The sequence below is a fragment of the Mobula hypostoma genome, chromosome 25 (genome assembly GCF_963921235.1).
Source record: "Mobula hypostoma chromosome 25, sMobHyp1.1, whole genome shotgun sequence".
NCBI lineage: Eukaryota > Metazoa > Chordata > Chondrichthyes > Myliobatiformes > Myliobatidae > Mobula > Mobula hypostoma.
In genome coordinates, this window is record NC_086121.1 from 12,573,098 (window position 1) to 12,712,986 (window position 139,889).

The 139,889-nt window shown below is 40.4% G+C and overlaps 1 protein-coding gene and 1 long non-coding RNA gene across 5 annotated transcripts; one reads left to right on the plus strand and one right to left on the minus strand.

The window, feature by feature from the left end:
- Positions 1–1,428: 1,428 nt before the first annotated feature.
- On the minus strand, positions 1,429–55,981 carry LOC134337869 (uncharacterized). 2 transcript variants are annotated; one of them, XR_010016099.1, is made up of 3 exons: positions 55,816–55,981; positions 6,978–7,379; positions 1,429–1,547 (listed from the first exon to the last, which is right to left on the minus strand). It is a non-coding gene; the product is annotated as an uncharacterized LOC134337869 (long non-coding RNA). The 2 variants fall into 2 exon arrangements; XR_010016100.1 differs by lacking the exon at positions 55,816–55,981 and adding an exon at positions 11,631–11,719.
- Positions 55,982–100,918: 44,937 nt separating this feature from the next.
- Positions 100,919–107,186, plus strand: LOC134337849 (actin-like). 3 transcript variants are annotated; one of them, XM_063033155.1, is made up of 2 exons: positions 100,919–100,928; positions 106,081–107,186. In XM_063033155.1, exon 2 carries the CDS (start codon positions 106,194–106,196, stop codon positions 107,184–107,186), a length of 993 nt encoding a protein of 330 aa, XP_062889225.1. In that variant the 5' UTR covers positions 100,919–100,928; positions 106,081–106,193. The 3 variants fall into 3 exon arrangements, with proteins under 3 accessions (XP_062889225.1, XP_062889224.1, XP_062889223.1); XM_063033153.1 differs by lacking the exon at positions 100,919–100,928 and having other exon boundaries at positions 106,071–106,672; positions 106,859–107,186; XM_063033154.1 differs by lacking the exon at positions 100,919–100,928 and having other exon boundaries at positions 106,062–107,186.
- The last annotated feature ends 32,703 nt before the right edge of the window (positions 107,187–139,889 follow it).

The window sequence follows — 139,889 nt, forward strand, 5'->3', positions numbered from 1 at the left end:
GAATTCATTTTAACCTCACATCTGCAGTCTAGGTAATCTTTCTCACACCTGTTGCTTAAAAATCTATCCATGCTGCATTAGCCATATCCTAGGATTTGACACTTTAATGACAAGGGTTCCAACATCACATGACCATATAAGAGAAAATAAACCTCACTTCATCTCTGTTTTATGGGGTGACATCTTATTTGTTGAACAGTGACCCCAAGTTCTAGATTCTCACATCAATGAAAGCGTAACCTGAACAAGAGGTTAATTCCCAATTCCATTTGCAGCCACAAAGCTTTTCCAAGCAACCAAGAATCAAATTATTTGTTCTAGTTAGTCATATCCATTCCAAACAATGATTTCTCCAATTTTGTTGGAACTTTCCAACTCACCTTCAATTTATCTTACTCATATAATGTTTGATAAAACAACTATTTATAAAATGTCTTTACTTTCCACAGACTCAGGTTTCTGTTATGGTTACTATTCCTTTATTGTCCATGTGTGTGGCTGCCTGTACACCACAATTCCTTCTAAACAGAATAAAAAGACAATACTACAGACTTCTGAGCATCATGGAGCCATTCCCCACGCGACTATGCTCGTCATCACGAGATGAAGGTGACTCGTCCCTTTAAGACGCTAGCAGTGCCAATGCTTTGTTCAGAACCTTCTCAAGGTGTGGAACAACATCAGGACCAGGTATAAACAAGCAAGAAAATCACCATTTTATGAAGACACGCAGATGCCCAATTCATTGCTGACATCTTGTCAGCCCCACAGATTCTTATGGAGTAGAGGTAAGGCGTAAAGACTTAAGTAATCCAAAAAGCTAAATAGAATGAAGTCATCTAGGTTAGAGAATCTCATTCCTCTTCAATCCATTGTCTGTTTTGGATCTGCTTCAAAAGTTATGCTGCATAAATGGTAACTAGAAAATAATTTAAAATATCTATTACATGTTTACTCGTAACTGGAAAATCCTAACTCCAGACACCGAGACTATATGCTAACTGGGAACATTAACCAAGTGATGGAAGTCATATGGTCATTTAACATCCACCGGGTCTCCTCCCCTCCCCACCTCAAAACAAATCATGATTTCTGAGATAATTCCAGTATTCTTGCTTGCCTAATCTTTATTCTTATTAGTTGCTTTTTTGTGAAGATAATTCCTCTCCTTTTGTATTGTGGAACTAAAACAAACATTGATTTTGTACTTCATAGTTTTACTTATTCTTAATTTTCCATGCTTCTCAGTAGGAGTAATCCATTTATCCTGACATGTGACATCCTGAGCAGATGATGAAGGCTTCTCCACCTCATGAACTAACTTCAATCAAAAAATAACACAGCTTATTGTAGCTGAGTGCTGAAATGGCTTCTTCCACAGACTTGGTGATGTAATTCATGTTCTTACTTGGATTGGAGTGAGGGAGCATGCTCTCTTGGAGGTCCCATCCTTCATGGTTAAATCAAGGTTCCACCTCCCTTCTGCAAGGAAGCAGGCATCTGGGGATCTGATGGAAATTTCTGCCTCTTTAGCAGCCATAGTTGAGCTACCAGAAAAAAGGATAGTCGGTATAAGCTGTGGGCAACATAAGGAGTGTTTTATGTTGTGCTTTGAACAGCACTGCAGCATTCTGGGAAGCTTCACTAACTATTCTGTTCAGTACCCGTTCAAATGTTAGTGCACTAGTGGTGGATAAACACATTTACTCAAGAAACTGTCCATCTGCTGCCTTTATTGCTTATTATTATAGCCAAAAGGTGGCCAAGTTGTTAAGGTGTCGGTCTAGTGATCTGAAGGTCACTACTTCAAGCCTCGGCTGAGGCAATGTGTTGGGTCCTTGAGCGAGGCACTTAACCACACATTGCCAATCTGTATGGGTCCTAGTGCTCTTCCCTTGAACAACATTGGTAGCCTGGAGAGGGGAGATTTACAGAATGGGCAACTGCTGGTCTTCCATACAACCTTGCCCAGGCCTGTGCCCTGGAAATCTTCCAAGACGCAAATCCCTGGTCTCACGAGACTAACGGATGCCTATGAATATAGCCAGAAGGTGGTGAATCTATTGCCACAGGCAGCAGTGGAGGTCAGAGGTTGTATTTAAGACGGAGGTTGATAGATTCTTGATTAGTCGGGGCATGAAGGGATATGGGCAGAAGGCAGGAGATTGGTGCTGAGAGGGAAATGGATCAGCCATGATGAAACGGCAGAGCAGACTTGTTGGGCCAAATGGCCTACTTCTGCTCCTATATGTCTTATTACGCGGAACAGTAGCTGAGCGGTTAGTGCAATCTCTTCACAGCGTCAGCAATCAGCCAGCAGGGTTCTATTCCCACCGCAGTCCTTAAGGAGCTTATCTTTTCTCCCTGTGAAGGTGTGGGTTTCCTCTGAATGCTCCGGCTTCCTTCCACATTCCAAAGATGCATGTTTAGGGCTAGTAAGTGTGGGCATGCTGTGTTGTACCGTAAGCATGGTGACACTGGCGGGCTTCCCCCAGTACACCATAGCCGATTTAATTTGGCACCGTGACACATTTCACTGTATGTTTTGATGTACATGTGAAAAATAAAACTAAACTTTATCTTAATTGTATAAACTATTGTTAACATCAGCTTCTAATGAATGAAAACTTATTCTCTCTCGCAATTTTGAATTGTTACTTAAATTGGGCTTCGGGGCCTTGGATTTGTTGGATGCTGAAATGTGACTTTTTATTTAGCAACTGAAATACTTGGTTGTCTTAAACTGATGTGCCTGTGAAAACTGATGGCCACCACAATGACTGAATGGAGCTAATGGGGTTACTGTAAACGCCGTCCTGTGGCTTTAGACTGTGAAGCAGCAGTATTTACTGTGCAATAACATTGCCACTCCTATACACTATCAGGCTTACCCTAGAAGGTTTCAGGGAGTTCGGAAAATTTAAGTACTATCACTCAAATTCAAAACTGCATTAAAGTTGCTATTAATGAAAAAAAGCCACATTTAAATTAACGAACCAAGGGTCTGCTTATTGATGTAAAATTAACTTCTGTTGCAGCAAGAGGTTTGTGGTCTTCATTAAGTCAACTTAACTTCCACATCCACTGCAACATCGTTCACTAATCCATTATTACAATGCAGAAAGCATAAGATCATCTGAGCACAGCAGGTAGTTCTTTGGGATTAACTTTCTATAAATATCCAAGGAGACGAGAGTTACAGAGGCATACAGTATGGAAACATCCTCTGTGGTCCAACCGGTTCATGCCAACCAAAATGCCCTTCTAAGTCAGTCCCATTTGCCTGCATTTGGTTTGCACAGTTTGTTGTCTTTTGCACTCTGATTGAACCCTCTAGCTGGGCAGTCTTTCGTTGATTTTTCTATAGTTAATAGGCTATAGATTTGTTGAGTATGCCCACAAGAAGATGAATCTCAGGGTTGTATGGGGTGACAGGTACGTACTTTGATAATAAAATTTACTTAACCTTTCCTACTCATGAACATATCCAACAGTCTTTTAAATCTTTTTAATGTACCTGTCTCAACTCCTTCCTCTGGCAGCCCATTCCATATGTGCAACATCCTCTGGCTGAAAAAGTTTCCCCTCAAGTTCCTATTAAAGTTTATCCCCTCTCACCTTAAAACTATGTTACCCAGTTCTTTATTCCCTAAGCCTGGGAAAATGACAGTGTGCATTCTACAAATGTATTTAATATATAAAGATATAGCGTGGTCTTATACATATCAAGATCATATTTAATTTATTGATTTTTTTTAACTTTATTTAGAGATAAGCATGGTAACAGACCATTCTAGCTCAATGAGCATGCATTGTCCAGTTATGCCAGGTTTGATACACTGATGCCTGGCTCTTACATTTAACATAACAGGCAGTTAATTTGGATACAGACATAAAGAAACTAGGCAAAAATAAGAGGGTCAGATACCCATCTGTGGATGGAGAGCAGTGAACACAAGGACTGTTGGCCTCCCTATGAATGAGAGTTGCCAAGTCGAGAGTGTGAGGTCCTGTCATCAGCGAGTCCTGGGGACAATACCAAAGATCGAAGCCCGAAGATTAATTGGAAGTCTAGAGGTCAAGGCCTGATAGCCGATGCCCTGGGTCCGTGAGTCGGTAAGTACACTGGGGAACCCAGCAACCCAGTGCCTGCAAGTCCACGAGTTCACTGGAGGCTGGACGCTCAGCGGTGGACGGGAGGGAGGAAAGGGGCTTGTTTGGCTGCTGTTGTTTCATTGTAGTATTCTGTTGCTGTTGCTTGTGTTGTTATGCTGAACATTGTGGGTACGTTGGCACCGGAGTGTGACACTTGCAGTCTGCCCCCAGCACATCCTTAGATCGTGTTGCTTGTTAATGCAACAATCCAAACAATGCATTTTGCTGTGTGTTTGGATGTACTGTATGTGAGATAAATAAATGAATCTAAATCTGAAACTTGGAATTTACAAGCACATACTGACCTCTAATTGATTTTAGTACAATCACAAGCTAATTCCACACTTTGCATTCCCATCAAGTACTAGAGTATTGGTTTTAAAGAGACACAACAGTTGCACATTTGGAAGCCACAACCAAATTTTCTCTGAGCAATGCTATTGGAAATTTTCTACTGCATTTAAAAACAACAAATTAAATCTAGTAACTAAATAGTTAATGACTTTGAAATTATAACAGTCCAAACTTCTAGTCCAGAACTTTTTTTGTATACTTCAAACATCAGACCTGTTCCTGCCTTGGAAACTAAACATAAATCTATTCAGAGTCAGAATCACGTCTAATATCACTGGCATATGTTGTGAAATTTATTGTCTTTGCAGTAGCAGTACGATGCAGTACGTAATAATAGAAAAAAAACATTAATTACAGTAAGTTAATGCGGTATGTATATTAAAGAGTTGAATTAAATAAGTAATGCAAAAATAGAAATAAAAAAGTAATGAAGTAGAGTTCATAGGGTTTGATGTCCATTTAGAAATCAGATAGAAGAGGGGAAGAAGCTGTTCCCCTTGAGTGTGTGCTTCAGACTTCTGTACCTCCTTCCTGATGGTAGCAATGAGAACAAGGCATGACCTGGGTGATGGGGATCCTTAACGACGGATGCTACCTTTTTGAGGCATCACTCCTTGAAGATATACTGGATACTATGGAGGCCAGTGCCCATGATAGAGCTAAGTTTACAACTCTCTGCAACTTTGTTCGATCCTGAGCAGTAACCCCCCACACCCCCCCCATACCAGGCAGTGATACAGTCAGTTAGAATGCTCTCCATGGTACAACTGTAGAAATTTAAGAGTGTTTTAGGTGACATACCAAATTTCCTTAGACTCCTACTGAAATACAGCAGCTGTCGTGTCTTCTATGTAGCTGCATCAATATGTTGGGCCCAGGTTAGATCCTTAGAGATATTGACACCCAGGAATTTGAAGTTGCTTTCTCTTTCCATTTGTGATCCTTCATCTTATCCTTTCTGAAGTACATTCTAGAAATGTATTTAATATACCAAGATATAGCATGGTCTTATACACATCATGATCATACTTAATTTGATTTAATTCATTGATTTTTAATTTTATTTAGCAATACAGCATGGTAACAGACCCTCTGGCCCAATGAGCCAATTACCCTGGATATGTGCCAAACTGAGATGTGTAAGGCTCCTCCCCCTCCCGCTAAAGGAGTACCATCGAGAACATCCTGCCCGGCTGTGTTATTGTATGCTACAGACAATGGCAAAGCCTCGGATTGCAAGACTTTACAGAGAATCGTCGGGGTCTCCCTTCCCCCAGTTGTGACATTTTATTTATTTATTGAGTTTCCACATGGAATAGGCCCTTCCAGCCCCTTGAGCCACACCACCCAGCAAATACCATTTTTTAACCTTAGCCTAATCACGGGATAATTTACAATGACGAATTAACCTAACAACCGGTATGTCTTTGGACTCTGAGAGGAAACCAGAGCACCCAGAGGAAACCTACACGGTCAGGGGGAGGACGTACAAACTCCTTACAGGCAGTGGTGGGAATTGAACCCAGGTCGCCTTACTGTAATGCAGTGTGCTAACCGTGCTGCCCCAAGCTGGGAATGTTGCAGACGAAGGACCCACAGCGCTACTGAGGATCCCTACAAACCATCCCACCATCTCCTTGACCCACTACCATTAGGACGGAGGGACAGGAGCACCAGAACTAGGGCTGCCAGACTGAGTAACAGTTTCTTCGCTCTGGTTGTGAGACTAATAAATAACCTGCCATCCAAGGTCTTGTCACTAGGACACCAAGCTGTTTGCTATACTGTTTATTGTTTACCTGTGCTGCACACTACATACATTTTGAATTGTATTGATTAACTTACTTTTGATTTACATGCTCTGTGTGTGATAAATGCTTTGTGGGTGCACCATGGTCCGGAGGAACATTGTTTGTTTCCACATATGTACAGTCAGGTGACAATAAACTTAAACTTGAACCTACACACATATGATCAATTAACCTCCTCACCCATACGTCTTTGGAATGTGGGAGAAAATCAGAGCACCCAGGGAACATGGAGAGAACATACAACCTCCTTACAGACAGTGGCAGGAACTGAACCGGGGTTGATGGTGCTGTAATAGTGTTTTGCTGACAGCTGCATGACCTTGCCAACTACGCGCCCCTCCACCCCCATCACATGATCTTGTTTTTATTATCTACCTTCCAACCCAAAAAAATTCTGGAATTCCATCCCAAAATGTCTCCGGATTTCCTTCTATAAAGCTTTTCCATTAATCCACATCACGGATGAAGATTTTACTCACCTGCTGTTAGCTAATTCCTTCACTAATTTAGTTTGATAACATTCTTGCAAGCTGCCGTTGTACACTTTGCTGTGGGACTGCATGTTGTTGTTCTTCGGAATGATTAATTCCAATTCTGAATGAAGCATGCTTCAGGCTAGTTTAGTATGCCAGAGTAATTAATAACGTGTTTGTTTACCTTAATCACAGTATGTGGGGCATCTGCTCTGTTCCCTCAGTTGTCCAGTGTAGATAATCACAGTTTGTAGAGTATCCAGTCTGTTCTGTAAATTGCCAGGTAGAGAATGGAGAAGGGACACAAGTACCATCTCACTTGTGACACATTGTCATCAGCGTTAAAAGTCATTGACAGTGAGTCTAATTTGACACCAATACTTTTATTACCTCATTTGCTGAAACATTCTTCACAGCTGTTTCACACTTGCTTAAGCATGTGTAAATGGTTAATTAGCTCACAGAAAGGCATGTTGCTGAGAAGCAATTGATGCCTAATGTTTGCAAGTTTTCTTGTGGTTCTATCAATTTTCTTCTCATTATATTATCCCACTGTACAGGTTTTTTTGTGACTTGCTGCTGTTGCCTGCCGAAACAATTGGAGAAGGGGTTAATTACCAGTCATCATTTAACATCAACACTTGGCATCCAGAATTGTCACTGTGATGACAATGCAATTTCAAAGTTCAAAGAAAATTTTATAATCAGAATACATATATGTCACCACATACAGCCCTGAGATTCTTTTCTCCTGCGGACAAAAGCCCAAAACGTCGATAGATGCCACCTGGCCTGCTGAATTCCTCCAATATTTTGTGTGTGTTGCAATCTATAGAATAGTATCTATAACAAGATTCAGTGAAAGATCAAGTAGAGTACAGAAGACAATACACTGTGCAAATACAAATACAAGTAAATAACAATAAACAATGAGAACATGAAATGGCAAGATAAAGAGTCCATAAAGTGAGATCATTGGTGTTGGGAACATCTCAATAGATGAGCAGGTGAGTGCAGTTGTCCCCTTTTGTTCAAGAGCCGGATGGTTGAGGAGTGGTTACTGTACTTGAACCTGGTGGAAAGAGAGTCCTTAGGTACCTGTACCCTCTACCTGATGGCAGCAGTGAGAAAAGAGCAGGGCATGGGTGGTGAAGATCTGGAATCTAGGTCTGGAATCTCATATAGATCCTTAAACTTGGAATGATTTGGACTCTTCAGCATTAACTGTGAGGCTAGATGAGGAGATCCGTCTCACTTTAAGTGGTACTGACATGAATCCTCTCAAAGTAAATTATACTTAAGTAAAAACTCTCATGTCATGTCACTCTGATATGAATAGCATCACTTTAGGTAAATCCAGGTTCATTTTTCTTACTTGCAAATGAGATTTAACCTAGAAAAATAAATCACAGGTTAACACAGCTGTGAATTTAATGACAAGATTCAAAATCTGACCAAAATTCTTTCTAGAATGCAAGATTTCAGAGCTCCAAATATCTTTGCTCTTCTATAAGGAGTTTACAGGAAACCAGTATTTCCTGAGTGAGACTTTGAGATATCCATTTGGCAGTGATGATATTGTTGCTCTGAGAATGAACATTGGGCTAACTACGCTAGGACCATGAACTATTTTCCCCAGAGATTCACTTGGAAGAAATCCAAGTAAGAGGAACCTTAGTGGATTAGTGAACGTAGTGGATTAGCTGTTTCTTGTGCCCCAATCAGGAATAGAAAAATCTCTGGGGAGAGCACATGTTTTAATTTATCTCATCCAAAATCAGACAAGAGTCAGAAAGCTATGGTGAAAATCCAGTTGAAAACCTTAATAATTCTGCATTTGATAAAGTTTCAAAAGGAAGTCCTATAGTTCAAAGCTCCAGAGATAAACTATTATCAATGGACAATAGACAATAGGTGCAGGAGTAGGCCATTCGGCCCTTCGAGCCAGCACCAACGTTCACTGTGATCATGGCTAATCATCCACAACCAGTACCCTTTTCCTGCCCTCTCCCCATATCCCTTCACTCCACTATCTTTAAGAGCTCTATCTAACTCTTTTTTGAAAGAAACCAGAGAATTGGCCTCCACTGCCTTCTGAGGCAGAGCATTCCACAGAACCACAACCCTCTGTGTGAAAAAGTTTTTCATCAACTCCATTCTAAATTGTCTACCCTTTATTCTTGTAGCAAAGAAATCAGTTGTAGCCTGTCTGAATGATTACCGTCCCATTGCCCTGACCCCCAGAGTGATGAAATGTTTTGAATGGCTTGTCAAGCCTCATATCACAGCCAGCCTCCCCTCATCACTGGATCCTCTGCAGTTTGCTTATCGTCCAATTCGCTCTATGGAGGACGCAATATCCACCACATTGCACACAGTTCTCTCTCACTTGGACAACAAAGACACTTATGTCAGAATCCTGTACATTGATTTCAGTTCAGCGTTCAATACCATCATCCTGCAGAGACTAGTGGAGAAACTGTCGCTGCTTGGCCTTAATACTGCCTTGTGTGGCTGGATTCTGGATTTCTTGACAGAGAGACCACAGTCAGTCCGTGTTGGCAGGAACATCTCTGACTCCATCACAAATTTGCTGATGATACCACAGTGGTGGGGCTCATCAGCAAAAATGATGAAACAATGTACAGGGAGGAGGTCAAATACCTAGAGAGCTGGTGCAGTGATAAACAATTTGATGCTTAATGTCACCAAAACCAAGGAGATGATCATCGATTTCAGACGGTCTCAGCCTGAGCACACACCCTCAGCATCAGTGGCTCCACAGTGGAGAGAGTGGAAAACATCAAGTTCCTTGGGGTGCAGATCTTGGACAATCTCACCTGGTCCAGGAACACCACTGGGATTGTGAAACGGGCCTGGCAGAGATTGCACTTTCTGAGGAAGCTTAAACAAGCATCACTCCCCACTAACACCTTAACTACATTCTACAGAGGCGTGGTTGAGAGTGTGCTGACCTTTTGCATCACAACCTGGTACTCCAGCTGCAGTGCTGTCGACAAAAAAGCCTTGCAGAGGGTGGTTAGGGGAGCAGAGAAGGTTATTGGGGTCTCCCTACCTTCTGTCCAAGACCTCTTTCAGAGTCGATGCCTCCAGAAGACACGGTACATCATTAAAGACCCCTCACACCCTCTCCATGAACTGTTTGTTCTTCTGCCATCAGGCAAACGTTACAGGAGCATCAAAACTAAAACCACAAGGCTACTAAACAGCTTCCTCCCACAGGCAGTCAGACTGCTAAATAGCTGCTCTACCTGACTCTGCTTTGGACACTTTTAACTTGCACTGGACACTTATAACTGATTTTAACTAACATGTGGCTGTTGTGTTTTACTATTTATTATTATGTTTATTATTTAGTGTTGCGTTTGTTATGTTATGATTGCACTGCTCCTGAGAAATGCTGTCTCATTCTGCCCTGCAGAGCTGATGTACGGTTAGAATGACAATAAAGTTGTTTGAATCTTGAATCTTGAATCTTAAACTGTGGCCCCTGGTTCTGGACTCCCCCAACATCGGGAACATGTTTCCTGCCTCTAGCGTGTCTAATCCCTTAATAATCTTGTATGTTTCAATCAGATCCCCTCTCATCCTTCTAAATTCCAGTGTATACAACCCCAGTTGCTCCAATCTTTCAACATATGACAGTCTCGCCATCCCGGGAACTAACCTCGTGAACCTGCACTGCACTCACTCAATAACTAGAATGTCCTTCCTCAAATTTGGAGAACAAAACTGTGCACAATACTCCAGGTGTGGTCTCACCAGGGCCCTGTACAACTGCAGAAGGACCTCTTTGCTCCTATACTCAACTCCCCTTGTTATGAAGGCCCACATGCCATTAGTTTTCTTCACTGCCTGCTGTACCTGGATGCTTACTTTCAGCGACTGATGCACAAGGACACCTGGATCTTGTTGTATTTCACCTTTTCCTAACTTGACACCATTCAGATAGTAATCTGCCTTCCTGTTCTTGTCACCAAAGTGGATAACCTCACATTTATCCACATTAAACTGCATCTGCCATGCCTCTGCCCACTCACCCAGCCTGTTCAAGTCACTCTGCATTCTCATAACATCCTCTTCAAATTTCACACTGCCACCCAGCTTTGGGTCATCTGCAAATTTGCTAATGTTACTTTTAATCCCTTCATCTAAATCATTAATTTATATTGTAAATAGCTGCGGTCCCAGCACTGAGCCTTGAGGTACCCCGTTAATCACTGCCTGCCATTCTGAAAAGGGCCCATTAATCCCTACTCTTTGTTTTCTGTCTGCCAACCAATTTTCTATCCATGTCAGTACCCTTCCCCCAATACTGTTTGCTCTAATTTTGCACACTAACCTCCTATGTGGGACCTTATCAAAGGCTTTCTGAAAGTCCAGGTACACTACATCCACTGGCTTTCCCATATCCATTTTCATAGTTACATTCTCAAAAAATTCCAGAAGATTAGTCAAGCATGATTTCCCCTTCGTAAATCCATGCTGACTTGGACCTATCCTGCCACTGCTATCCAAATATGCCACTATTTCATCTTTTATAATTGATTCCAGCATCTTCCGCACCACTGATGTCAGGCTAACTGGTCCATAATTGCCTGCTTTCTCTCTCTCTCCTTTCTTAAAAAGTGGGATAACATTAGCTACCCTCCAATCCACAGGAACTGATCCTGTATCTATAGAACATTGGAAAATGATTACCAATGCGTCCACGATTTCTAGAGCCATCTCCTTAAGTACCCTGGGGTGCAGACCATCAGGCCCTGGGGATTTATCAACCTGCAGTCCCATCAGTTTACCCAACACCATTTTGTACCTGATGCGAATTTCCTTCAGTTCCTCTGTTACCCTAGGTCCTCTGGCCACCAATACATCTGGGAGATTGTTTGTGTCTTCCCTAGGGAAGACAGATCCAAAGTACCTGTTCAGCTCGTCTGCCATTTCCTTGTTCCATTATCCTTGGCAACAGGTAAAATACTAGTTTAAAAAATAGAAATAAAATATTTATTTTTAGATTATGAGAACACTCAGTCCTCTTTCATTGTCATTTAGAAATGCATACATGCTTTAAGAAATGATACAATGTTTCTCCGGAGTGATATCACAGAAAACAAGACAGACCAAAGACTAACACTAACAAAACCACATAATTATAACATATTGTTACAGCAGTGCAAAGCAATACCAGAATTTGATAAAGAACAGACCATGGGCACACTAAAAAAAAGTTCTCAAAGTCCCGAGTCGATCGACTCCCGAGTCCCCGATAGCAGGCGGCAAAGGGAGAAACTCCCTGCCATAAACCTCCAGGCACCGTCAACTTGCCGATACCTTGGAAGCAGCCGACCCCAGCCAACCCTGAGTCCATCCGTCCGAAAATTCCGAGCTTTCAACCAGCCTCTCCGATACAGCCTCCCAAGCGCCATCCTCTGCCGAGCGCCTTCAACCTCTCCCCGGCCGCTGAAACACGCAAAGCCGAGGATTTCGAGGCCTTCAGCTCCAGAGATTCCGGTTACCACACAGTAGCAGCGGTAGCAAAGCAGGCATTTCAGAAGTTTTCCAGATGTTTATTTAGAGATACAGCATTGCAGCGAATTCATCTGGTCAAATGAGCTTCACACCACCCAATTACGTCCATATGAGCTTCACACCACCCAATTACGTCAAATAAATATGACTATTTATTTATGTATTGAGATACAGCATTGGACAGGCCCTTCCAGCCCTTCGAGCCACAGCGCCCAGCAATTTCCCGATTTAACCCTAGCCTAATCACGGGACAATTTACATTGACCAATTAACCTACTTACCAGTACGTCTTTGGACTGTGGGAGGAAACCGGAGCACCCGGAGGAAACCCTCATGGTCACGGTGAGAACGCACAAACTCCTTACAGGCTAGCAACCCATTGAACCCGGGTTGCTAGCACTGTGATAGTGTTACAGAAACCGCTACGCTATCTGTGCCAATGGAGTAAATTTCCAAAGGTGGGGGTTTTCAATGATCTGCTTACTTGATTGAATAACTGCAAGTGTATCTAAGATGTACCATACATTAGAGAATATGTATGAATGTTCACAATTCCATTCTAGGTAAATGGGATAATCTTATACGTCCACAAAATTGACCAAATCCACAAAATCATTAAACTTTTTCTGACATTATGAACAAGTCCTTAGGTTATCAGTAAGGCTCTAGCTCCAGTTGAGAAGTTACATCGGTAAAAAGATCAGAATTCAAAAAAAAACTGTAAATGCTAGAAATATAAAAACTGGAAGCACTGGGCACATTCAACAGATCAGCTAGCATCTGTAGAAATGGAGAATGAGTTATGTTTCAGATCAAAGAATCTGTCAGAGCTGACAAAGGAAAACAAGGCAAGTTAGGTGCTTAAATCTCCAAGAGGACCACAATCTCATCATTGGGTTTGCTGCACTTTATTTTATTCTGCAACCTTATATTTTTTTATCTTGTCTAGCTCAATGTACTCTGTAATCAATTGATCTGTATGAACAATATGCATTGTACCGTGATACATGTGATAATAATAAACCAATTGCAATTCCAAATTGTTAAAATGAAATCCTTGTGCAATTACTCTTTTGAATGTGTTTTTTCTCCACTGACCACTGTTGATGTGTTGGGTTGAGTTGTAATTCTGCTGAAACGCTTCAGAAATTATTCAGACTAATGGCAGTCTGTCAACTGCATTAGCCTGGCATTAGTGTGTTTATTATAGCAATGCTCAGAGTTAGGTCTTTACCATTAAATTGTTCTCCAATAAAATGTGCTTTATTGATTCTTCTCAAACATTTGAATACAAACCACTTGAAACAATAGGTATTATTAAGATATTATGTGCCTACTTTAAATGAGATTTTTTTCTACTTGATAGCATGACTTGTGATTGGCATTAAGCTCCCACTAAAGGAGTTATACTTTGCAAGGTTTCTAGCCAAGTTAAAGTGTTACAATCATACATGGTTTGAATCTCTATGACTGTGTTAAGGTGACAATTTTTTTTATCCTGAAAGATAGGTATTGTATGCCATAAAGCTTTTGTCTGGTTTTAGGCCATTGTCTAGCACAGCACAGGAGCAGGCTCTTGCACCCCACTAGAACTCCTGACCCTCCAGGAATAGTCAATGAAGAGAAAAGGTAAGGAGTCTTACTTGACCAGGCGTTCCTTGTGGTTCTGATCTCCACCTATCCGTGGGGTCCACCTGATCTGCTATGGTTGGTCTCTGGTTGCTGGAGAGTTATCACCCCTACATATTTGGAGCACCTGACCCTTCTCAGGTTCCTCATCCCATTGGCTCAAGGTCACCTGACCTACCTAGGTCACCTTCTTACTGGTTCTACAATCAGTGTTGTTTCATAGTTCTGTCCACCCCAGCCTTGTGTGTTTGTGTCTTTCAAGTCTGACTGGTCCAAGCCTGTTAAATGAGGCGACCCAGACAGAGTCTAACGAGATTACTGAGTGCTTCTTCGTTAGATCTGGCATTCTACATAATATGTAAGCTCACTCATCTGAGAATGGTCTCGGGTTTAACAGGCCATTACCTGAAGCTCCTTGTGTCCACACTCAATTGCTCTGATTAGATTATCCCAGAACAAAAATCAGTTCTGCGTTCACAAAATGGGGGTGGAGGGGAGCAAAGACAATTGGTTTTTCCGCTTCCCCTGTCCTTGATTCATCAAGTCCACTAATTTGTAGACTGTAGTTTCTTCTGGCCAACATCTCCCTCTTCTTGATCCAAAGATATTTATCTTAGGATCATTATCCTCCTCTCATTCAGCTGACTGCCCATAGGACTGCCATGGAACCCCAGTAGGTACCCCAGCGACCTGCTCCCACTAATTCTAATAATTCTCTTTTCCTTCTATTTTTGACTGGCTTAAACTCACTCCTGCTTAGTTGTCGCTCGATAAGGTGAGTAAATAATTGCTTCACTGTAGGTGAGCACTATTCAGGCACTGTTATTTCAGTTAGATTAAGGATTTCCTGTGCATGCTGGTACCCTGGTACCAAAGTGACAAATTCCCCTGTATCTCCTAACACTAATTCTACCTGGGTAGAATTACGCTGGGTCTCACTACATTTAGGCTGTGGTGTAGTTTCTGTCACTTGTGGATGTAGAGTAGTGATTTTTCTAAAGGTTTTGAAAACCTGGAGAGGTTCTGGACCCTGACAAAAACTCTTCTCCGTGTCCTTTAGAGTTTCACCATTTTACTCTCCCCGTGTACTACATTCTCCCAGGGTGAGCCACAAACGCCTGTGCGAATAACTGTATCACCTAAGCTAAGACATAACAGTAAATAAACTTGAACATCCCACAGTTATCCGATGAAAGCATTTTAACACAAGAACTACAAATAGTTCTGGTCATTAAGAATGCTGGGGTGGCCTGTCAACCATGTCCCTCCCATAACACCACCCTGCCCCCACCTGAGGGGTCAGCCATCCCCAACAACCCCCAGAGTCTACAACAATGCCCAACTGTGGTGGGTCGATGCTGCCGCCTGGGCAGTTGGGGTGGGGGGAGGTTCTGGAGCCCCCCCAGGGGATGCACTGTTTGGTGAAGCAAGAGGCAGGGCAGCTGGTGTGTCACTTTCTTGCTTCAGCCTCGCGGGGTCAGTGGTGGCCAGGACCAATATGGTGCCAGACGGTCCTGGTGCAGCACGATTGCCTTCTGCCGCTCAGGCAACCACCACCATATACCACATTGGAGATGTGGTTGAACACCGCACCTTCTTCCAGGAGGGACAGTAGACCCATATCGGGGCCCCCCTCCATGTACTGCTGTATTGACACCCCAGACTGGCGGCCCTGCCCCTTCAGGGATGTGCAAGCATCCCAGCAGTACACGAACATCTCCACGTTCTGCCTGTACCCAGGCCAATAGAAACACTCGCGCAACTTACCCAGTGTCTTGGTGACCCCGAAACGGCCAATCCCCACCAGCCTGTGCACCGACTGCAGCATTGTGGCGCAGAACCCCCGGGGAACCACCAGCTGCAAGAGATGTCTGTCGCTGTCGGAACAGCAGCCCTTCGTGCACCTCCAGCGATCCCCACTGAGAGTGTGGGGTTCTGGTCTCTGGAACCAGGGTGGAGAGCCCTGCCTACTCCAGCCGCCATCCCATGCTCAGCCAGCCCCTCATCCGGGACAGCACTGGATCGCTCACCTGCTCGCTGGGCAGCTGCTGGTCAATGGTGGTGGGGGTTCTAACTCGCCACCACCTGCCACTTGAAGTGCCACACCATTGCTTGCCCCCACTTCCTCTGTGCTGCGTTGCGCACTGCGGGATGTGCTGCCCTGCAACTGGTCACGGTGAGACTGATGGTGGTTGCTGCTTCTCCTGTCTGGTCCTCTTCCTGGAGCGGCCCTGCCGGAGAGCCACGGCTTCAGCGTCTAGGTAGCGTGCTGCTCCCGCCACAGCCACACGGGTCCCCCAGCAGTTCAGCAAATCCCTGATGTCGGCTTCCCATACCTTGTGCTCCACTCTGTTTTCTCCCCACTGCGATGCTCGGCCACCTCTTCCCTCTCAACGCCCAGCTAGACCGCCATTGTTGTCACCCAGGCGGGAATGGGTGACCCATGTTGGAGAGGACTTGCAGACGGTGATGGTTGACCCCCATGTCCGCCAACGCACGGCACTTGATGCCCCTCACCACGCAGTCTTGCTCTTCACCCAAGTGACCCACCCAGAGAGGCGACAGTGGAGAGATTCTGCTGGAGGTCTCGGGCAGCGCCGCCCAGCGGGCATTTCCCGATGGCTGCGCCAGGATGTGACATGGCGCTGGGGCAGGGCAGTCTCTGGCCAAATGGCGTGCCTTGACACAGCGGTAGCAGAGATCGTTCCAAGGCATGCGGCAGGGCAGCGCTGGTTGGACCTGTCTCCTGGGCTCCTCCTCGTCAGTTCCCTCCTCCGTCTTGGTGAAACGAGCCCGGGCTTGCAGTGTGCGGGAACACCTTGGAGCTAAAATTACTTCTGCCCTCTCCGCTTCTGCCAGCGATGATGGCGATGTCAGATGAATGTGCTGCCGAAGGTGGTCCGGCGTTAATGCCTTTACAAAGACGTGGAGGGCAAGCTCTTTCTGGGCACCAGGGTAGCCATGCCGAGCACAGTGGCAGAGATCTGCTGCAGACGCTACCAGGCTCATTGTTTCCTCCAACGGCCTCCAGTACCATGACAAGGGCCCCGTAGTCACGCCGCCCAGCCAGCACTAAGTCGAGGAGGGCCTGCAGGGCATCTCCCTCCATGCTAAGGCAAGATGCACCGCCGTCTAGGTGGAGCTCCACCTGTTGTGCCACACAGCAAGTTTGACTTGCGCCGCGTAAGGCTCCAGGCCATTGGTACCCTTGTTTCTGGGCAGCTTAAGGGTGGACCTCGTAGAATGAATTACTGGGGCCCGTTGGTCTTTCTCTTGCTCTGGCGGCGTCGGTGGTGCCTGCCACCTTGCCCGTCCTCCCGTGGCTGTGGTCTCTTGTGTTCCCCGCTGCGGGTCGCGAGGGAGTCAGGAGATGCGCTCTGCCATGTTCCCTGGGTTGGGGAGCCTGGTTATGCTCACTCCATCGGGGTTCCCTGAGAAGGCACGATGCTCGGTTCCCAGGTCCTCCCTCCAGGTTCCGCCTTCATGAGCCCGGTCCGGGGATGTAGGGGAGGGATGCTGCTCAGTCCCTTGAACTTATTCCCTGGATCTTAAGGTGCTCTGTCCGACATCATAGCTCTTCAATCTCACCATCAATTTCTAATCCCTCTCCTGACACCAATGTGGTGAGATTTTGGTCCGTGATGACAGACGAGGAAGCTCATTCAACTCAACAACTGTTTTTATTGTGATAAACACAAAAACAGACCAGGTGCTATGACCTGGGAAAGGAACCCACTCAGACACATACAGGTGGGGGGAGGTAATTACTATACACCCTGGTTACAGTCAGTGTGACCCACAAACCCAGCCTATAATGTAATAATAAATTAACTTGAACATCCCACCATAATCCACAAATGCATTTTAACACAGGAACAACAGAATAGTGTTGCTCATTAGGAATATTAGGAATGCTGGAGGGCTGTTGACAACACCCCCCTCCCAGTATATTAATATATTAATTCTGATTTTTGCAAATAGTATAAATCACATGATTTAGATTGTTCTTTCGTTTTGCAGTTTTCAAGTTTTCCTGTCTATTATCCCCGGTTTACTATAGGGTTCCATTCCTCAGAAACGTCTAAACAGTGATTTCTTTGTAGATGTCCATTTTCTACAGCAACCCATATTGTATTGCTCGACAGCCACTTGTTATAATTTGTTCATTTTATTGAATAATGGCCCTAATACTGACTATAATTAAGCTAATGGAATATATACTATACTCATCAAAAATACTCTGAACCATTCTATTATTCTCATTATAATTACTAGCTTGAAAAATGCTTTAAAGCTTAAAAATGTGTAAAGTTGATTTCCAAAAGGCAGATCATTCATAACCCAAGGACCCCCTGTATAGCGAAGCCAAGATTAACATTATCCTTAAAGTTAATAATATGGTTCTGAATTCCAAGCAGGAGATTTGTATGACTGGTATTCGCTAACCCCATGAGATTTTAAAGAAGAGCATGGGATACTTCCAGAATTGTGCCAATGTTTAATGCTGAGTGTCATTCTCCAAATTGAAATTTGATGGTTAGCTATTTCTGGGAATTTGCTAGGTGATGTGTAAATAGAGACTTCATAGAATTATGGATATTGTGTGTTATTCATTCTTGGCCATGGCAGGGAGAGTTTTTTTCCCTTCTCCCGTCTGCGTGAGGTGTGGGACATTCGAGAGACTTTGAACCTTTTTACTGTGCCATGGCCTGTTCTTCATCAAGTTATGGTATCGTTGCACTGTTGTAACTATATGTTATAATTATGTGGTTTTTGTTAGCTTTTCAGTCTTGGTGTGTCCTGTGTTCTTGTGATATTACACCGGAGGAATATTGTATCATTTCTTAATGCATGCATTACTAAATGACAATAAAAGAGGACTGCGTGTCCTCATAATCTGATATATACTTTGTATTATATGTACATCGATAATAACATTTACTTTGAACTTGGTATTTCAAGATATTGTCACCTCCATCTGTGTAACGTCCTCACATAGAGTTCCTGTGAGTTGCAAACTGCAGTGTCCTTCTGAAGATATGGAATGGCTCGTGCTACAGAATATTGACTTGCTCCTTGAAATTAATTGGAATTTCTACAGGAACTGGGCTAGTAACTGCAGTTGAATGTGCACAAATGGGAGTCCTCAAGATGGCACTGTATAGACAAATATATCTTCAGTTATCAGCATAAGATATCCATGAAAGCACACGTGCATCTTGCATGCACTTGGAGAAACATAGCAACTTGTTTTGTAAGCCCAGAAATGACTGTCAGCAATAGTGACATTTTTTTGCTGGAGAATTAGAGCTAATTTTAAGGATATTGATGGAAACATAATTTTTCCTTCAATACCTTCACCAATAATTATTTAAGGCAGTTTTGCTATAATATTCATGCACTGACGAATAATAAAACATAACTTAAGTAAAGTTTATGATAGAGTAGATGCAAAAATCTATTCACCACCAAAAAAGTCAGTAACATGAAGGGAAAGATTTAAGATAACTAAAAAAAAACTGGATTCCAACTTGCAAATACCTAATCAATATCTAATCGATATTAACTTTGCTGTTCTAGGCAGCTAGGATAATGTTAGCAACACACACAAAATGCTGGTGGAACGCTACAGGCCAGGCAGCATCTATAGGAAGAAGTACAGTCGACGTTTCGGGCCGAGACCCTTTGTCGGGACTAACTGAAAGAAGAGATAGTAAGAGATTTGAAAGTGGGAGGGGGAGGGGGAGATCCAAAATGATAGAAGAAGACAGGAGGGGGAGGGAAGAAGCTAAGAGCTGGAAAGTTGATTGGCAAAAGGGATACAGAATTGGAGAAGGGGGAGGATCATGGGACAGGAGGCCTAGGGAGAAAAAAATGGGGAGGGGAGCCCAGAGGAAGATGGAGAGCAGGCAAGGAGTGATTGTGAAAGGGCCAGAGAGAGAAGAAGTAAAAGGTGGTGGGGGTGGGGGGGGGAAATAAAAATAAATACGGGATGGGGTAAGAAGCGGAGGAGGGGCATTAACGGAAATTAGAGAAACCAATGTTCATGCCATCAGGTTGGAGGCTACCCAGACGGAATATAAGGTGTTGTTCCTCCAACCTGAGTGTGGCTTCATCTTGACAGTAGAGGAGGCTGTGGGTAGACATATCAGAATGGGAATGGGACATGGAATTAAAATGTGTGGCCACTGGGAGATCCTGCTTTCTCTGGCGGACGGAGCGTAGGTATTCAGTGAAATGGTCTCCCAGTCTGCGTCGGGTCTCACCAGTATATAGAAGGCCCTTTCTATATATTGAGGAATTTCTTCTTCGTCCAGGATGAAGGAGATGTCTTTCTTTTTCAAAGAAAGGGGCTTCCCTTCCTCCTCCATCAATTCTGCTCTCAAACGCATCTCTCCCATTTCACGCACATCTGCTCTCACTCCATCCTCCCGCCACCCCACTAGGGATAGTGTTCTCCTGGTCCTCACCTATCACCCTACCAACCTCCGGGTCCAACATATAATTTTCCGTAACTTCTGCCACCTCCAACAGGATACCACCATCAAGCACATCTTGCCCTCCCCCCCCCTTCCACTTTCCACAGGGATCGCTCCCTACGCGAATTCCTTGTCCATTCGTCCCCTCCATCCCTTCCCACCAATCTCCCTCCTGGCACTTACCCTGTAAGCGGAACGGGTACTACACCTGCCCTTACACTTCCTCCCTCATCACTATTCAGGGCCCCAGACAGTGCCTCACCCGACACTTCACCTGTGAGTCGGCTGGGGTGATATACTGTGTCCGGTGCTCTCGGTGTAGCCTTCTATATATTGGTGAGACCTGACGCAGACTGGGAGACTGTTTCGCTGAACATCTACGCTCTGTCCACCAGAGAAAGCAGGATATCCCAGTGGCCACACATTTTAATTCCACGTCCCATTCCCATTCTGATATGTCTATCCACGGCCTCCTCTACTGTCAAGATGAAGCCACACTCAGGTTGGAGGAACACCACCTTGTATTCCATCTCGGTAGCCTCCAACCTGATGACATGAACATTGACTTCTCTAACTTCCATTAATGCCCCTCCTTACCCCATCACTTATTTATTTTTATTCCCCCCCTTTCTTTTTCTTCTCTCTCTGTCCCTCTCACAATCACTCCTTGCCTGCTCTCCGTCTTCCTCCGGACTGCCCCCCTTTCTTTCTCCCTAGGCCTCCTGTCCCATGATCCTCCCCCTTCTCCAAATCTGTATCCCTTTTGCCAATCAACCTTCCAGCTCTTGGCTCCATCCCTCCCCCTCCTGTCTTCTCCTATCATTTTGGATCTCCCCCACCCCCTCCCACTTTCAAATCTCTTACTATCTCTTCTTTCAGTTAGTCCTGACAAAGGGTCTCAGCCCGAAACATCGACTATACCTCTTCCTATAGATGCTGCCTGGCCTGCTGCGTTCACCAGCATTTTGTGTGTGTTGCCTGAATTTCCAGCATCTGCAGATTTTCTCGTGTTTAGGATAATGTTACTTTGATTCAGTCAATGAAAAATGAGGCAGCAGACTCTTACCTAGGTATACAAACATACTTAGATGCCAAATGAAGGCAGAACGATCTCGGCCTGAAACATCGCTTCTTTATTCTTTTCCATAAATGCTGGCTGACCTGCTGAGTTCCTCCAGCATCTTATGTGCAGCCACCGTTCTGATTTCAACTTGTGCAACTTGGGCGGGAGGAGAAGATGGCGGCGCAACACAGCGCGCGCGGCCTCTCCCGTGAAATTATATCATATTTGTGAAATAGGGGGCCGTGCACAATCCTGATTTGATGGAGACAGCCGTGAGAAGCACGGAGGAACATCTGGAGAAACTTCTGAAATGCCCAGTTCGCTGCCGCTGCTACTGTGCAATCAAGAATCTCCAGAGGGAAGGCCCAAAATCCTCGGCTTTTCCTGTTGCTGGTGGCTGGAGCTGGGTTTGAAGCGCTTGGCAGAGATGGTGCTTGGTGCTCGGTGTCAGAGGGCTGGTCGGAGGCTCGAAGTTTTCGGACGGACTCAGAGTTGGACTGTGGTCGGGTGCTTCCAGGATGCTGCATCTGCAAGTTTGCGGCGCTGGAAGCTCATGGCAGGGAGAGTTTTCTTCCTTCTACCGTCTGTGTGAGATGATAGGACTTTTAGGAGACTTTGAACTTTTTTACCGTGCCCATGGCCTTCATCAAGTTACGGTATTGCTTGCACTGTTTGTGATAAACCATATATATATATATATATATATATATATATATATATATATATATGTTGTAACTGGGTTACCCGTCTGGAAACGCCCCTCTGCTGACTGCCCCTGTGGCTCCTCCCACAGACCCCTGAATAAAGGCGATTGTGCCACTGCTCCTCCTCTCAGTCCAGGGCAGATACTCAGCATGGTCGAGGTCACATTTTACTGCTAATAAACGCCTTTCAGTATTTACTCTACTTCCAGTCTTTTGAAGTAATTGATAGTGCATCACTGTTGTAACTATATGTTAAAATTATGTGGTTTTTGTCAGTTTTTCAGTGTTGGTCTGTCTTGTGTTTCTGTGATATCGCACCGGAGGAACATTGTATCATTTCTTAATGCATGCATTACTAAATGACAATAAAAGAGGACTGCGTGTCCTCATAATCTAATCTAAAAAAAATTAATATCATCATCATCATTACGTGCCGTGTCGTATGCCAAGGGTGATCATGGTGTCATGACCCTGACTGTTTTTGGACTGTTCTACAGAAGAGGTTTGCCATTGCCTCCTTCTGGGTGGCGTCTTTACAAGACGGGTGAGCCCAGCCTTTATCAATACTCTTCAGAGATTGTCTGCCTAGTGTCAGTGGTCTCAAAACTAGAACTTGTGATATCCACCAGCTGCTCCATGGCTTCACAATGGCACTATATATGGTGGAGAGAGGCAGAGCTAAGCGGATGCCACACCTTGTCCAAGGGTGACCTGCAGGCTAGTGGAGGGAAGGAGAGCCTTACACCTCCTTTGGAAGAGACGCATCTCCACCCTCCCACTCAAAATTAGCATCAGCAGTCTTGTTTCTCAGGTGCAAAAAGTCACTTGGTAAGGTAACAGATACCAGAGGCATTATATTCAGTAAGAATCCAGGAAAGGACATGGGTAGCTCAAAGAAACATGTTAACATGACCCTTTTTTCTAAAAAAAAACATCTTCTTGATTCATGCCATGTGTCACACAATTTAGACTTGTTACTGAGTATTACAAGTTTCATTAAGGAACGACAAAATGCACATCTGAAAACATCAGCACCTATTCCAGCTCAGTAAAATGGAGAAAATGGGTGTAAAAGTATGAGGCTGTGACAGCAGGTGACATGATGGCTTATCATAGCTCTCGTTCCCAGAGTCCAATAAAGTAGCTGAGCCCATTTGGTATTTGCAGCAGGGATAGGACAATAGGACAAGTCGTTTTTCAACTTTGGCCTGGACAACAGGAACATAGTCAGCAAAGACAACAGTCATTCATGATAACCAGACAGAGATCAATGAAGGCTGAAGTTCATTTCTACGATTTGCCTCCTGATTGTTAAGATGTACTTTGCCAACATTATGATACCAAATACAAAATCATTCAATATTTTAATTTTCATACTGTCCTGTCCATTGACACTGCCTCAGGCCGTACTTATTTTATGCTGATTCTTTGAATCTATCTCCCAGAGTTGCAGTGGCTACCCTCGAAAATGATTATGATGATGTCTTTTAATCTTTTAAGGATGCTGACCTTTGTCATTTTTTATTATTTAAATATGAACAGCACTTTGTCATTATCTGTGTAATAGGTGAATCATCAGTTAAGGAGCTCATAACATGTGATAAATGGTCCTATTTATCCTAGAATTAAGTTTAGCTCCACTTTCAACTCAGTGGATGATATACTGTTTGATGTTATAAAGGGACATAAAAATGGGAAGGACTCAGGTTTGAATTGGTTCTGTCCTGAGGCTAAAGTCAATAAAAAAAAGTTCCCTGTTCTTGCTTATTATCCAGTGAACACTGAAGGGAAATGAATGCATGGGACTTTCAAGGGAGTGGTAAGTGCCAATGGATGAGAAGGTTGGAGCTGCCCTAATTTTCCTACTGCTTCTGCTGAAGCAAGTCAAGGAAGCTTAAACTAGTATTTCTACAAAGCAACACACAAAATGTTGGAGGCACTCAACAAATCTGTGGAAAAGAACAAACAGTTGACGTTTCAAGCTAAGAACCTTCTTATCTGTTTATTCTTTTCCATACATTCTGCCTGACCTGCTGAGTTCCTCCAGCGTTTTGTGTGTGTTGCTTTAGATTTCCAGTATCTACAGACTCTCCTCATGTTCAAAATTTCTCCCTATTTGTCTGAAATGGCTGACACTGAAAATTCAGGTGAGCTTGGAGCAACACAGAACAGTTTAGCGCCAGGGAAAATAAATTTGGGAAATCACATAAAAATCTTCATGACCCTTGACTGCGTGATCAAACTGAAAACTGCAGAGCCTCGTGGAAATGTGCCCAATTAATCAGCCCAGTTTTGCATCCTATCGATGTCCCGCTGTAACCTCTGACATCCCTCCACACTATCCACAACACCCCCAACCTTTCTGTCAGCAGCAAATTTACAAACCTATCCCTCCACTTCCTCATACAGGTCATTTATAAAAATCACAAAGAGAAGGGGTGCCAAAACAGATCCCCGAGACACACCACCAGTCATAATTTTGTATACCTCTATCAAATCTCCTCTCAGTCACCTACGCTCTTATTAAATGGTGGAGGAGAACAATGCTGCCATAAAGCTTCTTTCTGCTCCTATTTCTTAAGAACAAAAAATTGGGATTTCTCCTTGTTATTTGGCCAATAGTTATCACCCAGCTGCCCTAAAGTAGTTGATCTCTTGGAGTTTGTGGACATCAGAATGGTTAAAAGCAATATACACAAAGTGTAATAATGACAACCATCAACAAAAGGGATGAATAGTATAAATCCATTTACAATGGGGACAATATTTGCCAATACTTACCTTATACCTTGATTCAGATGCAATCATATCAAAAAGAACGTTGAAGTGTACCATTCCTAGTCACCAAAAATATACAGTGCTACCACTTGCAGATAAGAACATAATCCTTCTCCAGCTTCTTTCATAAGTGTTTATCATTAGCTTTCGAATAATCTTTGGCAGTAAAGAAAAAGAATCATTTGCTTTGTTATTAATTTCAATTATCTAGTCAGAATGTCCAATTGAGGAAATAATTAACTTTTATGAGACTATAAAACCCAAGAATGCACTAGGCAGTTTGTCTCTCTTGCACTATTAACTGCCAATATGCTGATTCTGCAGAGGGGACTTTAACCCATGCCAAGAGAGCTATTAAAAAATCTGATTACTTTTCTTTGTTTTAGTAACCAAACATAATCAATTTCTAAATTTTGATAAAGCAGAGTAAATCCCACACCTCCACTCAGCTCTCTAGTCCAAATTTCCAGTCTAATTCATAGCAGTTATTTTCTTCTCTAGGTATTGTGACATTGGTTTTTAAAAGATTTAATAATTGATTCAGTCTTATTGACAGAAGGAGAAGTTTATCTGTTAGATCAACCCATGGAGCCTTAGTTTCCTGAGGAGATGGAGTTGTATGCTTAAGATATGAGATTATGGGATCAGGTGGGAAGGGGGTCACTATAATCATATTGAATTGTGGGGCAAGCTCCAAAAGCCTGCTTCTGTTCATATGTCATAGGTAGTGTGAAATATTTGCTCCTTTTTTATTGTGGAACACAATTTCAGGACTGCAACAAGAATCGGATAATCACTAAGTGACAATAAGCATAGACACAGAAGTGAAACAAAGGCTCAAGCAAACATCTCACTTCTAATAAAATGATAGGGATATTTTATTTAGGTATTCTACTTATGAAATAGCTTTTTATGAATTAAGAAAGAATGCTGAAAAAGTTTGAAGTCAAACTGCACAGAGTTAAGATCTCACTGAGTTGAACAGGACAATCTGGACACCTACTTGGGGCATTTTTATTTTCTTTTGATTATTTGTGTCGCTCTTTTCCAAAGGGAGATAGAAGCAAGATTTCTGCATATTTTGAAGACAAAAGTAGACTGATTCTTGATAGGTAAGGCAGCAAAATTGAAAGATAAGAAACCAGAGCCGTGGGTATGAACCATACAGTTGTGATTTTATTAAATGGTAATAAGAAATTGATTGAGCCCTCTCCTACCCTTAGGATGTGAAAATTATAGAAGTACCGTGCGAACTGATTTTCGCTTAATGGAAAAATAACATGAGGCTTGAGAAGCTGAGTGGCTCTCTCTCCCAGTTTGTGGAAGAACCACATTAAACAGTTGTCACTGAATGGAAAAAAGCAAGTCATCCAATTTTGTTTATATATACACAGTGCCTATAAAAAGTATTCACCTCCCTTGGAAGTTTTCATGTTTTATTGTATCACAACATTGAAGCACAGTGGGTTTAATTTGGCATTTTTGACACTGATCAACAGAAAAGACTCTTTCGTGTTAAAGTGAAAACAAATTTCTACAAATTGGACTAAATTTATTACAATTATTAAAGAAAGTAATTGCACAATTACTCACCCCTTCAAGTCAGTTTTTAGTAGATGCACCTTTGGCAGCAATTACAGCCTTGAGTCTCTGTGCATAGGTCTCTATCAGCTTTGCACATCTGGACACTGCAATTTTTCTCCATTCTTCTTTATAAAACTGCTCACGCTCTGTCAGATTGCTTGGGGATTGTGAGTGAACAGCAATTTTCAAATTCAGCCACAAATTCTCAACTAGATTGAGGTCTGGACTCTGACTTGGCCACTCCAGGACATTAACTTTGTTGTTTATAAGCCAGTCCTGTGTAGCTTTGGCGTTGTCCTTCTATCTTCACAAGCCTTCCAGGGCTTTCTGCAGCGAAGCATTCCCACAGCAAGACGCAGCCACTTCCATGCTTCATGGTTGGGATGGTGTCTTTTTGATGATGTGCAGTGTTTGGCTTAAGTCAAACATAGCATTTAGTCTGATAGACAAAAAGCTCAATTTTGGTTTCATCAGACCATAGAACCTTCTTCCAGCTGACTTCAGAGTTTCCCACATGCCTTCTGGCAAACTTCAGCTGAGATTTCATTTGAGTTTTTTTTTTCAACAGTGGCTTTCTCTTTGCCACTCTCCCATAAAGCTGATGCTGGTGAAGCAGCCAGGCAACAGCTGTTGTATACGCAGTCTCTCCCATCTCAGTCACTGAAGCTTGTAACTCCTCTAGAGTTGTCACAAGTCTCTTGATGGCAGGTGGTAGGTGAAACTGGAAGAGGGGCAGGAGATGAAGTAAAGAGCTGGGAAGTTGATTGGTGAAAGAGGTCCAGTTTCACCTATTGCTTGCAACCGTACTTCTTCCTCCCTTCCCTTTACCTACTTATTCTGACTCCTTCCCTTCTTTCCAGTCCTGTTGAAGGACCTTGACCCAAAATGTTGACTCTTTACTCTTTCCTATAGATGCTCCCTGATCTGCTGAGTTCCTCCAACATTTTGTGTGCTTTGCTTTGGATTTTCAGCATCTGCAGGTTTTCTTGTATTTTAGAAGATTAGCACCTCTTATTCCGCCTGGGTAGTCAAAAACTAATGAAATAAATACAGATGTTTTTCAATTTCAGGTAAACTGCACCCCTCTGTTCCTTTCTGTTACCTTGAGATCTAAACCGCCCTCACTCCCTAACAATTAAGCTCCACATTATATCATTTCCTTCCCCTTCCCCTGGCTCTATCTGCCTGTTATCCACACTCTCAACCCACTCAGTCCCTATCCCCTCTCTCTACTGTTTCCATCTGCCCACCATACCCCTATAAGTCTAGGGGCTGTACAAGATTGATTGGGAAGGTCTGCCCTTCTCGTGATTATTGGCAAAGCCAGTAAGAGATCCATTTGGTACCATTACCAATTTTGAAAGAGACACCAGTTAACATTCAGCTTTATTTTCTTTCATCTTGAATTGCAGAACTGTTTGGTTTGCAATGTGCAAAAGGTTCATATATCAGATGGATGTTTCCAATTCATATTACCAATGGGAGCATTTTATTATATTTATTTAATTGAGTGTAAATTCCTCAGACACCATTGTTGGGAATTGAATGATCTCTGGATCATTAGTCCAAGTTCCTCTGCAAGGGTTCCACTGATATATCTACTTTGTTACAGCACCATAATTTAGAGGGAATCATTTGCCACCATCTGCAGATATGAATGCAGATACTGGCACATGGGCCTTGTGTACCTTCCATTACCAGCCTTTCATCCAAGAGTTTCAGTTTCAGGAAGATTCCCGCTGAGAAATTTCCCATTTGGAAAGAGTTTTCCTGGTGGTGGGATGGTCTAATTCTGCTCCTATGTGTTATGCTCTATGTTTTATACCAGGAGCTACAGCAGATCACCTAAAATTAATTTCCCGTGAAACTAAAACAAAGAAACATATTCGTACCTGACAACGCACACAAAATGCTCTAGAAGCTCAGCAGGTCAGGCGGCATCTATGGAAATGAATAAACAGTCAACATTTCAGGCCAACACCCTTCTTCAGGACTGGAAAGGAAGGTGGAAGGCATCAGACTATAAAGGTGGGAGGAGGAGAAGGAGGATAACTAGAAGATGATAGGGGGAAGCCTATCCTAGGCTGGGAAAGGTGAAGAGCTGGAGAAGAGGGAATCTGATAGGGGAGAAGATTGGACCATAGGATAAAGGGAAGGAGGAGGGGACCCGGGGGAGGTGTTGGAATATGAGAAGAGGAAAGAGGCCAGAGTGGGCAATGGAACAAGAGGGGGAAGGGATTTTATTTTGACAATGGGAATGGGAATTGGAATTAAAAAGTTTGGCCGCTGGGAAGTTCTGCTTCTGGCAGATGGAGCAGAGGTGCTCGCCAAAGCGGTCCCCCAATTTCTGACAGGTCTCACCAATTTAGAGGAAGCTACTTGGGGAGCACTGGACACAATAGACAATACACCAAATAGTTGTAGCAACAAGTTAGGAACAGATTGAAATGCTCCCATAACCCAATGGATCAGATTAAAGCTCTGTACGCCTGCCAAATCCATGAATAGGGTAATAGAGTGATACAGCATGGAACCAGGCTCTGCAGCCCAATTTATCCATGCTGACTAATTGACATAATTCAGTTTAGTTCCACTTACCTGTATTTGTCCCATATCCCACTAAACCTTTTCTATCTACCGTACTGTGAAATGGTCTTAGGTATAATTATATAGCTAGAGTGCCTAAGACTCTTACACAATACTGTAGTATTTTTATGTGTTACTCTGTACTAAAAAACAAATTTCATGACCTATGTGGGTGATGATAAACCTGATTCTGATATTGGTTTCATTCTAATATTGTGGTCTGCGTGTGGGAAGAGGGCACGGAGAAGGAAATCACAGTTGGGAAGAGGGGAATGGAGAGGGGTGGGATCATCTATAATGATCTGAAATGATTGGTAAACCAATTGTTTGGAATCAAAAGACCTTGTCTGGCGTCTTGGGACTGGGTGTGTCTGCACCCGTGCCATCTCCTGCCTCTGGCACTCCTTCTCTGCCACCTGTGCCATACCCCGTCCACGGTGCTCCACCCTCAACATTCCCAAGACCCTTTGCTCCCACTAGGTTTACAAACTTGTCCTCTGCTCCACATTGACAAATACAGTACCGTGCAAAAGTCCTTCGGTACTCTAGATATATATACAGTTGAAGTCAGAAGTTTACGTACACCTCAGCCAAATACATTTAAACTCAGTTTTTCACAATCCCTGACATTTAATCCTAGAAAACATTCCCTGTCTTAAGTCAGTTAGGATCACTACTTTATTTTAAGAATGTGAAATGTCAGAATAATAGTAGAGAGTATGATTTATTTCAGCTTTTATTTCTTTCATCACTTTCCTGGTGGGTCAGAGATTTACATATACTTTGTTAGTATTTGGTAGCATTGCCTTTAAATTGTTTAACTTGGGTCAAACGTTTTGGGTAGCCTTCCACAAACTTCTCGCAGTAAGTTGCTGCAATTTTGTTCCATTCCTCCAGACAGAACTGGTGTAACTGAGTCAGGTTTGTAGGCCTCCTTGCTCGCACACACTTTTTCGGTTCTGCCCACAAATTTTCTATCGGATTGAGGTCAGGGCTTTGTGATGGCCAATCCAATACCTTGACTTTGTCGTCCTTAAGCAATTTTGCCACAACTTTGGAGGTATGCTTTGGGTCATTGTCCATTTGGAAGATCCATTTGCAACCGAGCTTTAACTTCCTGGCTGATGTCTTGAGATGTTGCTTCAATATATCCACATAATTTTCTTTCCTCATGATGCCATCTATATTGTGAAGTGCACCAGTCCCTCCTGCAGCAAAGCACCTCCACAACATGATACTGCCACTCTCCAGCTTCATGGTTGGGATGGTGTTCTTCGGCTTGCAAGCCTCACCCTTTTTCCTCCAAACATAACGACAGTCATTATGGCCAAACAGTTAAATTTTTGTTTCATCAGACCAGAGGGCGTTTCTCCAGAAAGTAAGATCTTTGTCCCCATGTGCACTTGCAAACTGTAGTCTGGCTTTTTTACGGCGGTTTTGGAACAGTAGCTTCTTCCTTGCTGAGCAGCCTTTCAGGTTATGTCAACTTAGGACTTGTTTTACTGTGGATATAGATACTTGTCTACCTGTTTCCTCCAGCATCTTCACAAGGTTCTGGGATTGATTTGCACTTTTCGCGCCAAAGTACATTCATCTCTAGGAGACAGAATGCATATCCTTCTTGAGCGGTATGACGGCTGCGTGGTCCCATGGTGTTTATACTTGCGTACTATTGTTTGTACAGATGAACGTGGTACCTTAAGGTGTTTGGAAATTGCTCCCAAGGATAAACCAGACTTGACATCATTTTCTGACCTCAATCCGATAGAAAATTTGAGGGCAGAACTGAAAAAGAGTGTTAATAAATTTACTTTGCACTTTCTGTCTGGTGGGAGTAGGAAGAATATTGGGGTGGGTGGGGTACTTGATTTGCTGTCTGCTTTACTGAGGCAGTAAGAAGTATAGACAGAGTCCAGGGTGGGGATAATTTTATGATGTTCATATTTGTATACATCTCTATAAGATCCTCTTTCAGCCTCTTGTGCTCCAACAAAAAGAGCCCAGCCTCTACAATCTCTCCTCATTAGTCAAGCCCCACAGCTCCAGTAGTCACCCTGTTAATCTTTTAACACAGTCCAACGAGGTGTTGTGGCAGCCCGCAAGTCTTCTGGCGCCAACATAGCATGCCCACGACTTACTGACACATACGTCATTGGAATGTGGGAGGAAATCCAAGCGGTCACGGGGAGAGTGTCCAAACTCCTTGCAGACAGCAATGGGAGTTAAATCTTAATCGTTAGTGCTGTAAAGCATTATGCTAACCACTGCACAACGATGCCATAACTTTTGCCATCTGTCAGAGCTACATTGAATGAAAGTGTAAGGGCGCTTAATGAACTGTGTAGTCTGAATTCGATACATTTTTTTTCTCCTAAACATCGGTGTTCAGTTTTCAGACTGGCTACCCTCAACAAAGAATACTATTTACAGCCCAACCCTCCAAAACACTAAAGAAACGTCTAATAATTACATTTGCTACAGAGGGTGGGATGTTTCTCCTCTTGTGGGTAGTAGGAGAGATCCAACATGGTAAGACTAGAGAAGTGAGTTCACTGACTCGGAGCAGAGATGATGAGATAGCAGGTTATGGACATGTGAGCCTGGAGCCTGGGGAGTCAAAATGAACTCAGCCAATTGACCTGCATATGGAATTTGTGAAATTATTCCTCGGGTAAATAGCACTGTGAACATCCTGAGCAGGACAGGGAGTAGGCAGTTGAAATGGTTTGGCACGGACTAGATGGGCCAAGGGGCCTGTTTCTGTGCTGTACTTTTGACAGACAAATGGAGCCTGACAATATGTGAGGAGAGAAAGCCGATTCTGTTGTTAGTGGCAGAGTTAGAGATGAAATGTTTCGGCTAAGATGAAATCCCAATGACTGAGAGAGAGACAGTGATGGAGAAGAAACAAGAATTTGGCTGCCTGACTTGCAGAGTTCATTTGGCATTTTTGTGTAGGTTGCCCAAGATTTCCAGCATCTACAGTATCTCTTGTGTTTAAGAGTTTTCAAGCTGCTTTACTAATGAAGAGAGAAACTGATGAGTGCAAGGAAGCAAAAAAATAACCCAGGAAGTGTTAGAGGAACAATGACAGTTTAGATTATTCCACACGAGATGATACTGGTTCATCTCAAGAAAAATTTCGAGGATGGCACCAATATTCCTGGCTCTTAACATTTGCTGAGCATTTCATAATTTGATAATAAAATGGCAGCTGCATTGGAACACAACCAGGTACAGAAGTGGACAACAGGTCCATGGTTCACCATATCCATACCTATATAGTAAATTCTGAGACAATGGAGGTTATATGTAAACACACACTGTACTGTGTGGGAAGAGAAGCAGATGTAGCCACAAGTTATGGGTGAGAATGGTCAGGAATGGAAACAGTATGGTAAACTCAGAACCGGAATTGAGTCTTCACTCTGAAGCCAAGGTGCAGGGGAATTTGGTGACAAAGACAGGAACAAGAGATAAAGTAATCATGACTTTCACATTATTTACCACAGATATCTAATCAATACAGTTCAGAACAACGAGTCCATGAGAAGTGTGTCAAGTAAAATTATGATTCAGCGATTCTATACATAATTTAGTCAATAGGAGATAAAGCCCTCAGCAACCAGCGAATAGGCGCTTTACAACCAAGGGTGTCACAATTTCTACAGCCACAGGAGAGCAGTACTGTTAATTTGTTTAAGGCATAATTCAAGATATACAGTACTGTGTAAATGTCTAGGCATATATTCTGTATGTGCCTAAGACTTTTGCACAGTAATGTAGTAATTTTAGGTATTGCATAGTACTGCTACCGCAAAAAAAATTTTGTGACAAGACACACAAAATGCTGGAGGAACTCTGCAGGTCAGGCAGCATCTATGGAAATAGGTAAACAGTCAACATTTCAGGCCAAGACCCTTCTTCAGGACTGAGAGGGAGGGGATGGGGGGAGATGTCCGCATTAAGAGTTGGGGGAAGGGGAAGGAGGCTAGCTGGAAGATGATAGGTGAAGCTATGCGGGTGGGAAAGGTCAAGGGCTGGAGAAGAAAGAATTTGACAGGAGAGGAGAGTGGACAATAGGAGAAAGGGAAGGAGGAGGGGACCCAGGGGGAAGTAATAGGCAAGTGAGAAAAACTAAAAGTTCAGAGTAGGGAATATAGGAAGTGGAAGGTAATTTTGTTCACTGGAAGGAGAAATCAATATTCACACCATCAGGTTGGAGGGTAACCAGACGGAATATAAGGTGCTGCTCCCTAACCCTGAAGGTGGCTGCATCTTGATACAAGTGGAAGCCATGGATCAACACGTTAGAAAGGGAATGGGAATCATGACATATCCGAGTGATGATAAAACTGATTCGGATATGGGTCTCTATTGTGGACTTGGAGTGGGAGGGGAATCATGGTTGGAAAAAGGGAGAGGGAGAGGGGAGGGAGTGGGAAGCACCAGGGATACATTCTGTAATAATCAGTAAACCAATTGTTTGGAATCAAATTATCTTGCCTGGTGTCTCAGGACTGGGTATGTCTGCACCCACGCAAACCCCTCCCCCTCACCCACTGGCACTTCTTCTCGGCCACCTGTCCCACAACACTCCCTCGATGCTCCACCCTCACCATTACCAACCTCCTTTGCTCCTGTCAGATGTACAAGCTCAGTCTCTGCTCTACAGTGACAAATACGGTACTTAGTAAAAGTCTTTGGCACCCTAGCTGTACAGTATATATGTGCCTAACATTTTACACTACTAGATGCCCCAAAAGGAGGAGCGATGGAATAATTCATGGCTAGCGATAAAAGAAAAAAGGAGAAAAAATTGGAGAAGCAGACTTGAGGAAATGGATAGAAGAAAGGAAAGTCAGGAATTGGGAATAATATCATCAATACTATTTAGCTCATAATATTCAACAGTTGTTAAATACATTGTATAGTGTATCTGTTAATTAGTTATCATAACTATATCTGTCGTAGATGATTATTATGTTCTCGTGTTCATTTTCAGCTACAGAGAGTTCACATCAAAAATGGATTTTCTGAGCAAATAATAAAAAATTTACAATTATGGAGACAATTACGTTACTGCAACAATTACAGACCAAGAGGACAAATTTAACGTGTGTGAGATCTTTATGAAGAGATAATTTACTGGAATCTCTATATACTAAGGTACTACACAGATGTTAAGTATACTTCGTAATGGAAAGTTTTGTATAAAGAACATTGAGAGACTGAATTAATTTATAAATATGTATCTGTAAAATAATTAGTTAATTGCACAATTTCATTATTGTGAATTGTTACTGGGTTCGAAGGGATAAATTTCTTGAGAAAGTAGTGAAGCGTATTGTGAGTACTTTTAAGAACTGACTACACAACATGACAATAACTTCAATACTATGTTGTAATTGTCACTGCTGCCCAGTATTGAGAAAGGCTGTCATTGATACAGGATGTTCTGCTGTTAACTCTACTTTAGTCTAAATGATAGCACTGGCAGGAAAAACAATGAGATTCACATGCAGAACAAAATCTGTTGAGGTTGATCAAAGTTTCTGAATAGAATCATACAACAGGGAGACATGAATTGCGTTGTATTCTTCTCATATTTCTAAATTAAGATCAGAATCAGGTTTACTATCACAGGCAAATGTTGTGAAATTAATTGTAATGCAGCAGCAGCAGTACAATACATAATAAAAGAACTGTGAATTACAGTAAGTATGTATATTTAAAAAAGTCAGATTAAATAAATAGTGCAAAAAGAGAAAAAAGTAGTGAGGTAGTGTTCATGTGTTTGAAGTCCATTCAGAAATCGGATAGCAGAGGGAAAGAAGCTGTTCCTGAGTTAGTGAATGTGCGCCTTCAGGCTCCTGTACCTCCTCCTTAATGGTAGCAATGAGAAGAGGGCATTTCCTGGGTGGTGGGTGTCCTTAATGATGGATACCACCTTTTTGGGGCATCGCTCCTTGAAGATGTCCTGGATACTGGGTAGGCTAGTACCCATGATGGAGCTGACTGAGTTCACAACTTTCTGCAGCTTATTTCAATCCAGTGCAGTGGACCCCTTTAACCAAACTGTGAGGTGACCAGTTAGAATGTTCTCCATGGTACATCTGTAGAAATTTGCAAGTTTCTTTGGTGACATACCAAATCTCCTCAAACTCCTAATGAAATATACCTGCTGCAGTGCCTTCTTTATAACTGCATCAATTGGGTCCAGGATAAATCCTCAGAGATGTTGACACCCAAGAACTTGGAACTGCTCAAACATTCCACTATGATCACTCAATGAGGACTGGTCTGTGCCCTCATCTTTCCTTCTCTGAAGTCTGCAGTCAATTCTTTAGTCTTACTGACATAAAGTGCAAGACTGTTGTTGCTACACCACTCAACCAGCTGATATATTTCACTCCTTTAAGCCTTCTCTTCACCATCTGAAATTCTGCCAACAATAGCTGTGTCATCAGCAAATTTATAGACCATTTCCATCAATACACTCCAGATTCTGCCACTCACTTACACACTAGGGACAATTTCCAGCAGCCACTTAACTTACTAACCTGTGAGACTTTGAGATGTAGTAGGAAACCAGAGCTCTTAGGAAAAAAAAACAAGCATTTACATGGAGGATGTGCAAACTGTGCTCAGATAGAGCCAGGGGTCGGAATTAACCCAAGTTGCTGAAGAGGTGAGACAGGAGCCCCACCCACCTATGCCATGTTACCGTATTTTAAATAATTTTAAACCAATGGAAGACAAAACATCTTTTGATATTGGAGAGTGGTGGAGACTTTTTCTCTTTCTTTACTTAATAAGCCACCAAGAATTCACTCCCACTCAGTACTGGAAAACTGTAATAAAGACATCAGAACTCACCTTAAGCAGAGTTACATAATTATAATAGAGGTTCTTCTGGAGATGTTGTTCCAGTTTGAATGTGCTTTGAATTATATTGCCTTTGTGTCGTGTTTGACATGTTCCCGAGTGTCATTGTTTTATGTTTGGCCACTGCCAGTTGTCTTGTTGTGTTATTGGATGCTGTATTGTTTCTAGTGTTACTGGTGACCCCAAAATTCTTTCTGGAATTTCCTCTAGTCTGTGTCTTTAAAAGCTGACCCTTTTTTTTGAGATTAGTTCAGGCATTCCATGTCAGAGGAATCATCATCACAACATCTACCATGTCAAGCCTTGTATAAAATTCATAAGACTCTGTGAGATCACCTCTCATTCTTCTAAACTCAAGTGAGAATGAGTCTGGTTTCATGCTGGCTCTCAGTGTCTTAATTTCTGCTTTGTGCTTTGGCAATGGCCATATAATGTTGGTGTATTGAGCCTTTGCTCTATCTATTATCATAAGATCTTGCAGCCTTTGAGGTCGTTTGGGTCATCATTCAATGGTGGTCCTTGGAAACAGCTACCCAATTAGTTTTCTTTTCTCATCTGCAAACACAATCTCTTTATGTAGTACGTATCCAAATTCTTTTTAGAAATTGAGGCATCTGCTTCCATTACCCTTTCAGGCAATGCATCCCAAGTTAGAGCACACCAAGTTGTGCTGGCTATGACTAATGATTCTGAAGAGAATCTCTGACGCTGTACTGCACTGAATCGGATGAATATGGACCCACTGTAAAATTGGGAAATCCCGGAATGCTTCTCACCTGCTTTGCGCCCGAATCCACTTGGTATTCAGTGGGACAATTTGACTTGCTGGGTTTTCCCAGTATTATGGAATTGCTTGTTTGGAAATTAGGAGGAAAGGGGTAAGTTGTTTACTTATTTTTACCTACTTATCATTCCAGTTTTCAAGGCAGACAAAACTCTGCCTGTTAGTTTTAACCCCAGTCAAATGCTGTCGGGATATTTTATGGACACTATGCTTGACCAAACACCTCCCAGGCATGGAGAACCAGCTTAATTATTCCTCCACATTCAGTACAGGTAAGTATCAGTGGATGTGTCCCTCAGACAATGAATATGGGTACTAGACAGAATCTAGCTCAATTCAATCCAGTTAATCTCTGGATTAAAAAAAATACACAAAAAATAATACATGGGAATCATTAACCAAAGCACATCAAAATATGCCAGAACAGGCAGCCCTTGCATTATAGACATTCAGCTAATGGAAATTTTTCCTTACAGAATTTTCAAATCACTACCCAAACATTTTAGATATGGAATAAAATTCACTCTCATGGAGTTTATTTGAAAAAAAACAGAATTTTTTGTTAAACCCGCATTTGTTGATTGCAGATGGAGTGGATTAGCTTTAAGGAAAATCTCAATACTAACTGTTTTCCTTGGAATTCTCTCCCCTGAGCAGGGTTCCCAACCTTTGCTATGCCATGTACCAATATTATTCAGCAAGGGGTCCCCGGTGATCCCAGGTTGGGAACCCCTGCCCCAGAGGGTTGTGGAGGTTCAGACACAAGAGTATATTCACAACAGAGATAGATAGATCTTCAGATATTAACTGATTTAGGGTACCCAGTATTAGAGCAGGAAAGTGGTGCTAAGAGACAAACATGATTTTATTGATTGTTTGAACAGACACAAGGAGCTCTTGTTTCTGTTTCCTTTCATCTTCTGACAGTAAACACAATGTATTGCTAAATAATCAATAGGACTGGTTGTACATCACATAGCAACATGCAAATATAGCACATTGCAACAAAAATATTCTGTAATATTTTCTGGCACTCATTTAGCTAATTACACTCATTTTTATATTAGTACAGAATAAAGCTACTACAGTATAATTTCTTTCAATAAAAATCTTATCACTCTTTCATGCACTGGGTTGTGCTTCCTGTTATAAAGTTCAGTCTCGTGTCATGAGATAAAACAGCTGGAACTTTATAAAGTACACCTGCGGCAATTAAAATACGCTTTATGTGGTCAATTCTGTCTTTTATCTCTTTCAAGAAAAGTACTTTTATTTCTTGAATGCAACTTTCTTTCCAGACACAAAGCCTTCTGCCACGTCTAATTTACCAACGTATTTAACTCTTCTGCTCCAGCACTTTGTGCGTTATATTTAAAGGGCTCCTGGGCACAGTAACGTTGAATCCTAGAGCTGTCATCTTGGCTCCAGAGTTGAGTCCTTAAACAATTTACGAGTCAGAAGTTGAGGGTTTAGCCCTTCTTTCATTTCATTGAAGACACGGTTCACAGAGAGATCAGTTTGCAGCAACAATGCCAAACCTGATACTATGCCGGATAAACACCGAAAACATTGTGCACAATAGGATTGACCATAAGATATAGGAGCACTATTAAGCCATTCTACAAATTGAGTCTGCTCCTCTGTTCTCTCACAGCTGATTTTTCTCAGCCCCATTCTCCTGCCTTCTCCCCCTTAATTCCTTTAGCAATCAAGAGACTGTCAATCTCTGCCTTGTGTACTCAAAGACTTAGCCTCCATGGCTTTCTGTGGCAACAGATTCTATAGATCTCTCCCACAACATCTGAGACGTGCTCTCTTCTCATTATTGCTGTCAGGGATGAAGTATAGGAGCCTGAAGGTCCATACTATTTTAGGAACAGCTTCTTCCCCCAGACTTCCATCAGATTTTTGAATAATCCATGAAAACTACCTCATTCTTTTTTTCTGCTACTTATTTATTTTTGACATAGGTTTTTATGTTTATGTTGTGTTGGGCACGTGGCCAAGTGGTTAAGGCATGCGTCTAGTTATGTCAAGGTCGCTCGTTCGAGCCTCAGCTGTGGCAGCGTGTTTGTGCCCTTGAGCAAGGCACTTAATCACACATTGCTCTAGTGTCTGTGTGAGGAGTGACGCCCCACACAGACTTCCAATCTGCGCCTTGTAAGGCATGAAAATGCCCGATGCAGGCCTCTCATGGTCTGAGTCGACGTTCCCCCCCCCTTATGTTTTTGCACTGTACTACTGTTGCAGAACAAGAAATTTCATGATTTCATGTCATATGTCAGTGATAATAATCCTGATCCTAATCTCCATCAGCTCCATGTGGATAGGAACATAAGTGCATCGAACTTGGATTAAATTTCCTAATTTGCTCAAAATAGACAAAATCCATTCAAGCAGTGCACAAAAACATGATAAACAATAGAATCTCCAGGTATTCACTCAACCAAAACAAATAGAATAATATTGTTCCAATGATTTGCATTGGATCATAATTCACTAGCACAACAAATCTAGCATGGTGGTTAGCGCAACGCTTTACAATACCAGCAACCAGGAATCAATTCCCGCCACTGCCTGTAAGAAGTTTGTACATTCTCCCTATGACTGCATGGGTTTGCTTCCGTTTCCTCCCACAGTCCAAAGGTGTATTGGTTAATTGTCCCCGATTAGGCTAGGGTTAAATTAGTAATGGAGGATTGCTGGATGGCACGGCTCAAAGGGCAGGAAAAACCTATTCCATGCTGAATCTCAATCGATAGATTAGACAGATGGATCAAATGTTCAAATCTTCCAAGTCCTTCCCATATTTCCTTGTAGCCTATTCAACTTCTAAATTAGTTATTATTTTCTCCAATTCTATTCTTTCATTTGTTTCTCACTTTATCTCTTGTGACCTTATCAGCAACATTTTCAACCTTAATTCCACCTTAAGTATCTCAGCTTTTTCATCTCTCTCCACCTTTTAGCCCAACATTAAAACCCCTTGTGATAATATCTTCTCCTTTAACTAATTGTCAGTTTTTGGCCAAAGTGAAGTGCCTTTTTGATATTTTGATGATGTCAAAGCTGATGTTTATCCACATAATTTGCTCTTGCCTGTTGTAAGTCATAATGGGAGAATTACAAAAGATAGATTGTAGCAACTTGAGAAGTGAGAAGGCAATTGGAATCAAAGGACCTACTGATCTATTTACCATCAAGAAACATTTACCTCCAACGTTAACAAAAAAAATTTCCATTGCTTTCATGACAGTATCATAATTAGCACCTGAAATTATTTGAGGAAGGTCATTTAACCAATTGTAATATGCTCATTCTGAAAGTCATTGCCAACCCGTCTATGCAGCAGCTAAATGATTCGAAAGGCTGATTTATACTTGTGTGTCAAATGTACGCTGTAGGTACCACGTACCCTATGCCGTAGGGTGATGTGCACTTCCCCAAATATGTAACTCACACAGACCACAACAACTGTGATTGGTCCGCTTGGTAGCATCGCATTTCCTCATACGCATTTCTGGTTGCTTTTCTCCGCCATGTCCGTACACTGATGAGAAATAAATGGTTGGAGACGATGAACCAAATCGTCAAATCTACTGCCGACGTCCGAAAATATTTGAAATGCATTTCCTCGTCCATGTCTCTCACGAAGAAACTCAACACAGTGGCATAGAAACCCCACCGCCAACTAGCGTTTTGGCGGTGAATTGCAGAGCGACGCAGACACAACTACGCATGCTCACTATGGCGTAGGGCTACACAAAAGTACAAATCAGGCCTACGGCGTAGCCCGTACACACAAGTATAAATCAACCTTAAACTTTTGCCTCTGATTTTCAATCTAGGAAATTATTTTAAACTTTGATAATTCTCAGTATGAAGGGAAACTTTCCATACAGTATGTATCTTAACTTTAACTAGTTGGCGCATAATCCCTCAAATTTGGTACGATTGCTAAGAAGGCATGTGGTGCATAGCTTTCGTTAGTTGGGGTATTGAGCTCAAAAGGTCCAAGGTATTGTTGCAGTTCTGTAAAACTCTGGTTAGACCATACTTGGGCCATTGTGTTCAGTTCTGGTCACCTCACTATAGGAAGGATGTGGAAGCTTAAAGAGGATGCAGATGAGGTTTACCAGGATGAGGCCTAGATTGGAGAGCATATTTTTTGATGATAGGTTGAGGATGCTCAGGCTTTTCTCTTTGGAGTGAAGGAGCATGAGAGGTGTATAAGATGATTATGATGCATAGATAGATTAATCAACCAATGACTTTGCTCAGGGTGGAAATGTCTAATATAAGAGGGCGTATCTTTATAGTGACTGGAGGAAAGCAAGTGGTGGAAGGGTGAAGTCAGATGTAGGTCTATTACTCATACTGTGGTTGGTGCCTATAATGTGGTGCCAGGGGCGGTGGTAGGGGAGGTACAAGTGGGACATTTAAAAGACTCTTAGGCATGTGGATGAAAGAAAAATTGAGGGCAATGTATGAGGAATGATCTTGGAGTAAGTTGTAAGGTCTCTCACATTGTGGGCCAAATGACCTGTACTACGCTGTAATGTTCTGTGTTCTGGAATCCCTTATGTACAATTTATATTTTCCATGCCAGTTACCATCTTACATTTCTCATTCTGGGTTGGAAATTCCAAAATACTAGGACCACTCATCAAATCGGGCAATATGTGTAACAACTGTTACAGTTAATATTTCAGGTCAAAAATCTTTTCTTCTGCTGAGGCTGTTGTTGAAACATAGGACTGTCTTACACGATCTGCCTTTTAACTATGATTTTTGATATACCCTGCCTGACATATCCTCCAAGTTACCACTTCCAATTCCTACAATAGTTATTACTCTGCATGTCCTGTTTATGTACTTTCACTAAAATAATGCATCTCAAATGTGATGAATAGGTCGCTTGATCGCTTCAATACCACACTACTTTAATCAATTAAAGCTTTTACAATACTTTTCTCAGGTTTTATTATTATTACCCAATTTGCTCCTTATCCTCAAATAATATCCCCTGCTCCTTATCGTCAATCAGGGGAAACATTTTCACTGTACAGTACTGTGCAGAAAGTCTTGGGAACATATATATAGTTAGGGTGTCTAAGACCTCTGAGTGTACTGTATTTGTCAATGTGGAACAGACAGCGTGTTTGTAAATCTGGTAGGAACAAAGTAAGTTGGGACAAGGGTGGAGTGCCGTAGGAGGGGTGTGTATCAGGTGGCAGAGAGGGAGTGCCAGGGCAAGGCATGGTACAGGCGCAGACTCACCCAGCCCTGAGACAAGGTAAGACTTTTGCACAGTACTGTATCAGGCCTGTCGAATCCTTTCAGAATTTTCTAATTTCTTATGATCTCCTCTTATTCTCCTTAATTCTAAAGAATACAGATCTAATCTGCTCAACCTGCCCTCAAATGCACCAGCCCTGGAACCAGACCAGGGAAAACTCACCAGCTTAGGAAATCTTCTACAGCAAGTTCAAACTGAATCATAAAGTAAATACCAACAGAGTTTAATGGAAAGGGACAAAGTTATACACATTACAGTATACCAGCTATAGTCTCACCTAGACCTAGTGCAACTGCAATTACTCTTTTATTCAAATGTTATCATAATAAAAGCTAATATATCATCAAGAACATCCAGAGACACGAGATTCTGCAGATGCTGGAAATCCTGAACAGCACACAAGCAAAGTGCTGGCCAGTGGTGAATTGGGATCCGCACCGGACTTCGAGGTGAGTAGCTCCCAGTTCGAGTCCGGCCAGTTTCTTGCATACTTTCCATCCATCTTGGGTTGAGTGCCAAGCTAGCAACTCAGCCTCATTAAAAAAAAAACAGACAAAAGTGCTAAAGAAACGGCAAGTTTGCCGCCCAATGCGCCACGAGGCGGTGGAAAGGAACTCAGCAGGTCAGGCAGCATCCACGGAGGGAAATAGGCAGACAAAGCCTCAGGACTGGAAAGGAAGGGACCAGAAGTCAGAACAAGAAATGTGGAAGGGGGGATGGGGAGGAATACAAGCTGCAGATGATAGGTGAGATTAGCTAAAGTCCCCAGGTAAAAGTTTTGGCCTGAGTTGTCAACTATTGATCTCCTTGCATGCTCCCAGACCTGCTGAGTTCGTCCAGCGTCTTGTGTGTATTGATCAGGCACGGAGAGCTCCATTTGGTCATCAAGCTTACACAATCTCTTAATCTCAGTTTTTCTGCTTTGTATGCCAAGATACTTGCACATTTTTCTGCCTTGTAGTCCATCTGACATGTTCATGCACACTGATTCTGCTTGCCAACATCTCCTTAAAGTGTCTTTACATTAACCTCAGTTCTTAAAGTCCTAACCACTTTTGTATCAATAACAGACTTGGAAATATGATGTCTGGTCTCAGTCAGGTCATTGATAGATTTGGTGAATAGCTAGGGCCCAAGCACTGATCTCCATAGAGTCCAACTAGCCATAGCTTACCCATGCGTACAACATCACCTTCTTCCAAATATGGAAAGGAGACTTTGAAAAAGAAATCTACAGGGTTGTGGTGAAGGAAAAGTAAAAAAGACTAATTAGATAGCTCTTTCAAAAAGTCAGGAAAGACATATCATGTTGATTAGCTTCCTCCTATGTTTTCTTAATTCTACGATTCTAAAAGTTAATAAAGAAAGAAAATCCTGTCTAGAAATCTTGCTTTCCAATATCACCATTTTTGATAATACCTTTCCGTTAGCATTAATTTGGTTACAGTTTTATTAAGTTACTGAGTACAGTAAATTTTCGGGTATTCACCTAAGTTTGTAATCGCCAACCACAGAAAACCTTATTCTTAAGTGCCAACACCAAGAACAATTTTAGAGTTGAAGACTGCACTAGGGCTTGCAAAGAACCTGTAACCAGCTGTGGTCTGTGGATAATTTATCCAAAATGTGGCTATGGTTATATTTATTGGAGACTGTTCTGTAGCATGGTTAACAGAAATATTGAGAATGAAGTACTGAATGTGGTAATGTGGTGAAGAAATGCTCCTGTAGCCTTTCTTCCATTGAATTATGATCAACTCCATGCAATCAAGAATATACGTTTTGTTCGGCATTTCATATAAGAACTATACATTTTTGTATAAGAACTATACTAATTTGTATTCTTCATTGAGTTAGAACATTGATACATTGCTTGTTGTGATAACATTTAAAAACTTCTTTGATATTCTGGAATGTTCTGTGGCAGCCACCAGCGACACAGCAGGCAGAGATTGATACTTTTGCTTGTTCACCTCAGACACTCTTGAGCCAGTAAATCAGCATTTTATTGTATAAAAATTCCTTTTAAGAAGTTGTGGTCTTGACATTTTCACTTGTCAAAGGAACTCCAGTCCTCTGGGAGTTAATTACATTCTCAAAACACAACCCGAACATTAGCAAAATAAAAAATTCCACCTGGGTTGTCACTCTGTAAATCTCTGATGGTAATTGTTTGCAGCTAATCTTCAATGTGCTGTGGTAAGCATTTTCCCTCATTTATTATTTAAAAGCTGAAAAGCATTGCTTGTAACCATGAGGGTCACTTGAATTTATGTATATTCCTTTCTTAAGGAGCATTCCATTGGACACATCTAAATCTTGAATTCAACGATGAAAAATTACTTTTGTTGAAATAACATCGAAAACAACAGCGTAAATCTAGCAGAGGTCAGCGACCTTTGAACAAAAATTTGAATGATCATAGAATGACTGAGGGCATTAGTGTTCTTTAAGCAACCCCAGGATTTCATTATGCATCTCCTCTAGTTTTTAAGAATATCCTCCAGACAGATTTACCAAATAGTACATTTATTTACGCCCATTAAAAGTTATAGCTCAGAAGAGCATTTTTCAACCTTTCGTGCTTCAGGCGGCTCTTGGAAGATCAGCCAAGTTTAAGCTGACACTGCCTCTTTATCTCAGCTATCCAAAGGTATCAGGAATATTGCTAGAATCACTCTTCTACTACATTTCCAGATCTTCGGTACTCAAGGTATTTTTCTGTTTACCGACCAGATATTTTGCCCATGAATGACCTTCTTTGGTCTCCCAGTTCTGATGAAGAGTTTTCAAACTGAAACATTAAATCCATTTCTCTTCTCACTGACGTTCGGTATTCCAAGCATTTTCTGTTTGCTTCACATTTTCAATATCTGATTTTTTTTTTGATTTTTTGTAACCTCTAGTCATTGCCCCATTCATCATAGGGAATTGCTTTTGTGTATCAACGTTATCAAAATTTATCATTTTGAAAATTTGTACAGGTTTTATGAGCATTCTCTATTCCAAAAAATCAGTACTATTATTTACCGACTTCCTCCTCTGATAACGAGACACTTGTTTAATGGTAAACCTCTCCAAAAGCCCTTGCATCTTCCTTGAAGAGTAGGGTCAAATAATATGTACAATACTTCAGTTCAGATACAGTACTCAGCAGAATTCTAAGGCAGATGTAGATAGCTATGGTGCCTAAGATTTTTGCATAATACTGTAATAATTTTATCTATTGCACTGTACTGCTGTCACAAAAAGAAACAAATTTCATGACATGTATGAGTTCTGATATGGGTCTCATTCTAACATTGTGGACTGAGTGTGGGAAGAGAGCAGGGAGAGGGGAATCGTGGTTGGGGAAAAAGGGAAGGGAGAGGGGAGGGAGTGAGAAGCACCAGAGAGATATTTTGTAATGATAGATAAACCAGTTGTTTGGAATCAAATGACCTTGCCTGGTGTCTCAGGGCTGGGTGTGTCTGCAGACGTGCCACCTCCCACGCCCCGTCCCTGGCACTCCTTCTCTGCCACCTGTCCCACACCCCTCCCGGGCATTCCACCTTTGCCATTCCCAACATCCTTTTCTCCCACTAAACTTACTCATTCTCTGCTCCACATTGACAAACACAGTACTGTGCAAAATTCCTTAGGCACCCTAGCTATATATATGTGCCTAAGGCTTTTGCACAGTATTGTAGATGTATACAATGACAAACTCTCGCAGCAGATCAGGCCCCATTGTGGAAAGAAAAACAGATTTGATGTTTCAGATCAAAGGCCCTGGAACAGAGTTGGGAAAGTGAGGAATCTTATGCTTTAAGTTGCAGATGAGGTGGGACAGGGATGGATAAGGAATAGGGAAATCATCTGAGGCCAGTGCCGCTGAGATGATGTTTGGTAGGTTAGTGTGGGTAGTTAGAAAGACATCCCGATGAAGCTGTTGCGGCTGAGATCTGAAACCAAAAACAGAATGTTGTAAATGCTCAGCAGATCCATGCTGTGGAGAGAGAAAAATAAAATATTTAATATTAAAGCTAAATAACCTTACAGAAGAACTGGCTATTTTTAATAAAAACAGAAACAAAAAGACTTATCTGTAATTAAATTTCATATTACATCCCAAGAGCTGCAAGGTGCTCGGGGAAAAGATTAGGTGCTGGTCCTCAGTCTTAACTTGGGCATCATTGGAATATTGCAGGAAGCTAAGGAGATAGATCAGAGTGAGAGTGAGATGGAGAGCTAAAATAATAAGCAACTGGAAGCCTGCAAACTGAACAAGGGTGTTCTGCAAACAGGATTTTCAGTATGCATATACTTTCCCCAGAGTTCAGGGATCACCCTTTATATCATCATCATCATGGCTCCGTCTAAGTAGACAATGGATGTGCCCACTCCGGGGCACAGACCTGGTCAATAAATATAGAGATCCTGGGCTGCCCAGACATCAAGATCCCCCTCTTGGCCTCGCGGATGTGGTCCAAAGGAGCTGCCGGGAGGTGATCCAACCGCCTTAGGGGCTCCACTCCGGATTTGTGTAGGGATTACTCCTTAGCCTTCTCTTCTCCCGAAGATGCCCACAAGGCAGTGGGATCCATAGCCCTGGATAGGGGCCCATACCGGGTACTGTCAGCCGGAGCCAGATGAGCCTGGGACTCGTAATATAGTTCCTGTCACACCCCCTTGGAAGTTCTCACATTTTATTGTTTTACAACATTGAATCACAGTGAATATTTTGGCTTTATTGACACTGATCAATGGAAAAAGACTCTTCCATATCAAAGTGAAAATAGATCTCTACAAAGTGATCTAAATTAATTACAAATGTAAAACACAAATGTAAGTATTCACTCCGTTTAATATGACACACCAAATCATCAGTGGTGGAGCCAATTTGTTTTAGAAGTCTATTTCTATGAGGAGGGAGGAAAAGATGGCAGCGCAACGCAGCGCGCGCGGCCGTTCCAAATGAATATCGATATGTGTAACCAAGGGTGCCGTGTACAATCTGGATTTGATGGGGACAGCCGTGAGAAGCGCAGAGGAACATCTGGAGAAACTTCTGAAATGCCTGCTTTGCTGCCGCTGCTACTGTGCGATCGAGAATCTCCGGAGACGAAGGCCCCCTCAGCTTTGCGTATCGCCTGTTGCCGGGGCCGGGATTGAAACGCTCGGCAGAGATAGTGCTCGGTGCTCGGTGTCGGGAGGTGGTCGGAGGCTCGGAGTTTTTCGGACGGACTCGGAGTTGGACTGTGGTCGGATGCTTCCAGGATGCTGCATCGGCAAGTTGGCGGCGCTGGAGGTTCACCGTCTGCGTGAGATGATGGGACTTTCGAGAGACTCTGAGACTTTTACTGTGCCATGGTCTGTTCTTATCAAATTACGGTATTGCTTTGCACTGTTGTAACTATATGTTATGATTATGTGGTTTTTGTTAGCTTTTAAGTCGGTTGTCATGTGTTTTCGTGATATCATTCTGGAAAAGCATTTTTATCATTTCTTAATGCATGCATTACTAAATGACAATAGAAGGGGACTGCGTGTCCTCATAATCATAATCATAAGTCATGTATTTAGTTAAATGGAGATCTGTTTTTGGAGACCTGTGTGCAGTCAAGGTGTTTCAATTGATTGTAGTAAAAATACACCTGTATCTGGAAGGTCCAACTTCTGGTGAGTCAGTATCCTGGCAAAAACTATACCACAAAGGCAAAAGAACACTCTAAACAATTTTGTGAAAAGGTTATTGAAATGCATATCAGGAGATGGATACAAGAAAATTTCGAAGTCACTGAATATCGTTTGGAGTAGAGATAAGTCAAACATCAAAAAATGGGAAGAATATGGCATAGCTGTAAGTCTGCCTAGAGCAGGCCATGCTCAAAAACTGAGTGACCTTGCAAGAAGGGGACTAGTCTGGGAGGCCACCAAGAGACCAATGACAACTCTAGAAGAGTTACAAGCTTTGGTGGCTGAGATGGGAGAGATTGCGCACACAGTGACGGTTGCCTGGGTGCTTCACCCGTTGCAGCTTTATTGGAGAGTGGCAAAGAGAAAGTCCCTGTTGAAAGAAACTCATATGAAATCTCAGCTAGAGTTTGCCAGAAAGCATATGGACGATTCTGGAGTTATCTGGAACAAGATTTTATGGTCTGATGAAACCAAAATCGATCTTTTTGGCCATCATACTGAACGCTATGTTTGGCATAACCCAAACACCAGACATCATCAAAAACATACCATCCTTACCATGAAGCATGGTGGTGACTGCATCACGCTGTGGGGATGGTTCACTGCAGCAGGCCCTGGAAGGCTTGTGAAGGTAGGGTGTAAAATCAATGCAACAAAATACAGGGAAATCCTGGAGGAAAACCTGATAGAGCCTGCAAGAGAACTGTGACTTGAGAGAAGATCTGTTTTCCAGCAAGACAATGACCCCAAGCATCAAGCCAAAGCTACACAGGAATGGCTTAAAAACAACAAAGATAATGTCTTGGAGTGGCCAAGTCAGTGACCAGACCTCAATCCAATTGAGAATTTGTGGCTGGACTTGAAAGGGCCTGATCACTCACGATCCCCATGCAAACTGACAGAGCTTGAGCAGTTTTGTAAAGAAGAATGGAGAAAAATTGCGGTGTCCAGATGTGAAAAGCTGGTAGAGACCTATCCACACAGACTCAAGGCTGTAATTGCTGCCAAAGGTGCATCTACTAAATACTGACTTGAAGGGGGTGAATACTTATGCAATCAATTATTTTGTATTTTATATTTGTAATTAGTTTAGATCACTATGTAGAGATCTGTTTTCACTTTGACATGAAGGAATCTTTTTCTGTTGATCAGAGTCAAAAAAAGCCAAATTAAATCCACTGTGATTCAATGTTGTAAAACAATAAAGAACTGAAAACTTCCAAGGGTGAGATTGGTGAATACTTTTTATAGGAACTGTATACACACACACTACATTGGGATAAGTGTAAGTGAATTGCTGCTTTATCTGTAAAACTCATTGCATTCTTGGACAGGAAGTGATGTCATGTAGGTGTATCTCCTATAGTTGCATGGAAATGTATTGCAAGAAGTACAGGGTTTGGTTGAGAGGGAACCATTCCTGACTGCAGAGTTTTTGCACTGAATTGAATTGTCCACATATTTGTGTTAATATTTTGTTTTATGTGCTGTGTGTGACATGTGTTTTGTAATTGCACTGTGGTCTTGTTTCATTTGGTTATATGTATGTCAGTTGACAATAAACTTGAACTTGAAAAGTGAACCAGTATGTTATTAAGGTACTGGTTCCTTTAGAGTGCTTAAGTGAAGAGGAGAAGAAATGTGATGATGGTGGAATCCTGTTGATGATTGGAGAATTGCAAACAATGATCTACTGAATATGCATGCAAGTGGCATGGAACATGAAGTGAACTTTATCATTGACAAGAGGGAAAAGGGTAAGAGCAGAGGTACAAGAAACAGCGAAAAAAAATTATAAATGGTTCTTTCAGCTGCGAAGAACCCACTATTAAGGATAAAGGAAGACATCCTAAAAATAACAGTATGGAAAGTGTTATTATATTATCAGCTGCTTTTTTTTGATTTTCTTTCTGTTTGTGGTCTTCAAAACTCTGCCAATTTATTTTATACTGCTTTACCACAGTAGTCTTCTCAAAGTGCATTACATCATGGTTCTTCTTGTTGAAGTCCTTCAGCTGTACGTTTGATATTTCATTATGTGCAGAAGTTTGAAATCATCTTCAACACTACCTTTCGCATTATTGAGTTTGGTGTCATTTTACAAACTTTATAATCATGCTCATTATTTTCAGGTTTAGTTTAAACATAGAATTTTTAATAAGTGGCAGTCCCTAACACAACAATGAGTACATTACAATATACAAAAAACATATTTTGTGATGCAGGCAATTGCCTTATTCATATTTCTATTTTTCATAGGAACCATGTGGTATTAATCTAATATTGATTATTAATGCAGCAGGGTAGCAACACAATCTTTTAATGCCAGTCCCTAAAAATGCCTCTAAAATTGATTGGAAGTATTTAACTTGGCAATTGTTTGTGCAGTTGAATGGTTTGCTTGCTGTTCCAAAGTCTATTGGTAAACGAGTTTCATGTTTACAGACTAATTGTTTTAATGGTTATATAACTTGATTGCACCAGAAATTACCAGTAATTTTACAACCAGCAGTTTACAAACTGCTGCAATGGAATCAGACTTAATAATTTCTGGGATGGTACTCAGAAATCTGGCATTATGGTTTGGCAAATCTATACAATTTCTAAGTAATGAAGTGTTGAAGGCTATTAAATCATAAAGGGCATCGTACTTGAGAGTGTAATCTTGATCTCAATGCCCAACTGTACAAAACATTATGGTAGGAACTATTGTTTTGTGATTAGAATTGAGAAATTTCTAAATTCTTTTTCCTTCTTAGCTCAGGAATACTGAGGCCAATAGCTGACTTTCAACTAGACATTCATGAATTTAGTTCTGGTTATAGATGTTCCAGGGACCAGATCAGAATGGTGTTGAATTAAAATAGATTATTTAGCCCTTCAAAGGTTTCATTATGCAACACCTTATGAGTAATTCTAAAATAAATCCAATGTATCTTACTCAGAATAAAATACCCTGAGCTGTAATCACTGAAGTTGTGTAAGCAAATGCAGCAACTAATTAACATTAAGCAAGGGTGGTTGGATGTATAATAATTTTTAATTATAGTTGGCTAAGGTCCATTGAAAATCTTGGCCTGTACAGATGGCCAGTTTTAGTGGCATTGTTAATCTCCAAAATATAAATGGTACACACTAAATGACAACTAATGTTGTTCTATTATTACAACACTGTACGAAAGGGATCAGGCTGCATTTTATTGGAACTTTGTTCATTAGGTGCTTCCGATGGAATTAAAGAAAGAACCAAATATTTCTTCTAACCTTATCCAGAGTACAAATAGATATTGAGATGAAAATGTAATCATTGGTGGGTGATAGTCTTATAAAACAGAATACAAAGGAAAAGGGGGTCAGTTTTATTTAACTTTTATGTCCTGCATTTAGCCTTTGAGGGCATGGCTAGGGATGGCTGAAGTATTCTGGTAGGAACTGGCATCAAAATTCAAGAGCTAATAATGTAATCCTCCAAGAGGTCCACAACCTTGTCATTCGGTTTAGAGGATTGCGTGCCTCAATAACTTGAAGAGCTATGCAGGCTGGGGTCAGGGCTTTATGCTTTGGCTCTTGGTAGAGTCACCCACGCCAAACAGGGCAAAGAGCAGAGGCCAGACTAAGAGTGGTCCAACAGTCCTCCAGGTTCAGGGGTGCAGCTCAGGGCTAACAATCCTGACTTGTAAAGCAAAATTGTTACGGAAACAGCAATGAAGACTTCTTCTATATCTGAGCATGACGACATTCCCGAGTCTCTACCTGGGACCTGCATGACTGACAGTAGTGAAAACTGAGAGGAAGCTACTGACATGATGAAGGAAGCCCTGAACAACATGCAGGAGATGGAGTGACATAACAAGCAGTAAATAAGTAAGTATTTATGTAACAAGCGAATTGTCACATGGTATTATGATAATAATGTATAAATAGCATGTGACATGAGTTGGTCCCTGAACAACTGAAAATACTATATTGGAATGTAAACTCTACACAAAATAATGCAGAATGTAATGTGAGCCGATTTTAGCTTTTACTGGAAACATCCAATTTTAGCAGAAGAGGCATGTAATAAAAATTGTTATTCCTTCTATTATTTTCTCCTATTAATCATACATTCTATTGTTTTCAGCTTCAATATTATTCTCTACATCAGTTGACATCAAGTAGGAATTTTAGGCAAAGGTGTCATGCAGGTTGGTAGGTTAATTGGTTATTGTAAATTGTCCCATGATTAGACGAGGATTAAATTGGGGAATTGCAGGGCAGTGCGGCTCAAAGAACTGGAAAGGCTTATTCTGTGCTGTAGATCAATAAATAAGTAAATAAATAGATTTTAAAAATAAATAAATGACAGGATATTTGCAATAAGAGGCAAGCAAGTTCTGTAAAATGAGCTGCATAATGGCTTCAGCCTGCAAATGGGAATAATGCAACCAATGGCAATTTAGAGATTGTTTTACATTGTAATACTGATTCATAAAATTGCAAAGGACTGGGTTGTGCAGAATATGAAGAAAAATTTGAATGACAGAAGGGTAACTTTCACCCTTAACCTATGACCTCTCAAACTAGTTTCATACACCGTCAGTAGAAAAAGCATGCTTGCATTTACCTTATCTATATCCCTCATAATATTGTATATCTCTGTCAAATCCCCCCTCATCCCCTATGCTCCAACGAATAAAGTCCTAACCTATTTGATCTTTCCTTATATCTCAGCTCCTTAAGTCCCAGTTGCATCCTTGTAAAATTTCCCTGTATTCTTTCAATCTTATTGATATCTTTCTTTTGGGTAGGTGACTAGAACTACACATAATACCCCACATTTGGCCTCACAAACATCTTATACAATATTGTGCAAAAGGCGTAGATACATATATATAGCTCGGGTGCCTAAGACTTTTGCACAATACTGTAGCACTTTTATGTATTGCACTCTAGTGCTGCCACAAAATAAAAATAAATTTCAAACCATGCAAGTAATGATAAACCTGATTCTGATATGGGTCTCTATTGTGGGAAGATGGCAGGGAGAGGGGAATCATGATTGGGAAAAGGGGAAGGAGCTGGAAGCACCAGAGAGACATTCTGTAATGATCAATAAACCATTTGTTTGGGATCAAATGACCCTGCCGGGTGTCCCAGGGCTGGGTGTGTTTGCACTCATGCCACCCCTCTCCCAGCCCTGGCAATCCTTCCCTGCCACCTGCCCACAGCCCCTCCCCCACATGGCACTCCGCCCTCACCATTCCCAACATCCTTTGCTCCCACCACCAACTGGGTATTGTCAATTGTTTTCAAGTAACTGAAGTTGAATTTTTCCGTAAATATTTTCATATCTTGCTTCCCATCACACAAAAACTGATCCCATGTACATGTCCAACATAGAACAGTACAGCACAGGAACGGGCCCACAATGTTATCCTAAACTAATTAAACTAGTAGTTAGCTGCCCTACTGAACTAGTCCTTTATGCCTATATCAGGTTAATACTTTTCCATCCCTGCATATTCATGAGTCATAGACATTAGTCTCCACTATCACCCCTGACCAAGCATTCCAGGCACGCACCACCCTCTGTTAAAAAAACTTGCTCACGCATCCCTTTTGAGTTTACCCGCTCTCTCCTTAAATGTATGTCTCTAGCGTTTGCATGTTATCAAAATGTGAAGTAGCCCTGAACACATGTTCACAGGTGTTAACATACAGTGGTCAGACGAGAAACACCTGATTGCTTTGTAACACATATTTGCCAATAGGAACGAGTCAATCGCAATATTCATGTTGAATGAGCTAAAACATTTTTTAAAACTCAGCACTGTCTGTAAACTTTCTGGTTTTGTGTTAGTTCTGTTACAACTGTACTTCACCACTGGCATGGTGAACAATAACTTTCACAAGAGTGTAAGGCAGCATCGACATGTTAAGCTCAGAGATCAAAACATTGATCTCTGATGGAGAAAGGTGGCTCTGTGAAAATAGAACTTATATCTATTTCAATTCTAACCAGAGAATAGAACTGGAAGTTATCTGTTTAAGTAGCATTTGTAACAGCTGAGTTAGGGAAAGGTGGGGGAGTTGATGCTACTCAGCAATCGGCTTACTGGGAAAATAACTTTAGAAACATAGAAAATAGGTGCAGGAGTAGGCCATTCGGCCCTTCGAGCCTGCACCGCCATTCAGTATGATCGTGGCTGATCATCCAACTCAGAACCCTGTACCAGCCTTCCCCCCATACCCCCTGATCCCTTTAGCCACAAAGGCCATATCTAACTCCCATATCTAACTTTATTTACTTTAAATGTCAGAATCAGAATTAGAATCTGTATCAGACTTAATTTCACTGGCATATTGTGAAATTTGTTAACTTTGTGGCAGCAATGTAATACAATACATAATAATAGAAAAGAAAAAAAATGTGAGTTACAGTGAGTATATATTAAATAATTAAATTAGACAAGTAGTGCAGAAATAGAAATTTAAAAAAGTAGGGAGGTAGTGTTCATGGATTCTTTGTCTATTTAGAAATCAGATGGCAGAGGGGAAGAAGCTGTTCCAGAGTCATTTACTGTGCGCCTTCAGGCTTCTGTACCTCCTTGCTGACGAGAACAGGGCAGGTTCTGGGTCATGGGGGTCTTTAATTATGAATGCCACCGTTTCGAGGCATCACTCCTTGAAGATGTCCTGGATACTATGGAAGCTAGTGGCCTTCATGGACCTGAGTAAGCTTACAACACTCTGCATCTTACTGTGAAGGCACAGCAAAATTCAGCATTCCATTAAATCATAGTTCGTGCTTTTTATTTGCCATTGAGCTGTCATGTTGACGTCATTGCTTCAATCAATATATCAAGAAAGATAGGTCAGTGCTGCAAAAGCTCAAAGCCACCTATATCTATTCAACAAAAATGTTGTTCTCCTCCAAGGGGGCCACAACCATGTCATTGGGTTTGGAGGCTTGAGTGCCTCAGAGGCCCGGAAAGCTATGTTGGCTGGGGTCAGGGCCTTGTGCTTTGGCTCTTGGTAGGGTCAACAATGCCAAACAGGTGAAAGGGTGGAGGCCAGACTAAGAATGGTCCACCAGTCCTCCAGGTTTGGGGGGGTTCAGCTCAGGGCTAACGACCCTGATTGGTCAAAAAAAAATTGTTATGGAAATGGAGAATCCTTCTATATCTGTGTGCGATGGTATGGACAAATAGAGATGGAGGACCTTCATTGCTGCCCTAAATTCCAGCAGCATAACCGGCAGTAAGTAAGTAAAATGTTGTTCCGTAGCTCAAAAGTTCTTGTGTTGAAACTTTCAAATAACGCCATTAGCATAAGGGATAAATTCTACAAGGTGACAATTCTAAAATCTTATAAGAACTTGCCATGCAAAAGATGTGACACTGTAATTTACCCTTGTGTTCCGCTCTTGTCCTTTTGCTTATCTTCTACCCTAACTTCTCCCTTCCCACCCTCCCCACCAATACCTTACTTCCGGTCAGAGGATGAAACCCGATTTTATTTCACAGTACATCCATTTCCTGCTGAACCTCAGGGAACTGACACTGCTTTGCTTTTCATTTTATTTTCAATATAGGCGCAAGAAAAATAGGGTGATCGTAAAGATGGATAGAATGCCATTAAGAAAACTCATACATTCCCGATGGTTGATTTAAGTGCTAAGGTTTCAGCAAGGGATTCAGCTCTGAATTAAGCCCTTTGCATTCATCTCAGATAATCAGAATGATGATGTATATCCTACTAAAAGCATGAGAGCTGCTGACATAGTGAACAATAACCTTCACAGCGGGTACAAGAAGCTTTCCCATCCAGGTGCGTTCAGAGCTTCTAAACAGTACAAATCATAAGCGTCCCTGCTATTGTTGGCTGTTGGTGTTCTTTTCAGGGATCTGCACAGAGATCAGACCGAAACTTTTTTTCTGCCCGTCAGGAATGTTGAAAACATATGACATTTGAGGAGGTTAAAAAGTGATTTGTTGAAAAAAAACTCTTTACCTACCACAGTGAGTGGGAGCTGTGACAATGGAAGAATACAGGATCTCGGCCATTAACAGAGAAGAGATGACCCTCGGGAGGCTGGCAGAATGGTCTTCAGGGAGGGAATGAACAGCTGTCAGTCACCAAGTGATTAAAAAAAGGAGAGACAGAGACAGAGCCCTGTGTTCTGGTTACTGAAATCAGCAGCCTTGCAGATCCTGATGGGAATATTGCTATTCAATCCTCACTGCATCAGAAGCAATAGATTTAAAGGCTTGGCTGCACTGAGGCAAAAGTCCCAGACTGTAACATGGCACAGCCTGTGTGGTCTTTCTCAAAGTAAGGTGAAACATGGACTATAATTCTAAGAAAACCAAGTTAAAAGAAGCTTTTGGAAATGGGACCGTTGAATTGAAATGACTGACGATTGTTCTTCCATTAATTCAGAGTTAATACAGAACAAATCGTTAGATGTATCAATGGCCAATATTTCAGTTAAAGCACAATATTGAAATAGCACAAAAGCTGCTTTAAGTAATGTACTGCTCTACACTTCTGTTTAGGGATGTAAGTGTCATTAAAAAGTTAATTGTAGCTTACAAGACAGTGGAATAAATTCTGCCTTCGTGCCGTGATGTAAAATAGGTAAGAGCAAATTTGTGAACTATTCAATATCTCTGATCATTTTTGCTTCCTTTGACTTCAGTAGAAATAAAGATCAAGAAAATGGGGTAAATTATAAAGTGTAAAATATCGGGCTTGAGGTGCACAATCCAACCCTGCCTGTTCTCCTGTGATTTAATGGTACTTAATAACCCCTTTCCTGTGACCATCCCCATGAAGTGAAGCAGACCAGAAAGACATAGGAGGCTAGGTTCTTGAATATATTCAAAATTTTAAGGGGATCATAGGCTGTTGGCATTAGTGGGAAAGTGGACTTGCTGAAAGTTGAATCAGCTCTGATCTCATGACTTGTAAAGTAGCTTTAAGAGGCCAAATTGACTGTTCCTGATTCTAAATTTTATGGTCTGCTGTTTTCATCTCTTACATTCTAACTGAGTAAACATGCTTGGTAAGTGCTAGAAATAGTTTTAAAATTTTTAAGATTAAGTAAAAAGAAACTTACCTGCTGCTACCTTTCCAATCAAAGTTGGTGGTTGCATTCAAGTTAAAGCTGAAGATATTACTGTGCTATCCCTAGAGTTATTACAGAGTCTTTCAGCAGAGTAGGAGCACAGATGCACCAGTACTTTACCTTCAGCTTGTTTTTGATTTGCATGTTGCAAAGTCCAGGAGCAGAAGTCAAGAATAATCTGACCCACACACTGAGGTTAGTCAGAATCAATAACTAATGATCAATAAGCCATAATACTTTTTACTGTTTATTTTAATACCCATTTTACACAGCTACACAAAGTCATGATTCTCTCAATCAGCGCCTGGATGTAAGAGAAGTTTTTAATCGGAGTTCAACAATATCTTCCCCATCTTGAGAGATCATGTGAAATAACAAGATCACGATGATGTAAAGAATAGGCAAGAATCAATTTTAAGTTTGTCTTTTGCTAACTTTGTCTCATCGTCATAGATAAAGATAAGAATTAATAGCAAAAGTCCAGAGAGCCATCAAGCTTACTTCCACATGCAGTATCGTGTCTGATTGTGTGTTGCAAGCCCACTTTTCCCCCCAAACCCTACGCCAGAAGACTGGAGGGCAACTAATATTGCACCTTGATTTAAGAGGGGACTGCAAAGACAAGCCAGTGAGCTATAGGCTGGTGAGCCTATAGTGTGGGAAAACATAAGAAGTAGGAAAAGTACTGGAGGGGATTGTGAAAGACAGGATCCAACTACATTTGGAAAGGCAACAACTGATTAAGGATAGCCAGCATAGTTGAATGTATGGGAAAACTATCTCATGAATTTGATTGAGTTTTTGGAAGAGGTGCCCATGAAAGTTATTAAGGGCCGAGCAGTGAATATTGTCTGCATTGGCTTTAGCAAGATCTTGGACGAAGTCCTGTACGGTAGGCTAGTCCAGGAGGTTAGAACACATAAGATCCAGAGTGAGCCATTTCGATGCAAAATAGGCTTTGTGGTAAGCATCAGAGGGTGGTAGTGTATGGTTATTTTTAAGATTGTAAGTCTGTGACTATCGACGTGCCACAGGGATCAGTGCTGGGATCACTATTGGTTCTTTATCTATATCAACAGTTCGGGCTGAAAATGTAGTTGGCATGGTTGGTCAATCTGTGGGAAGACACCAAAACTGGTGTATAATGGACAGTAAAGAAGGTTATTTAAGATTGAAATGGGATCTAGGTCAATTGGGAAAGTGGATTAAGGAATGAGATGGAATTTAACGTGGCCAAGTGTAAAATGGTACATTATGTTAAGTTAAACCAGTGTAGGAATTACAGAGTAAATGGAAGAGACCTGTAAGGGTGTAGTAGAGCAGTGAGACATGGGGGTACAAGTACATAACTCCCTGTAAGTGGTGGCACAGGCAAAGAGGGAGATAAAGAAAACCTTTGGCACAGTTGCCATCATTGGGCAGAATATCGAGTACAAGAGCCAGGATATCATGTTATAACTGTACGGCACAGTGTATTGTGTACATTTCTGGTCACCTAGCTACGGGAAGGATGTTATTAAGCTGGAAAAAGGACACAAAAGATTCAAGAAGATGTTGCTGGCACTGGAGGGCTTGAGTCCTAAGGAGAGACTGGATAGCCTGGGACATATTTCACTTGAGCAGATTTGACCTTCTGGAAGTATATAAAATCATGAAAGGCATAGAGTGGGTGAATGATCACAGTCTTTTTTTTCTCAGGGTGGTTGAACCTAAAATTCAATGGCATGGATGTTGGATGAGAGGAAAAAAATTGAACGGGGACATGAAGGACAACCTTTTCACACTAAGCGTAGTATGTGGACTGAACAGACAAAGGGAATAACAGGTGTGGGTACAAATATAAAAACAAGCATCACTAATCACTGCTGCCCGATATAAAGTAAGTTTTCAATCAGTTGTAAATACTTAATCAATTATTATGAGGTTATTATGTAAGCATTGTATTTGCATTATGTCATTACTCTTCAGTGTTTTACAACATAAAATTGATTCACACTTAAATAAATTGTGCTTATGACCAATATTGGGTTGAATCGTGCCAATCAGGATATCTCAACATGAGCAAATAACAAACTGCTGAAGGAACTCAGCTGGACGAGCAGCACCTTTGGAGGCAAAGGAGTAGCTGATATTTTGGATTGATGTTTGCTTTCACAGATGAGTTCCTGCAGTAGTTTGTATTTTTTTATCCCCCAGATCCCAGCACCTGCATTCTTCGGTGTCCCTATGTCCTATCATGATTGGCCTTCGCAGGAGTCACCTAGTATTGTGTCTAGGAACACAGAAGGTGGTGCTCTCGGTGATCCTTTTAAAACATTGCGGGGAACTTGGGGCCATTGGCCCATATTGCCTTTTCTTGAGCATTCCAAAATGAACGGGTTTTAATCCTGCAACATTGAAAATTCAGCCATAAGAAAGTCAGGCAGAGCAATACAGGCAACCCTCACATTATGATGGTATACAGTGCTAGAATCTAGTCAATATTATGATATTCTGTGGTGTGAACTCACTTGTCCTGTTAAATCCCATGTCATAAGTAGAGGTGCATTCTCACAGGATCAGTGATGACAAAGTTATCCACTGCCATTATTTTAATAACTGAGGCCAACCTTAGACCCAGGAGGTGGACAAGGCTCCTGAAAACGGAACAACAAACTTTGTCAGATTGCATTTTTAGTTGCTCAGTACTGTGGAGAAAACAAGATTTGTAAATGAAGTCAATTGGATTAGTAGTCACAGCCAAGTCCCTCCTTTGCCATTCCAAAGTCTTCTCCATTCCAAAGACATGCAAACTTGCAGGAGTACAGGGACCATGGGTTACATGCGCTTAAAAGAGAGTGGCAGGGCAGGTTGGGAAAGCAGTTTAAAAGATGTACACAATTCTAGGATTCACAGGACCAAAATATAAAAGGAGGGACTTTGTGCTGAATCTTTTTCAATTCCGGTGTTCAGTTCTGACTACCACGTTATTGGAAGGGTGTAAATGTGTTAGGGTCAAGAAAAAAATTATAAGGATGATTTGTTGGGGTTTTGATTCCTACTTTTATGAGTTCTGTATTGTCTCTAATGTGTATGGTTGTCCATCACTAGGTTAGTTTTAGGAAGTCCTTGGGCAATCTATAGGCCAGTCACAGGGAATGTACAAACGTATTAATGGGCTGAGTGAGTAAATTCTTATCCAATAGTTTCTTTTGTTTACTTTCTTGATTTTCAAAGACAAAAAAACACATGCTTGACAGTCAAACATAAATTAAACCATCCTCTAAATTGTACATGGATCTCCTAAAAAAAATAAAGCATTGATTGGAATACACTTCACATGCAAAGCAATATGTGGTCCATACGGAAGATTAAAAATCCTAGATATCAGGAGATAATATTATTTAAATATATAATCTATAATAGCAGAGGAAATGATTACTGTAGCTTTGAAATGTGGTTGAGTTGAGAAAATTGCCATTTTTCTTCATACCACTGACAACTTAACAGTTTTTTTTCTAACTACAAAGGTCATCCTGTCTCTCTTGCAACACAATCAAATAATGTTGTCACCAGGAACAGGCATTTCTGATCCGTTGGTAGGCAGAGAGAAATGAGAATTTCTGCAATGTCCAGGTAGAAAATCGCCTGCCATGTCCAACAGATAAGATGGAAGGAGCTTTGCTTTTACCTACTGACAATATTATTTTAAAACATACGATTTGTTTTCCTTGTCTGAGTGCTTTATTTCTCCCTGGTACAGTAAGAAGTGAAGAGTATAAAGATAATGTTACCCAGCAGTGAATGATAGAGATCTTAGCATCCCAAAAATGTTTCCCATTCTAGCTACTGTGCAATCCCTGTAAAATATATTTGTTGATAAAAATTCATTGATTAAGTTCTTTAAAATCAATTCTATCATACTATAATGTATGATTGTGATAGATTTTTTTTGGTTCCTCCCATTAGAGATATTAGTGCAAAGAAAAAACTACCTTAACACAGAAATATAGAATGATACTCCAAAGATTATCCTGGTTTAGCTTATGGAAGCAGTTGACCCTAAGCCATAAAAATTAAAACCCAATTCAGGGGCATAACCTAAGGTGACAGGCCAGAGTAATAGAGATGTTGAACCACATTGAATTCATTTTTGTGCTTCTGTGGTTCTCTGTTAAACAATTGTTTGGTCTGTCCATTTTTAGCATACTTGCTTAAATAACAAAGAGCTCCAGGTGATCTTTTTCCTTGCAAAGGACTATTGAAAATTGAATAACTAAATCAGTCATGATCTAGTGTGAAGAGCAGTTATATGATTGTATACATCAACAATAAAATAATTTCTGTTATTCTTGATAAATGAGTATTTTAGACTTATAAATTGCAAGACTTTTTGCCTCCTGTATCAAAAACTTAAAATCATATATCTGAAGTTTATGGCAGCCTACTAATAAAGTAACTTTATTTGTAATCCTCTCCATTATATTCTCCTTGAGTAACTTGCTCATAGGTTTCATTCACAGAAAATCTATGGAAATAATTTCTTTATAATTTGACCTTTAAACTACACCTAAGTCAATGGAAGCAGAACTCAATGGCCTGCTGAATCCAGAATCGACTGTCATACTGCTAATCTCTTATCCCTTTGTTGTCCATGGAAAAACTGACTGTTTAATTCAAATTAGAAGGACATTGCAAATCCAGACATTACTTTTCAGATGTTTTCAAACCTTATCTTGTTTTTTTGACACTAACAACTTAGATCACGTTCAACATTAACAGCAACATAACGGAGCTTCAGAGAAACATTATCAAACAAAATTTCACACTGAAATACATAAGCCTAGAAATTCAGTCTCACAACAGGCACCACAACACACAAATGCTGAAATTCTCCTTTTGTTGCCACCATGATGCTGTAATGCCCCAAAGACCTTGACCCCAGAGGCCCCGATTATCCACAAATCTCTGTAGGTTTTGTGTGCATTGCTCCAGATTTCAGGCATCTGCAACCTTTCTTGTGATCTCAGTTATCCAACCCTCCAGCCATGTACCCCATTCTCGAAATCTCTGATTACCTGAGACACTAAATATCTGATGGCCCTAGTTACCTGGTCTTGCAATGAGGCTCGCAATTCCATATCCCATGCGTGCTTAAATTGTTCCTCCCATCTTGCCTCAATTTTATGAACAGTTCCCACCAAGTTTACCCCTGTATCCTTTGATAAACTTCATTATTAACAATTCCACCAATTTTTGTACCATCTGCAAATTTACTAATCAGCACGTCTAGATTTCCATGTTAATGTTATCCCTGACTTCCCACAACATCCAGGGGGAAACACACCACTGCCTTAGTCCTACTGCACACCTCAGTGCCCTACCATTCGCTGTGCAAGTCTTACCCTGGTTTGTCCTTCCAAGTACAAAACCCATAATTGTCTGCATTAAATTCTATCTGCCAGTTTTCAGCCCATTTTCCCGGCTAGTCCAGATCATTTTGCAAACTTTAATAGCCTTCCTCACTTTCCACTACACTCCAAACTTAGTGTCATCCATAAATTTGCTGAGTCAGTGAGCCACATTATCATCCAGATCATTGATATAGATGACAAACAACAATGGACCCAGCACCGATCACAGCAACACACCATTTCCCGAACATGGTCATAAGAAGCCACGGCAGATGCACCGCTTACAGCTGTAGTCAGCGGGGACACTGGACATCTTCCTGACTTCCCACATCATTGAAGAGGAACACACCACTTCCCACTGTTCTACCTGTAAATAATAAAGAAAGAATGAAAAAGGGTATCTTTGTACTGACCAGTACGAAGACGAAACTCATCGATTGTGTTGGTGCTGCTTCCTGCGCCTATGAGGAACTCATTAATTTTATCATCTTCTGCAACTTCTACATTGCTTTCATTCTCACATGGATCAATCTAAACACTTCTCTCCCTTTCCTGGATCTCTCTATCTTTGGAGATAAACTATCTACTGACATTTACTGTAAATCTATTGACTCCCATAGCTACCTACCCTGTTTCTTCGAAGAATGCTGTTCCTTTCTCCAGGTTTTTCCATCTCAGGTGCATCTGTAGGCCATATCTCGGGTAATGATAAGTTTGAGTACAGAGAGGAAATTAAGAACCTGGTGGCATGTTGCGAAGACAATAACCTATCCCTCAACGTCAGCAAGACGAAGAAATTGGTTGTTGACTTCAGAAGGAGTGCCAGACCGCACGACCCCATTTACGTCGGTGCTGCGCAAGTGGAACAGGTCAAAAGCTTTAAGTTCCTCAGGGTCAATAACACAAATAACCTGATTTGGTCCAACCAAGCAGTATCCACTGCCAAGAAGGCCCACCAGTGCCTTTACTTCCTGAGAAAACTAAAGAAATTTGGCCTATCCCCTAAAACCCTCACTAATTTTTATAGATGCACCGTAGAAAGTATTCTTCTAGGGTGCATCACAACCTGGTATGGAAGTTGTCCTGTCCAAGACCGGAAGAAGCTGCAGAAGATCGTGAACACGGCGCAGCTCATCACACAAACGAATCTTCCATCCTTGGACTCACTTTACACCGCACGCTGTCGGTGCAGTGCTGCCAGGATAATCAAGGACACGACCCACCCAGCCAACACACTTTTCGTCCCTCTTCCCTCCGGGAGAAGGCTCAGGAGCTGAAGATTTGTACAGCCAGATTTGGGAACAGCTTCTTTTCAACTGTGATAAGACTGCTGAACGGATCCTGACCTGGATCTGGGCCGTACCCTCCAAATATCCGGACCTGCCTCTTGCTTTTTTTGCACTACCTTACTTTCCCTTTTCTATTTTCTATTTATGATTTATAATTTAAATTTTTAATATTTACTATTGATTTGTACTCCAGGGAGCGCGAAGCGCAGAATCAAATATCGCTGTGATGATTGTACGCTCTAGTATCAATTGGTTGGCGACAATAAAGCATAAAGTAAACTATCTGTTCTTAAAATGATGTTTTCCATTCCAGGACATCTGAGATGTCCTCTTTTTTCAGGAAAATTGACTTCCCTTCTGCTGTGGTTGATGGAGTCCCCTCTCACACCTCCTTCATTTTCTGGACTTTTGTTTTGACCACCAACATTCCCGTTCAACCACTCCCTCCCACCTACAACCTTCACCCTCCAAACAGAAGAAATGGAATTCTCCCAGTCCTCATCCCTTCATCCTATTACCTTCTGCATCTTGTGTATCATTTTACTTGCTGTTTATTATTTAAGATTGTACGTCCAAAATAACTTCATCCTGGAAAAAGTAGACTTGCCCCTTTGTCAAGATATTCCTTTTACCTTATCAATTTCAAGTTTAATTGTCATTCAACCATACATCAATATCCATAAATACACCCATACTCTGGGGCCAAGGTGCAAAACACCGCACCAACAGTCCCACACAGCACAATGCACACCTACCACATATAGCAGGCACATATAAGATATCAGTAAAATACAGTAACACAAAAAAACCTCTTAGTTTATTATTGGAAATTTAAGTGAGAGATGAAGTCCCAAAGTGCAAGATACCAACATTAGAAGGAGTAGAAGACAGGATAAGAAAATCAAATATAGTAATTGGATGGCATCTGGAATCATATGGTGCTTTAAAAATAAGATGTTTCTGCAGAACAAGTTAGAATAGGAAATAACATCATGAGATTTTATTTCAATATGGTGAAAGAGTTAAGGAAGGGAACATTAAATGTAGAATAGTCCATTATGTGTCAAAGGATAACTCACTGAGCTTAATAGAGACGCAACAGAAACCTTGTGACAGAGAGGGTAAGTAGCATGAATACCTTTCCCAGATGTACATGGGCATGAGATGAGAGCTCTAATAATTATGGGCTGCATAAATGTAATATTTTCTAACTTACTTTCTCTTACCCTAGCATATTATTTATTATACTGTATTTATTCAACATTTTGAAGCATCTCACTTCAAGCATTATATTCAAAGATTTCCAAAGTTTATTTTTACGAAAGTCTGTCTTTTTATGCTGGCTTGTACCAATCTATGAATTCGCCTTAGTCATCTTATTTTTTTGAAATCTTTATATTGTTAAACAAACAGGCCCTCTTTAAACAACTGAAATTAAGCGAAAAAATAATTGTGTGCACTGGGTAGCATATTTCAATTTAAGTTACAGTATATTGTGTAACTTAACATCCTTGACAATGTCACGGGTTGATTTATTTATTGAGATACAGTGCAGAATAACCCCTTCTGGCCCTTTGAGCCGTACTGCCCAGCAATACCCTAAATTAACCCTAGCCTAATCACGGGACAATTTACAAAGACCGATTAACCTACCAACTGGTACGTCTTTGGTCTGTGCGAGGAAACTGGAGCGCCTGGAGGAAACACTCATGGCCACAGGGAGAACGTACAAACTCCTTACAGGCAGTGCCAGGTATTGAACCTAGACCACTGATACTGTAAAGCACTGTGCTAACTAGTACACTACCATACCGCCCCTTGATACATGACTGGGAAAGGTATGCAATGGTGGATTGGGAGGGGTGGTGAGTGAAGGTAGTCAGTAGATGTGTGAGGAGTGTGAAGAACCTGAGAAAGAGTAGAAAAAGCGGAGGTCGGTGTTGCATGAAAGCGACTTTGGTGAAGATTCGTTACATCTGCTTACCAGCACCTTTTAACAATAGTTTACCCACTCTGGGAGTGTTGAAATGGGATTCACTGATTTGTTCAGCAAGATGGGGAATCATACAATTTTAAGACTGCAAGTTTGTTCACTTTTGTCGTGATCAACTTTGGTCTCACGTGCTTGGAACATTGATGCTAAATGTTCCACGTAAACTCATACTACTTAAACGTTCAGGAAAAGTTGTGACATTATTTACAATCAGTAAAGGAGGAAAACCTGGACTGAATTAGAATCCCTCTCTTCCAGAAGAAAACAGTACAATTATAAATAACTTGCTTTACATTTCTAATAGAAGTGGCATTTTTGGTGTGCATATTTATAATCTGTCATCTAATAATTACTGCTAGATTAAGGACACAATATGAAGTGAAACAGTATCTAGGAACAAGGTGAATATTTGAAGAATCCAGAATGAATCTGTCTAGAATGAAATGCAATCTACTTCGGTGGATTTCTCCACTGAACACTAAGCTAATTTATTTAAATATACCTATCTATATGGGGCTCAGGAGTCCAATATCTATGTATTTCAATACATGTCTGAATAAGACCTAGTTTAGATGTGTTTCCCATGGGTTTTATTTTAATGGGACTCTGTACTGTTTCCGGTTGGATTAATTTCTGAATGGACTTTATTCAATAATATTTAAATTTATCCAGTGCAGAGTCTGTTCAAATTCAGGTGACCCACTAAGGCATATGTTGTTTCAGGACATTGAGAACAGATGCACTGCTTCTAACTGAGTGTTATAACTCCAAGGAACATTCAGAGAAAAAAAATCTAAAATCCCAGAAGAATAACCAAGGATTCTAGTATTTAAACTCAGAATTTTGTTTGCTTCCTTTACAAAAGTTATTAGCTTTTCACTTAAAACATCTCTGAGAACATCAGCCTCCCACCCCCATGACAACACCAGTTACTGAAACACTGAAACATAAACAATATTGGATACTCCCTACTTTCAGAGGGATTTTGTCCAATGAGCTAAATAACTAACTCTGGCAACAATTAGCATTAGCAGAAGAGTTAAAATTTCTATCACTCTTTAGATCAGGAGTTTCCAACTGTTTTTTACGCCATAGACCCTCTACCATTCAGCGAGGGGTTAATGGATCTCAGGCTGGGATCCCCTGCTTTAGATATAGTAATGTCCCTTTACTTCTCTGCTTAGAGATCTGCTACAGTTTTCTAGCCTATCGCTGTGCTCCAAAACTCTTTCATTAATGCAAACAATTTCTTTTCATCTACCTACCTTAATATCATAAAAAACCTAACTTTTTACCTTCCAGGTAATTTTAGTCTCTGTAGTTTCTCCCTGCAATTCAACACTTTAATAAAGAATCTTATAAAAAGGTTTTAAATTATTTTTACTTTCAAAAATAATGCATGTTCACTGTTAAGGCATAATTGGGAAAGGCTTGGCTTTTTGGGAAAAGGATCTAGCAGAAGAAATGGATGGTTTCTGTCTAAGTAACCAATGTATCCATGAGTGAAATTCATTTATTGCTAGAGTATCCGTTTTTGGGACAGCAGGGCAATTGTCTCTCTTGTGTTTGCTCTTATCGCTTGAGATTATTAGCATTATTGCTGCCACTAATCTGGTCTTTGTCTTCATTCCCTTGGTCCAAACCCACTTGCCTTTACGACTCAGACTATATTAGAGCAACAGACACAAAATGCTGGGGGAGTTCAGCAGGCCAAGCAGCATCTATGTAAAAGAGTAAACAGTCGACGTTTAGGGCCGGGACCTTTCATTGGGACTGGAAAGGAAGATGAGCAGCCAGAGCAAGAAGGTGGGTGGAGAGGAGGAAGAAGTACAATGTGATAGGTGTTAGGTGAAACCTCACCTCCCCCCACCCCACACTTTCTTTCTCTGACTTCTCATCTTTTTTTTCCCATCAATGCCGCCTGGCCTGCTGAGTTCCTTCAGCATTTTGTGTGTGTTGCTTGGATTTTCAGTATCTGAAGATTTTCTCATCTTTGGGGTTATATTGGAGTTTTAAATAACATATCAGTTTATTTACACGTTTGTAAAAGATGTTGTTATTTAGGGGGCCATCTTGGGAGAATAGGATCAGTTATGCTAAGATTAATGGCTCTACTTTTTTAATATTTGCCATTATTTACTTGAGTAATTTCTAGCACTCATGTAGTTAGTCATTGGAGGACAGATGAAGCATATCAGAGACCTTAATGTAAAGGTTACCTGGATATAGGTGCTTTGACCCAGAGCCTTTTGAAGATGAGTTGGGGGTTAGTGACTTCCATCACAGTTGTGAGAATGTGGGGGATAAGAAAGAGAGATTTAACCCAGGCAACCTGATCATATTCTATGCCTTCACAGTATGGTCCAGGTCAATTTTGACCCATCCCAAGAATCCCCTCATAACAAGTGTCTATACCAAATTTTGAACCACAGATCTATTTAGAATGTATAAATAGCCTATCTGACATTAATAAATGGGTGATTAATCTGTAATTAATGTTTCAGAGATCTAAAATCCATTTCAATAGATACAAGTCAAATTTGACCCAGAATTTTGGATTATATTAAAGGAACGACTATGAAGTTGAGAGGGTTAGATTTATGTTGGGACAAGAAGAACATCAGGTGAGGTTGAAGTGGTTAAGCAGATAGATAAAGCATCACAATATATGGTGACCTATTATTATCCAATGATATGCTGTCTTTCATTATTTATAACCCTTTCTGCGCCCCCAATATATGTTTCGCACAGGCTTTTATCTAACACAGAAGAAAAGATTCTATGATTTGTCCTTTCCTTCTCAACATAAGTTAGAGAGGGTGCAGAAACAAATGTTCCTGGACTGGAAGGCTTGAGCTGTAATGAGATAATGGTTTGCCTGGCACTGTTTTCCCTGGAGGTAAATTACAAGGGGCATATATAAGACAGATAGCCACAGCCTTTTTCCCAGGATATGGGGAGCCTAATACCCAACGTTTAAGGTGAGAAGGGAAGAACTTAAAGAGAAGGCTAAAACTTCTACGGCAAAGCAGCAGTGGAACATTCAATAAATGACCTAAAATTTATCTTGGGCAAAGATGTATACAGGAAAATTATTAATTTGCTTGATTTTCTTTCTAGTCATATAGTAATTTTCACAGAATCTTTCAGAATGTTAGCATATCCCTTTTTACATTTTACAATCAACAAAGTTCTTTTCAGATATCTGCACTGCTATACAGATTATAGAAGCCAATTTTCAGACAGCAAGATCTCAGAAAGGCCAGATACTATCTTTGATGAAAGGTAATTACATGAATAAGTTACCCTGTTTCTCTTCAAAGATCTCCCAGTTTACCAAGATGCCTCCTAGCTGCCTGACCTGTTGAGTATTTCCAGCACATTCTAATTTTATTTTAGCATATTCACTTTAGCCAGCCAATGGGAAATCACTTCTGTAGAAAAACTTGCAAAGAACAATCATGGTCATACAGATGATCATCCACATCACATGACACGGCACTCAATAATGGTGATGACTCATGCTGAATGATAAACATATATTCAAAGGTAAACACACACAATCCGCTGGAAAAACTCAGCAAATCAGACAGCATCTATGAAAGGGAAGGAACAATTGACTTTGAAGCAGTGCATCCCTGTAGCTTGAAAAAGAATTTTGCAGCATTCTCATTTCATTGTGTCAGAAATGATATATTATTTTGGATTCAATTGAAAATATCCGTGGATGAGAAAGTTTTTAAATGACATAGTTGGGAGAACAGAGTCTCAGTCCAAAACTCTGACCAAGAGTTTATTCCCTTCGTAGATGCTACCTGATTTGCTGAGCTTCTTCAACATCTTGTATGTGTTGTGCAAAATTTCCAGCAACATCAGAGCATAAGAAATAGGAGCAGGCATTGACCATCTGACCTGTCGAGCCTACTCCACCACTCAATAAGATCATGGCTGATCAGGACATGGATTCATCTCCACCTACTTGCCTTTCCCCACAGCCCTTAATTCCCCTACTATGCAAAAAACCTATCCAACCTAGTCTTAAATATATCTACTGAGGTAGCCTCCACTGCTTCATTGGGCAGAGAATTCTACAAATTCACCACTCCTTGTGAAAAGTAGTACCTCCTCATCTCCGTCCTAAATGTACTCCCCCGAATCTTGAGGCTATAACCCCTGGTTATGCAACTGCAGAATTTCTTGTGTTCCTTCAAGGGGAAGATCACATGTACTCATTGGGTAGAGATTTGGAATCTGTTTTTGCCATCTTATTGGCAGGAAGAAATGTCAGTACTCAAAGGTCCACACTTTGAACTGTGTAATGTACACAATGTAGCTATTAGTTCACCTTGCATTCTATGCTCACATTTTGAAATGAGGTTTGGATTTACAAAATTCTGATTCAGATTTAAGAATGTTACTGCTAAGTTAGGCCATCACAGGGTGATGAATTTTTGGAATTTATTATCACAGGCAGATGTGGCTGGGTCGTTGGGTACATTTAAGGCAGAGCTTGATTGGTTCTTGATTGGGCACAGCATCACAGGTTACGGGGAGAAGGCTGGGGAGTGGTGTTGAGGAGGGGAAAAAAAGGATCAGCCATGATTGAATGGCGGAGCAGACTTGTAGGCCAAATGGCCAAGTTCTGCTGCTATGTTTTATGGTCTTACGATCATAACTTATTCAGTACAAATCTGGATTTTAATATAAAACCATTTTCAACCTTGATAATCAAAGCCTGTTTTTTGAACATAGCTCCCTCTTCAACTGCCAAAAATAAAATCCAGGCCTACAGTATCCAGCAGATTTTCAGTTGAATTATCTTCTACCTTGTCCAGGGTCAAAAATAATCTATGCAAAAGTAGGTGCCGATGAGTTAGAAAGATCAAGGGAAAACGATCTACACTCAGTGGGTACTTTATTAGGTGTTTCCTGTAACTAATAAAGAGGCCACTAGTGTATGTTTATGGCTTTCTGTTGCTGTAGCCCATCCACTTCAATGTTTGACACGTTATAATTTCAGTGATAATCTTCTGCGCACCAGTGTTGAAAAGTGTGGTTATCTGAGTTACTGTCACTTTCCTGTCAATTTGAACCAGTCTATCCATTCTCTTCTAACCTCTCTCGTTAATGAGGCATTTTCACCCACAGAACTGCCACTCACTGGACATCTTTATTTAGTTTTTCAAGCCATTCTCTGTAAACTCTAAAGACTGTTGTGGGTGAAAATCCCAGGAGGTCAGGAATTTCTGAAGTACTCAAACCACCCCATCTGGCACCAAACATTATCCCACGGTCTAAGTCACTTAGATCACATTTCCTCCACATTCTGACGGTTGGTCTGAACAACAACTAAACCTCATGACCATGTCTGCATGTTCTTTACATTGAATCACTGCCATATGATTGGCTGATTAGATATTTGCATTAATGAACAGGTGTACAGGTGTGCCTAATAAAGTGGCTATCGAGTATAGATAATGAGAGCAAAGGATATTTAAAAATGGAAATTGTGAATATTTTATGATTTTGCTGGGTAAAGGATCAAATTGAAAGTTGTAGGTCTACAGAGGGAATTGTCACTCCTACAACGACTTGAAGCAGCGCATTCCTGTAGCTTTGTAAAGGATTTTGCAGTATTCTCATTTCATTGTGACAGACATGATTTATTACATTGGATTTAATTGAAAAATGCCATAGATGAGAAAGCTTTGAATTGGGATAGTTTGGAGAACAGAGTAATCTTGGCTGTGTCTCAGATCAAAGCGGGAAAAAGGCCCAGGGGACCAAACTATTCCCACTGAACTGCAAAATAAATGCTCTAACATTTAGGTAAATAGGAAGACATTTACACAGGGTTTTTTTATAGTCTTCCCCCCTCTCCTTTGTTTTCTAATGGTTACAGAATATGTCACTGACAGGACATCGGCTTTGGGGAGTGTTTGGTGTGGCATGTACAATATACAGAAGTTCTCTCCGAAGTCTTAATCTGAATTTAGTATGCAAGTTGTATGACCTTTCTGATATGGTGGTCCTTTGAACATCAAATAATAAGAAAAATTTGCATTTGATTGCTAGGGATGGCCATGGACTTCTCTTACTACCAAAATTACTTGGTCGCACTTTGATCTTTTCAATTATTTTTGAATGTCTGTTTTTCGATACAAAAATTAAGAATTGGCAAGTTTAAGGAATAAGAGATTTTACATTTTGAGTAGTCTTATTAGTATTTGTTCTGAAAACCAATGATCCATTCTCAGGAAGTCCTTTGGATCAAGGATAATTGATTCCACAATAGTTTAATGAGTTGATTGAAGTGACAAATGAAACCTATAACTGTAATGTCTAAAATTGCACTGCTATTCACCTGACTTGTCAGACAACAAGTTGATAAATAGATACAAAATCATATCTTTCAGTCAATCCAGACATACCTGTCACAAACCATGGGTATATCCTGTCCCACAATTATGACAACCGAGCAGAGCCTGTGACCTACTGGTGGACAGTTGGGTACCTATAGTCTTGGAAATTTTCAGCATTGACTCTAGAGCCAAGTTCAAAAAGTTCAAATTAAATTTATTATCAAATTACAAAAATGTCACCATATACAAACCTGAGATTCATTTTAATATGGGCATACTCAATAAATCCATAATTGAATAATAACAATAACTGAATCAAGGCAAGACTGCACCGACTTGGGTGCAAAAGACAACAGACTGTGCAAATACATACTTTGCCTGCAGAATGTTGCTGTGGTTCACCAGCGCCGCTTTGGATGGCATCAAGTTAAACATAGACAAGAAAATTTCCTGCTGATTATAGTACTCACCCACGTTGCAAAACTCTGGAAAGAAGTACCGAAAGTAGGAAGGTGCAAGAGGTTAAGGAGTCATTGGGTCATGATGGGGGGTGCTGTTGAACTTCATTATCAACTGGTTCACTACCAAGACTTTCTTTGCTACGCCATCCTAGCTGAGTCTCAAAAACTGGGTAAGCAACAGCTACTGAATGAACCAGAATTAAACCAGATGAGGGATTCAGCCGCATCTTTATCAATCTTTCTATTACAGATGTACCTCATTTTATTTATTTATTTATCTTGTGATACAGCATGGAGTAGGCCCTTCCGGCCCTTTGGGTTGTCACAGCAACCCAAACAAATCTTAATCATGAAATAATTTACAATTACTGTAGGAGGAAACTGGAGGACATGAAGAACACCCACACATTCAGACACATAATACAGACAAGTGTGAGGTATTGCACTTTGGAAGGACAAACCAAGGTAGAGCATACAGGGTAAATGGTAAGGCACCGAGGAGTGCAGTGGAACAGAGGGATCTGGGAATACAAATACAAAATTCCCTAAAAGTTGCATCACAGGTAAATAGGTTTGTAAAGAGATCTTTTGGTACATTGGCCTTTATTAATCAAAGTATTGAGTATAAGAGCTGGAATGTTATGATGAGGTTGTATAAGGCATTGGTGAGGCCGAATCTGGAGTATTGTGTTCAGTTTTGGTAACCAAATTACAGCAAGGATATTAATAAGGTTGAAAGAGTGCAGAGAAGGTTTACAAGGATGTTGCCGGGACTTGAGAAACTCAGTTACAGAGAAAGGTTGAATAGGTTAGGACTTTATTCCCTGGACCGTAGAAGAATGAGGGGAGATTTGATAGAGGTATATAAAATTATGATGGGTATAGATAGGATGAATGCAAGCAGGCTTTTTCCACTGAGGCAAGGGGAGAAAAAAAAACAGAGGACATGGGTTAAGGGTGAGGGGGGAAAAGTTTAAAGAGAACATTGGAGGGGGCTTCTTCACACAGAGAGTGGTGGGAGTATGGAATGAGCTGCCAGACGAGGTGGTAAATGCGGGTTCTTTTTTAACATTTAAGAATAAGTTGGACAGATACATGGGTGGGAGGTGTATGGAGGGATATGGTCCGTGTGAAGGTCAGTGAAACCAGGCAGAAAATGGTTCGGCACAGCCAAGAAGGGCCAAAAGGCCTGTTTCTGTGCTGTAGTTTTTCTATGGTTTCTACATTCCGCGGGGAGCACATACAGAGACTCCTTACAGAGTAGCACCAGAATTGAACTCCGAACTCTGGAGCGGCCCAAACTGTAATAGCATCGTGCTAACCGCTACACTACTGACGTGCCCAAACAGCTACTTGTGCCAAGAACCGAGATTGAACCATGGACCTGTAGATCTGCAGTCCAACAATCTCCCAGCTGGGCTATTTCAGCTATCTTTTATGAACTATTTTATCATATTGGCAACTATGTATTCACTGTGGAGCCAAAGGTGTTGCCTTGGCACAGGGACACCCTCAATCAACTTATGTAACATGCTAAGCAGGACAAACTAAGTAGGAAGTTAGCAGCTCAAAATTAGGAATCCATGAGATTCTATTGATCAGAACTGGCAGTTGAACTTGACTTCAACAATATTCTACAATGATCTCCCCTCCCGATGTGATAAAAAGAAACAATCTAAGTTCAAAGTAAATTTTATTATCAAAGTACTTACAGTATATGCCACCATACACGACGCTAAGATTCATTTTCTTGTCGGCATACTGAACAAATCTATAGACTAATAACTATAATAGAGTCAATGAAACATCTCCCAACTAGGGTGTTCAACTAGAGTGCAGAAGACAACAAACTGTGTAAATGCAAAAAGAAGAAACAATAAATAAGCAATAAATATTGAGAGCATGAGATGAAGAGTCCTTGAAAGTGAGTCCACTGGTTGTTGGAACATTTCAATAATGAGACAAGTGAAGTTGAGTGAAGTTGTCCCCTTTAATTCAAGAGCCTAATGGTAGTAGCTGTTCCTGAACCTGGTGATGTGAGTCTTGAGGCTCTTGTACTTTCTTCCTGAAGGCAGCACTGAGAAGCAAGCATGTCTTGGGTGGTGGGTGTCCTGATGATGGATGCTGCTTTCCCGCGACAGCCTTTCACGTAGATGTGCTCAACTGTGGAGAGCGATTTATCTGTGATGGACTGGGTCATATCCATTAATTTTTCTAGGATTTTTGTTTCAAGTGTGTTTGGAAAGAATGGGTGGTGCAAAATCTATAGGATTGATCAATATCCAACCTGTTGTGCTAAAGACTTGTACATTTGAGCTAACCATGACTCTTGTCATGGTTTTCCAATGCATGTACAACACTAGCATCTAAAACAATTATTGGAATTGGAACGGCTCATTTTTCCAAGAACATCAATGTTGTTGCCAAGACTATTTTGCACTTTATCACATGCCTTTGTATAGTCCACAATGCAACCTTAACAACATTCACCTGATCAACTTTCTGTGCTATATTATTAAGAATTCAATTGTTAGTAACACATAATTTACAGCCAACAAATCACTGGAGTGTTACTTTATTAGTCCAAGTGTTTATAAGTTTGATGTCCAAAATATAGCACTCTCAGAACTCAGACTATGCAGGACTTTGAATTTTTCTGAATCTAATGTGTGGTTCAGCTCTTTGCATTAGGTCAAATTGATTCGGAGAGCAACAACTAGATTAGTAATTCAACATAAACCAAGTATAGGCAAATACTGGAATGTCCAGAAATGTCTGGTTTTAATAAAATTCCATCTTTTTGACAACCAAAATTTGTATATCAGATTTATAGCAATTCAGTACTGGATTTAACTAGTTACCTGCTTTCTTACTAACAAGGTAACTTATTAGCTTCGCATTGCTTAGTTTTATTTTATGTTGTTTCATGAAGACATAACATTTGCAGATCTCTATCCCTCTGGGACCTCTCATTTAGCATCAAGTAAGATTGGAAATTTATTGCCAGGATTTCACCAACCTGTTCAATTTCCTCAGCAATCTAGGATATATCCAATTCGGATCTGGTGACTGATCTTTTTGTTTTGTACCACCGTCCCTTCTAATCCCCTTTATAAATTGAGCTAGACAAATTCTTTACAAGTGTGATAACAAAGAAACAAGAATTTCTTTTTAACAGTATGGAGGTTTATATGGCAGAAAAATTACTGATTCTAGCTTCACTGAAATAAAAAGAAATATGCTTCTACATATCAAGCGAAATCTAATTCTTCACAGTATAATTTCACATAATATACAAAGAAATAAGTGAACAAAAATGCAGGAAAATTAATTCTTAGCATTATGTCATCATCACTATTTACATATTAAGTCAGTAAGATATAGGAGCAGAATCAGACCATTTGGGCCATCAATGCTGACTTATTTTCCCTCTCAACCCCATTCTCCTGCTTTCTCCCCATAACTTTTCATATCCTGTGTAATCAAGAACCTATCAATCCCGCCTTAAATACACCCAGGGACCTGGCCTTCACAGCCACCTGTGGCAACGAATTTCACAGATTCACCACCCTCTGGCAAAGAAATTCCTCCTCATCGCTGTTCTAAATGGATGTCCCTCTGTTCTGAACTGATGATCTCAGGTCCTAGACTATACTATAACATGATCTACTGTATATAGACTGTACTATAGAAAACATTTTTTCCACAAGCACTCTATCTAGGCCTTTCAACATTCGATAGATTTCAATGACAACCCCCCCCCCCACCATTCTTCTAAATTCCATCAAACATTCCTCATATGATAACTCTTTCATTCCAGGAATCATTCTGTGAACCTCTGCTGAACCCTCTCCAATGTCATCACATCCCTTCTTAGATAAGGGGCCCAAAACTGCTCTCAATATTCCAAATGAGGCCTCACCAGTGCCTGATAAATACTCAGCATTACATCCTTGTTTTTATATTCTAGTTCTCTCAAATTAAATGCTAACATTGCATTTGCCTTCCTCTCCAGCGACTCAGCTTGAAAGTTAACCTTGAGGAAATCCTGCAGGACTCCCAAGTCCCTTTGCACTTCTGATGTTTGAATTTTCTTCCAGTTTAGAAAATAGTCTACCCTTTTATTGCATGACGAAACACTTCCCACTGTTTTGAAATATAACACCTTCAGTCCCGTATTTGTCAGCCGTTTTGATTTTGAACCCCTTTTACACTGCAGCTCATCCCTCTGACTACAATTTTGCCTTATCATCTGCCTGTCCTTCTTGATAGTCTCACTATAAATTGCATTTGCTCGTAGACCAATTGCCCCATCACTCAGATCCCCACCCCCTGTCAAATTAGTTTAAACCCTCCCCAGCAGCCCTTGCAAACATGCCCACAAGGCTATTGGTGCCCTCAGCCTCAGGGGGTAATCCATCCCTTTTGCACAGGCCATACCTTACCCACAAGACATCCCAATGGTCCGGAAATATGCTGCTGCATCAGATCCTCAGCTATGCATTCATCTGCTAGATCATTCTACCCTTACCCTCAGTGGCACGTGGCCTCCTCTCTTTTCCTACCTATGTCATTGGTGCCAATATGTACTAAGACTTCCGGCTGCTCACCCTCCCCCTTTAGAATGCCATAGGCCCAATCTGAGACGTCCCTGACCTTGGCATCTGGGAGGCAACATGCCATCTGGCTGTCTCTCTCATGTCTACAGAATATCATGTCTTCTTCTCTAACTATGGAATCCTCTATCACCACTGCAGTCCTCTTCTTCCTTCTTCTCTTCCGAGCCTCGGAGCCGGAGACTCAGTCGATTCAGCTCCACCCCTGGTAGGTTGTCCCCCTCAATTGTATCCAAAGCAGTATACGTATTATTGAGGGGACATCCACAGACATACTTAGCTGCCCATTTCCCTTCACGGTGACTACATCCCCATAGGCTCCTATCTATCACCTCCTTGTTTTCCTGTATGAGCCGAAAGTCATCGTATGTGGTTGGTCCAGTTCAGTTTCTGCTAAGTGGTGACCCCAGAATATTAATGGAAGGAAAACACAGCAATGGCATTATTACTGAATATAAAGAGTAGGTGATTAGGCTTACCAGACTATGTCCGATTTTTCTTCTGTCTTTTAAGTGCAATGATGGACTACTTCACTTTAAGAGCTACTTCATCTGCTAAGGAATTGCAAAATGAATTCAGCATTGTGTAATCATCAGCACAAATAACCCTCCTTCTAGGAGGAAGGTCATTGGTGAAGTAGATGAAGATGGTTGGGCCTTGGATGCTGCTTCCAGTGAACCGCTGTCTGACATGATTGACTAATAATGACCACAAACAAATTTCTTTGAGTGCAGAATGATTCCAACCATTGGAATGTATTCTCTTTGATGCCCTTTGATTTTATCAGACCAGCTTGGTGGCATACTTGGTAAAAGCTGCCTTGATATCAAGGACAGTCAATCACCTCAACTCTGGAATTTAGCTGTGTGTGGCCTCTGTTGATGACTTGAGCTGAATGATTCTGTCAAAACCCAATTGTGTATTGATGAGTAGGTTACAGCAGAGTAAGTGTCTTCTTGGTGATTCTCACAAAAGAATTGCATTTTTAAAATAGAGACATCCTGTATGGATTCAATAAATATATCCTTACTTAAAGTCTTAGGCACAGATAAAACAAAATCTGTAAAGTGAAGATACTTTCAGAAATTGAGAATTTCATAAATATCAAAAGAACTATAAAGTGCAGTAAACAGTAAAAAAATTAGATCAAATCAATACTTTGTGTGACCACCATTTGCCTTTAAAACGGCATGAGTTCTCTTAGGTACATTGTTGTGCAATTTTATAAGAAAATCAGTTGGTGGATTGTTTCAAACATCTTGGAGGACTTGCCACAGTTGCTGTCTCTTCAGCTAACCCCAGACAGCCTCATTGATGTTGAGATCAGGGCTCTGTTAAAAATCTGGTTGCCTAAGACTTTTGCACAGTACTGTATTTTGGGTCTCCAGCTGAGGTGCAATGCAGGAGTCAGTAGCATTGAGCCCTCTTAGTTATTTTGTAGAACCAAAACTGGAGAAACTTCTGAAAAAAGTTCAAAAATACTTTTAAAAAGTTGTCAAGAATTATGTTCAAAGTGACTTTTATGGAAATGCTTGCTGTATCCAAAGATGCATATTTTTAAAAAGTTGCCAAGAAATGTTAGATTTCCTTCTCTCTCTAATAAATAAAGATAATCCAAAAACCCTAATCTGTTCTTACATTCACTTGTCAGCTATCATCTAATAATGTGGGGCCAATATGGCATTTATATTTCAGTGATTTTCACAAATTGTAATAATTTTATAAACTTGCATTGATTTCCTCAACACTAAAACTGACACCAAATAAACACATGCTACCTTGACTTCAAAGTCAAAATATCTGGTTTAATCTTTAGAATTGCAAATGAAATAAAATGCAGATTTGTTTGACAGTCTGTTGACTTCTGGATTGTTAAATTCAATAAAGAAAATCTGCAAGTGCCTGGGAATGCACCTTTTGCACAATCCAGTAGAGGTCTTCATTTAGAATACATGCAGAGAAAACACTCCTCTACTAACCCTTTGAAGTTATTTCAAGCACTTAAAACTCATATGCTGCATTCCTCAACAGGTCATCATCTGTAACTGGAAGAATTGTATCAGGTTTTACTTTCACCCATTCCCCACCACCTAAATTGCTATTCTCCTTCAATAAAACTACTGTAGATTCTGATCATCATCCCTTGGTAGATGAGTTATGCCAGAAACTGGAGGATTAACTCTATGCCTGCTCAAGTATAGAAGAGATGAAATAGGGCACTGTAGACCAGTTAACATGATGCACTGAACCAATTAGCAAGTCAGGATGTAATCTTAGCTGACAAATCATACTTAATAAATTTAATGGAGGCTTTTAAAATGAAATATCTGAGTAAATTGTTGAAGAAAGTAAAATGGATTATGCATATAGCAAATTAAAAGGGCAACTGATAAAGTATCTCATGTACTCAATTTAAAAATCAAGGCCTTATAAGTGTGAGGTGATGCATTTTGGAAGGACAAACCAGAAGGCTGAGTACAGGGTTAATGGTCGGTTACTTAAGAGTGTGGATGAACAGAGGGACCTTGGGGTTCAAATCCATACATCCCTCAAGATCGCTGCACAGGTTGATAGGATAGTTAAGAAGGCCTATGGGATGCTAGGCTTCATTAATAGGGGGATTGAGTTCAAGAGTAGAGAGGTCATGTTACAACTCTCTGGTGAGACCACACTTAGAGTACTGTGTTCAGTTTTGGTCACCTCATTATAAGAAGGATGTGGAAGCTATGGAGAGGGTGCAGAGGAGATTTACCAGGATGTTTCCTGGATTGGAAAACAAGTCTTATGAGACAAGGTTATCAGAGCTGGGACTTTTCTCTTTGGAGCATAGAAGGATGAGAGGAGACTTGATAGAGGTCTACAAGATTATGAGAGGCATAAATAGGGTGGATAGCCAGTACCTGTTTCCCAGGGCATGAATAGCAAACACCAGAGGGCATATGTACAAAGTTAAGGGAGGGAAGTTTAGGGGAGACATCAGGGGTAAATTTTTTACACAGAGGGTTGTGGGTGCCTGTAATGACTTGCCAGGGATGGTGGTGGAGGCTAAAACATTAGGGGCATTTAAGAGCCTCTTGGTCAGGCACATGGATGAAAGAAAAATAGAGGGTTACGGGGTAGTGTGGATTTAGGTCGTTTTCTTTAAGGAATACATGGGTCGGCACAACATCGAGGGCCAAAGGAGCTGTGCTGTGCTGTAGTATTCTAGTGTCTAGTGTCTTCCAGTGTCTAAATATTATGGAAGCAAATTAGTATAGGTAGTTGACTAGGGAACAGAAAACAATGGGTTAATCATTAGAGTTTTGCTTGAGATGAAAAGCTGTTGTGTTTGACTAACTTCATTGTTAAACCAATTCCTGTCCATATTTTTCTCCTATCAAGATTTTACCATTTTTATGTACTTTCCACCAATATTCTTCCTTGAATGTATTCATGTTTGCAATAATAGATCTTTTTAAATAACATTTGTGTTTTATTTCATAATGTGTTATCTGTGAAGTAACATGATTATGACAAGCTACTGCATGCATACAAAATGTTCACACACAAACCTCGTTCTACAGGTCAGTTAATCTCTGAGAAGACCGGAGTATCCCACAAAGACTGCTAAAATCGCTAATGGTGTCACTATGAAATTATGAAAACTAGTTTCAAACTTTTTTCAACAGAGCAATGACAGCATAAGTCTTTTACTCCAATGTTTCCTTATTAATCCCATTCAAAACGATGCAAAATTTACTGCCTGTTACATTGGCTGCCATTTAGGTTAGCAATGAAGGTTCTCTATTGATGCAGAAAGTTCATGTAAAAATGGGTAATATCAATTTAATAAGAACATTTAATCAACAATTAAATCAAATATATCATGGCAAAGTGGATCCAAGTTTTCCTTTATTGAACTGAGGAGAGTTTGTTTTTAATCTATGTCAATTCGGTTAACTTCCACTAAAGCCAAATGTTTTGCCCTCTGACCTGGAGTTTTCTACCACCTCTCTACTATTTTTTATTATTATTATTATTATTTTATTGTTGCCAAACAATTGATACTAAACAGTACAATCATCACAGCGATATTTCACTCTGCACTTCGTGCTCCCTGGAGTACAAATCGATAGTAAATATAATAAAAATTTAAATTGTAAATCATAAATAGAAAATAGAAAAGGGAAAGTAAGGTAGTGTGAAAAAACCAAGAGGCAAGTCTAGATATTTGGAGGGTATGGCCCAGATCTGGGTCAGGATCTGTTAAGAAAAATTTAAGCAAACTTGACACACATAACCTATACTCTGCACTCCGTGGCCACTTTAAAAGGTACCTACTGTACCTAATCAAGTGGCCACTGAGTATATGTTTGTGATCTTCTGCTGCTGTAGCCCATTACTTGAAGGCTTAAAGTGATGCTCTTCTGCACACCACTGTTGTAATGTGTGGTTATTTGAGTTACGGTCACCTTCCTGTCAGCTCCTCTGGCCCTTCTCATTTGACCTCTCTCATTAACAAGGTGTTTTTGCCCAAAGAACTGTATGTATTTTTTGTTTTGTTTTTCGTACTACTTGTAAACTCCAGAGACTGTAGTACATCTGAATATCCCGGGAGATCAGCAGTTTCTGATATACTCAAACCACCCCATCTGGCACCACCACTCATTTCATGGTCAAAATCATTTAGATCACGTTTCTTCCACATGCTGATGTTTGGTCTGAACAACTGAACCTTCTATGCATATGCATAGAGTTGCTGCCACATGATTAGCTGGTTAGATAGTTGCATTAATGAGCAGGTATAGGGGTGTACCCAATAAAATGGCCACTGAGTGTATCTTGAACGGTATCACATAACATACTGGTCTCAATTTACAATTGAAAAGTCCCAATTGCTCTTTTCAATGGATTCACTAGAACCCCAGTTGAATTTATCCTGTCTTGGTTTTAGACTGTAAAATATCTTTTTGGCATTACTGTTGTTCTGATACACATTTTGGGAATTAATTCACCTCTGTCTTCAGTAATTCCCACTGCTGGAGATGACATAATTCTCCAATATCACATTTTTTTAATATTACACATTTAAAATTAACTCATGTTAACATACCTACATACATATGAATTAGAAGCAGAAGCCTATTTGTTTCTTTAAACCTGCTCTGCCAATTAAAAAGATTATATCTGATGTGATTGAAACCTCACAACCACATACAGAGCTACACAGATGTTTGACAAGCAAACGGACAAAAGATTTGATTAACCAAGATTCTGCTTCCACTGCTTTTTAAGGGAGAGAATACCAAAGCTCTCCAAGAGAAAACAAATATCCTATTTCTATTCTGAATGGCAACCCCTTATTTCTAAACAATGATCCCTAATTCTAGACTCCTCTAGAGAAGAAAACGTCCTCTCAATATTCAACTTCATAGTTAAAAGTTCAAAGTAACTTCATCATCAACATATATACCTCCACATTCAACCTTTCCTTCTGGGAATACTCAATAAATCTAATAATAGATCCACAACAGAATCAATGAAAGACTGCACCAACTAGATGTATAACTTGTGTCATCGTCGTGGCTATCCCTCGAGGTTGAGGATGATGGTCTTTGTTCTGAAGAAGTGGCCCACAGAGCGAAGGCGCCTGTGCGTGTATTTGTTTAATGTGTACTTGATGTTGCACTCCAAGAAGCACACGATACTTCACAAATCAACCAACTGATTCCAATGGCATGGAAACCATGACTATTAGAAATGATGGATTTGTTGCAGCCTTCATCCACCTTCACAGCTGTTGAGCTCGATGTAACCTTGTCCGCCTGTTCCACCGTTGAGGTCTTGCTTGGACTGTTCTTTGTCAGGGACCTCACCCTCAACCTTACGGCCATGGGTGACCCTACCAGGAGCACAGCTCCAGACGGCATTCCTCTTGGGATCACAGGACCACACAGACTTCTCCACCATGGCAAGGTGACAATCTACGGAGAAGCACTAGTGTGCAAAAGACAATAAACTGTACAAATATAAAATGAAAGAAAAGGTAAGATAGAAAGAAAGAAGGAAGAAAAAGAAGCAATAAATATCGAGAACATGAGATGAAGAATCCTTGAAAGTGAGTCCATAGCTTGTGGGAACATTTCAGTGATGGGGCAAATGAAATTAAGTGAAGCTATCCCTTTTGGTTCAAGGGCCTGATGGTGAAGGAGTAATTGTTCCTGAATCTAGTAGTGTGAGAACTGAGGCTCCTGTACCTTCTATCTGACAGCAGTAGTGAGAAGAGAGAAATGGCCTGGCTGGTGTGGGTCCGTGATGATGGATGCTGCTTTCTTGCAACGATAATCCATGTGGATGTGCTCAACAATGAGGAGGGCTTAGCCCATGATAGACTGGGCTGTATCCATGTAGATTGGGAGACTGCTTTGCTGAGCACCTACGCTCCATCCGCCAGAACAAGCAGGATCTCCCAGTGGCCACCCATTTTAATTCCACTTCCCATTCCTATTCTGGCATGTCAGTCCATGGCCTCTTCTACTATTGTGATAAGGCCAGATTCAGGTTGGAAGAGCGACACCTTATATTCCATCTGGGTAGCGTCCAACCTGATGTCACGAACCTCGATTTCTCGAACTTCGAGTAATGCCCCTCTCCTCTCCTTCACCATTCTCCATTCCCATTTCCCTCTCTCGCTTTACCTCCTTACCTGCCCATCACCACCCTCTACCCGTTTCTTTCTTCCATTGCTTTCCGTCCTCTCCTATCAGATTCCCCCTTCTCCAGCCCTGTACCTCTTTCACCAATCAACTTCCCAGCTCTTTACTTCACCCCTCCCCCCTCCCGGTTTCACCTATCATCTTGTGTTTCTTCCTCCCTTCCTCTCCCACGTCCTTACACTGACTCCTCATCTTTTTTCCTTCAGTCCTGATGAAGGGTTTCAGCCCAAAATGTCGACTGCACTCTTTTCCATAGATGCTGCCTGGCCTGCTGAGCTCCCCCAGCATTTTGTGTGTGTTGCTCAGATTTCCAGCATCGGCAGATTTTCTCTTGTTTGTGATTGGTCCACTACTTTTTGTAGGATTTTCTGTTCAATGGCACTCATGTTTTCATACCAGGCGGTGATGCAGCCCCTCAATATACCCCCCGCCACACATCTTTAGAAATGTTTCAGTTTTAGATGTTCTGCCAAATTTTCACAAACTCCAAAAGAACCCTGTGAAGATTCTCAGTACCTGATGTCTCAGTCAAAACATTTTTCACTTTTCCAAACTCCAGAGATATAAGCCAATTTTACCCAATCTTTCTTTGTAGAACAACCTTCCCATTCCAGGTGTTAATCTAGTAGACCCCCTTTAAACTATTCCAACACATCAACATCCTTTCTTAAATATGGAGACCAATATGTAACTCAATTCTCCAAATATGTTCTTGTTATATAATTGAAGCATAGCCTACCAACCTTCATACTCAATAACCTGTTTCACATTCTACTTGGGTAGCCTACAACTCAATAGTATGGACAATGAATCCATTTCATATAACTCATAACCCCTGTATTCTTTTCCTATGTGAGGCGGCCCACCTGGAATCTCAGTCTCCCTTTATTCACTTTTTTTCACACCTACCTCCCATCACCATTACCTAGGTTCCCCATTTTCCCTCACCTGTTTCCCTCGGCTCACCTATACATACCTATCCTTCTAGGTTTCTGCTCCCTTGGCCTACCTTCCCTATCCCCCATGAACCCGACAACCCCCATTCCATCAGCCCATCATCCCATGCTTAATCTGGTTCCATTTATCACTATCTATCTTCAGCCTTCATCTGTTTAGTTATTTTCCTCTTTTTTTCCCACATAGTGTGCATCAGCATCTGTTTCAAAACTTCCTACTCTCTCTTTGAGCTCTATCTATCCATCATGCTCTACCTCATCTGGTTCCAACTAACAGCCCATGTCTCACCATTCCCTCTCACCTCTTTATATTGGTTATCTTCTCTCTGCACTCTCAAACTTGATGCAAAGTCTTTTATTGGAACATCAACTATACATTTGCCTCCACATTGTTTGAACTTCTGAGTGCCTTTTATCCTGGCAATAAATGATAATACTGTTGCATTTCCTAATTAATTGCTGTACTTATATTAATCTTTCCAACTCTTGTGCTAGGACACCAAGATCCCTCCTGCTTCTCAGAGCTCTGTAACCTTTCACCATTTAAATTTGCTGCCTCTTTTTAATTTTACATGCTGAAATAGGCAGTAGTTTTTCACATTAAATTCCTATCTCTTTAACAATGTCTAGCCTCCTTTTGTCCTCTTCACAACCTATTGTGTCATCAGGAAATTTAACAATCATACCGTCGCTGAGTTCATACAAGTTATTTACATAAATAATAAAATAAAACTGAAGCCCCTGTGGTACATCATTCATTACATCTTGCCAACCAGAAAAAAAATATTTATTCCTACTCTCTGTTTTCTGTTAGCCAGTCACTCTTCATTGGATACTAATATGTTACATACTAAACCATGCGCTTTTAATTTCTGCAATAATCTTTGACGAGATGCCTTATCAAATGTTTTCTGGAAATCTAAGCATTATACATCAACCAGTTTGCTTATACCCACAGCATGTTCTGCTTCTTTAACCACTTAACATAGTTAAATATGATTATCCTTCCACAAAACCATGTCAACTTTGTCTTATTAACTTGAATTTTTCTGAGTGCCCTGTAATAATGCCTTCAAAAGTTGTTAACATTTTCTCTGACAGATGTAACGTTAATTGGCCTGCAGTTTCCTGCTTTCTCTCTCCTCTTTTGAATATTTGTTATTTTCAAACCCAATGGAAATTTCCTTGATGACTTTTGGAAAATTAAAATCAATGTATCAACCATTTAACTAGCTTCTTTTAAATCCTTGGGATAAATTCCACCAGAAAATGGAAAACGCTCAGAGAAAAATTAATGCGTGTACTTTGCAAACTTCTTGTGTTATATTGTGAACACACACATTTTCTCTCATTCATAGATTGGCATGATATTACTGATTGTAAATCAATTTGATATCCCCTGTTTTTGGGTCTCTACAATTGTGAAATACTTTCCTAATAATCCTTGAATGTACACATTGGAAAAGTAAGAATATAATTTCAATGCCTTAATAACCACACAACATAAACAGCTGCAAGATTATCATCTAAACCACTAAATTGGGATGTAGCATTCCAATCCTTCTTGTAACACAACCCTCATTGCCCACTAGTGAACTGCATACACAACTGCATCTTTGTAACTTAATCGCATAATTACAAACTTGTAAATTGATTACCAAATTATATTCCTGTAAAATATTCACTGACACACTTGTTAAATGATATACTTGTAAAACACTTGTGAAGTTATCACCTCAAGTAGTGAAGTAACTACTTGCACACTTTGTCACAATTTAGTTCATTCACTTTTACTACAATTCCTTTATGTGATCGTCAAAGATCAATGGGACATAAGTGAAAACATTTTATTTTGCACGTTAGTGGAATAGTCTCAGCCTTCTATGCGCGTGAGCAATGACAGGAACACTTAGATAAACCATCTGTGCTTTCTCAAGCCTTGGGTTCATTATTGCAGAACCGCTTCTCAGCCTAACAAATTGTTTCTCGCAGCAGGGCAGCCTGCTTTTTATTTTACATATGTTTCCCATTTTCAAACACTTCGGTGGAACTCTTATATTGTATTGTAACATATACCAAAGGAAAAAAATAATTCTTTAATCAGGAAGTTGCGCAAAGGGGTGGTGAAGAGTCTGTCTTTATTAAGGTTTAAGCAAGATTGCAAAACATTGGCATAGCTACAAGGAAATCTCACAACTGCAAAAACTTGTTTCCTTTGAAGCTGTGATGAAATGCAAAAATTGATGTTCAGTCAAATTGAAGGGTAGAGTAAATCAGCTGGTCACATGGGTCATTACACTGATGAAGGATATAAATCTTCCCCAATAAATGACACAGCATGTATCCTTGAGTAAACAAACAAGAAAAATGTAAGATATTATATATATGTATGTTTTTTGTTTGTTTGTTTTTAAAGCTCTCTTATTTACAGATATCTTTGGCTAACAACATCGACATTCCAACATTAATATCTATTGAGAAGACAGTAAGCTACAGTACCTTCTTGAACTATTCAAGTCTCTCAGAGGAATATACTGAATGAATAGTGTGGTGTAACACACACAAAATGCCGGAGGAACTCAGCAGGCCAGGCAGCATCTATGGAAAAGAGTAAGTAGTTGACGTTCCGGGCCAAGACCCTTCATCAGAACTGATTAAGTTCTAATGAAGGGTCTCAGGCCAAAATATCGTGTTGAGTTCCTCCAGCATTTTGTGTGTGATGTTCGGATTTCCAGCATCTGCAGATTTTCTCTTGTTCGTGAATGGTGCTGGGTGGCAAGTTTCAGAAGTTAGACCCAATGACGTTGAATGAGTCCTGATACATTTCCAAATCAGGTTGGTGTTCAGGGTGTGATGGTGCCATATGTCGGCTATCTTATTTCTTCAAAATGATGGAGGTGTAGGTTTGTTGGGGCAGGGGGTGTTGCTGTCAGAGTAATCCAGGTGATTAATCACTGCCTGGGATGGGGGCACTGAATACAAAGGATGGTAGATGCAATGCCAGTGAAGTGGGTTCTTTGTCCTGGTTAGTGTAAAGCTGAGAGTCATAGAACTATTCAGCATAGAAGCCACCTCTTCAGCCCAACTTGATCATGCCAAACAAATTGTCTACTTGATCAAGTCGAATTTGCCTCCATTTGGTCCATATCCTTCTAAACCTTTCCTACCCATGTATCTATCCAAGTAAGTGCCTTTTAAACATTGTCATCATACCTGCCTCCATCACTTCCTCTTGCAGTTTGTACCGTGTGACAAACTTTTCCCTCTCACTTTAAACCTAAGTCCTCTCCCCTGCCTTGGGGAAAAGCAGAGACTCTCCACTCTATCGATCCTTCTCCTCGTATTGTAAACCTTTGTAATATCACTCGACATCATCTTCTGCTCCTGGGAAAACAGTCCTAGCCTATTCTGTCACTCATTATAACTCAAGCTCTCCAGTCCCAGCAAGATCTTTGTGAAACTTTACTGTATTCTCTATAACTTAATCACATCCTTCCTATAGTTTGGTGACCAGAACTATACAATTCTCCAAGTAACTTGCTGTCCAGCCTGAAATCTCCAGGCTTTAAGAGGAGCACAGGACAAAGATGTGGAGAACTACAAAGTATATAGAAAGCAAGAGACAAAGACCTGAAATGCTTAAATAAAGCTTCAGGCCATTGTTGCTACTGGATGAAAATGATAACTTAATAGCTTGCAGAGTAAATCTGCTCCCATTTGCTGAGAATGGAGCTCAGTAGAAGATTGCAACCTGTTGAGATTAAATTGCATCAGGAAGACAGATGAAGATTTTCCTGAGCTTTTCTAACTATTACCTCTCCTTTAGTTAGCTGACTCGATCAGCCTGGTGCTAAAAGTAAAATGGTAGATAAATGTTGATGAATAGCATTTCTATGAGAGAAAGCTGCCTACTATGCTGCACAGTCCAAGAACATCCAGGAATTAATGCTCAGAGCTGAAAGGTAGATGAATTTTTCCTCAGACATGCTACTGACCTTCCAGAGATAAATTCCAGGAGAGTTGAATGCTTCCCAGGTTTACTGGTACTGGTTTATTATTGTCACATGCGCCAAGATAGAGTGAAAAACTGGTCTTGCATGCTATTCATACAGATCAAATCAGTACAAGGTGCATTGAAGGAGAACAAGGTAGAACGATAACAGTGCAGAATAAAGTGTAAAAACTACAGAGACCTTGCAGTTCAGGTAAACAATAAAGTACGAAATCATAACTAGGTGCAGTACTGTACCAACATCATAGGGACATATATATATATATATATATATATATAGCTCGGCTTTTGCACAGTACTGTATTGTCAACATGGAGTGGAGAGCGAGTTTGTAAATCTAGTGGGAGCAAAAGATGTTGGGTATGGTGAGGGTGGAGCATTGCGAGAGGGGTGAGGGACAAGTGGCAGAAAAGGAATGCCAGTGGCAGGGTTGGGGGGCGGGAGGGTGATGGCATGGGTGCAGACATACCCAGCCCTGAGACACCAGGCAAGGTCATTTAATTCTGAACAATTCGTTTATTGATCATTAAAGAATGTCTTTATGGCACTTTCTGCTCCCTTCCCTCTCCCTTCCCCTTTTCCCAACCATGATTCCCCTCTCTCTGCCCCCTTCCCATGCTCAGCCCACAACAGAGACCCATATCAGAATCAAGCTTATCATCACTCACATATGTTATGAAATTTTTTTTGGAGCAGTACACTGCAATGCCTAAAATTACTACAGCACTGTGCAAAAGGCGTAGACACATATTGTGCCTAAGGCTTCTGCACAGTACTGTGGGTGTGGGGTCAAGGTATCTTATGCATTAGGGACCATTCAATGGTCTTATAAAAGTGAGGCGCAAGCTGTCCTTGAGCCTGGTAGTGAGTGCCTTCCGGCTTTGCTATCTTCTGCCCAAAGGAAGAGGTAAAAAGAGAAAATGTCCTGGTGCCTGAGGTCTTTGATTATGCTGGTTGTTCTACTGATGCAGCAAAAAAAAATATCGACAGAGTCCATGGAGGGGAAGCTGGTTTCAGTGACGTGCTGAACTGGGCCCACAACTCTGCAGTTTCTTGCGGTCACATGTTGAGCTGGTGCCATACCAAGCCATTATACATCCAGAAGAATTCTCTCTATGATGCACTGATACAAATCGGTAAGAACTGACAGGAACATGCCAAATTTTTTGTCCCCTGAGGAAGTGGAAGCATTGGTGAGCCTTCTTAGGCCGGACGTCGAAAGGTTTGGAATGGGACAGTGATGTTATTTAGCAGAGTTAGCCTTTGCTATGAACAACACAGATATTATTCTGTACTAATAATAAAGAACAGAATAATAATATACACAATAATAATGTACCAATGTGCAATAATAAAGTGCAAAATAATAATGCAGAGACTATTGCACTGTGATGCTTGTTGTTCTGTCGCACAGAGATAAACTGTTGTATTTGGTAGGAAAGATTTTCTGTAATGATCCTTGTGACAGTAGAGCTGAATGAGTCTTTTGGAAAAGGTGCTCCACTGCTTATTCTGTAGGACATGGAGAGGATGTGCCAGATTGACCATAATAGATAATAGTTTGTTTAGTGACCTCCTCTCCATGACTAACTCAAAAGAGTCTGGGTTGTAGCCAAGGATGGATCCAGCTTTTTTGGAAAGTTTATTTAGTCTTTTTGCATCACCAGCACCGACGCTGCTTCCCAACATAAAGCCATAAAGAAGACAGGACTTGCTACAACAGACTGGTAAAAGATCTCTAACATCCTGCTGCACACATTGAAGGATCTCAGCTCTCTTAGAAAATAGAGTCTGCTCATCCCCTTCTTGCAAATAGCCTTGTTGTTGGTTTTCCAGTCAAATTTGTTGTTGAGGTGAACACCCAAGTACTTGTACTCCTCCACCACCACAACCTCTTCTCCAAATGTATACAGGACTCGTCACACGCCATCCCAGAATGTACACAGGACTCATCACAGTCCTCTTCCTCCTAAAATCAATCACCATCTCCCTGGTTTTGGCCACATTCAGGAGCAGGTGATGCCTCCCGCAACACTTCACAAACTTGTCCACCAATCCTCTGTACTCTGACGACTGTCCATCTCTGATATACCCAACTGTACTGTAGAGTCTTCTGAGAACTCCTGCAAGTGGCAAGACTCAGAGTTGTACTGAGAGTCAGAGGTGTACAGTGTGACAAGAAATGGAGACAGGACAATCCCCTGTGGCCCTCCTGGGTCACTCACCACCACCTCAGACAGAGAACTACCCAGCCGTACAAACTGGGGTCTATCTGTCAGGTAGTCAGTAATCCAAGAGATAATGGATTTGTCTACACTCATCCTTTCCGGCTTCTCGCTCAGAAGAATTGTCTGAATTGTATTGAAGACACTGGAGAAATCAAAAACTGTGATTCTCACAATGCCACCAACATCATCCAGGTGAGACTGAGCTCACCGCAACAGGTAGATGATGGCATCACCCACTCCCACGCGAGGTTGGTAGGCGAACAGTAGAGGGTCCAATGAAGATCTCACCTGCGGTCCAGGGTAAGTCAGGACCAGTCTCTCCAGCACCTTCATCACATAAGGTATGAGGGCAATTGGTCTGTAGTTATTAAGTTCAGGTGGAGTTGTCTCCTTGGGTACAGGAACCGAGCAGGAAGTCTTCCATAGCACCAGTACCTTTTCCTGACTCAGGCTCAGATTGTAAGGCTGCTGCAAATTACCAGACAGCTGGCTCACACAGGCCTTCAGTACCCTGCGCCTTGATGTAGTCTCCCCAGCTGTCTCTTAACCTGACCTGCAGTCAAGCTGTCTCCTAACCTGACCGGCAGGGAAGGGTGGTCATCCCAATAGAGGCAGGATACTCCAAGGTTAGGGAGTTTGAAACACAAGCACTCACCAGACGGGAAGGAGGGGTGAGGAGAGAGAAGGCTTCGAGGACAAGGAGGGTGTGTGGTTTGCACAAGTGGCAGAGGGGACATCAGGGGTCCCGTGCTGAACCTGTTGAAAAACAAGTCAATTCTTTGGCCCTTCCCAGGCAGCTCTCGACCTTCCTTCCCTTAACCTAGAAGCCAATGATCTGCTCCGTGCCCATCTAGACGTCCCTTATGCTGGTCTGCTGGAGCTTGTACACCAGCTCCCTCTTGTAGGATTCTTTGCACTCCCTCAGTGTTATCCTCTGTTCACTCTGTACAGGCCTCAGTACTTCTCTATCTCCAGACCTGAAGGCACTCTTCTTCATATTCAGAAGTTCTTTCAGGTTACTGGTGATCCAGGGCTTGTTGTTGGAGAAGAGGCGTACAGTCCTGGATGGCAAAATGACATTCTCACAGAATATGATATGGTCTGTGATACAATCAGTCATTTTGTTAATGTCCTCCCTGTGTGGCTCACATAAGACATCCCGTCCTTCCTCTCAAAGAATTCCTGCAGTGCCTCATTAACATCTTGAGTCCACCTCCTGACAATCCCTGTTGACAGAGGCTGTCGCCGGACAAGAGGCACGTGCCTGGGTGTCAGCAGGACCAGGCTGTCATCAGATTTGCCAAGTGAGGGAAGGAGGGTGGCACTATATGCATCCTTTACATTTACACACAGAAGGTCCAGATTTCTATTGTCCCGTGTAGGGCAGCTGACATGTTGACAGAAAGTTGGTATTATTGCCTCAAGAGGGACATGATTAAAATCCCTAGTAACAGCCACAAAGCATTGGGATATTGATAAAATTTGCTGGTGAATGCAGCAGGCCAGGCAGCATCTCTAAGAAGAGGTACAGTCCACATTTCCATCCCGAAACATCGACTGTACCTCTTCCTAGAGTTGCTGCTTGGCCTGCTGCATTCACCAGTAATTTTTATGTGTGTTGCTTGAAATTCACGCCTCTGCAGATTTCCTCGTGATTCGGATATTGAGTTTGTATTCTAGCGACATTCCAACGAATAGCATCGCGCGATGCTACTGACAGCATAGAAGTACATTAGTTGTGAAGCACTTTGGCAATATCTGAAAGAGGCAGGAACAGGACAATACAAGTAGGATACAATGTAGGGCAATACCTGGCGTTGAACCACTGAGCATCAAAGGGAGACGACTGAATTTTCCGGCTGGTTAACTGGCCCTAACGAGGCTCAATGGAAGAAACAGTTGCATTGCCCCCAGCCATGCCCTGCTGAGATCTCGTGCTCATTCTCCTTTCAGAGCTGGAGCCTTTCCGGCTTGCTTCTTAGTCGCCTGAAAACTCTGCTGATGCCCCCTCACATTCTCCTGCTCTGCCATCATAGGTAGGTCTTTGGGTAAAAGTCCGAGCATGGCAACGGAAAGATGGATAGCAAGCACCCAACTGTGTCTCCGCAATGCAAGGAACAAAATCGAGGGCTGAAGAGGAAACACGTGAAAGCGACGAAACTTTGAATGAAGCAGACTTAGACCACAAGACATAAGAGCAGAATGAGGTAATTTTGCCCATCGAGTCCCTTTTCCACCATTCCGTCATGGCTGATCCCGGATCCCACTCAACCCCATACAACCTGCCTTCTCGCCATATCCTTTGATGCCCTGACTGATCAGGAAACTATCAGCTTCCGCCTTAGATATACCCACGGACTTGGCCTCTACTGCAGTCTGTGGCAGAGCATTCCACAGATTCACTACTCTCTGGCTAAAAAAAAATCCTCCTTACCCCTGTTCTGGATAGTCCCACCATAGAAAACATCCCATCCTCCGGTGAGTACAGGCCCAAAGCTGCCAAATGCTCCTCATATGTTAACCACTTCATTCCTGGAATCATCTTTGTGAACCTCCTCTGGACTCTCTCCAATGACAACACATCCTTTCTGAGATATGGGGACCAAAACTGTTGACAATATTCCAAGTGCAGCCTGACTAGTGTCTTATAAAGCCTCAGCATTATCTCCTTGCTTTTATATTCTATTCTCCTTGAAATAAATACCAACATTGCATTTTCCGACTTGAAGTCAGAATCAGGTTGAATTTCTGTGGGAAATAAACCTCTAAAGCAGCTAATCATAAACACAAGAAAGTCTACAGATGCTGGAAGTCCAAAGCAACACACACACACACGGGTAGATTCTTGTAACATATGAAAGAGAAAAGTTTCTGGTTAATGGCATGGATTCTTAAAAACATTGATGTATAGTGGGTCCAGGTCATAGCTCCCTGAAAGGTACCCATGCATGTAGAAAGGGTAGCAAAGAAGGTATACAGCTTGCTTGTCTTCATTGGTCAGGGCACTGACTATGAGATTAATGAAGTCATATTGCAGCCGTGTAAACTGTCTGCTAGGCTACACTTGGAGTATTATGTGCAATTCTGGTCACTGCATTACAGGAAGAATGTGGATGCTTTAGAAGGGGTGCAAAAGAAATTTATATGGTTGGATTAGAAGGTTTTGATATTATTTGATACTATTTCAACGGTTTTGAATACAGACTTACAACGTCACCCAATTACTGCTATTTTTGGGTTACCAATGATAGAATCAAATCATTTAACCTCTTCAACTCGTCGGATGATTGCATTTCTTACTTTAATGGCTAGAAGATCCATTTTGCTGAATTGGAAAGAGATTAATCCTCCTACCATATTTCATATGGTTTTCACAAACTATGTTGTGTTTAAATTTGGAAGAAATTAGAAGTGTTGTTTATGACCCTTCCATTAAATTCAAAAAGACTTGGAGGCCATTTATTCAGCATTTTCATATGATGTAATTTGACCATTTCCAAACTTATTTTACTTCTCTGTAGTGTTGGTTGAGAGGAACAGAGTCATCGACACTAAGGTTTTCTTTTCTCCCATTTTTTTACGATGTTAAAACAGCCCAGGTCTTTTTTTATAGTTTAGTTGATTAATTCTGTTTAGATTATTTTTTTTGGGGGGGGATTATTATTTTTTCTTCCTTTTTCATGATTTTTGTTTAGATAGTTTTCTTTGTTTTATATTATTCATTGGTATCCTATATGATTGGGAGTTTTATCATTTAAGTATTATTTGGCTTTATAATCACTCATGTTAAGTATAACAATGTATTCCCAATAACTACCATGTCATGTTTATATCTTTATGAAACTAATAAAAAGATTGAAAAAGAAAGAAAGAAAGGATTAGACGGTATCAACTATAAGAAAAGATTGGGCAAACCTGAATTGTTTCTTCTGGGCCATCGGATGCTAAAGGGAGATCTGATCGAAGTTTATAAAATTATGATGGGAATAGATAGGGTAGCCAGTCAGAATGCTTGCCAAGAGAAAAAATATCAAGTAATAGGGGGCATGTATATAAGGTGAGAGAGGCACAGTTTAAAGGACATGAGCAGGGCAAATTTTTACACAAAGAATGATGACTGTCTGGAAAAGGCTGCTAGGGATCATATTGGATCATATTCAGTGGTGGCATCATAGGTAAAGAGGCCTGCTTCTATGATGTACGGTTAAATGTCCCACGCAGAAGTACAATTATCATCATTATCTGCCGCATTGTATCATGTGGGTGATCATGGTCAACGACTTTGAATGACCTTGTCAATTTTTTTCTACAGATGTGGTTTGCCATTGCCTTCTTCTGGGCAGTGGCTTTACAAAATGGGTAACCCCAGCCATTATCAACACTCTTCAGAGCTTGTCTTTCTGGCATCACTGGTTGCATAACCAGAACTTGTAATGTGCACCAGCTGCTCATAGGACCATCCACCACTGCTCCCATGGCCTTGCATAACCCTGATTGGAGGGCTAGCAGAAGTATGGCATAGTGAAACACATTTTTTGAATAAAAAGTTAGTGAATGAAGAATGATAGTGTCATCCTCCTCTTTTCTAAAATAATTGAAATTTGAGGCACTTGTTTCAAATACTAACTCAATGGTTCAAGCTGAGAGATCAAGGAGAAACATTAAAAGTATATATATATATATATATATATATATATATATATATATACACTAAGTTATTTTGTTTTATCTGCTCCTGTTTAAATAACTTTTCATGTATGTGGCCCATATTAAGATATTGGATCAGGCAAATATTAAATTAGATACCTTTACTTCAGTCAGAGATTGTTAGTTATACTTGCATTCAAAGCATCAGCATTTTTCATTGCTAGTAATTTTGTTCAGTTTCAGAAGTATGTACACATTCTGGCTTTATATAATAAGAAAAGAAAAATTAATTGGAACAGAGGAGCAGGAGTAGGCCAAATTGACTTCTCAAGCCTGTAACACATTTTAATTAGATCATGACTGAACTAAATCTAAACATTCACCTGTATGTGTTTGCTTTGTAAAAGTTAAAGGCAGAATATTGCAAAAAATTACACACAGAGATAACCCATTGTAGCTATGAATGGAAATCAATGACAAGCAAATTAATTACTGGAAAGAAAAGAAATGACTTACTGTGTCTGAATCTCTTTGAATCTACCTGTCTATACTGTTGACATTCCAGAATTTGTTTACTGCATTTATTGTTCCTAAAATGAACTTTATTTTCTCCCATTTTTGGATTATGATATTTAAATGTTAATTAATGATTTCCTATTGTCTGAAAACATAATTCTGATGCACTAATAATTTTTGAGGACAAAAATAATTTGTGCCATATGAGAAGATCTGAGAGTATTAAATTCTCATCCTAAATGATGCAGGATCATTCCTGCACCATGTATTAAAATATCTGTGTTGAGTCAGTACTTTATGAAATTTGTGAAACTTTATCAAATGAATCAGCTCAATTGATTTTATTCTTCAGTGAAGATTTCCTTGGCCTTCTACACATTTATAGAACTAGAATAATATAATGTTCAGTATGGTAATGATGCTAATTACACATACGTTGGCACCTAATTTTTTTGGGCATTATGTACACAGGATTTCATTCAGATTTTTTTCAGAATCAGAATCAGGTTTAATTTCTCCAACATATGTCATGAAATTTGTTGTCTTTGCTGCAGCGGTACAATACAATATGTAATAATAAAAAATATGAATTACAGTCAGAATTACAGTTAAATAAGTGGTGCAAAAATAGAAGTAAATAAAGTAGTGAGGTAGGATTCATAGTTTCAATGTCCATTCTGAAATCCGATGGCATTGGGGAAGAAGCTATTTATGAATCGTTGAGTGTGTGCCTTCGGGCTTCTGTACCTCCTTCCTGATGGTAGCAATGAGAACAATGAGAGCAACTTCAGTGATGGGGTCCTTAATGATGAGATATTGCTCCTTGAAGATGCCCTGGTTACCTTAGTAGCTAGTGCCCATGATGGACCTGACTAAGTTCACAACTCTGCAGCTTATTTCAATCCTGTGTGGTGGCACCCTCCCCCCCCCCCATACCATACCAGCTGTTTATTGATTCATGTTCAGAAATTTGGAATTTCTTAACATTCTCCAATTGTCAAGAGTTTATAGAATTTAAAAAAAATCTTATTGTTGAATGTACTGCATGTCAAGCTAATGTTCTTTTGTTCATTTTATATTATTTCTGTGTGGTTGTAGTTCTAGCTTGGTATGACTGTGAATGGTTTTCTTTCCATATAATGAAACAGAAACAGAGTGTGGGAAGTAAGATTTGTAATGTACCACTTGCCATTAGACCTGTTGCATTAGTTAGGCCAGGAGTGGATTGTCTCATTGTTTGTTAGCTGACATAAGAAGTTGAGTTTAATACCAATGGCACAGATTTACACTTGCATATTTCACTTTACCAGGATAATGATTGATCGAGGTGTAAACTGGTTCTGCTAGTTTTACACAGAGCTGAGCACCCTTACTCAAATGACTATCATTTGAGCATCAAGTTAGCTTCTAACAGCAGTATGATATTTATTGATGCTATAAAATATAACAATTTTATAAGGTCTTGCAAAGTGAGCAAGTTGAAACACACACCGGATGTTTCTTTATTTAAAAAGAATCCTGGGATTAACTGAAAGATGTACTGTTTGCTTTACAAGAACACAAAATAGGAACAGAAGTAGACAGATGACTTACCCCCAAAGCCGGCTCCATTATCACTGAAGTACGACATGTAATTTATTGTTTTGTGACACCCAGGAATCTATGAATTACTAAATTAAATAAATGATGCAAAAAAGGGAAGTATTGTTCTGAAATCTGACGGCAGAGGGGAAGAAGCTGGTCTTAAATTACTGAGTGGGGTCTTCAGGCTCCTTTACATTCTCCTTGGTGGTAGTAATGGAAAGTAGGCATCAGCAGTTAGTGTGGTTCCTGAATGATTGATGCTGCCTTCTTGGAACACCACCCCTTGATGACGGGGAGAGTAGTGCCTATGATGGAGCTGGCTGCGTCTATAACCAGTCAAAATGCTTTCCACTTCTCTATCTATAGAAGTTTGCAGCAGCCTTTGATGAAATACCAAATCTCCTCGAATTCCTAATGAAGTAGAGTTGCTGCCTTGCCTTCTTCTAGACTGCACCATTGTGTTTGGAGCCTGGATAGATCCCCTGAGATGTTGACAACAAGGAACTTGAAACTGCTTACCCTTTTCACTGCTGGCCTCTCAATAAGGAATGACGTGTGTTTTCCTGACTTCCCCATCCTGAAGTTCACAATCAAACCCTTGGTCTTGCTGGTGCTGAGTGCAAGGTTATTGCTACGACACCAATCAGTCTCACTTCTTCATTGCAGTCTGACATTTTACCAACAGCAGTGGTGTCATTGATAATTTTATAGATATGGTGTTTAGGTTTAAATTTCTATGTACCTCAGTTTTAAATGATAAGACCCTTATTTTAAAAACTATGTCCCCTTATTTGAGACCAAAGGGATGTGAGTGGTAAGTTTTTTTTACTCAGAGAGAGGTGGATCCTGGAATGTGCTGCCTGGTATTGTGGTAGAGGCAAATACATTAGAGGCTTTGATAGGAAGTTGGAGGGAGATGGACATTGTGTTGGTAGGAGGGATTAGTTTTTGGGGTTTTTTCACTTACTTTTGAGTTGGTTCAGCACAGCACTGTGGACCAAAGGACCTGCTGCTATGCTTTTATGTTCTATGTATATCCTGTGTTCATTGGAGTTGTGAAAACACCTCAAAATCTACACTGTCTTGACTCCTTGGGACCTTAAGTGTTTCAGTAAGATCACCTTGAAGAACATACATCTAACCTATGTAGCTTTACTTGTGAAGATCATCCTTTCATCCCCAGGATTATCTTGATCAACTTTCCTTCATTGGACAGTCTCCAATGATGCCATAACTGTCCTTGAGTTAGAGGGTCGAAACTGTGTAGTACTCCAGATACGGCCTCAGTAACATATAATTGCAACAAGGCATTCTTAATTCTAGACTCACATTCGTTTTGCATTAAAAGCCAATATGCCATTTTTTTTCTTTTTTAACAGCTTGCTGCACCTGCATGCTAACAGCAGCAGATTCTGGAAATCTAAGAAAAAATAAAAATCTTGGGAACACTCAGCAGGTCAGGCAGCTGTGGAAAGATAACCAGTTAATATTTCAGGCATGGGTTTTTTATTTTCATTAAACGTTGTTGATGATGAAACTTGTAGTGAAGATAGATCTATTATGGAAGCCATCTGATGTTGAGTTGAAAATTGACATACAAGGGACTGCATATATTGGAATCTGGAAAGAAGAAAAACACACTCAGAACTAAGCTAAGAAGCTAAAAAAAGAGTTTTAAAAAATCAGATTAAGAGCTCAGCAGGTCAGACAGCATCTGTGGAGGCAAGGGGATAGTTGAAGTTTTACGTTGAGACCTTGCTGAAGAACTGAGATTGTAAAAGTAGCCAGTATAAAGAGGTGAGGGGATGGTGGTGTGACAAGAACTAGCAAGTGATAGGTGGATCCAAATGAGGATAGATTGATGGGCAGATGGAGTCAGGTGTGGGAAGGGAAGGTGGGAGAAAGCAACAGAGGCAGAGAGCCGATAAATGAAGTCAACAAAGGGTCGCAGGTAGTGAAAATTGATCAGGTTCTACTGTATGAGTGCACTCATTGCAAGGTGTTAGTTTCTTATGCCAGAGTACATTTCTTGCCCTCTGAGAGGTTAAGGTATTGAGCGCTGAACCACAAACAGACTGGCCATTTATACTCAGACATTTTCTCCCAAGAACCCAGGTGGCTTTGCATTTTTTTAAATCATGGGGTGCACATGTTATCACTGATAGCTGCTGGGGTCATTTATTGTGTCTGATTCTCCTGATACAGCCTCCTCTACATCGGTAAGACTCATCACAAATTGGGGGTCAGCTTTATAGAGCACCCCTGCTCCATCTGCCAAAAGCAGAACTTCCTGACGGCCAAACATTTTAATTGTGATTCCCATTCCTGTTCCAACTAATCAGTAAATGGCCTCCTCTGGTGCCAAGATTAGGCCACTCTCATGGTGGAGGAATAACACCTTATATTCCATTTGGGTAGCCTTCAACTTCATGGCACGAATATTGATTTCTCCTTCTGCTAAAAAAAATTCCCTCCCCCTCCCCCCTTCTTCTATTCCCCAATCTAGCCTTTTACCTCTTCTCACTTGCCTATCACCTCTCCCTGGGTCCCCTCCTCCTTCCCTTTCTCCCATGGTCCACTCTCCTTTCCTATCAGATTCCTTCCTCTCCAGCTCTTTCTCTTTCCTACTCACCTGGTTTCACCTATCACCTTCTAACTATCTTCCTGCCCCTCCCCTGTCTTTTTATTCTTCCCCCTTCTTTTCCAGTCATGAAGAAAGGTCTCGGCCTGAAAACGTTGACTTTTTATTCATTTCCATAGATGCTGCCTGGCTTGCTGAGGTCCTCCAGAATTTTGAGTGTGTTGCTTTGGATTTCAGGAACTGCAGAATTTCTCGTGTTTATGATTACTAGTATACGTTTGTACATTGTGAAATCCGTTGTTTTGCAGCTGATACACCAGGTTGTTGGGCGCTGAACAGAAAATATTAAGTCTTCACCGGTCTCAGGTGAGGAACTAAATTACAGGAGGATATCAAATGTGGTACATTTATTCAAGAAATGCAGCAGTCTTAAGACAGATAATTACAGGCTTGAGAGTCTGATACCAGAGTAGAGAAGTTACTGGGAAAAGAGCATAATTCATCTACACTTGGAAAAGCATGCATTAATTGAAAACTTTTTTTTGAAGAGGGAAAAAGTATGTTGATATGGTTTGCATGGGTTTCAGCAAAGAAGGCTGGCCTAAAAAGTCAGAGTAGGTGGCAAATTATCAAAATGGACCCAAAACTAAGGCAGAGGATGATGTGGAGGGTTGTTTTTGCAACTGGAAGCCATTGACCAGTGTACCAAAGTTTGGTGCTGGGACTCTTGCATGTTGTTATACTCATTAATAAATTGGGATGTGAATATAGGAGCTATGATTGGTGTGTTTGCAGATGACACAAAAGTTGGTGATGCTGTTAGTAGTGAGTTGGATACAGGACAAACCTTTTTAGTTGGTAAGATGAACAGAGCAATGGCATGTGGAATTCAATCCTGAAAAGCATGAGATTATGTATTTTGGAAGGATTAATAAGGGGTCTTTAGAGTATTAAGGATCAGATGGATCTCTATTTTCAAGCCCAAGGATCCCTGAAACCGACAGCAGATAAATAGGTGATTAAATATGCTTATGAGAGATTTGTCTTCATTATCTAGAACATAGTCGAGAAGTGCAAGGTTCTTTTAGTAGCATTGGTTTGGCTACAGCTGAAATATCGCACGCAGGTGCAGATCACAGTAGGAAGGACATGGTTGTAGTGGGGAGAATGCCGAGGAGACTGGCCAAAATCTTGTTTGGGATGAAGGGTCTTGCTTGTGAGGAGATCAGGGAATCTTTGGAGCAGAGGAGGCTGAGGGAGTCTTGACTGAGATGTATACCATTAAGATGGAGATAGGGAGGACACATGGCATAGTTGTATAAGACCAGGGGGCAAATGTGTAAGGTAAAATGGTTTACAGAGGACCTGAGGAAGATTTTTTTTTATCTATAGGGTGGGCTGTCTGCCAGCATAAGATGACAACATCCAAGTCAGGTGTATTTGGGATTTTTCCTTAGTCTGTGTATTGATTTAACTATTTTCAGGCAGCAAGTACAACCCAAGTTTTCCAGGGCAGAAGCAGAAAATAGTAATTGGGGATTTTAGCTCCATAGTATTACCCAAGGATTCCTATTGAAGAACCACCATATAGGAATGTCAGATTTTAGCAATGATAATCTCCATGTTTGAATCAAAATGAGAATCAGATTTATAATCACTGACGTATGGTGTGAAATTTGTTGTTCTGCGGCAACAGTAGGGTGTAAAGACATACAAATCTATAAATTAAATAGTGCAGAAAAGGGATAATGAAGTAGTGTTCATGGACCATTCAGAAATCTGATAGTAGAAGGAAAACAACTGTTCCTAAATCATTGAGTGTAGCTCTTAGGGTTCCTGTATAAATGAGAAGAAGGGATGCCCCAGATGCTAAAGTCCTTAATGATAGATGCTGCCTTCTTGAGGCACTGCTTCTTGGAGGTGTTCTTGAGGATGTCCTCAGTGGTGAGGACAATTGTATCCATAGTGGAGCTGACTGAGTCTATAACGCCTGCAGCTACTTGTGATCCTGTGCATTAGACGATCCATACCAGACAGTGATGCAACCAATCAGGATGCTCTCCACTGTACATCTATAGAAGCTTGCAATGGTGCATGGTGACATACAAAATCTCCTGAAATTTCTAGCAAAGCAGAGCCACGGGCTTGCCTTCTTCAAGATTGCATCAACATGTTAGATGCAGGGTAGATCCTCTGTGAATCTATACCTCAGGAACTTGAAGCTGCTCACAATTTCTACTGTTGACCCCTCAATGAGGACGGGTGAGTGTTCTACTGACCTCCACTTCCTGAAGTCCACAATCAGTCCCTTGGTCTTGCAGACACTGAGTTGTGAGGTTGTTGTTGCCATTCACAAATGGTAAACAGGTACTTTATAATGAGCTGTATCTACTTGTAGAACTGTAACTCTGTAAGGAACAGAACATTCCTGATTGGGAAGTAATTGGGAAGGAATTACAGATTCTTTCTATAAGAGAAGGTCTGGGTTCAAGATCCAAGTTTCAAGATTATTTATCATGTGTATATCAAAACATACAGTGAAATCATCATTTGCGTAACCAGCCATCACGTCCAAGGATGCACTGGGGGCAGCCCGCAAGAGTCACCATGCATTGTGGTGCCAACATAGCATGTCCACAATGCTCTGCAAATCAGCACAAAGCACAAGAAAACAACAACAGCAAAACAAGCCTCGGTCCTCCTTCCTATCCACATATGCAACCCTCTAACCCCAATACAGACCAGCTACGGCCTCCAGCAAACTCCGCCTCAGGTTTGCACACATAGGACTTTGGGGTCTGATCAATGGGCCTTGATTTCTCAACTTCCAATATGACCCTCAGGCCATGATCCTTGGCATCGATCCCAAGGACCTGCCAATCACCAAAGGCTAGACCTCAAACTCAAGTCTCACCAATTCACAAACTCAGGGGGGTCATTGGACCTTGTTCCTTCAGCCCATATGGAATTCCAATTCTGAAACCTGCTGACAACTCACTAACCCAGGGGAGGAGGATACCAGCCCTTATCCACCCTGGCCTGGTGACTCGGAGGCCCTCATCCAGCCAGACATCCTTGCCTGGTTGTCTGATGTCTCATGTCTGTTGAACAGAGACTTAGACTCCGGTTTGAACTCTAATTCCCTCACATTCCCATCTCTAAACTCTAACCTGACCCTTAACTCCTCTCTCTGTCCCAAAAACCATCTCCATGGACCTGAATAAACAACTCAATCTGAGTCGTGATTCGATAGTGATCACAGCTCGGTGCCATCTTGGAAAGGAAATACCACCTTTCCATACATAATGTTGATTCACTTTTGAAGGAATAGAATTCAAAGCAGAGAAATTATGTTTAAAAGACATAGGACACTGCAGATTCTGGAATCTGGAGGAAAACAAAAATTGCTGGAGGAACTCAGCAGGTCAGGTAGCATCTATGGAGAGAAATAAACAGTAATCACTTCAAATTGAGACCCTTCATCTGGAATTATTTATGATTAACACATAGAATCCTGGAAAGGCCATATATAGATTAAATTATAACTATGATTAGGTTAATATAGGTGTAATGTGTGGGTTGAATATGACACTGATTTAAAAACAGAACTTTTGTTCGGGTAAATTTCCAGGTTGGAGGCTTCCCTGACTTGTCTATTAGGGATTGTGCATGATTGTCATTAGTTTGAATTGGTACTTAATTGATATACTGTAGTTGATCCTGCACTATTAATTAATGGTGGTTATCAAACATTTTCTGTCACATTCTGAGTTGTTTTGTCCTTGTTTAATTTATTCACTCACCAAATTGATATTTGGTTTGAATACTTGGCGGGCAGCTATGCGTATAGGTAATGGAGTATTGGTAGATCATTACTATCACACTGGGATTTAATATTTGCTTCTCCTTAGTGACCAACTCATTGTTATTCTTGAAATCCACTCCAAACAGAATCACGTAGCAAGGATTGAAACTGACTAAACAAGCCCTGCTGAATTTACCTTTGGGAACAATAGTCCATACTCCTGGTAATATAAAAATGACATGTGTTCGTCCATCATTGACGTCAATGAAGACCTCGACACCATTATGATGGTGTGGAGACTGGCGCGTGATTTGGATTTAAGTGAGGGAGAGTTGCGCAATGTCAGCCTCACTCTCTCTTCCCAATTCACATCTGGATCCAGTGGCAAGAGAGAGTTGAGATAGCTGGAGATGAGACTAGGCGCAGTGGATGACCAGGACGTCTTCTGTGTCTTGTCCTGCTCTACATGTTCCACGATGCTTGCAGATACCGCCTTCTTGACTGTTGGACTTTCCATTGGTCTCGTCCGCTCAATCCGCCAGAGTCTGTCTTCACATGCTGAGATAGACAACTCCCTATCTCACTGAGGGTTTGAGACCCATTGGCTACTCCCACCTGGTTTAGCCGGTTTGTTGAAGCCATTGCCCGGGGTGTGGCCGCTGTCGCATGCAAACAGCTATGAGGAGCCACAGATGACAGCTGAGTGCCAGGTGGGGACCAAAGGTGGACTAACCGCCTTGAAAACGACACGACATGTTCCCCCACCAGAGGCACTACCCCTCCCTGACACCCCATACACCCCAAAATGACATACCGACATACTGAAAGGCCTAGATAGAGTGGATGTAGAGAGGATGTTTCCTATAGCGGAGGAGTCTAAAACCAGAAGGCACAACCTCAGAATAGAGCGACATCCATTTAGAACAGAGACAAGGAGGAATTTCTTTAGCCTGAAGGTGGAGAATCTGTGGAATTCATTGCCACAGATGACTGTGGAGGCCAGGTCATTGAGAGTATTTAAGGGGGAGGTTGATAGACCCTTGGTAAGTCTGGACATGAAAGGTTACAGGATGAAGGCAGGAGACTGCGTCTGAGAGGGAAATGGACCAGCAATGATCAAATGGTGGAGAAAGCTTGATGTTCCCAATGGCCCAATTCTGCTCCAGTGTCTTCTGGTCTTACAGACCTTCTGACCAAAAGACAATATGATTAGTGGAAAATTAAACCATGGTTGAATATGCCCAATGAGGTGTCTAGGAACTGCTAATACAGAGTGATGATCAATCAACAGTTCCAAATATAACAACTTAATGTTATTAACATGATTTGCTAAATGTTTTGGTATAAAATTAAGATTTATATTTTGTCAAAAGAGGAAGTAAAAGTAAATAAATAATAAATTGTCAGAATACTGTCACCAGTAGTCAATTCTTCTATGGAATGTGTGTGGAGGTTGATAATGAATTTAATTATTGCTGCTTAAACTCCAAAAATAATCTACTTTCGTTTTAGCAATCACAATGTTTCTGCAACTCCCTATTTCCAAAACCCATTTGGAGAAGATGACCTAGAGCTTCACGTTCCTTTGTTACCACTTGTCTATTTCTTACATGTAGTTAATACGTATCTTTTTTTTTTGCTCTTGTTTCTCCGTGCTTATTCTATCAGTTGGCATTAACTTCTAGTTAGTATGTTTCCATTGTCATTCTTTAAAACCTGGTTTCTCTTCTCTCATTTTATCTCCTGGTGGCTAATCTTTTCTGTGCTGCGTACAACTCAATAGCTACGGCTATGAATTGTTGATTTGCGTCGCTTTTGCATCGGTCCTTGTCACCTTATGTAACAATGTGTTCACGAGACGAACTTGTTTTAGGACTCTTAGAGGCAGGACCCCTTATTGCCTCACAGAAGGGGAGAGTACACTTCTTGTGACCTCATCAAAAGAGAACTCTCAGAACTCACTCCGAACTCCCCCGTATCCTAAACAGGCTCTCAAACTTCAGCATGAATAACCCCGCTGTGATCATAGACAACGGTTCGGGTATCTGTAAAGCGGGGATAGCCGGGGACAATGCTCCAAGGTCAGTCATTACATCAATTGTGGGACGACCCAAGGCCAAGGCGACCATGCTTGGGGCCGGGCACAAGGAATACTACATAGGAGAAGAAGCTCAGGCCAAGAGAGGAGTTTTGAATTTGAAATATCCAATAAAACATGGCATAGTGACTTGCTGGGATGATATGGAGAAGGTCTGGCGACATGTTTACGATTGCGAGCTCCGTTTAAAGTCACACGAGAGACCAGCCTTATTAACTGAAGCCCCTCTGAATCCTTTACACAACCGAGAAACCATGACCGAGATTATGTTTGAAAGTTTCAAGGTGCCCGCCATGTACGTAGCTGTCCAGGCAGTTCTAGCTCTGTACGCTTCCGGGCGAACGACCGGTCTGGTTGTGGACAGTGGAGATGGCGTGACTCACACAGTGCCCATTTACGAAGGTTACTGTCTCCCCCACGCTGTCTACAGGTTCGACTTGGCTGGCAGAGATATTACCCAATATTTCGTCAGGATCCTGATGGAAGTTGGACATTCCTTCATCTCCTCTGCTGAGAGGGAGATCGTGAAAGACATCAAGGAGAAGCTGTGCTACGTGGCTATTGACCCACAACTGGAAATGCGGAGGAGGCGTGAAGATGTCCAGAAGGAATACAAGTTGCCCGACGGAAACGTGATACAGATCCAAAGCCAGCGTTTCAGAGCGCCTGAGATACTCTTCTCTCCTGCTTGCGTGGGTTTCGAATGTCCAGGTGTGCACAGGCTGGTGTTCAAGAGTATCTCAAAATGTGACATCGACCTGCGGAAGTACCTGCATTCAAACGTGCTGCTGTCGGGGGGATCCACGCTCTTCCCAGGCCTGGATGAAAGGATGCTGAAGGAGCTGCAGTTCCTCGCTCCTGCGGGAATACCGGTGAAAGTCATCGCCCCTCCAGAGAGGAAATACTCCGTCTGGATTGGGGCTTCGATCCTAACATGCTTGACTTCATTTCAGGAAATGTGGATTACGGCTACCGAGTACCTGGAGATGGGACCGTGTGTTGTTCACAGAAAATGCTTCTAGGAACTCCTATTGCTAAAAATAGCAAATACTTTAATCGGTCCTGTTATTGTTGCATGAATAATAAACACCTGGAATTACTATATCTGTGAGTAGCTTTGTAGTATTTTATATTCTAAAGTTTATAAAAAGACAAATACATGACTTTAAAATAGAGATTTGGTAGCGTCTCGGAGAGGTACAGCACAGAAACAGGCCCTTCGGCCCATCTAGTCCATGCCAAAACCATTTAAACTGCCTACTCCCATTGACCTGCCTCATGTTCCCTTTAAACTTTTCACCTTTCACCCCTAACCCGTGACCTCTGGCTGTAGTCCCACCCAACCTCAGTGGATAAACCTGCTTGCATTTACCCTTTCTATATCCCTCATAATCTTGTATATCTCTATCAAGTACTTTGATATCTTGTGTTCGTTATTGGATCGGGCCTGCTTTCTAATACATGCATCATCTGAAGACTATGCTTAAATTTGACACATGTGCAAGTTAATGGAAGTTCAATTGGTAATGTGATTAATATAGAAATATGAACTCTATTTCCATGGAGGTCATACAAAATGGCTAAGGAGCACAGATTCAATTGTCAGAGACCAAATTTAGCACTGTTGGCTTTACACAAGTAGCAAACATGTATATTAGATTGTGAAGTCAAGTACCTTAGGTCAGAAAGCAGGATCAGAGATCATAGAATTGACTAAACAATCACATTTATATAATGTCTTTCCACAACTTCAGTGTCTGAATTTTAAAGAACAGATTTATATGGCCCCAATATTAGACCAATTTGGAAAATGTGGATCATGTCTAGTGCAAATGCTAACCTTGCCTGCTGTAGACTGGAAAGATGTCAGTTGGCAAATATTACTTATAAATACAAGATTCAATTCCCACCAGAAACCAGGTAATGCTACTTTGTAGTTGGGCAAAAATAAGAACAGCAGGAGCTAACCTGTTTAAAAGGCCATGAGATATTTGAATCGGGGATGGATCATGTCAGAAACAAAAAAAAAGCTTACAGCGTTATACTTCTCTGACACTACCCACTGTAATCCACAGGTTTTCCTTAGTAAGGAATCACCAGTACTTATGCATAGGTTTGAGGCTGCAATACAAATCAAGAGGGTGACATAATTGGAGCAAAGACTTGAAGACTGTGGTTAGGTGTAATTCCCATTTACAATTTAAAAGTGTAGATGACAAGATTTAAGCAGGGAACGAGTTGATAGTTGGGGAAGACTGCTCGCAGTTATTTATCTCATTGAACATTAAATGCATTTCTAAAGAAGGAATAAAATTTCTCTTACCATATTGCTACTTGTTCATTAAAACATGGCAAGGCAGTTTAGAGCCAATGACATATTTTTGAAATGTAATGCAGAGCCAATATTTCAGGCCATCAACCTTTAGTGGTATTGGCTGAGGGACAAACTTTTTAAAATACTTTTCTAATGGCACATGGCAATTTTGCATGAACCTGAGTGCAGAAGGTCTCTTGGTTAAGGACATTTAAAGAACATTACATTGAATAAGACCTGACAATACTAGAAATGCTCTGCGGGCCAGTCAGCATTTGTGATGAGAGTATCATAATTAATGTTTTAGTCAATAACCTTTCTAGAATTTTCTGTTTTTATTTCAGATTTATATTTGGAGTATTGCAGTAAAGTTCAGCCTAGTTTAGAATACAACAAAAAAGTGGGAAGGGAAGTTCTCTCTGAAGAGGGTTAGTCTAAAATGTATAACATTTTGGATGTGTCTGTGTAATGTGTGGACAATAACTTTCACCAATTATTTGTGAAAATGCTTGAAAATTTGAGTAATATCTTCTCAACCAATATACTGTGTCCCTCTTAATGATGAGCACCAAGTCAGCTTGTGCGTTTTTATGCAACATTCTGTTTTGCTTTCTTTATATTTATTTCATAATGAGTAAGTCCAGAAAGAATTGGTGTGTGAGGAATAAATTTTATCGTAATTTTATCACAGATAGCTAAAAGTGTTTGATCGCCTGAGGTGATAGATTAAGCACAGAAATAATTCCTTTGGTCCACCAAATCCATACTGACCAGCAAGAACCAATTTACACAAATCCTACATTAATCTCATTTTATTCTCTCCACATTCAAATCAAGCCCCCTTAGGTTCTACCATTCACCTACACACAAGAGTCGATATGAAGTAGTCAATACACCTACTTACTTTCTGTCCATTATGCCGCTGGCATTTAGAGCAGCAATGAAGGTCCTCCATCTCTACCTGCATAGAAGGATTCTTCATTACTGTTTCTATGACAACAGTTTTTTTTGACATGTCAGGGTTGTTAGCCCTGAGCTGAACCCCTGAACCTGGAGGACTGGTAGACCACTCTTAGTCTGGCATCTGTCCTTTGACCTGTTTGGCACAAGGATCTGACTCCAGCCAACACAGCTCTCCGTGTCATTAAAGCACGCAAGCCTCCAAACCCTACAACAAGGTTGTGGTCCTCTTGGAGGGATTAACCTACCAACATACAGTACGCTTATGCAGGATGTGGGAGGAAACTGGAGCACCCAAAGGAAGGAGAATGGGTAGACTACAAACAGACAAGACCAGAGGTTGGGTTAGACCCATATAACCAGAGATGTGAGGCAGCTGCTCTGCCAAATCTGCCACCTTGCCATGCTTAAAGCAGGATTTAGATCATTCAAATGAAAATAAAATCTGAAATGAGTTTTGGCTGCTGCATGCAAGGTCTCAGTGGGCAGCCATCTAAGAGAGAGTCAATTTCAAATGCGATTTTGATTCCATTGCACAGCACACGAGTTAACTTTGTTTTCTAAAATCTGAGTAGCCATTATTCTTTGACTGTGTGTTAACAATTTTCAGGTCAAATTTTGCAAAGATGTAGAGAATGTGACTATTATTTGTAATTTAAACTGAAGGGAATAGAGCTCTGAACAGAGTCGTTTACATTCATCCAATGTCGTCAGATCATGATAGAGGACTAATAAATTTCAAAGCAAGTAATATTCAGCAGAATAAGTTTCGTCATTGGCTTAAAAAGTGTTGCAGTAGATATCATCAGTGCCTGCAGCACTGGCCCTGCTCCCAAATCCATCTGATAAGCATGGGCATTTCTGCCATCTCCTCTCATCTTCAGGCCTTCGAGGGCGCTCTTCACATTAAGCTTTTATTTTCGATCCAGAGGCATTAATAGGCATATGTAAAAAAACTTTTTTTTAAGATTTCTATTGGGATCAATGCCTAATGAAACTGTTAAAACACTCCGCAGAATTTTGTACAGTCATTATTAACATTAAGTTAAAATTTGCTGCAGAGATGTTGGACTAGTTACTTTTTCCATTTCAGCAAGATTAATTTTTTTAATGCAAGGAAAAGTAATGAGTTACGTTCTAAAATGCAACTTACTGCACTTTTACATAGTCAATTTTATACTTGTAAGTAAATAAGTTTTAAAAATAGAGCCAATAAATTAAATATTGAGTACAATTTACAGCCAAATTAAGCCTAAAGACAGTGTACCCCAAATTCATAACTTTTCTTGCAATCCTTTTATTATATCTTTAGGTCAGATAGTTGCTAATGAATATGATGCCAATTTAAATTTAAATAATTTGTTTTTCTCTCAATAGTTTACATTTTTAATATGCACTTCTGGCAGAAATGGAAGTAATGCTGGAACTAAAGTCAAAAGTCTTTCTGGAATAATAGAATATTACTTCTTCCAAGAAGTAAAATTTACTGCCTTGATAAACAGCAATATCTCTTAGACCTGAGTAACAGTGCTCAGGTTCTTGATTACGCCATGTTTTCAGTGCATTTAGACTGTTCGATACAGTATTTGTTTATACAATGCCAAATGAAAATTGATTTTGACAACTTATTTTTAACGTCAAGTCTACCAGTTACTACTGCTGTAATATCTAATGACCTAACAATGATTCAGTGTATTTAGTTGGTTTTAAAGTAATGATTTCTTACAGTTTATTCTAGCTCATTTCCGATCTCCCTCATCTGAAGTCTGACTTAGAGGAATACAGACTGCCAATTATCCTTTACATTCTAACTGAATTGATCGCTTAGTGTTGGCAGTCCACTTTTGCAGAGGGGTTATAACACAGCTATAGTGCCACTCATTAATTTTTGCAACCAATTCAGTGCTTGCTTTAGGTAGCTAAAAATTCACTCAAGACATTATGATACTGCCATTTTTCCTGAAGTACATATAAGCCATACAACTTTGAAATTAGACCTATCTGTGCCCTATTGTTACATAGTCTACATTTAGAAACAGGCTATTTCATCCACTAGCATTTACCATAAATCCACCGACTCTCATAGCTACCCAGCTTATACCTCTTCCAACCCTTTCTCCAGTAAGAATGTCATTGCTTCTCCCAATTTCTCCTACTCCATCACCTCTGATCTCGAGATGAAGTCTGACACTCCTAGACATGTGAAATGTCCTCCCGTTTCAGCAAGGGTTGCTGCCCTTCTATGGTGATTGATAGAACTCTCCCTCATATTTCCTCTGTTTCTCAGACTTCTCTCATACCATTTCCCATCAAACAGAACCGAGATATAGTTCCCCTCATCCTTACTGCTCACCCAACCAGCCTCCAGGACCAGCACACGATCCTTCCTTCAGCTACAACAAAATTCCAGAACTGGCCACAACGTCTCCCACCCCTTTCTGCTTTATGGAGGGACCACTCCCTCTGGGACTTCCTAGTTCACTCATGCTTCTTCATTCACCCCTTCCTGACCACTGGTTCTTCATCTACAAACATTTGAGATGAACCACTTGTTCTTACATTACTTTGCAGGGGATCAGACGGTGCTTCCACATTAGACAGAAATTCATGTGCATCTCCTATAACCTCATCTACTGCATTTAGTGCTCTTGATGTGGCCTCCTCTACGTCAATGAAAGCTAGTGCAGATTAGATGACCAATTCACAAAACACTTGTGCTGTCCATAATGGCATTCCCAAGCTCCCAGTTGCATGTTATTTCATTTCCCCTTCCCCTTGCCAATCCAGCCTAGCCACCTTCAGACTTTTCCACCGTCAGGATGAGGCCCAATGTAAACTAAAGAAACAACACCTCATTTTCTGTCTGGGCAGTTTACAATCCAAATAATACGAGCATTGACTTTACTTTCAATTTAATATAACTCTTACCTTCAGTTTCCTCCTGTCAGTGTATCACTTGTGTTGAACCGGCAACCCCTTCCAGTCCCTCACCACCTATTTTTACCCTCCTACTCCTCCTGGTTCCATCTACACATTTTACCCACTGGCTCAACCCCCACTCCCAACAAACTCCCTCGTCTGGATTCGGCTCTGATTCCATATGCCTTCTGCCTTTCTCTGCTCCTCCAGCAGTTCCAATTGTCACCTCCCTTGCTTATGAGATTCCAGTACATGTCGCCTTTGCACCCCTGTTTATCACCTTCCGACGACTTGTCTCCACCCTTACCTTCGGGGAACGTAGGAAGGAACAACAAGCAGAATGCAGGAAAAATTCAGTGGGCCGGGCAGCAACTGGGATGGAAATGGACTGTTGACGGTGTGAGATGACACCCTTCATCAGAAGGAGATGCTTATACTAGTTTTCATGGATTAATTTGCAGAGGAAGGTACACAGATTGAGGTTTTATTGTATCCTTTTCAAAGATCAAAGTAAATTTATTATTGAAGTACATGTACAGTATATACAACCCTGAGATTTATTTTCTTGCGAGCATTCACAGTAAATACATTAAACACAATAGAATCAATGAAACAGCACACCCAACAGGGCGGACCATCAGCCAATGTGCAAAAGACAACAAACTGTGGAAATACAAAAAGAAAGAAAAAAGAAATAATAATAATAAATAAATAAATAATAAATATCAAGAATGTGTAATGAAGAGTCCTTGAGTGTGAACCTATAGATTGAGGGCACAGTTCAGTGATAGGGTGAGTGAATTTAAGTTATCCCTTCTGAGCCAGATGGTTGAGGGGTAATAACTTTTTCCTGAACCTGGTGCTGGGTGCAGAGGCTCCTGTACCACCTCAGTGAAAAGAGAGCCTGGCCTGCATGGTGGGTGTCTTTGAGAATGAGCGCTGCTTTCCTGCAACAGCAATCTGTGCAGTTCTGCTCAATGGTGCAGAGGGTTTTACCCATGTGAACTGGGCCGTATCCAATACTTTTTGTAGGTTTTTCCATTAGGGGGCATTGGTGATTCCATACCAGGCCATGATGCAACCAGGAATATACTCTCCACCACACATCTATAGAAGTTTGTCAGAGTTGTAGATGACATGCCAAATCTTCACAAACTCCTAAGAAAATAAAGGTGGTGCAGTAACAAACAAGAGTAAATCTGCAGATGCTGGAAATCCGAACAACACACACAAAATGCTGGAGGAACTCAGCAGGCCAGGCAGCATCTAGGAAAAGAGTACAGTCAATGTTTCGGGCTGAAACCCTTTGGCAGTGTTTTTTTTCATAATGGCACTTCCATGCTGGACCCAAGCCAGTTTGTCTGAAACTATAAACCGAGGATTTTAAAGGTGCTGGCCCTTTCCACCTCTGATCCCCTGGTGAGGAATAGCTCACAGGCTTCCTGTTTCGTCCTCCTGAAGTCAATAATCAGCTCCTTGTTCTTGCTGTCATTGACTGAGAGGTTGCTGTTTTGTGGCACCACTCAGCTAGATTTTCAATCTCTTGCCGACATGCTGATTTGGTCAATGACAGTGGTGTCATCAGCAAACTTAAATATGACATTGGAGCTCTGCTTGGCCTCACAGTCATAAGTATAAAATGAGCAGAGCAGGTGCTGAGCGCAGAGCTTCGTGGTACAGCTTGATGGTGCAGATTCTAAAGGAGATGTTATTGCTAATCCGAATTCACGAGGGTCTGCAGGTGAGGAAATCGAAGATCCAATTGCACAAGGAGATGTTGAGGTCTAGGTCTTGAAGCTTATTGATTTAGTTTCGAGGGGATGATAGTATTGAATGCCAAGCTATAGTCAATAAAGGGCATGCTAATGAATGTATCTTTGCTGCCCAGACGTTCCATGATTGAGTGAAGAGCCTATGGAATGGCATCTGCTGTTGTGATGATAGGCAAATTGAAGCAGATCCAAGTTGCTTCTCGGGCAGGAGATGATCTGTTTCGTCACCAGCTCTCAAAACACTTTATCGTGGAGGATGTAAGTGCTACTGGACTATCGTCACTGAGGCAGGTTACCACGCATCATAGTGGCAGAGAGCCAACTCGAGCTAATAATTTGTGAAAGATACTAATGGAGCGGTGCGAGCATTTTCCTGCTTAATTAGCAATTACTTACAGATTCAATACATGCACGAGTAAGCTTGTAATCACACCACCTCTTGTCTGCAAATGTGCGAACAAGCATGGAAGTCACAAAGCTGCTGGTTGCTCTTTACCAGTGATTTCCTAACTGCACCATGGCATTGAATTTCCAGAGTCTGTCGCAATTCCCCAGCACTTAAAATGGAAATCCACTAACACATCCTATTTTGAAATTACTTGAGGTTACTTGAGTATTTTAATTATGCTAAAATGTAATTTTTGCCAGCCGGTGGTGTAGTGGCATCAGCACCGGGTTTGAACCTGGCCAGCTCCTTGCATGCTTTTCCACCCATGCTGGTTGAGCATCAAGTTAGCAACTGGGTCTCATAAAAAAACAGACAAAACGCTAAAGACACGGCCACAAGGCGTGGAGAGGAATAACAACCACAACAAAATATAATTTTATTAAAAAACATTAATTTCTGTGTATTATAAGCAAATGTTTATTTTTTTTTTAATTGCAAATATGTGGTGTATTTGTGATAGTTTTCTATATGACAGTCAGAGATGTTATAATTTTGTAGTGGGGTATACCAGTGGCATGGTTTAACTAACGACTAATGTTTTAATTTCAGCTGTTTATGGATACAGCTTGATCCAAAGTACCCCACTGATGCCTAATTTGTAATGTTCAGCACTTTCTTAAGCTTTTGCTGCTAAAGATGTTGATGCCTTTGCCTTGCAAGCTCAAACTATCACATACAAATTAGCTAGGTGTATTCTTTGAACAGAAATCAATGACAAATACGGATGACTCAGAAATGACCTGTCAGTCTAGGCCAAAACCTTCAAGGAAAGCCTGACCAATGCTTGAACCAGTATCAATGTACATTCTATCTATCCTATATCGGTAGAAACAGGAATCCCTGTTGGATTGTTATGAATTCACTGACTGGGAGGTGCTCAAAGCAGGAAGCAGCCTAGCGGAGGCAACTGACGTGGTCACTGACTATATACTTTTCTGCGAAAACATGATCATGCCCAAAAAACCTGTCAAAGTATTTTTCAATAGCAAACCTTAGATCGCAAAGAATCTGAAAAACATATCTAACTCAAAGAAAATAGCCTTAACTCTGGCAACAGGACTGAGGCTGAACAAATAAATAAAACAAGCCAAAAGGGTCCATAAAGAGAAGGTGGAAAAGCTCTTCCAAGAGGGCAAAGCTGGAGGTGCCTGGAAAGGTGTCAAAACAATGACCGGCTTCCGTAATCACCAGCCTCCATCCTACCTAAGTTGGGAGGAATGTGTACAGTTTGCAGAAGGACTGAACAGCTTTTACTGCAGGTTTGATGAGTACAACTTCACACTGGAGATGGAGAATCTCACCACCACTCTTCTATCAGATGCATTAAGCAGCACCAATATAGAGTTTCATCTGAGAGAGGTGGAGAGGGTACTCAGGAGAACAAACCCCAGTAAAGCACCAGGTCCTGACAACATCAGTGGATGGTTACTGAAACTCTGCTGTGGACAACTGTCAGAGGTTTTCTGTCATCTCTTCTACTGCTCTCTGCCTGATCATTCCATACCAACCATTTGGAGAACCGCCATCATATGCCCAATTCACAAGAAGAGCAATCCCACCTGCAATAATGGCCACCGTCCTGTAGCTCTAACATTTCTGGTAATGAAGCCCTCTGAAAGGCTCCTCCTACCACAGCTAGGGGTGATGGGAAGTGAGCTCCCTGATGATGCAATACTAACGTCACTGCACCATACCTGCACACTCCTGGAGAGGCCCGGATCATTTGTTGGGATGTCGTTTGTGGACTTCTCCAGTGCATTAAACACCATGCAGCCCCATCTCATGAGACATAAACTCCGGCAAATGAATGTAAACCCCGACCTCATACTCCTCGCCCTCTCCTTCCTCTCAGACGGACATCAAAAAGTGAAATATAATGGTTATACAAGCACCAATAGCCAAGTATCAACCGCAGCACTACACGGTTTGGTTATCTCACCAGTCTTGTTCACACTGTATATAGACGACTGCAGAAGCTCACACCCAGACATGCAGTACGCCAACTACTCCGATGACACAGTCATTACTGACGCTACTAACTCTGATGACTGCATCAATGAGGAAATCAATACGTTTGCTGAATATTGCACAAACAGCTATATGGTCCTGAACCCCAGTAAAACTAAAGAAATGGTGGTGGACTTTAGAAAACAACAGCACACTGCCCCAACCCTGGAAATAAGTGGCCGGTCAATAGAGTATGCCGGAGAATACAAGTATCTCGGCACAACTATAGGTAACAAAATTACCTTGAAGACCAGTGGTGGGTTGATACTCTCCATGTGCCAACAACGGCTATTTTTCCTTAGGAAGATGCAGAAACTTCAAGTCCAGCCATCGATTCTCCAAACATTTTATAAATGCTTCATTGTATCAATATTAACCTACAACACCAAGGCATGGTTCGGAGCAATGAGTACTATCAACCTCAGCCCACTCCACAGAATTGTCAGAATAAGTAGTAAAATTATTGGCCAGGAACTATTTATAAATACGTTGCTCCTTGAAGATCTGACTTATGGAAATTAGATTTTAGGCAAATTCTGCTGTGCATATTAAAGTATTTTTTTAAAGATTGTAACCATAATAATAAAAAGTCTCGTGGTGTTCATTAATGAATGGATACAATATATAATCTAATAGTTCAATTATGGGCAGTATTACAGTGATCATTCAATGAAATTGAGGAATATATTAAATGTATGTAGAGTGATACAATATGGATTACTAATAAAATTTCTGACATTTCGGACCTGTGGAGGGATCAACTTATGGACAGTTCTCAGAAACTAAACCTTGACGTAACCTGGGGACTGGCTATACAACTCATAACACCTGTACAGGCAGGTGTTATGGACTGATATACACCTATATAAGTCCGATATTACAGAAACAAAAATCTAGACATGCTTTCAGTACTTCATTCATGTGGACAGTCTTCATGAATACTTTTTCATTATTAAAATCAGCAACCTAATCAGTTATGAGTTAAATCACAGCCAAGAGCAAAGAATCAAACCTAAGATTTTCCTGTGTTCTGTGACTTATTGCACAGGAGCACAATGTGCATTGTTTAAACAACTGTTTTTTTACATATATCAGTACAAGCAAAAGAGGTCTGCATAGAAAAAGGATGCAAGAAAAAAGTACAACCACAGTCTTAGAATATACAAAATGGGAAGGGAAAATACAAGAGACTACGGATACTGGAATCCGGTGCAATGAGCAATCTTCTGGAAGCACCCAGAAGGTCAGACAGCATCTGTGTGTGGGGAAAGGAAATGTCAATGTTTCAGGTTCTGATGCAATATTCCGACACAAGCCATTGAGAACTCCTTCCCCCACCACAAATGCTGCACAACCTCTGGGTTCCTCCTGCAGGTTACTTTTTGAAAAGACTTGCAAAGACTTGCAAAGTTGACCTGCTACTGAACAAAAACAGTTCAATCTCTGACAGTAAGTGAAGTGATAATCATGGACCAATTGCAAGTGATTGGAGAAGATAATGTAGATTCTTAGCCGATGGTTCAGATTCAGATTAGTTTAATGTCATCTATACAACAGGGTGCCATGAAATTCTTTGCTCACACGAACAGCACAGAATAAAAATATACATGATGATAACAAATATACATGAATTCAAATTGATGGAATGGTGCAGTATAGTGATAAAAGTTGAAGTATTGCAAAAAGGAATGCTTGTGTGACCAGAATGGAAGAGATAGAATTAAGAGGTCAAAAACATGACAGCACCACTGTGAGTAACATGTGACAATGGAGAATGGTACAGACACATGATAGCAGTGCAGAAGAAGCTGCTTTCGGGTCTAGTCTCTAGTCTTTCAAGCTCGTGTATCTTCTCCCAGAAGTTCGAAGAGAGGAAAAGAAATTGCCAAGGTGGAAAATTTACTGATGTAACGCACTCTGAAGATGGACTGAATGGAAGAAAGAAAGTGATGAGCTTTTGATGAACTGGTATACCACTCTCTACAGGTTCTGTCAATCTTGAAGAGCAGTGGCCATACCAGGCTAAGATGAAACTTGTCTGGATACTTACAAGAGTACATTTGCAGAAGTTTGAGAAAACCTTCCTGGACAAGCTGAGTTTTCTTAGATACAGTGCTATAAAAAGTATTCACCCCCTTGGAAGTTTCCATGTTTTATTATTCTACAACATTGAATCACAGTGAATTTAATTTGGCTTTTTTGAGACCAATCAACAGAAAAAGACTCTTTCATGTCAAAGTGAAAACAGATCTCCACAATGTGGTCTAAATGACATAAAGCACAAATTAATTGATTGCCTAAGTATTCACACCCCTTTAATATGACACACCAAGCCATCACTGGTGCAGCTAATTGTTTTTCGAAGTCACATAATTAGTTAAATGGAGATCAGCATGTGCAGTCAAAGTGTTTCAATTGCTTGTGGTAAAATTCACCTGTATCTGGAATGTCCAAATGCTGGTGAATAAGTATTCTGGCAATGAAGACAAAAGAGCACTCCAAGCAGCTCCACAAAAGGTTATTGAAAATCACAAGTCAGGAGATAGCCACAAGAAAATTTCCAAGTCACTGATTATCCCTTGGAGTGCAGTTACGTCAATCATCAAGAAATGGAAAGAATATGGCACAGCTGTAAATCTGCTGAGAGCAGGTTGTCAACAAAAACTGAATGACTGTGTAAGAAGGGAATTCATGAGGGCCACCAAGACACCTATGCCAACTCTGGAGAAGTTACAAACTTCTGTAGCTGAGGTGGGAGAGAATACACATACAACAACTGTTCCCTGAGTGCTTCACCAGTCGCAGCTTTATGGGAGAGTGGCAAAGTGAAAGCGACCGTTGAAAGAAAACTCACATGAAAATCTCGGCTGGAATTTGCCAGAAGGCATGTGAGAGACTCTGAAGTCAGCTGGAAAAAGGTTCTATGGTCTGATGAAACCAAAATTGAGCTTTTTGGCCATCAGACTAAACGCTATGCACACTATCAAAAACACAGCATCCCTACTGTGAAGCACGGTGGTGACTGCATCATGCTGTGGGGATGCTTCACTGCAGCAGCCCTGAAAGGCTTGTGAAGGTAGAGGGTAAAAGGAATGCAACAAAATACAGGGAAATCCTGTCGGAAAACCTGAGGCAGTCTGCAAGAGGACTGTGACTTGAGAGATGGTCTGTTTTCCTGCAAGACAGTGACCCCAAGCATAAAGCCAAAGCTACTTAGGAATAGCTTAAAAACAACAGTTAATGTAATGTCCTGCAGTGGCCAAGTCAGAGTCCAGACAGCAAACTAATTGAGAATTTGTGGCTGGACTTCAAAAGGCCTGTTCACTCACGATCCCCATGCAAACTGACAGAACCTGAGCAGTTTTGTAAAGAAGATTGGGGAAAACTCAAGACTGTAATTGCTGCCAAAGGTGGATCCAGTAATACCGACTTGAAGGGTGTGAGTATTTAGGCAATCAGTTATTTTGTATTTTATATTTGTAATTAATTTAGGGGTCACATTATAGAGATCTATTTTCACTTTATATGAAAGAGTCTTTTTCTGTTGATGAATGTCAAAAAAAGCCAAATTAAATCCATTGCGATTCAATGTGGTGAAACAATAAAACATGAAAACTTCTGGGGGTGGGGCAGTGGCAAATACTTTTTATAAGCACTGTATCAAAAGCAATACATAAACCGATATGCTTCCTTGAGAGATTGCTGGTAATATGGATGCCTCAGTAATTGGGGAATGAACGGTAAACAACTGAAATAATAATCACTGCCTATGACTAGAGAAATGGGCACAACCAATTAATTAAGGAAGGGAACAGTGCCACTGTCAAAGGGGATGCTTAGTTTGATAAACAGAATGTATTATTGGTATTGGTTTATTATTGTCATATGTACCAAGACACAGAGAAAAGCTTGTCTTACATACTGTTCATACAGATCAAATCTTTAGACAGTGCATTGAAGGGAGAAGAGAGAGTGCAAAGCTGAGTGAGGTCTTTGATTATGCTGGCTGCTTTACTGAGGCAATGAGAAGTATAAGCAAAGTCCATAAATGGAAGGCTGGTTCTTGTGATGTGTTGAATTGTGTCTGCAACTCACAGAGTAGTTGCCATATCAAGCCAAGCAAGAATGCATTCAGGCAGAATGCTTTCTATGGTGCATTTGGTAAGAATCCATGAGGCATGCCAAATTAATTTAGCTGCATGAGCAAGTAAAGGGATTGGTGAACTTTCTTGTTGGTGAGATCAATGTGATTGGAATTATTGGTAATATTCATATGTAGGAGCCTGAAGCTCTCAACATTAAGACCATTGATGTAGACAGGAATATATTCAGTGCCCCCATTTCTGAACTCAATGATAAACTCACTTGTTGACATTGAGGGGAAGGTCGTTGTCATGACACCATACCACTAAGCTCCCTATCTCCTTCTTCTACTCTGACTCGATATTATTTGAGATGCAGCCCACTACAGTGCGATCATCTTCAGACTTGTAGATGAAGTTAGAACAGAATCTTACCATGCAGTCATGAGCGAACAGGGTGTAGGGGGCTGAGAATGCAACCTTGTGGTGCACCACTGTCTAGAATAATTGTGATGGACTTATTGCTGCCTATTCTTACTGACTGCAGTCAATTGAACAGGAAGTCAGGGATCCATTTTGCAGCATCTGGAGTGTGGTGCTGGGTTTGCTTCAGATAATAGATAGTATGGTTGTCAATAAGCAATAATCTGACATAAGTGCCTTTACTGTCCAGATGATCCAGAGAAGAATGTAGGGCCAGGGGAATAGCAGCCACTGTAGACCTGTTTTGATGTTAGACAGATTGCTGTGGGTTGAGATTGTCTGGAAAGCAGGAGATGATGTATGCCATGACCAACATCTCAAAGCACTTCATGATTGTTGATGTTAGAGCTACTGGGTGGTAGTAATTAAGGCATATTGTCTTATTGCTTTAGGATATCAGAATGGTAGTAGTCTTCTTGAAGCAGGATGAACTACAGCCTGAAACAGGTGAAAAGGATGAAAGGAAAACATGTACCACACAAAAGTAAGGTTTAGGGGAATCGAGGCATATTCTACTCCTTTGCCCATGACCATTGCAGGATATGAGCTTATCTTGAAAATTAGAATTGCGCATCTCATTCATATTTAATTGTATTATGTCAGACACCATAAGCATAGGATTTACTTAAAGAAACAGCATAATGTGTAAAGGGTATGAGGAAACTAAAGAAAGGCTATAAACTCCTTAAAAAATATAGATTACATACAACTGTGAAGGCAATTAAGGATAACTATGGCGGATCTAGCGAGGAGCCAGGAAATGAACACCGGAGGGCTTCACACCCCAGTGGGTTAGACAGTCAAGTTCACAGTATCAAGCTATGTACACTCTGCAAAGGGCAAATAAAACTTTCCAGTCTTGCAGAGTGCAAATGACAGCCGCCAACATAATTTTGTACATTTTTCATTTCACTGATTCAGTTTATGATTGTTTTAGCACTAAGAACATTTCCTCTACAGCCCTTGTGCAATAGAATTGACTGTATAATTTACTCTAGATTTATTAAACCCAACAGGATCATTCGCACTTCTGAAAACAAATCTGTCCAAAATAGAATATTGTTAAAAATAACTAAGACTAAACCCCAACCTATTAATTATTTGTTGGGGCATTGAGATATCATGTATAAATCTGAAATAATAAACTATTCCTTTTCTCTTGATCACATTTTTCAGAGGAAATAAAATCACAGTGTAAAAATGTAATGTATTATTTGATAGCTCACAAGTACACTGCTAATGGCGAATTATGCTGTGTTGAATATCAAAATCCTGCATTATACGGAATAGGTATAACACAACCAACCTTAATTTGTGTAATTATGACAGGTGCACCCAAAGAACCTACATTGGTTCTCTAGTTTTACATTGACTAGATAAAACGCACCCGGAGTAGAAATAAGAGACTGTAACTTGTGTTGGTGTATTGTCTTTTTAAAATCTAACCATACCAAAATAAAATCTAGTTTCACTTTTCAGGGTACATTAGTACGATTTCTAATGTAGTTCAAAATGAGATGCAAAACTTTTTTATGTTGGATTTTGAATTTTTAACTTAACCCCTCGCTTCTCCATTATAGTGTTTGAACCTTTATACCTTGGCACTGGAGTTTAACGTAAATCTGATTTGATCTATTATTGAAGATGGAATCGGGTCGCTTTTTTCACAAATCTTTATGATATTTAAGTAATTTTGTTTCAAATATACTTTACAATCTCCAGGCATGTATATTCTACAAAACTTTGTTGTGCAAATGTTTTTAGTAAAGTGAAGTCAACTCGGAAAAGTTTAATCCTGTTTGCTGTTAGACTCGATCTGTTTTGGCAGAAGGAGAACGTTAATCCTATTTACACTCCACGTTCGCCACATACAGTATACGTACGCGTGTCTCACGTGCCTACTGCAGAAAAGATTTTCTTAAAAGTTGAATCCACGTTTGTAAACGAGTGTCAGTATTCACAGGCTATCAAATTCATGTTAGTCATGGGTCGATTTGTGTCGTTTCAACCCCTATTCAATTTCTCTCTTTTTTGCATAGTTGTTGCAGTTCATTTCATTCAGAATCCGAGTGTTAAGGTGTAAATCTCTGAAAATTGATCAAAACAACTTGGAACTAAAGGAAATAATGCTGAAGGAATTCAGCAGTAAACCGGTAATGTTTTTAACTAGCAAAATATTAACCAGTAATGTGGTTCATGTCTGCTGGTCAATCCTACCCAAAAAAAAACAAAGGACGAAAGGTTTCGACGATCTGATCATTTGGGCAGAGAAAGAAAATCAAAGTAGATTTAGTATGGAATAAAATAAAGGAATATAGTGCATATGGGATAATCTCGGAGTTTAACGTATCGGAAGGATCTTGGAATGAATGACCATGAATCATTAAAGAAAGCAGATGAAGTTAATAAGTTGAATTATGAAACGTATTGTTTATTTTCCTTTAATATAGAGTACAAGACCTGGGGAATTATTCTGGAGCACTAATTACACCATGTCTTGGTTACAGCATATGTGTCTGGTCACTGCAGTACAGGAAAATTTGAGATTGTACTGGAGTAATTTCAGAAGAGGTTTACAATACTTCCAAGACTAGAAAAACAAATCAGTTATAAAGGAAAATTGGATAAATTAGATTTTTTTCCCTTGGAAAACAGAATGGTGAGGGAAGAATATGAAAACGTACAAAATAATGAAGGCCATATAGAAGTAAAGATTATGTGAAATGAGTAAAAACCTTCTCATCCAGAAGACGGTAGGAGTTGGAAAGAGGCAGAAATTCTGAATAGGACTTGGCTATATACTTGAATCGTGACCTGTAGGGCTAAGGACCAAAGGTTGGAATGGATAGAATTTTTGTTTGGCCAATGTAGACGGGATGGACTGTGTGGCCTTTTGTGCCATCGGGTTTCTATGAATCAGTGATTTCCTGCTACATTGATAGAAAATTAAACTCTATTTAAACGTGTATCTCAGAGCAGGAGTTGACAGTTAAAGGGCAAACGTTTAGTGGTAACATGAGGGGGAACTTCTTTACTCAGAGAGTGGTGGCTGTGTGGAACGAGCTTCCAGCAGAAGTGGTTGAGGCAGGTTTGATGTCGTCGTTTAAAGTTAAATTGGACAGATAAATGGACAGGAAAGGAATGGAGGGTTATGGGCTGAGTGCAGATCGGTGGGACTAGGTGAGAGTAAGAGTTCGGCACGGACTAGAAGGGCCGAGATGGTATGTTTCCGTGCTGTAATTGTTATATGGTTACATAATATAATTTGAAATAATGAAATATAATTGCACTTTATAGTCTAATTCTGTATTTGTTTTGAAATTGTCACCTTTGACTTTCTGTCTATTTCGTAAGTTCTATTCTTGGAATGTAAGTTCCACCCTCCATATTGCCCCTTTTCACAATTTCCTATTTTCCCAGTATTCCCTCTCTTTGCTCTCCCTCTTTTCATCTCAGATTGTAAATAATTTTAAAAGTTACCTCCTAGATGTCTAAATCACCATAATAACTTTTGAAACAAGGCGTCTCGAATTGAAATTAATTTGTTTTTATTTGACTTAGTATCGAACGATTAATCTTTAAATGTAGGGTTGCTTGGACAAGTATTGCACCATCGATCTGATATGAATCTGTTGCTACCAGTCATTTTTGACTTATTCTTTATTTTGTTCCCATTGATATGGCCAAACTGTATTTCAGACACATCACATTTATGGTTCATGTGAATCTTTGCCTCGCCAAACTTTAGTTGTTACGTGAGAGATAAATCTGCTTAATGTAGAAAATAAAACAGAGGTTATTTTTACTTGTTACTGCCCAAAAACAAGCTGCAGAGAGTTGCAAGATTAGCCAGCTCTGTGCTGGGCACAAGCCTCCGTAAAATCCAGGTTATCTTCAAGGAGCGATGCCTCAGAAAGGCGGCATCATTCATTAAAGACCTCCACCAGCCAGGACATGCTCTTTTCTCATTGCTACCATTAGGACGGAGATACAGAAGCCTGAAGCTCAGTGATTCAAGAACAGCTTCTTCCACTCTGCCATCAGATTTCTGAATAGACTTTGAAACCATGAAAACAACCTCATTACTTTTTATTTACTATTTTTGCACTAATTTAACTATTATATATATACTTACTGTAATTTACGTTTTTTTTTCTTTTTTTATCTCTATTAACACGTACTTGATTGTAATGCTGCCGCAAAATTAGCAAATTTCACGACATACCCCGGTGATATTAAACCGGATTCTGATTCTGAAAATTGCATGCTGGTAGGAGAGTACCTTAACAACATATCCGCTGGATGTAAAAGAATGTCAGTGCCTATTGTTTCTTCAAAGTATCTCTATGAGTCTATGAATATCGCTTTGTGGAAGCATTTGAGTATAATGGTGAGTCGGTAGGGAGGGTTTGCTTTGCTCAGTCGTTTGGCAGGCACGTTTTTTCGTAGATTCGTTTCCTATATATATATATTGCATTCAGGTCCTTGTGCCCATGTTTTCGCGTGTCAAATTAAATCTAGAACAGGAGCCCCAACCTTTCTTATGCCATGGTTCTATTAAGCAAGGGTCCGTGGGTCCCAGGTTGGGAACCTCTGATCTAGAGTATCCTGTGTAACCATTAACTTTAAAGAAGCTACTAACTTTCTCAGTCGGTTTATACTTTCACGCGGCAAAACCGTTAAAAAAAACCACAGAAGTGTTAAAATATTTGGAAAGATGAAGTTATATTCATACTGCAAAAAAAATATAATTAACACGTCACGATCAACTACCTGGCATTTTCCACTGTTAGTCCCACAGAAATCATCCACATCTACCCTAAAATATAAGTGGGTCAAGTAGGGTTGGATTGTTCTACGGTTGATAGCTGTTGTACTAGACCTCGAAGCAATAGAGTATGTACAATATTAAGTATGTGCTATGTAATTATGTACAATATTTGTAAAATGATAGCTCCCTATAAGCCATTATTTTTTTCTATAGTGCTTTCTATTGTATTTCTGCAGTTTATGAATTTGCTAATTAAAAAGGCAATTTTACTAAGCTGCGAATGGGATATAATAAAACAGTTACCGCATCTGGCCTGAGAGCAAAGACAGATGTGACCAGCGGTCGATTTTAGCTAGCTGCAATCACCAACCAACAACTCCCCCACACACACACCCAACCACCCCTAACCACCACCAGCACCACCACTCTCCGAGTACGAAACCAAGAAAGTTCGAAAACTTTGCATAAGCATCTGAAAACGCCAGCAAATGTCGACAATGAGTTCGAATCAAACACTAATGTGGTGCGGTGGCTAACACGATCAGGACTCACTGCATCTAATGAGGAAGTGTAGTTTCTACACAAAAACGGCGGTCATAAATTATTAAAACGTCTAAGCGTTTCCAATTAACACTTAGCATGTTGTACATATCGATATGGTTGAGGTGGACATGAGATTCAATAACGCAGTGATAGTTTTACTATCCTAGACAGTTGAAAACGTGAACAAAAATACATACGAGGATTCATGTTTACTGGAGAAAATTCGTTCATATAATTTACATAAATTCTGCTCGAGGTATCCTCCAGAATGATATGAAATTAGCTAGTTCATGATGAGTATTTTGTTAAACGAATTACAGTAGTTATTCTTATTATGTATAATTTTAAACAGGCTCCATTTAGAATTTTCAGGAGAAGCAGGCAACAATTTTCTACAGTTTATCTCAATGATCGTGACGTCTTTAGTAACTTTAATGGGTTTGAATTTTAATTAATTCTCCGTAGTTGGCCAGCGTAAAATGACAAAAAATAGTTTTTTTAAAAAGCAATGGTTAAGAAATATTAAACCACTAAATTGCCAGTTGTTTTCCCTTTTCCTCGTTAAATCAAATGACGCATACTGATATATACTGTATGCAAATTGTATGAACCTGCCCGTGCACTCGAGATCGTTGTACTGAAAACTGAGCCTCTGCGGGCGTGTGCAATTTTGCAATATATATTATGTCCATACCTACGTGCTTAATCATTTGCATGCATTTTACGCTTTTCATTGTATAATGTGATACATACGGAAATCTTTAAGTGTTTGCCCTAAGCCTGGTTGTGTGTTTTTGGTTTATGCCCGTATGAATGCAATGTATGTGCACCATTATAGACATCTGCCGCACAAAAAAACCCTCAAATTTAAATTAAATAGCATAGGTTTCTCAAAGTGTGAAATTATATCAAGCCAGGAACCCTCTAGGTTCTAGAAATGAGTAATCGTTTGTCTCGGCGATAAACATAACATTAATAACACACAATGTATTGGTTAAGTCAGATATTATATTAATATCTCTTAACCCTTTGAAAGCCGCCAAAATCGATCTGACTTTAAAATAAATTAAAAAAGGAAGTTATACATGAGCATGAATCTCTACGTGTGTGCCTACCGCCTTCTACGATTTTTAGGTAATATGCATAGCCCCGTTTTAAATCATATACGTGTTTAATTATTAAAAATAATTGACAGTAGAACTGTGGAACAGCTAACCATCGTCCATTCAGAGCCCTCTCTACATCCCAATTTTCTAATTATTCAGAATTTATAACCAATGTTGTATCAGCTAAAAACACACAATAACTTGAGACCGTTTAGCTCCTCGAATGCGGGAGAGTTGTATTACTAGCATTGTATAAGCCAATAAAAATTTGACGAGAGGATGTTATGTTTAGCCATGTGCATAGAATAAACCAATTGTTTATAGTTTTTAAGATGCTTAATTTCCTCGGTAATGCCCACCGACTCTAAACTGTGAATTTAAAATACGGCTTGCATTACCTCCAGTTCGGGTGTCTTTGGTTCTCTGATAAGCCTACTCTTTCATAACTTCAGTAAAAATAAATAATTCTGTACTTGTTTAGAAAGGAAAGGAACTTAGTTTTGGCAGAGATTGTCTGATTCTTTGAAAGCTGTACACCCCAGATCCCCATCAACTAAAACGTTGATTATATCTTCAGCCAAAGAGTTATGCATCACCGTGTGTATATCAGGTTAACATTGTCTCTTGGTACTTCTCAGATGATGGCTTTACTTCGCACGTATTGGCACCGGCAGAAAACCACTATCAAATATACTAAGCATTCAATTATGATTAAATTAAAAAAGCTGGCTTTCATGGATATTTTAAAATAACAGCTGAAAAAATGTATATCCGAAGCTTCTCTCGCAGATAATATTCAGTTTTGTTCCAATGAAATAGTCCCGAGGGAGCTTTACAGCCAGTTCATTGAGGAAGTTATCGGACGGAATTCAGCTTTCATTCAAACAACTGTTAATCCAACACTTTTTCGAGTATTGACAATTTATTTAAATCATTTAACTTAATTTATCAAATCTAATAAAATAATAATAAGTCAACATTGAAGGTAGTAAAAGATAATACGAATAATTATGTTAAAACATTATCAGACTGCCATTTATCTAACAGGATGTAGAATGGAAACACCGTGGAGCTTGCTAAGTTTCACAATGGGCTTTACACATTGCACTCATCGCCCTTAATATGGCATTGGACTCCGATCTTGGCCCCCTTTTTCGGAAAGTATACTGATTGATGTCACCTTGGTTATTGAGTGATATTCCGCAGTCGTCTTTTTTTTCTCTCTCTTTAAAACTTTTCTTTTTGTACTGTGTAAAACTGCCCTGCTTTCCAATGTGATATGATTGAATTATGTTGCAGTGAAGATCTGAATGAGCAGAGCAAGCTGCCGATCTCATTCATCATATCACGAAAATGGATTAACAATTTAAGAACTAGAGGGAGCTGGAGATATCGTTCCGCAGACAATCAACCCCCCCCCACCCCCCCGTATCATTCTTTTGACTCAGAGCAACTGCCAAAAAAAAAGATCGGAAGTAGCAGTGACAATCCTGTTGTGTCCGCAAAGGTTATTTTTACGTGTTATGCATTGTCTCAGGTAAAAAGGAATAAACTCCAAAAGAGTCTCTGACGTGCTTATAATAAACAATTAATTATAAAGACGGTGCAGTACTTTACACAAGGACAATATTATAAAATTCTGTAAATATTTGAATTCATAAAATGTTGTTTAAAAATCTTAGTCATAATTGCACAGTGGAAGAATGCAGCGAATAGCTGGATGCGCGGTTGAACGTCGCCGAATCTCATTTAAATAAGAGGCCATAATGACTTTTTCGATCCCCATAAACTTGAGGTCCTAACTTTTAAAAAACCAGACCAATCTCCAATATCGTCCCCATCCCATGACTTAAAAAAAATGAATTTGATTTGATTTATTCAGTTCCCGTAAAGCAAAAGCATTGACCCGACCAGATCCTGACATTAACTTGCTACACCTACCTTGAGTCCCCTAAGGAAAGGGCTAAGAATTATTGTTATAGAGCATGTTGCGATTACAAGGCAATCCATCAGAAGACATTTTCCTCTTTAACCGAAACATTACAGACTCGTAATCTCAACAGTTTCCATTTGGACATTTGTTTAGAGAATATATGAATGCGAATCTGTTGGAATATTTAAAAGTAAAGAATTAGCTGTGATATCACATCAGTATTTTTGCAAAATATTGAAAATACAATATTGTAATCTTGTCTTATATATACCATTTCTGTACTTCTCAAAGCAACTATTTTTCTCCCTTTGAACAAGGCGCCACTTTGCATTTTAATTCTGGAATAAATTCGGCTCCTAAAACACCAGGAATGTTTTAAATAACACATTACATCACCATGGGCATATTAGAGTAAGTTAGATATTTGTCATTTCGCTTACAGTTTAGAGAAAAAGGAACACAGAGATGACCTAGCGTCCAGAATTCCTGTCTAAAGGACTCTATTCGCTCTGATATTGTTCTTTCATGAAAAGATTTATGCTTTAGCTCTGTGATATTCTCTATCTCCCCTGCCCGAGGTAACAACATTTTAAATGGGTAAAAAAGGGTGTTTATATATATTTATAAAAAGAATCACATGACTCTCTCATCTAGCCTCCCTTGAAAGATTAAGACTGTGATACGTGTCCCTACGGGTCGTTTGATTGATTACATCATCCTAAGGTCACTTCTACTTCTGGTAATTTTCTCTTTGCCCCGGGGCTCTGCATTCACGCATTTTTATTGCACACTTTGGAGACATGCAGCTTCGTTGTTTTAGTCGTATGGATTAATGACTTGAGGGCAATGAAGTGAAACAGAAATTGCAATGGCGAGCTGCCTATACAGTCAGGTCTTAAAGTGGCAGTAACCACCAACTTTCCCCCCTCTAGATCTAGGCTATTTGTAACGAAGCAAATAGCCGTTTTCATACTAATCACTAACGTTTCGAAAACGTCCTTACGATTCTTTGTCCACTATCGACGTTGAAGCATTAATGCCACCTTAAATATAATCAGTCTTTCAAAGATGTAACTAGAACCAAAAAGGCGCGCACAGCAACAGAACATTGAGTTTCAAAAACTAAAGCTTCTTAATGTACACAGCAACACGCCCAAATGGTGATGTATCATATTCATTTAAACAGACATCATTTAAAATTAGTTTACACAACATATCGCGAGATCTTATAACACGCCATGTGTATTTATATAGTTGGTTCATTTCTACGCTTCAGTGTTCCTGATCTCAGAACGTCAAGTGAAGGAAAACAAGAATACATCGTTAATGGTTTGGATATTTACCCAAAATAATACAATTACTAAGTCCTTAAATGTGTAATATCCTTAATCAGCCAGGACTGTGTCTAAGAAGATGCTGAGCCTGCCCAAGATTCCAAAAAATAGGCATGCTTACATATGTTAGCACTGTAACGATAAAAAAAACAAAGGACTGATAAATCCCCGAGGCATGTATAATATTCACTATATACACAGAATAAAAATGCTCGTAGATATGCACAATAACATCTACGACTTTATAGGCAATGCCCTCATTATTGTAACGCTTGTACCATGGCCCCAGCAGCCAAAAAGAATATCGCTGCAGGAGATGTGGCCGGATTAATATAAGTTGCTTGTAAACACCCACCAAAGGGGGCACTCTGTCTGGCAAATTTAAGATTTGAAACTGACACAAAGATGATCGCGTCCATGTATGAACTCAACGTCCAAAGTCTTTCCCTCAAAATATAACTGAAGAACGTCTACTCCAAATATAAAAGTTAATGAAGTTTTATTTCAGTAAAAAAACAACTAAAGATTACGGTTATTTATACATTCTAAAGTTCAGGCGATTCCAACAGGACTCATCTGTTCCAATGATACTGAGTATAGGTTCCAGGAACCCGTGATAACATTACGGTATACATTTACTGTATTGGAATCTGAGTAATACAGTAGTGGAAATCGCGATATTAAAATATCTCGTAACCATCGCCTGTTTGATTCTTGTGCACTTCAGTAAGTTACTGAGGAAGTATCAAAATATTTGACCTCTTAAGTTGACAGGAATAAACGTATTTCAACTGAAGGCAAAATAAATTTTCAGGGACGTTTTCTCTAAATTGAAATGACAGGAGGCCAGAGGAATTGCCAATATAGATGTTCAGAAAGCATACCAGGAGCTCCAAGCTCATAATTTCTGCTGAGCAGATTTGAATCTCCCAGAGTTTCAGAAATGAAGGCTTTCTAATAGCAAATCCACCAAAACAGAGAGAGAAAAAAAATCATCTCGCTGGTTTGGCGGATAGGCATTTGCGCCTGCTTTGCATGACTGCCTTCCCGCGAGTGCCTCTGCCATCTTTAAACATTTCTGATATTTGTCACATGTCTAACTTGCGCGTGTCCGGACTTTCTTCTTTTAGATCTCCTTCTCTCGACGCCATATTTAAAAAGAACCGATGCAGGATCGTCAAAATAATAGAATCGAGCAGAATAATCCCTGATTTGAATTCTGGTACGGTCCAAGGTAAACTGATGTTGGCAACCACGATAAGGTTGATAAAAGTACCGGATGCCGAAGAACATTTCATTGAAAAAAAACTAGAGAAGTTTGTTGAAACACAAGACATCCCTTCAAGGCAGAAACTCAAACTCTTGGTAGGATCCTCTGCGTTTATGCACCGGGTTCTTGGATACAGTATAATTAATTTCTCTGGCAGTTTTACTTACACCCCTCTTTATTAGTTGAGAGTTGCAGGTGTAGCCCCGCACCGCAGTAACAGACGTGCATAATCTCAGATGGTGGAGTGAAAAACAATTGGATCCTTTAAGAGATTACTGGAGAAGGGGAGGTAATGGTGATGAAACTGAGAAATTAGTGCATTGAATTACTGACAACATCAAGTTTTCCCTCAAAAATGTATGCTATGCTGTGAACCAATACATTTAGTATATTCTTTTTGCTTGGAGACATTTCTTTTTTAGCTATACATTACGTCTAAGAAATAGAAGCAGATATAGGCTCCTCTGTTCAGTAAACTTGTACATGATCTTTGACCTCTACGCTACGTTCATATACTAACCCCATATTCTTTCGTTCCCTTAACATCCAAAATCTCTCTGTCTTCAATATGTCCAACGACTAATCCATGTCCTTCTTGAAAAGTGAATTCCGACCGTTTGCTAATCTCTGAGTGAAGAATATTTTCTCTTCTCAGTTCTGAATGGGTGACCACTTATCTTGAGACCGTGATCCGTGGTTCCACACCAGCCAGAGGAAACAGCTTGTTTTCTACTCTAAGTACCGTAAGAATCTTGTACTTTTCAATGAGATCACCTTTCATTCTATTGAGTCCTACAGAGTTTAGGCCCAATCTGTTTAATCTCTCATCCTAAAATACTTCATCTATTCCACCCCACCTCTGTCCCCCGTGCCAGGAATCTGTCTGGGGAACCTTCATGAAACTCCCTCCATCGCAAGTATATCCTTTCCTCGTTGGGGAGGGGGCATATTGTAGCAGATTTGCGGCCCTCTGTAACTTCAGTATGGCAGCTTTACTCTTAAACTCAAATTCTATTTCGGTAAAGGCCAACACATCATTTACTATGATTGTTATATCTAAAAATGAGTCCGTCTATTTTTATTATTTTACATTGAATTGAAATAGTGAACTAAATGCGTGTAAGCCATTTGATCATTATCAATAACTACATTGTTTAATTACTGCAGGAAGTAACTAAACAGCTTCATTATTCTGCGAATAATTGCCATTGCTGGTGATAGATAGTATTTGTTTGGTTTTCTGCTTATCTCGATGCTTTTAGTTTCGTTAAGTTTCACTGGAAGTTTCAAGACCGAGTGAGTAAGTATTTTAGGGGTGATTTTTCGCCCGAGTGAGAGCAGTAAGAAAATATCTCGGAAAGTTCTTTTTACATTTGCAGAAATCCCAAAATGAAGTTTAGAAAACATAATTTGGGAAGAATTCGGTCCCGTTGTTGAGCTGTCATCTAATAAGTTATTCTTTAATAGTTTCATCGGGATCCCTTCGATGCGCACGATGCACCTAGTAGTGGGTTATTTTCTCGAGCGCAAACAACGAACTCCATGAAGTGATGAAGTGAGTGTTAAGCATAGTGCCGTTGCATTCTGCCTTGGATTTAATAAATGGCAGTGAGCCAACATTACTGGGGCAGGCTCGCGTAAAGATATTAATGAAATAATTGGATAGTTTAAAAAGTACAACTGTAGATGGAACAAGTTAAAATTTTCTTTATATTTCAGCGAGGTTTTAAACCCTGACATCCTCATTCTTGAGTTGGGTTCTATATTGGTCTTTTGGATCATTCAGGATTAAGGGTAAATGGGGAAAACAGCCACTTCTCACACATGGGCGATTAGTGAATCTAAATAACAAACTTATTCATCAATATGTAATGTATTTTTAAATGTCATTTAGTATTTTTTGTAATTCATCACTAATGTTTATGGGAAATATATTAGGAGTTTCGCATGGGTCACCAGCACAAGCAAGTAACGTGAATGCCGATTTACTCCTTCCTTTTCAAAAGTAATAACTGTTACTATGAACTGCAGTGCAAGAAAAAACTTAAACCGGGGCTTGGTATACGATAGCATAGTGGTTGAGATTGTGCTCTGCTATCTGGAGACCTAGACTGTTGATCTATAAAAACGAGATCAATGCTTAAATGCTGTAACCTAAGACAGCTGATATCAAAAATGATACCCAAGAAATTGCCGAATTGTTGTTATTAAAAAAAAACTTTTAATTCACGAATATCCTCGACCAAAAGTTCTGTGAATTTTAGTCTAGTTAGCAGGCTATGCAACTCGTGAGGTACTGAAGCGAGTGACTACTCTCGCTTGAATAAGGTTCAGTTCAAATGAATGGATAACAATTTGTAGATAAACGGGAGGTGAGCTATATGAGTTTTGCGGAGTTTTACTCCCTATATCTTCTATGGAGATTACATAGTAATAATGACGTTCTCATACATGCGAGCCTTGTTCTCTTGAAGTACATGCCGATTGGGTGCTCTTTCCTCATACCCCTTTGCCATGTTCTTCTAGTTTACGGCTTGACTTAGCTCAAAATCTATGCGCGTCGACCCCCTGGAGTTTTGCAGGCGGAGTCCAGTCTGTCCTGGTTTTCTCTAGCCCCCAGCTGTATATCCTGATTGGGATTAGCGGTCAAACTTCTCAATTACCACAACCACAAAGGTCCTGAACCCAATTAATGGCTAATAATTACAGTCCAAACTCTTCTACAATCCTTCCCTACATCATTAGTCGGAGTTCCGGAAATAAGAAAGATCCACCATGGTCAAGCTCTTAAATGGCTTGGTCCGTCGATGATCGTCATTAAGAAAGAAGAAAAAACTGGACACTTTTATTCATAGAGGCTCGATGTAGACATCACCAATGTGCTATTTGGGCCACTTTTAAACTCGGTGAGTCACGTGGATAGCTGAAATTCACGTGTGTAGTCTGAAAAATTACCTATCGATTTAATTATTACAGAAGAATAACACCTAATGGCTCTAAACGAAAAGGTGAACAGCCACTATTACATATGATGGACTGATATCCTGAAAAAAGCTACTCACTGAAGACCAGAAAAATTCAGAATCAAAGTAAATCTTAGGTGCTTAAAGGCCCTTCTCAATGGATAGAAAATATTGGATGTGTCGTACGTTTGAGAAACAAATGCCGGTTTGACAGCCACCAGTTAATGAGGAAACGTGCTTAGCCTACTAACAAGAAAATATTAGCTATTGTCTTAAGCGACGGCTTTTACCTGTAATTGTCTACATCCTCGAAAGGCCGATGGTCCCTAAGCATGCAGTAAATAGATTCTGTGAATTTCACACATATAGTGTTACTGGTTTGAGAGAAGAGTGGAGCAGACTGGGAATATTTTTAATTGAAGTTAAAATATTGGGGCTTATCGTCGCAGTCTTATTTTCTGATATGACCATATTTAGGGTAGTTCGAATATTATTAGCCATAACCTGGAGCCTCTCGAGCTCTGATTACCAACAATCCCTGCTAGCCGTTTGCTTGGCTTTGATTTACCAATCCAATTTAAAACATCGACTATTTCCATCCTTCCATGGGTATATAAACACTCTGCGTGTCTGATTTCGGTATCATTCTTAACCAGACAGCCACTGACTACTGTTCTGTCCATCCGTAAAACCTGCCACAATCCTACCATTCTAATTTTATTAAAACTTCCCTGCTCTGATTATCTCACCATTATTGGTCACACGTGAGTTTGTATATATTGACCATACCCCCCCCCCCTTAGCAACATACAGAAATACTGGCTTTACAGATTATCCAAATATCCCACTTCTACAAACGTTCTCATAATTAATTCTTATACAGAAATTCATAATCGATTATCTAGAAAACGACGTCGACTGACCACCTCACTTTCATTAACCATTTAGCAACCTTGCGTCTATTGACCATCTTTTTATTAATAATTATCTAGAAATCCTGCGTCTATTAATTATCTCACCGTTACTATTCGAGAACTTCAGTTATATGGATCAACTTTATAAACGGCAAACCAGAAACTCATCATGAATGGATATCTAAAAAAAACTGCATTTTCTGACAAAAATCTTCATTTCTGGCCATTCATAAATTGCCGTTACTGCCGAATTTATCAATATTTACCCATTCAGGAACTACGTATTTATTGAGCATATGACCATTATTGGGCAAGTGCAAAAACATATCTACCGACCATCTCAGTATTAATTCAACTCCTCAATCACAACCATCGATGAAGGTACATATACTGGGCACGTTGCGGGTCGTTTATATATACTTTCAATTATTTTGCCTGCATATCTTAAATATATTGATATCATATTCATTTCCCTACCGCCCTTATTTTTCCATTAAATATGACATCATCCTAACTATGAGAACTTCACACTCTACAAGTTGAAAACTGGGAATGGTCTTCATCAAAAATAGTCCACCTGCTCACTCTAGCCACATTGGTAAATGATCTGCATAGACGTTGATTTGCAAGTGTAACATCCTGTATTGCCTCCGTGTATTTTGGATTAACAATATCAGCAGATAGAAGAAATCCCTTTGTAACATCCGATGTGAAATGCATATAAATCATAACGGGTAATAGTGAAAATTACCCTACAAGGAAGTGAGATAAAGTCTGCATAGTATTATTGAAATACTATGGTCCTTCGAAATGGAAATACGAGAAAAAGTTGTAGAGAAATATTGAAAGAACAAATGAGCAGGCAACAGTATTTCCATCATTAATATTCACTAAATGGCGAGGAATAAAGATCCTACAGGAACCGAGAGGACCATGATACACTAAATGATAACGCAGCAAGCGTGGACATACACAGAATGAACACATACAAATTAATTTACAAAGGGTATTGGAATATTAGCCCTTATCTCAAGGGGCTGAAATCCAAAAGGCTGGATAACGTGGAATTGTACAATATAATTTAGCTAGAATAATTCCAGGCTTAAATGGTAAATTATGAGTATATGTGCATCGACAATACTTGTATTCCCTTGAGTATTGAAAATTACATGATCTAGTTGACGCATTTAACGTGATTAAGGGATTTGATAGGGAACTTAATTCCTCTGGTGGGAAGTACAGGCCATTCAGTAAAGTGAGAAAGCACTTCTTGATGTCTGGGCTAACTGAAATTTGGAATTCTCCCAACTAAAGAACAAGTAAAGTTTAGTTCAATTGAAAAACCAAAAAAAAAACAAGTTTTATTTTTCTGTTAGGTAAGGAACCGGGAACATAGGAGCACTTTTGATGTGGAAGTACAGACTAACAAACAGTGGGTGGGGATTTTGGGGAGGGCGTGGTGGTGAATGGGCTACTGTGCCCAAGTCTATTCTCTTATAAATTTATTAAATTAATATGGACGTCACCGACCATTTAATGACATTAATTGTTCGTCCCTAATTATCCCTGAATTGAGAGGGGAATTAAGAGTCAATTACTCATCAAATATCAGAAAATACTGAAAATAATATTCAGCTGATCAAGTAGCATCTGTGGAGGGAGGAACGGAGTTACCATTTCAGCTCGTTGATTCTTCATAAAAATGTGATTATAAAACATTTGACAGATGTTAAAACGATTTAATTTGGGAGCGGAGGGTGGAGGTGGGAGTGGGTGTTTGGGGAGGGGGCGGGGTGCACTCATTGACCACTACTTGTATCAGGCCTCTGATGTAACGTTAGGTTTCTGTCTGACCTCTGCTCTAACCCTCGGGAGACCTACATAGTATTACACGTGAAACCCGGCTGAAGATTAATATATTTTCAAAAAAATCCCCAGGATATTAGAACAGCATGTATTTAAGTTTAATTTTGCTGAACATGATGGCTTTCCTTTAAAGTTGGAGAGAGTAAAAGCAATTAATGGATAACATATAAATATGATGAAATGAACCGAATTTCATTGTCGAACTGTTAAAGCACTTTGTCCGACGATCATTGAATACAAAACGCTCTCATCCTCCTCGGCTCCCATGGATCAGTCAGTAATCCTAATATATAGGCTATTTAACTCTCTGATTCTGGAAAATGTATCTGTTTAAAAGGAGCATAAACAATATTCCCGTAAGATTTCAATTGGCAGTCCTTCATCGCAATTTAATTACTAATTAACACAGGGATTGCACGTTAGATTTCTAAATGTCACACTCGTTTTTCCAATTAGTAATCCTAACCCGATTATCAAATGTAACTAACCCTTGTTACAAAAGCGTAATCTCAACCAGTGTTCTCTCATGTGTAATAATTTTTATTTTCGAATTGGGCTGTAAAAATTTATTTCCAAATGAAGGGCTGTATTATTTGAACGCGAAGCGCAGTTTGGTCTTAGATTCTGTTCTGACCATTTCGTGCTGTAGAGGACAATGCTCTTGGTGATCGATTCCCAACTGGTTTTTCATTCTGTGCGGATAAAGCAGAATGTGACAGATTGTAGGGAGGCGGTGAGATGGGGGGTAAATATAGGGTGGGAGTGGGAGTGGGCGATGGTGTGTGCAAGAAGGTGGCGGTTTATCAGAACACTAATCATGCTGCAAATTCACCTGCACTGAGTTTTTAATATATAAAAAAGGAAACTGTTCCCCTCTTTATAACGTTTAACTAACCACACGCATGTCTGTGTATTCACAAACGCATGATAAATATTTACATAATATTACCGGTGGCGTCTGCAGGTAGAGTGTCATATTGCATTCTGATAGTTTTGCATAATTAAAACATAACTAGCTTAAAACAGGCTGTGTGGCTATATTAAACAGGAGACGACAACCAAGATGTTCAGTTAGGCGAGGGAGCAATGCACTATAAATATTTTATCTATTGATTATATACTGTCATATTTGTCTTTAAACTGAATGACTACATCCACACGTAGATTTTGTAACATATTTTCTTTGGGATTTTCGTGCACTAGAGTCCATTGCTTTTTACTTTTGTATGGAATTTATACGGGATATATCGTTAAATTATATCCACCCGTATACACTTCAAATATATTTTTGCGAAATGCAACGTTAATATTTCGCCTAAGTTCCTCACATATTATCTTTATCCAAAGTATTAATAACGAGTATTGAATGAAACAGAAGAAAAAGCGCGAGTTACACTGAGATCATAGTCTTCAAAAAAATCTTCGACTTGAATTATTCTTTTAAATCAATAATGTGATACCTTATTGGTTAGTTTCTTACTGTTTATTTGTTCTCCATCTCGATTTCTTTTAAAATCTTGCTTATGTGAATACATACTAAGTTCTAACTGCATTAATGCACGGCGTGACTTCCTTTAAAGTTATCTCACATACTGACATTGGAAATTGACATTTATTGTACTAAAAATAAACTAACAGGTGTTACCTGTTATATTGAGAATGAATCTATAGGTGTGTTCGTTCCTTTGCTTAACTCTGCAGCAGTGTAAAAGCTAGTTCGATTATATGTTACAGGCCTGAACACCGAGTCGCGGCGTCTCTTTTATCTTCTGGAGAGCGGTGTTTTGCTGTATACTTTTGAATATAAACTGCAATTCCGTCCTTAAGTCTAAAAGAGTGCGCTCAATCCAAGCGTTATACCCAGCTATGCAAATTCCTACGTAACATGTGCAGTATTACAGAATGTGTTTATCGGAAAGGGGAGGGGGCGCAGAGAATCAGATATTTCGAAATATTCTCGCAACTTTGGAAAGATTTTAAAATAAAACTGATTAACCTTTATCCTGCAGAAACGTGTTTTATAAGATTAATTCATCAATA

Bases quoted from the DNA above. Each gene is read 5' to 3' on its own strand.
- LOC134337849 (XM_063033154.1), top strand. From the start codon at position 106,071: ATGAATAACCCCGCTGTGATCATAGACAACGGTTCGGGTATCTGTAAA.